The sequence below is a fragment of the Pelobates fuscus genome, chromosome 8 (genome assembly GCF_036172605.1).
Source record: "Pelobates fuscus isolate aPelFus1 chromosome 8, aPelFus1.pri, whole genome shotgun sequence".
Classification (NCBI taxonomy): Eukaryota; Metazoa; Chordata; class Amphibia; order Anura; family Pelobatidae; genus Pelobates; species Pelobates fuscus.
Genome location: NC_086324.1, coordinates 67365344 through 67509522, shown reverse-complemented (window position 1 = coordinate 67509522; position 144179 = coordinate 67365344). Strand labels below are relative to the sequence as shown.

The following is a 144179-nucleotide window of genomic DNA, read 5'->3' as shown; positions in this document are numbered from 1 at the left end:
TCCATTCCAAACAGAGCTACCATGAGAAATAAAGCCAAACCCTTGCTCCCGACACCATTCGCCAAGCCACAAGTTAAAGCCCCTAATACGCATCCACCTGTCATTCTGAGTGTTATGCACAGGCAGAACTTCAGAGAATGACAGTGTGGAAGCAACCTGCCGTATATCATTCTCAAAAACACTAAAAACTTCCTTAACCTCTGAAACCTCATTGCAAGCAAGTCATTTGTCCCTAGATGGACAAGTACATCCAATTCGCCTTCCTGCTTTGCTCGCTTAACAATATTACAGATACGTCTCCTGTCTCTGTGAGCAGTAGCTCCGGGAAGACACCTCACAAGACCACCATTGTTCATCTCCACACCTCTTATGATGGAATCTCCCAACAACAACTGCTTTCTATTAGGCCTCACCATAGTCTCCAAGCCTCTCTCCACAACACCACTAGCCTCAGTGCCTCTGTCCACAACACCACTAGCCTCAGTGCCTCTCTCCACAACACCACTAGCCGCAATGCCTCTCTCCACAACACCACTAGCCTCAATGCCTCTCTCAACAACACCACTAGCCTCAGTGCCTCTCTCCACAATACCACTAGCCTCAGTGCCTCTCTCCACAACACCACTAGCCGCAATGCCTCTCTCCACAACACCACTAGCCTCAATGCCTCTCTCCACAACACCACTAGCCTCAGTGCCTCTGTCCACAACACCACTAGCCTCAGTGCCTCTGTCCACAACACCACTAGCCTCAATGCCTCTCTCCACAACACGACTATCCTCAGTGCCTGTCTCCATAACACCATTACACTCTGAAAGTGCAGAAAATGAATTATGTAGAGCAACAGACATTCCTAGTATGTCTCTGCGGCAGTGGCTTTGCAGCAATTCCAGCCTGAGTTTGTTTACCAGATAATTTACAAATCTCAGACTTCAAAAATACAATCTCCTGCCACAAGATAGAGAACTGTCTACAGATTAGACAACAACCAAACCTCCAAAAGGTGGAACGTGAAACAAATGCATAGCAACTATTACATTGAACTAAGTCTGCCATTGCAATGAGGTGAATATTTTAAATCAACACATTTTAACTTTTTATTTATCCTCCTGAATACCTCAGATTACCTCCAGAATATCTCCAACCACACACTTAGAAGCAACACTTAGATGAAGCAACCAAGCTATAGCCGCCCCCGGGCCCGCCTCCCCCGGGCCCCTGCTCAAACCCATCCACCAGGATCCGCGCCGCAGACCGATTCCTATAAAGGTTGAGCCACAGGCGCATCGCGTTTACGAGGACCGGCGTCATCGCCCCATGTCCCCTTTCTCCCCCGTTTTGCCCCGCTTGAAACAGAGGGAGGCAGGATGGGCCCCACCGCAGCCGGAGCACTTGTGCTTAAACCTGCACGAGGACCCCCACTTACAGAGACTGTCGTTAAATTTCCAACAACAGCCGGACCTCTGACCGGAGGCCGATGAGGAGGAGGACGTGCCCCCACTGCCCCCCCCCCCCTGAAAAAGGACGAAAAGGCGCCCTGTTGAGGGTCTGGACGAGTCATGATGGAAAGCCAGAGGCCGATATCCATCTGAACCCACGACAGCGAGGGACGCACTGCCAGCTGCTGTCGAAACTGCTTGTCGTATCTCCACCAACCCAGCCCCCCATAGGTGCAACAAGCATTCCAGATCGTGTCCTGATAACAGAACAGCAAGGAACACTTCTGGGGAGACTTCTCCCCCACCACGCTGGCCAAAATAGAGAACGCCCGAATCCAGTTCCCAAAGGTCTTGGGAATTTTGCGAAAACTGTACTTCTCCCTATTCTTTTCTGACTCCTTACTGTCCTTGTCCGCCACGGGAGGAGCTTCCTCCAGCGGCAGGAGAGAAAATATCTCCACAAATTCCCCTTTCCAAATCTTCTCCTTAGTGTTCTGCTTCAAGTGCAAGCCCAGAGGGCCAGACCAGCACATGTAAGCAGCACCCCGCGCTACGTCTGAGACCCCCCCTTCGAGACAAGCATCGCCCGAGGTGGAACCAACACTGGCCACCGCGGGCGTCGGGGAATTTAGAGGCACCATACTGCCACCCGTCCCGGGCAGGGGCCCAGGAGGTGGAGAAGACTGAACATGAGGAGGGAGCAGGGCAGGGGACCACGCTGACCGGATTTGACCATCAATAGAATTGACCCCACTAACCGCCATCCCCCTCTCCCACTGATCAAAAAAAACCCGAAGACCTGAGAGGAACCCTCCCAGCCCGGGACCCGCAGCGCCAGAAGTGGATGGAACAAAGTACTCACCGATCGCAGTCTGGCGATCCAAGCCCGGCACTGCACTCCCAGAAGGCTGAGGCAAAGAAACAGCAGTTCCAGCATCCACAGAAGACATCAGCTGTGTTCCAGGCGCCACCTGCTGGCCGGGTCCATGAACTGCAGCAGTGTCCTGAGAAGAGAGCAGCAGAGAAGATGAGAGCCCACGCCCCAGAGGAGATGGCCGAGGTTCGTGACCTGCGGGGGAGGGGGGGATCGAGGCAAGGAGGGAGAACAGAAGGGAGGCAGACAGGGAGGGATGGGGACCAGAAGGGGGGGAAGAAAAAACAGGAGGGTGAAAAAAGGAGGGGAGAGGGGGGCAGGCCCACCAGAGGGGGAAAGCAGAAACCGGGCAGGAGGAGGGGGGACCAGGGGGCCCAGGAAAGGGCAAGCTGGGCCCCCTGGAAGGAGAAAAAGAATGGGCAGGGGAAAGAGGGGAGACCCCCAAGGGGACCCCCAATGGCGGTACCAAGGTACCCCGCGCGGCCCGCCAGGGCCTACTCACCGCCCTACCTCCCCGCCAGCCGCGGGGGGACCTGGATCATTGCTGGGTGGCCACCCGCCGCCCGCCGCCCGCCGCCCGGATAGCTGCATCTGCCGCCCACTGCAATCCAGTGCCGGCACATGGAGGCCGCATGGCGGTAGTAGGCCGCATCCCCGGCCTTGTAGTAATAGGCCGCGCGGCTGAGGAAGCAGCAGGCCACGCGGCGGTAGGAGGCCGCATCCCCGGCCTGGGAGTACCAGGCCGTGCGGCAATGGAGGCAACAGGCCGCGCGGCAGTGGCAGGCCTCATGACAGAAGGCCGTGCCACGTGCGCGGCCGCAAATCACGGTGGTAGGCCGCGTGTCTGAAGCCCGAGACATGCTGTCCCGGCGGTGCCTCGGGCCCGGGCTCCCAGTCCTCAACGGGCCCGAGAAGTGGGATCTTGAGAGAGCCTGGCAGGCGGTCGGGAACGCCTGCCAGTGCTGGTGAGGCCCCCAGGGGCAGGGACCGCATGGGAGGCAGCAGGGGAGACCGCAGGGGGTCCTCCAGGGGGAGGCAGACCGCGGGGGGGGACCACACCGGTAGCCATACCTCCAGTAATGTGCCCAAATTGCTCCCTCAGTCGCCGGCCACCATCCAGCGCTGCATCAGCCCTGAGGGATGCCAGGATCGCCTCAATGTTCATCCCTCAAGCTGTGAAGACTAAAGGCCCAGGCAAACAGGAGCTGGAGGACAGGAAGCTGTTTGCTGGCCCGAATCCCAAGTGGCACTGAGGTAAGACTTCCCCCCTACCAGCTCACATAGCCCTAACCCCACCCACACACATACACACACTTCCAAAGACACTCCCACACATCTATCCCCACACTCCTACATGTGCCCTTGTCCGCTTAGCTGCGCTATCTCCCCAGGGCCTAGACGACTTTTGGCTCAGTGGGTATGTCCTTTTAATGCAAACCACTAGCCGGCTTTCGGCTTAGTGGTCACTTTCAAATCGGTAACTTCACAATTTACCATATATAAAACAGGGGAGGTTGAGAACCGGCCCTTCTCCACGTTATCTCTCTTAATGTAAACTGCCTCCCCACCTGATTGGCAAGGACATGTCCCCGTCAGCCATGACAAAAACTAACCAAGACCATCGAGCAAAGGGAGGGAAACTCTTCCTGGCCATACAACTAAAATGGCTCTGAGGTAAGCTACTCCAGCTACGACCAACTCAACTTACAAACCACTCCCCCACAGATACAAACCAACCAATCAATCACACACATCCATACCCATACATGTACCTTTGTCCGCTAAGCTGCTCTATCTCCCTGGCCTTAACGAAAAAACTATGCACATCTTGTATATGTAATCACCCTCTAGCCCTGAAGTGGTTATACTGTCCAGAGTATCTCGATACAAGGACACAGTGAAAACATCCAACTGGGCATTGGGACTTTGAGATTTAACTCACTAAAGCACAAACCATTGTGAAGAACAAAGTGTTAATAGTGTTGGACTGGAGCATTTTAGAAAGGAGTATTGTTTGATGTGGAAGGACTGAACGAGTTAATTGTGTGCCTGTTTTATAGTTTCAAATACAATTCTCGATCGCATTGTTCTCTGACCTAGAAACCCAGGTCAGTGTGACCGACCATGAGCACACATTTTCTGTAGAGTTTCCTGGCACATAGTATTTAGATATATAATTTTAAGAAAAGCTCAACTGAAAGTGGGTGAGAAGTAATGTGGTATAAAACGTACTGGGTTCTCTTTAAGGAAAGAAAATCCATTCCCACACCGGATATCTATAATCATATATAAGTAATATGCATATGGGGCCCCATATAGAACAAAAATAATTATATATATATATTTGACAAAACAGAAGGGAATGGGTGCTGAAGGGTCTCAGATAAAAACAACTTCTGAGACTCCCAGCATCCCCTGGATATAAATATAGCCTAAATGGACAAATGAAAAATATAAATGCTACTGGCTCAGGTGCCCAAAATAGAGAGGGAAGTATTCCAGCTCCAGTAAATAAAGTATATACACAAAATCTGATCCCTACTAGCAGAGCAAGGCTAAAGTACGGTACAAATGCACTAACAGCAGAGTGCAGGGGTATGAGGAGGATACCAAGCATAGAAAATAATAAAAAATACTTTAATGAGGAAATCTAAATGAAAGTATCCATACCCCAGCCGACCCTAGAGCCCTGCAATCCTCAAATGTCAAAAAATTGTAGCATACAAAAAGCTGGAACTTAAACCTAGACCTCTGTGACAAGGTATAGGTCCCCAGCCCCCCTTCCGGTGTACAGGAGTCTTAAAAATAGAGACTCAATGAAAGTACATGTGCACAGGGGTCCTGCAGGACAAAAGAGGAGATAAAGCAATAAAGGGAGAGAGGAATGTATAGGAGAGTCAGAAATCAGTGACAAATGCACTGATAATAAAGTGTCTAATAGGTGCCCATGTGAAAACAGCAAAGTGATATTAGCAAAATGCCCGACGCGCGTTTCGGTGCTTAGGTACTGCACCTTCGTCAGGGACTAACTGAATGGAGTAACTGACCTCCCTTAAGTATGCTGGAAGCCATGGGTACACAGACTCCTGTGTCCAATCACAGAAGTGCTCGAAAAAATACCTCAGATGCTGCACATTTACCTCAATCGGCTCGGATAAACGAGGGAATCCATGTCAGCTGTGTATGTCACATGACCGCTATTTCGCCCAAGCGGATTGGTGTCCTAATGGGGCTATCGGATTGGGTACTTCCCACGTGGGGTCCGTCCAATAGTCGTATAGTGGATGCAAAGATGACACTCCCCCTGGGTGGATACCCAGTAGTGCCGTTTCTAACTGGTTCATGGCTGTTAGACCGGGTTGGAATAATTCCTAAGTGTCTAGTAGAAGACAATTATAAAACTGTGTACATGCCGAAACCTACATGTCTACAATGTAGATGTATTCCTCCCTAGTGAGTGATATCGTCCAGAGTAATACAGTGTGGTAGATGTAAGGCCTGCCATTTTATACGTCGTCCATCAAAAACATTTACAGGGGGGCGTGGCCAACCACGAGACTGAAAAGACGTGTTTATGCGGTGCTCCGCTTCACCAGAGAATTAAACCCCAAAATAACACCGACAGAATAACCGGAGCGGATCGCCCACAACCTCACCCCAGCAAATATAATATGGGGCGCAAAAACCGCAAACCTCAGGGACCAGGCACCTACAAGGCCAAAGATATACGGCTGGCATTTGGGCGGCCTACACCGCCGGCGCCCCCCAAAATAGCGCCCGCGGAGACTCGCCAAGTCGAGACCTCGGAGGAGTCCCTGGAGGAAGAAGAAAATGAACTTACGTCCTCTAGACAAGGAGATTCAGATGGGGCAGATGACTCGGAGGATGACCAGGCTCCAGCAACCAGAGGAGATATAAAGCAGATGCTTCTGGAGATGCGCAGAACGTGGAAGACGGATCTCCAGGAAATCCGACGAGACATGGGGGACATGCGGTCAAAGCTCCAAGAAGTAGAGAAAAGAGAAGCGGCAAAAGAATCCCGGCTGCAAACCGCCGAAACCAAAGTCAGCACTCTCACGCTGCAGGTCCAGAATCTGTCCCGCACGGTCGCTTCCCTGGAAACCCGACATAGGCGCCGCAACATACGCCTGCGGGGTATACCTGAAGAGGTGAAGGGGGAGCAATTGCTACCATACACCCGCCGGCTACTGACTGCTATAGGCCTCGCTGGGGACGCAGACCCTGGAATGACACTCACTGTTTTCAGAGTGAGGAAGGCAACGACAGCTCCAGAAGAAGCCCCGAGAGACGCTATACTAGTAACCAGGGACACGGCTGTCAAAACGGCCATCATGGCCCGCTCCAGAGAGCTAGGGGGCGCGGAGTTGGACGGAGCCGTCATCTCATTCTTTAACGACATTCCCTTCACTGCACTACTGGAAAGGAGGAAACTGGCTCCAGTGGCAAAACAACTAAGAGACAAATCAATGCGGTACAGATGGGGAGCAGACGGAGCGCTGATTGTGACAACCGGAGGAACGACCACCATAATCACCTCAGCGGATGACCCTGAGACAGTACTCCAGAGCCTAGTCACAGAAGCCACACCGACCGTAGTGAACAAGAGCAGCTGCAAAGTAAAGGAGAAGCGGCGCACTGGAGAAGGCAAACTGCGAACCGAGACCAAGATACATAGACTGGAAACAAACAAAATGTGAACGTTACTAAGCCACACTCTAACATAACTCAGTGGACACCTACAATACATTTAAAAGGTTTCCGCGCTGCAGCAATACCCCAATTAGAAGCACACACACATATACACTCACATACTCACTAGCCAACCACGAGACCACACAGGGAGACATACATGTCCAGGTCAACACCTGAGCAAACATAGGCACACACAGATCTAACACCTTGTTCTAGATGACTTATGAGGCACAGGAACAGAGCCTAGCTACATACCAATTAAGATGTTTTAAAATACTTGAGATGTTTTTACATTATATCGGAACCCATGTTAATTGAAATAAGTCTTACTAAATGTTGGAATAAGTATTATCAATTGTTGGAATATGTTTTATCAAATGCTGTGAATTTGTCAACTTGGAAAACTATACTCTGATGTGAATATCTGCTATATTGCATGAAATTCAATAAAAATCTAAATTTAAAAAAAAAAAAAAAACATTTACAGACTCCTCCTATTCCCAGGAGTTTAAGGTTAAAAACTTTTTTAACTGCCAAACTAAAGGCGTGGTCTATCTACTTACATGCTCATGCAAAAAACTTTATGTTGGCAAAACCTCCCGGATGTTTAAACTGAGAATAAGGGAACACGTGAATTCAGTGAACCCAAGGAGACTGACAGATACACCAGTCTCTAAACATCTCAAATTACACCACAGGGGGTCTCCTGATGGGATCAGGTTCTGTGGTCTGGAAAAGGTTACACTGGGACCAAGGGGTGGAGACCTTGACAAAAAACTCTTACAAAGAGAGAGTTTTTGGATCTATAAACTCAAGACACTCTCACCCCTTGGTCTCAACGAGGGCTTCTCATACACATCCTTTATCTCAGATTGAATCATATAGTCCCTTTTGTATATTTGTAAATTTTTAAATATGTTAAAGATTTCTAAGACGCCTCATTCACTCTTATATGTTTGTATAGCACTTTTGGATTCTTTATTGACCTAACGCTGCTGGCCCTGCCCTCAACTCGTACTGGAGTGCCAGGCTACCCTCCACCATTTACCTCAACTGGCTGCCTATGGGAGTATACCCTCTAATAGGTTACCATATCCTTTATACATCCAAGCCGTTCTAAACATTTACCGTCTACAATGACAATGGACCTTGAATGTGCCTCAGTGCCTTCTAGACAATACATACAATGCCCCATTAGAGGTTTACTTTAGCCCGGGTTCTAGGATTATATAGAGTTATTACTGTTTACCCATTGGACTTTACATCGGGCATTTGCACATCCATAAACATTAGATGTCGTTCCTACAATCTTTTTCTTTTTATTTTGTTTGCACTGGATGGCTGCCTGAGAGCCATAGGGGTTATAATAGACCCTAGATGTATCCATACACTTTTCCCACTCGGGAAAACATACTGGGCGACCTTGCACATTTAGGTGGGCGATCTGATGCCGTCCCTAGTCATCACCAGATGGCTGCCTGAGAGTTATAGGAGCTAATCTGTTTGTACTGGATGGCTGCCTGAGAGCCATAGGAGTTATAAGAGTCCCTAGATGTATCCATATACTATTCCCAATTGGGAAAACAGACTGGGCGACCTTCCACATCTAGGTGGGCGATCTTATGCCGTCCCTAGTCATCACCAGATGGCTGCCTGAGATTTATGGGAGCTAGTATTACTCTGGACGATATCACTCACTAGGGAGGAATACATCTACATTGTAGACATGTAGGTTTCGGCATGTACACAGTTTTATAATTGTCTTCTACTAGACACTTAGGAATTATTCCAACCCGGTCTAACAGCCATGAACCAGTTAGAAACGGCACTACTGGGTATCCACCCAGGGGGAGTGTCATCTTTGCATCCACTATACGACTATTGGATGGACCCCACGTGGGAAGTACCCAATCCGATAGCCCCATTAGGACACCAATCCGCTTGGGCGAAATCGCGGTCATGTGACATACACAGCTGACATGGATTCCCTCGTTTATCCGAGCCGATTGAGGTAAATGTGCAGCATCTGAGGTATTTTTTCGAGCACTTCTGTGATTGGACACAGGAGTCTGTGTACCCATGGCTTCCAGCATACTTAAGGGAGGTCAGTTACTCCATTCAGTTAGTCCCTGACGAAGGTGCAGTACCTAAGCACCGAAACGTGCGTCGGGCATTTTGCTAATATCACTTTGCTGTTTTCACATGGGCACCTATTAGACACTTTGGGTGTGGAGCACCCTGATGATGCTCTGAACCACTTTTTTTGATTTATTCATTTTCCTTCTATTTCCCTACTATGTCTGTCTAGCTAGATTACCAGGGAGAGAGGCTTTATAATAACTTTATTATCAGTGCATTTGTCACTGATTTCTGACTCTCCTATACATTCCTCTCTCCCTTTATTGCTTTATCTCCTCTTTTGTCCTGCAGGACCCCTGTGCACATGTACTTTCGTTGAGTCTCTATTTTTAAGACTCCTGTACACCGGAAGGGGGGCTGGGGACCTATACCTTGTCACAGAGGTCTAGGTTTAAGTTCCAGCTTTTTGTATGCTACAATTTTTTGACATTTGAGGATTGCAGGGCTCTAGGGTCGGCTGGGGTATGGATACTTTCATTTAGATTTCCTCATTAAAGTATTTTTATTATTTTCTATGCTTGGTATCCTCCTCATACCCCTGCACTCTGCTGTTAGTGCATTTGTACCGTACTTTAGCCTTGCTCTGCTAGTAGGGATCAGATTTTGTGTATATACTTTATTTACTGGAGCTGGAATACTTCCCTCTCTATTTTGGGCACCTGAGCCAGTAGCATTTATATTTTTCATTTGTCCATTTAGGCTATATTTATATCCAGGGGATGCTGGGAGTCTCAGAAGTTGTTTTTATCTGAGACCCTTCAGCACCCATTCCCTTCTGTTTTGTCATTAATTTGTTTAGGGGTTAAGCCCCTGGAGACCCCTGGAGTCTCCTTGCGGTACACAGGATAGCGTGGTCAGACTGTGACTGCCCCGTTTGGGACTAGGTTTTCGGTCTGTACCTCGCTACCTGTTCTCTGTTTTTTCTTTATATATATATTTGTGTTAGGGGTACATAGCCGTATAAGGAGTAATGACTAAGTATAAGCGTAGAATAGTATAAAAGAGCAATTCAGTTGTGGTGTGCCGGAACCGACGATGCGGTAGGCCTGTAAATAAAGAGGGCCCACCAAGGAGTAAAAGAAAGGAAAAGGAAAAGTGCAAAAGCACTCAAAATAAAAACAGGACAGCGAGCAACCCATGGGGAGGCACATGTCCACAAAAAACTGGCCCTCAAAGGCACACCCCAAAAGATGATGGCACTCCGCATGCACTGGGAGCAGCCGGAAAGCAGATTCCACATGCGCTTTAGCCAGCAACGCCCCCGGGCCCACCGCCCTCACCATGTGAACCGCCGCATCAAAGATGCGTAGGAAACCCTGCAAAGTTCCGCGGAAATGTCGTCATTCACCGAACCCCCTCGAGGGTACGACAAATGGTGAATCAAACGATACTTCCCGGGATCATTCTTAGGCACCACACCCAAAGTAGAAACCCACAAATTAGCCATCGGTGAGGTGGAGAACGGGCCGGCCATCCGACCCAAGGAGACCTCCTTATCCAATTTTTCCCGTACCACCTGAGGAAAAGCCCGCACAGACTTGAGGTTCGGTACGGAGAGCAGCGGAGGGCGCTCAGAGAAAGGGATCCAAAACCCCTGCTAAAACCCATCCACCAGGATCCGCTCCGCAGCCTGATTCCTATAAGGGTCGAGACACGGGTGCATCGTGTTTACGAGGACCGGCGTCGTCGCCCTTAGCCCCCATGTCCCGTTTCTCCCCCGTTTTGCCCCGCTTGAAACAGAGGGAGGCAGGATGGGCCCCACCGCAGCCGGAGCACTTGTGCTTAAACCGGCACGAGGACCCCCACTTACAGAGACTGTCGTTAAATTTCCAACAACAGCCGGACCTCTGACCGGAGGCCGATGAGGAGGAGGACGTGCCCCCACCGGCCGCCCGAAAAAGGACGAAAAAGGCATCTTGTTGAGGGGCTGGACGAGTCATGATGGAAAGCCAGAGGCCGATATCCATCTGATCCCACAACAGTGAGGGACGCACTGCCAGCCGCTGTCGAAACTGCTCATCGTATCTCCACCAACCCAGCCCCCCATAGGTGCAACAAGCATTCCAGATCGTGTCCTGATAACAGAACAGCGCGGAACACTTCTGGGGAGACTTCTCCCCCACCACGCTGGCCAAAATAGAGAATGCCCGAATCCAGTTCCCAAAGGTCTTGGGAATTTTGCGAAAATGGTACTTCTCCCTATCCTTTTCTGACTCCTTACTGTCCTTGTCCGCCACGGGAGGAGCTTCCTCCAGCGGCAGGAGAGAAAATATCTCCACACATTCCCCTTTCCAAATCTTCTCCTTAGTCTCCTGCTTCAAGTGCAAGCCCACAGGGCCAGATCAACACATGTAAGCAGCACCCCGCGCTACGTCTGAGACCCCCCCTTCGAGACAAGCATCGCCCGAGGTGGAACCAACACTGGCCACCGTGGGCGCCGGGGATTTCAGAGGCACCATACTGCCACCCGTCCCGGGCAGGGGCCCAGGAGGGTGAGAAGACTGAACATGAGGAGCGAGCAGGGCAGGGGACCACGCTGACCGGATTTGACCATCAATAGAATTGACCCCACTAACCGCCATCCCCCTCTCCCACTGATCCAAAAAAACCCGAAGACCTGAGAGGAACCCTCCCAGCCCGGGACCCGCAGCGCTAGAAGTGGAAGGAACAAAGTACTCACCGGTCGCAGTCTGTCGATCCAAGCCCGGCACTGCACTCCCAGAAGGCTGAGGCAAAGAAACAGCAGTTCCAGCATCCACAGAAGACATCAGCTGTGTTCCAGGCGCCACCTGCTGGCCGGGTCCATGAACTGCAGCAGTGTCCTGAGAAGAGAGCAGCAGAGAAGATGAGAGCCCACGCCCCAGAGGAGATGGCCGAGGTAAGTGACCTGCATGGGGGGGGGGGGTCCAGGCAAGGCGGGGGGGGGAGAACAGAGGGGAGGCAGACATGGAGGGATGGGGACCAGAAGGGGGTGAAGAAAAAACAGGAGGGGGAAAAAAATGAGGGGAGAGGGGGGGCAGGCCCACCAGAGGGGGGAGGGGGGAAGCAGAAACCGGGCAGGAGGAGGGGGGACCAGGGGGCCCAGGAAAGGGCAAGCTGGGCCCCCTGGAAGGAGAAAAAGAACGGGCAGGGGAAAGAGGGGAGACAGAGTCCTGGGAGCCTTCCTCACTGGCAGAGGAAGCTCCCAACGGGCAAGGGGACCCCCAACGGTGGTACCAAGGTACCCCACGCGGACCGCGAGCACCTACTCACCGCCCTACCTCCCCGTCGGCCACGCGGGGACCTAGATCATTGCTGGGCGGCCGCTCGCCGCCCGGATAGCTGCATCTGCCGCCCACCGCCCCGGCCCGCAATTCAGCGCCGGCGGCCTGGGCGGGTGGTGTGGAAGGAGGACCGCGCGGCAGCCGCACTAGGAGGCCGCGCAGCGGTAGTAGGCCGCATCCCCGGCCTTGTAGTAATAGGCCACGCGGCTGAGGAAGCAGCAGGTCGAGCGGCCGTAGGAGGCCGCATCCCCGGCCTGGGAGTACCAGGGTGTGCGGCAATGGAGGCAGCAGGCCGCGCGGCAGTGGCAGGCCTCGTGGCAGAAGGCCGTGCCACGTGCGCGGCCGCAGAAGGCAAATCACGGCCCCTGGTGGTAGGCCCCGGGCTCCCAGTCCTCAACGGGCCCGAGAAGTGGGATCTGGAGAGAGCCTGGCAGGCGATCAGAAATGCCTGCCAGTGCTGGTGCGGCCCCCAGGGGCAGGGACCACATGGGAGGCAGCAGGGGAGACCGCAGGGGGTGCTCCAGGGGGAGGCAGGCTGCGGGGGGGGGACCACACCGGTAGCCATACCTCCAGTAATGTGCCCAAATTGCTCCCTCAGTCGCCGGCCACCATCCAGCGCTGCATCAGCCCTGAGGGATGCCAGGATCGCCTCAATGTCCATCCCTCAAGCTGTGAAGACTAAAGGCCCAGGCAAACAGGAGCTGGAGGACAGGAAGCTGTTTGCTGGCCCAAATCCCAAGTGGCACTGAGGTAAGACCTCCCCCCTACCAGCTCACATAGCCCTAACCCCACCCACACATACACAGACTTCTAAAGACACTCCCACACATCTATCCCTACACTCCTACATGTGCCCTTGTCCGCTTAGCTGCGCTATCTCCCCAGGGCCTAGACGACTTTTGGCTCAGTGGGTATGTCCTTTTAATGCAAACCACTAGCTGGCTTTCGGCTTAGTGGTCACGTTCAAATCAGTAACTTCACCATTTACCATATATAAAACAGGGGAAGTTGAGAACCGGCCCTTCTCTACGTTATCTCTCTTACTGTAAACTGCCTCCCCACCTGGTTGGCAAGGACATGTCCCCAGCAGCCATGACAAAAAACTAACCAAGACCAACGAGCAAAGGAAGGGAAAATGTTCCTGGCCATACAACTAAAATGGCTCGGAGGTAAACTACCACCAACTCAACTTACAAACCACTCCCCCACAGATACAAACCAACCAATCAATCACACACATCCATACCCATACATGTACCTTTGTCCGCTAAGCTGCTCTATCTCCCTGGCCTTAACGAAAAAACTATGCACATCTTGTATATGTAATCACCCTCTAGCCCTGAAGTGGTTATACTGTCCAGAGTATCTCGATACAAGGACACAGTGAAAACATCCAACTGGGCATTGGGACTTTGAGATTTAACGCACTAAAGCACAAACCATTGTGAAGAACAAAGTGTTAATAGTGTTGGACTGGAGCATTTTAGAAAGGAGTATTGTTTGATGTGGAAGGACTGAACGAGTTAATTGTGTGCCTGTTTTATAGTTTCAAATACAATTCTCGATCGCATTGTTCTCTGACCTAGAAACCCAGGTCAGTGTGACCGACCATGAGCGCACCTTTTCTGTAGAGTTTCCTGGCACACAGTATTTAGATATATAATTTTAAGAAAAGCTCAACTGAAAGTGGGTGAGAAGTAATGTGGTATAAAAAGAACTGGATTCTCTTTAAAGAAAGAAAATCCATTACCACACCGGATATCTATAATCATATATAAGTAATATGTATATGGGGCCCCATATAGAACAAAAATAATTATATATGTATATTTGTGTTAGGGGCACATAGCCGGATAAGGAGTAAGGACTATAAGTATAAGCGTAGAATAGTATAAAAGAGCAATTCGGTTGTGGTGTGCCGGAACTGACGATGCGGTAGGCCTGTAAATAATGAGGGTCCACCAAGGAGTAAAAGAAAGGAAAAGGAAAAGTGCTAAAGCACTCAAAATAAAAACAGGACAGCGAGCAACAAAACTGGCCCTCAAAGGCACACCCCAAAAGATGATGGCACTCCGGATGCACTGGGAGCAGCCGGAAGGCAGATTCCACATCCGCTTTAGCCAGCAACGCCCCCGGGCCCGCCGCCCTCACCATGCGAACCGCCACATCAAAGGATGCGTTGGAAACCCTGCAAAGTTCCGCGGAAATATCGTCATTCACCGAACCCCCTCGAGGGTACGACTAATGGTGAATCAAACGATACTTCCCGGGATTCTTCTTAGGCACCACACCCAAAGGAGAAACCCGCAAATTAGCCATCGGTGAGGTGGAGAACGGGCCGGCCATCCGACCCCGCAGCCCGATTCCTTTAAAGGTCAAACCACGGGCGCATCGCATTTACGAGGACTGGCGTCGACGCCCTTAGCCCCCATGTCCCCTTTCTCCCCCGTTTTGCCCCGCTTGAAACAGCGGGAGGCAGGATGGGCCCCACCGCAGCCGGAGCACTCGTGCTTAAACCGACACGAGGACCCCCATGTAGCGGAGAGCTGATATTCCACAGCTATTCTCCACTTAAGATCCCAGTGAGGCTCAGGAACAAGTATTATAGATCCATAGAGTAGTAATTCCAGCAGGCAAAATAATCCAACAATATCCCAACAGCACTCCCAATAACTGGACGACACACAGCATCAGGAGCAGAACTGACGTTTATTCCCACAGCTTCATTTTAAGACATTGTCCCATGCAAGGGAGGGATTTGCAATCATTAAGACATTAACCAATACAGTAACAGTTAACTCCCACACATCTCCTCCCCTCAGAGTGACTCATAATCCCCTTAACTATACTGTACATTTACCCCAAACCTGAGTGTACCCCTAAACTAGTACATAGCATAAATCTTAGGGTACCGCCAGGTAGCCCTGATCTGGGTGAAGAATATATCCAAAATTCACCCAGATCGGACCAGGGGTTCGGGAGTTAGATGGAGGGTGAAGTTTGACCGACCGCACACAAAGTAGTATCCGAAAAGGGTTCCATGCGTTTGGGCCCTGCGGTCGGTCTCCGTTCGGCAGTAAAAACATATAGCACTCCTTGCCATCCATACTTAAATTCACATGCATTAGAGTTCCCTTGTTCGGTACTTTGTTTCTACCGAATGGGGGTTCGTTAGGTCTCTCCGCTCGGTAGTTACGGAGCTCTGGAGGTCTCAGCGGTGTTTGGTTGTTTGAGTGTCCGATTTGAGTTCCAGACACTCGACGACCAAACACCGCTGAGATTTTTATGCGTAAGATGGCCGCCGCACGTGGTTCGTATACCGCACAGCGCCCACCCAGGCATTAACAATTACACATTAAGCTGCGGTTTGCGAGAAGTGTGAACGCCTAACGAGGCGCACACTTCTCACTGGGGTGGTCTGATGGTTCAGTAGTTTCATTCCCGTGAAACTACCGAACCCACATACGAAATTATACAGATATACACGAATACACTTAAAACGAATACAGTCACATAGGAATGTTACAGGACAGGCTTAATACATTCCGCTACACTGCTCCCCCTTGCCCACAAGCCGGCATACACAGTCTGATCCCACACGGATCAGCTTGGGGATGTCCGGGGTGCTCACGGATCATTTCTCCAAATCAGTTTGTCTCGACAACCCGTCAGCGTTTCCATTTTGCTTACCCGGGCGGTACTGAATGTTAAAGTCAAAAGGCTGCAGCGCCAAACTCCAGCGCAGCAGCCTGGCATTGTCCCCAGCCACCCAGTTCAGCCAGACTAACGGGTTGTGATCCGTGAGCAGGGAAAAAGCCTGTCCATATAAATACGGCTGCAACTTCTTTAGGGCCCACACCACAGCCAGGCATTCCTTCTCGATGGCGGCGTAGCTTACTTCCTTGGGTAACAGCTTGCGACTGATGTAAGCCACGGGATTGTAACGGAGCTCCGTGTACTCCGACCGAGTACCCTCCGTTGATGGATGCTTCCTAGCTTGCGCCGAGGACCACAAGCACCGCACTGGAGACCACAGCCACCGCAGACTCCACAACCGCCGTAGCTTAACTGGAGCCTCGCCGTCTTCTGTCCACCCTGGATTGGCTTCTGTCCTCACGGACCGTGTGGGGAAGTCCTCTCCTCCAGGAGAGCATATCCGGAACAAGCTCTTAAAGGAGCTAAGTGATTAAAGCTCAGGGGAATATGCAGAGCATAGCAATCCCCAGTGTGATATAGCAGTTCCCTCCAATAACGAGACAAGGCTACATATTGAGGGTCAGAAGAGGTCTGAGGTGCTGGCACACCCAGCCTGGTTTTTATTACGGTTGTGCACATACAGAACACACCCAGGGGGAGGCATAAAATAACCAATCAAATAACAGTACAACCCACACATCCCCTCCCCTCAGATAAGCAGTTAACATAATTATTACAGACAGTAAAAATACAGTTTTTACACATACACTGTAACTTTAAAACCATACATTCAATCAAATTACATATTTCAAACATAAACACTTCCAAAAATCAGCCAAATCCCTCCAGCGGATCAAAAGTTAAGTGGAAGTCCTTTATGACCGACCAATTTCATGCAGAAAAACGAAAAAATCTTCGAACGGGACTGCAAGTTCATTATGGAAGAAGGTAAGGGTCAGCGTTGTTCATGTATTTGCGCATCCGATTTTAGTTCCACAGAATCTTTAGCATACACCGCTGACCGCGTTCGAATGAACAAAGATGACCGCCGCCACGTGTTCGACTGTCGAATGGCGGCCACCCAGAAGTCGGCAATTAACCTGCAGTAACCTCACAGCCTGGGAGGTATATTGCCTGCTAACTTTAACTTTTGGGTGGTCCGCCGGTGTGGTACTTGGTTCAGTAAGCACTATTTACTGAACCAAGTGGGAGAAAGCCAGGAACAAGTTATTTTGCAGGTCTGGGGACATAGTCTTAAAGGGGCATGGTTCACCAAAGTCACAAGATGTCCCCAGACGGTTCTTAAAGGGCCATACACACCCAATAAAAGTTAATAAGTTTTCAAGGACACAATCTTCCAGGGGCCATAGTCATGAGGAAGGAGGCTGACAAACAGGCTTCTCCAATGCCCAGTGATAAATGGCAGTTTATCATTTAAAGGGCTAGTTACAAATAGCAATTTGTAACAGGGATGTTCTCCCCCATCGGCCCCGACTTCGCTCAGTACTGCCCCCAATCCAAACATAGAAGCGTCTGTGTGTACAAGAAAACGTTTAGTTGGATTGGGAGCTGCCAAGACAGGGGCATTAACAAGTGCATTTTTCAGGTGTTGGAATGCCTGCTCACACTCCGGGGTCCAGGTTACTTGGCGGGGAAGGTTTTTACGGGTCAGGTCAGTGAGGGGTTTGGCCAGGGCGCTATAATTGGGGACAAACTTCCTATAGTACCCCGCTGTCCCTAGAAAAGCTAATACCTGAGTTTTAGTTTTAGGGGTAGGCCACTGTGCTACCGCCTCTATTTTGGCTGGTTCTGGCTTCTGCTTGCCACAGCCCACTCGATGACCCAGGTACTGTACCTCGGCTAGGTACTGTACTACATTTAGCCGGCCAGGTACTGTACTACATTTAGCCGGTTTCAATGTCAGACCAGCTTCCCTTATTCTGTCTAGAACCGCTCCTATATGGGTCAAGTGCTCCTGCCAGGTATTGCTGAATATGGCAATATCGTCGAGATATGCACAGGTGTAGTCTTGGAGCCCATCTAGGAGTCGGTCCACCATCCGCTGGAAGGTAGCTGGAGCGTTTTTCATCCCAAACGGCATGACTTTGAAGTGGTACAAGCCGAATGGGGTGACAAAGGCTGACTTGGGAATGGCGTCCGGAGCCAATGGGATCTGCCAATACCCCTTACACAGATCAATATTAGTAAGGTATTGGCCTCTGGCCATCTGGTCTAGCAGTTCATCTATCCTCGGCATAGGGTATGTGTCGGATATAGTTTTTTCGTTCAATCTCCTGTAGTCCACACAAAAGCGGGTCGTACCGTCTCGCTTTGGTACGAGGACTACGGGAGAAGCCCAGGGGCTATCTGAGGATTCAATCAACCCCAGCTGGAGCATCTCCTCGATCTCCTTGCGCATATTTTCACGCACCGCTTCAGGGATGCGGTATGGAGTTTGGCGCATGGGGAGTTGCCCTGGAGTTTCTACTCGGTCGGTAGCCAAAGGAGTGTATCCAGGCACATTAGAGAAGGTCTCCTGCTTCTCTTGCAGTAGTTGTTGTACCTCGATACGTTCCTGTAGACTCAACCGATCCCCTAGTACAACCTCTCCTAAGTCTTCAGACAGCTGTCCGTCTCCCAGCAGATCCGGGAGGGGCAGGCTGTCACACTCGTCAGAGATGGGCACACAAATAGCCGTCACCTCTTCTGAGCATTCCTGGTAGGGCTTCATCATGTTCACATGGATCATGCGTCGCCCTCCAGTCCCTGCGCAGGGGCCAATTATATAAGTGGTGTCACATCTCTGTTCCACCACTCTATAAGGGCCTTGCCAGAGGGCCTGTAGCTTATCATGTCGGACAGGTTTTAAAATTAAAACTTTCTGCCCAACCTGGAAGCTACGGTCCCTGGCGCCCCGATCGTACCATGTGCGCTGGCGCGTCTGAGCCGCCTGCAGGTTCTCCTTTACCGTCTTAGTTAGTGCTTCCAGGCGGTCTCGGAGAGCCAACACATATGGTACAATAGGGGTGCCGTCTGCGCTCCGGTCTCCCTCCCAATGTTCCCTAATTAAGTCTAGGGGTCCCCTTACTCTCCTCCCGAACAACAGTTCAAATGGGGAAAATCCTGTGGATTCCTGCGGCACCTCCCGGTAAGCAAATAGGAGGTGAGGCAGGAATCGCTCCCAGTCTCGGTGGGTCTCAGCAAATGTTCGGAGCATTTGTTTTAAAGTGCCATTGGACCTTTCGCAGAGCCCATTGGTCTGGGGATGGTAGGGGGCACTAATTATGGGCCTGACCTTACAAAACTTCCAGAGATGTTGGGTGACCTCTGCCGTGAACTGAGTACCCTGATCCGAGATGATCTCTCTGGGTAACCCCATCTGGGAGAAAATCTGCATCAGGGCCTCGGCCACGGTTTCTGCATGAATGTTTGTCAAGGCCACCGCCTCTGGGTAGCGGGTGGCATAATCTAATACGGTCAAAATATACTTTTTGCCAGATGGGCTAGGTTTCCGTAGGGGGCCTATGATGTCTACTGCTATTCTATGGAAGGGTTCTTCAATTATGGGTAGCGGGTGTAACTTGGCTTTACGCCGATCCCGCCTCTTCCCTACCCTCTGGCACGTATCGCAGGTGCTACAATATTTGCGCACCTCTTGGCTAATTCCTGGCCAAAATAAACTTTGGGTCAGCCGATACCTGGTACGACTGACCCCCAAATGCCCGGATAGCGCAATATCGTGAGCTATCCAGAGCAGTTCGGTTCGGTACCTCTGTGGTACTACAAGCTGTCTTACAACAATTGGGTCTGACCCAGCTACCTGCTTGTCTGACTCTCTGTACAATAACTGCCTATCCCATACAAATCTTTCCCCCTCCGCCCCAGGTTGGTCAGGGGTGGCTTTGTCTCTATATACCTGTAGGGTAGGGTCAGTGATCACCTCTGCCGCAAATTCGTCAGGAGGGGCCCAAGGGACACAGTCTAGGGAAGGGGAAGGATCTCTTACCTGGACCTCCGGCAGTGTATTGTAGTCCTGGGTGCGGGCCTGTTGCCTGGTGACCACTGGGTGTGCTTCCTCAGTGGTTTGTGGCTCAAATGCAGACGTAAGTTTACCCAGGTCATTTCCCAATATCACCTCAGCGGGCAATTGCGGCATCAGCCCCACTTCCACATTTCCTGACCCCGCACCCCAATGCAAATGAACCCTTGCTGTATTTAGCCGATACACGGCTCCCCCAGCAACCCTGACAGCTACAGTCTTGTTGGTTTGGCCCTGTCAGAGACCAAGTGACTTTGGACCAAGGTGATGGTGGCTCCCGAGTCTCTGAGCCCCTGCATAGGCTTCCCTTCTAAGTAAACGGTTTGCCTATGGTGTTGTCGATTATCCGCCTGTGCCTGCAGTGGGTTGGCTTCGTGCAACACCTCCCACTGTTCCACAGATGTAACTGGAACTGCAGAGCCATATGTGATGGGTGTCTCGTCCTGGTAATGATCTGCTGCGGCTCTCGGTGGTGGTGGTGGCGGCCCTGGTCGGATCCAGGTGGTGCGGTCTCTAGACTGCGGGCATTCTCGCTGGTAGTGTCCCCACTTCTGGCACCGGTGGCATTGCACAGAAGCAGTTGGGCGATATCTCGGTTGCGCTGCTGCAGGTGCTGGTGAAGGAAGTTGTCTCAGTGGGGGATGCGGGTTAGGGGAGAAAGAGTTTCCTCCTAGCGGTCGCATAGCAGGTTTAACACTCACTACTTTGTGCTGTCGGCGGGCATCCATAAAATCATCTGCCTTTTTAGCTGCTTCTGTGAGGGACGTGGGGTTACGGTCTCTCACCCATTCCTGCAGCTCTGCGGGGATCCCCTCATAAAACTGTTCCAATAGTAGCATTTGTAATATGTCCTCTATGGACCGTGCCTGGTTCGCCTGTACTCATCCAAGGGCTGCCCTTTGTAAACGGCAAGCCCATTCGTCATGTGAGTCTTTCTCCGCTTTTTTCAGTTCCCTGAAGTGCCTCTGGTATGCCTCTGGTGTCATAGCATACCGGGCGAGGATAAACTCTTTCACACGGCTGTAATCCCTGATTTCTGTATCTGGTATGGTACGGTAGGCTTCAGCTGCTCTCCCCGTTAACCGTCCTGCTAAGATGGGTACCCAATCCTCCCTATGGATTTTATGTAGCGTACACAGTCTTTCAAAGTCTTGGAGGAAGGCATCTATATCCTCCTCCGCTTCTACATAAATTTTAAATGCCTGGTATGGTATCTTAGGCTTACCCTCTTGCACCATAGCTACTGCTGGACTTCTTTCTGGCGTTTGTGGCCTCCTTTGTCGCATTACAAACTCTTGCTCCTCTGTCATTGTTTTGGAGATGATTTATGTTGGTGGGTTCTCCCCATAAAATGACAGTCTGAATTTGAGTTGTCTTTGGAACTCCTCTTGCTCTGTACTGTCTGTCTCATTCCTTTGTTCAGCAACCGAACCATCCTCTGTTCGGTATTCTGCCATTACTTCAGCGATAAGTGTTGCCTTTGTTTTGTTGCTGGCTGGAATACCTCTTGCTTCCAGAAGATCTTTCAGTGTGGATCGCTTTAATGTAGAGTAATCAAACCCTTATTAATCCTTGTTCCTCTGTGAGTCTGGATCCCAGCGCTGCCAACCAATGTAGCGGAGAGCTGATATTCCACAGCTATTCTCCACTTAAGATCCCAGTGAGGCTCAGGAACAAGTATTATAGATCCATAGAGTAGTAATTCCAGCAGGCAAAATAATCCAACAATATCCCAACAGCACTCCCAATAACTGGACGACACACAGCATCAGGAGCAGAACTGACGTTTATTCCCACAGCTTCATTTTAAGACATTCTCCCATGCAAGGGAGGGATTTGCAATCATTAAGATATTAACCAATACATTAACAGTTAACTCCCACACATCTCCTCCCCTCAGAGTGACTCATAATCCCCTTAACTATACTGTACATTTACCCCAAACCTGGATGTACCCCTAAACTAGTACATAGCATAAATCTTAGGGTACCGCCAGGTAGCCTTGATCTGGGTGAAGAATATATCCAAAATTCACCCAGATCAGACCAGGGGTTCGGGAGTTAGATGGAGGGTGAAGTTGCCCGACCGCAAACAAAGTAGTATCCGAAAAGGGTTCCATGCGTTTGGGCCCTGCGGTCGGTCTCCGTTCGGCAGTAAAATCATATAGCACTCCTTGCCATCCATACTTAAATTCACATGCATTAGAGTTCCCTTGTTCGGTACTTTGTTTCTACCGAATGGGGGTTCGTTAGGTCTCTCCGTTCGGTAGTTACGGAGCTCTGGAGGTCTCAGCGGTGTTCGGTTGTTTGAGTGTCCGATTTGAGTTCCAGACACTCGACAACCAAACACCGCTGAGATTTTTATGCGTAAGATGGCCGCCGCACGTGGTTCGTATACCGAACAGCGGCCACCCAGGCATTAACAATTACACATTAAGCTGCGGTTTTCGAGAAGTGTGAACGCCTAACGAGGCACACACTTCTCACTGGGGTGGTCTGATGGTTCGGTAGTTTCATTCCCGTGAAACTACCAGACCCACATACGAAATTATACAGATATACACGAATAAAATTAAAACGAATACAGTCACATAGGAATGTTACAGGACAGGCTTAATACATTCCGCTACACCCCACTTACAGAGACTGTCGTTAAATTTCCAACAACAGCCGTTCCTCTGACCAGAGGCCGATGAGGAGGAAGACGTGCCCCCACCGCTCTCCCCCGAAAAAGGACGAAAAAGGCGTCTTGTTGAGGGTCTGGACGAGTCATGATGGAAAGCCAGAGGCCGATATCCATCTGATCCCACAGCAGCGAGGGACGCACTGCCAGCCGCTGTCGAAACTGCTCGTTGTATCTCCACCAACCCAGCCCCCCATAGGTGCGACAAGCATTCCAGATCGTGTCCTGATAACAGAACAGCGCGGAACACTTCTGGGGAGACTTCTCCCCCACCACGCTGGCCGAAATAGAGAACGCCCGAATCCAGTTCCCAAAGATCTTGGGAATTTTGCGAAAACGGTACTTCTCCCTATCCTTTTCTGACTCCTTACTGTCCTTGTCCGCCACGGGAGGAGCTTCCTCCAGCGGCAGGAGAGAAAATATCTCCACAAATTCACCTTTCCAAATCTTCTCCTTAGTCCTTCTCCAAGTGCAAGCCCAGAGGGCCAGACCAGCACATGTAAGCAGCACCCCGCGTTACGTCTGAGACCCCCCCTTCGAGACAAGCATCGCCCGAGGTGGAACTGCACTGGCCACCGCGGGCGCCGGGGAATTCAGAGGCACCATACTGCCACCCATCCCAGGCAGGGGCCCAGGACGGGGAGAAGACTGAACATGAGGAGGGCGCAGGGCAGAGGACCACGCTGACCGGATTTGACCATCAATAGAACTGACCCCACTAACCGCCATCCCCCTCTCCCACTGATCCAAAAAAAAACGAAGACCTGAGAGGAACCCTCCCAGCCCGGGACCCGCAGCGCCAGAAGTGGAAGGAACAAAGTACTCACCGGTCGCAGTCTGGCGATCCAAGCCCGGCACTGCACTCCCAGAAGGCTGAGGCAAAGAAACAGCAGTTCCAGCATCCACAGAAGACATCAGCTGTGTTCCAGGCGCCACCTGCTGGCCGGGTCCATGAACTGCAGCAGTGATCTGAGAAGAGAGCAGCAGAGAAGATGAGAGCCCACGCCCCAGAGGAGATGGCCGAGGTAAGTGACCTGCATGGGGGGGAGGGGGTCCAGGCAAGGCGGGGGGGGGAGAACAGAGGGGAGGCAGACATGGAGGGATGGGGGACCAGAAGGGGGGGAAGAAAAAACAGGAGGGTGAAAAAAGGAGGGGAGAGGGGGGGCAGGCCCACCAGAGGGGGGAAGCAGAAACCAGGCAGGAGGAGGGGGGACCAGGGGGCCCAGGAAAGGAGAAAAAGAATGGGCAGGGGAAAGAGAGGAGACAGAGCCCTGGGAGCCTTCCTCACTGGCATAGGAGGCTCCCGACAGGCAAGGGGACCCCCAACAGCGGTACCAAGGTACCCCGTGTGGGCCTACTCACCGCACTACCTCCCCGCCAGCCGTGGGGGGACCTGGATCATTGCCGGGCGGCCACTCGCCGCCCGCCGCCCGGATAGCTGCATCTGCCGCCCACCACCCCCGGCCCGCAATCCAGTGCGGGCGGCCGGGGCGGGTGGTGTGGAAGGAGGACCACGCGTAGGCCGCACGGCAGCCGCACTAGGAGGCCGCGTGGCGGTAGTAGGCCGCATCCCCGGCCTTGTAGTAATAGGCCGCGCGGCTGAGGAAGCAGCACACCGCGCGTCGGTAGGAGGCCGCATCCCTGGCCTGGGAGTACCAGGCCGTGCGGCAATGGAGGCAGCAGGCCGCACGGCAGTGGCAGGCCTCGTGGCAGAAGGCCGTGCCACGCGCGCGGCCACAAATCACGGCCCCTGGTGGTAGGCCGCGTGTCTGGAGCCCCAGATATGCGGTCCCGGCGGTGCCTCGGGCCCGGGCTCCCAGTCCTCAACGGGCCCGAGAAGTGGGATCTGGAGAGAGCCTGGCAGGTGGTCGGGAACGCCTGCCAGTGCTGGTGCGGCCCCCAGGGGCAGGAACCGCATGGGAGGCAGCAGGGGGTGCTCCAGGGGGAGGCAGACCGCGGGGGGGGGACCACACCGGTAGCCATACCTCCAGTAATGTGCCCAAATTGCTCCCTCAATCGCTGGCCACCATCCAGCGCTGCATGAGCCCTGAGGGATGCCAGGATCGCCTCAATGTCCATCCCTCAAGCTGTGAAGACTAAAGGCCCAGGCAAACAGGAGCTGGAGGACAGGAAGCTGTTTGCTGGCCCGAATCCCAAGTGAAGTAAGACCTCCCTCCTACCAGCTCACATAGCCCTAACCCCACCCACACATACACACACTTCTAAAGACACTCCCACTCATCTGTCCCCACACTCCTACATGTGCCCTTGTCCGCTTAGCTGCGCTATCTCCCCAGGGCCTAGACGACTTTTGGCTCAGTGGGTATGTCCTTTTAATGCAAACCACTAGCCGGCTTTCGGCTTAGTGGTCACGTTCAAATCGGTAACTTCACCATTTACCATATATAAAACAGGGGAGGTTGAGAACCGGCCCTTCTCTATGTTATCTCTCTTACTGTAAACTGCCTCCCCACCTGATTGGCAAGGACATGTCCCCGGCAGCCATGACAAAAAACTAACCAAGACCAACGAGCAAAGGGAGGGAAACTGTTCCTGGCCATACAACTAAAATGGCTCTGAGGTAAGCTACCACCAACTCAACTTACAAACCACTCCCCTACAGATACAAACCAACCAATCAATCACACACATCCATACCCATACATGTACCTTTGTCCGCTAAGCTGCTCTATCTCCCTGGCCTTAACGAAAAAACTTTGCACATCTTGAATATGTAATCACCCTCTAGCCCTGAAGTGGTTATATTGTCCAGAGTATCTCGATACAAGGACACAGTGAAAACATCCAACTGGGCATTGGGACTTTGAGATTTAACTCACTAAAGCACAAACCAATGTGAAGAACAAAGTGTTAATAGTGTTGGACTGGAGCATTTTAGAAAGGAGTATTGTTTGATGTGGAAGGACTGAACGAGTTAATTGTGTGCCTGTTTTATAGTTTAAAATACAATTCTCGATCGCATTGTTCTCTGACCTAGAAACCCAGGTCAGTGTGACCGACCATGAGCACACCTTTTCTGTAGAGTTTCCTGGCACATAGTATTTAGATATATAATTTTAAGAAAAGCTCAACTGAAAGTGGGTGAGAAGTAATGTGGTATAAAAAGAACTGGATTCTCTTTAAGGAAAGAAAATCCATTACCACACTGGATATCTATAATCATATATAAGTAATATGTATATGGGCCCCCATATAGAACAAAAAGAATTATATATATATATATTTGTGTTAGGGGCACATAGCCGTATAAGGAGTAAGCAAAGAAAAGTGGGGTAATGAGAATGGGACAGAAAGGTCACATCAAACAGAACCCAGTGGAGCGCTAATTCAATAGTCTAAACTCACCCTTTGAAAAAAGGGGTATGCCAAACGAGAAAATCTAGAGGGAAAAATATAAAATGGGAACAATGGTGCAGTATATCTGGACTGGATGTTCTTTAAACAGAGCTGTATATATGACAAACTCACATGGTTTAGAACCAGGCAAAGATAGGCTCAGGTCATAAACGCAGGGGTATTTTAAAGCAAATACCAAGCTTCTTCAATAGCTTAATGGTAGTCCTCAGAGAAAGGGAGAGAAAAGGGAACAATGGACCAAAGTCCTAGTGTATTATCTTCACCCAATATGTCAGAAAATCAAATACAAGTACTTGCTCACCTTTAAGAGAGCCAATGCAAACTGGGCTCTCAATGTGATGGGTATTGTGCCTTTAAGAGGGCACTGCTCTTCTTTGTAAAGCAGGAAAATAGATGCAGGACGTAGGCTCATATAGACAATATAAAATTTATTGTGGTAAAACACTTACATAAAGTAAAAGATAAAAAGTCCCATAAAATAATGGTGAGTCCTCGTCCGAGACGCGTTTCGCCTTATAGAAAGGCTTTTTCAATCGGTATCCTGCTTGTAAAATCCCGCCGGTTTAAATAGCCCAAAAACCTTTCCCATTGGTGCTTGTCGCCTTCCGAATCAGCCAATGGAGGGAGGGGTGTGTTCATCATCTGTTGTACATGTTCGTAATTGCGGAAGTGACGTATCGTACTTGCCGCAACGTCACTTCCGTTTTTCCCATAGCCGCCATTTTGCTCATTGGCAGTTTGCTTATATCGCATTTGTATGCCCATTGTTCATTATATAATGCGGACATAAAGGCAACAAAAGGAAAAGAAAGGGGGAGTCAGACATAATATGTTAACTTCATGGACATTAAAAATGAATAAAAGGAAAAAGAGGGAAATGGAAATCAGAGAAAAGACAAAAGAGTTCATTTCAAGATATGTCCCAAACAAAGTTGTATATTTGCATACCTTCAAGCTACAGTATTCTCTATATAGGGCATTTTGCCTTGTATACGATACATAAATATATATGGGTATAGTCATTATCGTTTCTTCCCTTAAAGGGATATACATCAAATCTTTGTTTTTACAAAATCTGAAATTAAATTCAAATTCTTGTGGTCCATATGTGGACATTAACCTCATCAGCCCTGTAAACAGGGTACATAAGTATAGGAATTAGTCTTTAATATAATAGTTGTTTTTAAAGGGGTGCATGACCAATTTGTTACACAAATAGATTGAATCACATATATTCTGTTTGTTCACAGTGGGAGACATGCGCAAAGGCTGAGAAGAAAAATAAATAAAATAAAAATGAATATAAAAATAAAATTATAAAAAATGGCAGAGTTCAAAATCATAATTAAGACCTCTAGGATGTAGAGTGTCTAATTGAAAAATCCATTTCATCTCAGCCTTGCCCATTTTTTTCACTAAATCGTCTCCCCTCCAATCTGTAACAACTTTCTGAATGCCCATAAATGACATACCTTTTGGATCGCTATTATGTACGTTTTTGAAATGGAGTGATACATTATGCTTCACAAATCCATTTTTTACATTTCTGACATGCTCCTGTATCCTCACCTGTAGAGGGCGTATGGTCCGCCCGATATACAGGAGGCCACATGGGCATTTCAGCATGTAAATTACCCTTTTAGTGTGACAGGTGATAACGTCCTTTATTTTATAATTCTTATTGGAGATATTGGGATCTGAAAATTCCCTGACTGTTCTCTTATGGTTGTTAGTATTCTTACAAGCCCCACAGACTCCGCATCCATAGAAGCCTTTAGACTCATTAAAGGGATTCGAAACTTTAGTTTTAGTCGAATTATTGTTGGAGAGGCTATTTCTTAGATTGGATACTCCCCTGTAGATGATTTTTGGCCGTTCTGGTAACAGGATGTTTAATGTCTCATCATTTTTGAGAATTGGCCAGTGTTTGTAAATGGCTTTTTTAACTTGCTTACTCTGTACATTAAAGTCGCAAATAAAGGCTAATTCTTTATCTGCAGAGATGGTTGGTTTCGCCTTATATTGCAGAAGGGTTTCTCTCTCTCTAAGGCTTATCTCGTCATGAGCATTGTTTAGTAGTTGGTTATTATAGCCCTTATCTAAGAAATCCGTCTTGATTTTTTGAGCCTGTTTATGAAACATGGCAATATCTGTGCAATTCCGTCTTATTCTAAGCAGTTGCACCTTTGGTGCATTGAGTAACCAGGGTGAGTAGTGGCAACTTGTGCCATCGATGTAACTATTTACATCGACCTTTTTAAAGAAGGTACTAGTCTTGATGCTGTTGTTTTCAATAAAGATGTTAAGGTCAAGGAATTCAACAGAATTTCTACTGCTGTTTCTGGTGAGTTTAATCCCCCAATCGTTATCTTCAATATGTGAAAAAAACATATCTAGGGATTCACTACTGCCCTTCCAAACGAAAAAGATGTCGTCGATATAGCGATGATAGGACACCAGGCCTGCACCCCATCTACTGTCGCCAAAGATGAAAATTTGTTCCCAGTATGACATGAACAAATTGGCGTAGCTGGGTGCAAACCTGGTGCCCATCGCCGTGCCACAGACTTGCAGATAGAATGTATCATTGAACCAAAAATAATTATTGTGGAGGATCCAATTTATTCCCTCCAAAATAAAGTCAATCTGGGACTGTGGAAAAAGTTCAGACTTTTCAAGAAAAAATTTTGTCGCTTCGCATCCCCTGTTGTGTTGTATGATAGTGTATAATGAACTAACGTCGGCTGTTACCAGCCAACATTCATCATCCCATACAATATCTTTAAGTACTTGAAGGACATTGATGGTGTCTTTCAGGTAGCCTGTGCAGTTCTTCACTATGGGCTGTAGGCACTGATCGATATACTGGGAAAGCCTACTGGATATAGATCCAATCCCTGAAATGATTGGGCGCCCTGGGGGCTTGGTAAGATGTTTGTGGATCTTCGGCAAATAATAAAAAACTGGGATCCTAGGATGTTGAATACTTAAAAACTCTGCTTCCTTTTTGTTCAGAATGCCCTCCAGTTTGCCTTTGTCTATCAGTCTGGTGTAGCTGGCCTTAATTTCGCTGGTTGGGTCCTTATTTAAAATGGTATATGTTGTAATGTCTCCCAATAGCCTATTTGATTCTTCGATGTAATCACTCTTCTCAATAAGGACGATACCCCCCCCCCTTTATCAGCTGGTTTGATAACCAGTGTATCATCATTCTTGAATTTCTTTAAACTGTCTCTCTCTTGAAAGGTGAGATTGTATTTGTTTTTACCAATAGGTTTGATACGTTTAATATCTTTCATAACCATTTTTTCGAATGTTGCCATCTCATTAGAGATGCAAAACTTGGGGAAGAAGTGGGATTTATCTTTGAGCTCGGTATGTACGAATTCGTCATTGCCCTCACTTGTCATAGATCTTAGTGATGGCTTCTTATGAAAAAATTTCTACAACAGAGGAAAAAGAGACAAAAAATAGTCAAAAATGGTATCTTTAACCTCACGGATGGAGTACTTTCAAAATCACAGCAGTCACTACTCGAGAAAGGCCTCAAAATCGCCCCGACTAGAACATTAGATAAATTTAGTACCTATCTGGACCTTAATAGGTTCAAAAGGAAAATGTGTTTGAAGAAATTTTTTCATAAGAAGCCATCACTAAGATCTATGACAAGTGAGGGCAATGACGAATTCGTACATACCGAGCTCAAAGATAAATCCCACTTCTTCCCCAAGTTTTGCATCTCTAATGAGATGGCAACATTCGAAAAAATGGTTATGAAAGATATTAAACGTATCAAACCTATTGGTAAAAACAAATACAATCTCACCTTTCAAGAGAGAGACAGTTTAAAGAAATTCAAGAATGATGATACACTGGTTATCAAACCAGCTGATAAAGGGGGGGGTATCGTCCTTATTGAGAAGAGTGATTACATCGAAGAATCAAATAGGCTATTGGGAGACATTACAACATATACCATTTTAAATAAGGACCCAACCAGCGAAATTAAGGCCAGCTACACCAGACTGATAGACAAAGGCAAACTGGAGGGCATTCTGAACAAAAAGGAAGCAGAGTTTTTAAGTATTCAACATCCTAGGATCCCAGTTTTTTATTATTTGCCGAAGATCCACAAACATCTTACCAAGCCCCCAGGGCGCCCAATCATTTCAGGGATTGGATCTATATCCAGTAGGCTTTCCCAGTATATCGATCAGTGCCTACAGCCCATAGTGAAGAACTGCACAGGCTACCTGAAAGACACCATCAATGTCCTTCAAGTACTTAAAGATATTGTATGGGATGATGAATGTTGGCTGGTAACAGCCGACGTTAGTTCATTATACACTATCATACAACACAACAGGGGATGCGAAGCGACAAAATTTTTTCTTGAAAAGTCTGAACTTTTTCCACAGTCCCAGATTGACTTTATTTTGGAGGGAATAAATTGGATCCTCCACAATAATTATTTTTGGTTCAATGAGACATTCTATCTGCAAGTCTGTGGCACGGCGATGGGCACCAGGTTTGCACCCAGCTACGCCAATTTGTTCATGTCATACTGGGAACAAATTTTCATCTTTGGCGACAGTAGATGGGGTGCAGGCCTGGTGTCCTATCATCGCTATATCGACGACATCTTTTTCGTTTGGAAGGGCAGTAGTGAATCCCTAGATATGTTTTTTTCACATATTGAAGATAACGATTGGGGGATTAAACTCACCAGAAACAGCAGTAGAAATTCTGTTGAATTCCTTGACCTTAACATCTTTATTGAAAACAACAGCATCAAGACTAGTACCTTCTTTAAAAAGGTCGATGTAAATAGTTACATCGATGGCACAAGTTGCCACTACTCACCCTGGTTACTCAATGCACCAAAGGCGCAACTGCTTAGAATAAGACGGAATTGCACAGATATTGCCATGTTTCATAAACAGGCTCAAAAAATCAAGACGGATTTCTTAGATAAGGGCTATAATAACCAACTACTAAACAATGCTCATGACGAGATAAGCCTTAGAGAGAGAGAAACCCTTCTGCAATATAAGGCGAAACCAACCATCTCTGCAGATAAAGAATTAGCCTTTATTTGCGACTTTAATGTACAGAGTAAGCAAGTTAAAAAAGCCATTTACAAACACTGGCCAATTCTCAAAAATGATGAGACATTAAACATCCTGTTACCAGAACGGCCAAAAATCATCTACAGGGGAGTATCCAATCTAAGAAATAGCCTCTCCAACAATAATTCGACTAAAACTAAAGTTTCGAATCCCTTTAATGAGTCTAAAGGCTTCTATGGATGCGGAGTCTGTGGGGCTTGTAAGAATACTAACAACCATAAGAGAACAGTCAGGGAATTTTCAGATCCCAATATCTCCAATAAGAATTATAAAATAAAGGACGTTATCACCTGTCACACTAAAAGGGTAATTTACATGCTGAAATGCCCATGTGGCCTCCTGTATATCGGGCGGACCATACGCCCTCTACAGGTGAGGATACAGGAGCATGTCAGAAATGTAAAAAATGGATTTGTGAAGCATAATGTATCACTCCATTTCAAAAACGTACATAATAGCGATCCAAAAGGTATGTCATTTATGGGCATTCAGAAAGTTGTTACAGATTGGAGGGGAGACGATTTAGTGAAAAAAATGGGCAAGGCTGAGATGAAATGGATTTTTCAATTAGACACTCTACATCCTAGAGGTCTTAATTATGATTTTGAACTCTGCCATTTTTTATAATTTTATTTTTATATTCATTTTTATTTTATTTATTTTTCTTCTCAGCCTTTGCGCATGTCTCCCACTGTGAACAAACAGAATATATGTGATTCAATCTATTTGTGTAACAAATTGGTCATGCACCCCTTTAAAAACAACTATTATATTAAAGACTAATTCCTATACTTATGTACCCTGTTTACAGGGCTGATGAGGTTAATGTCCACATATGGACCACAAGAATTTGAATTTAATTTCAGATTTTGTAAAAACAAAGATTTGATGTATATCCCTTTAAGGGAAGAAACGATAATGACTATACCCATATATATTTATGTATCGTATACAAGGCAAAATGCCCTATATAGAGAATACTGTAGCTTGAAGGTATGCAAATATACAACTTTGTTTGGGACATATCTTGAAATGAACTCTTTTGTCTTTTCTCTGATTTCCATTTCCCTCTTTTTCCTTTTATTCATTTTTAATGTCCATGAAGTTAACATATTATGTCTGACTCCCCCTTTCTTTTCCTTTTGTTGCCTTTATGTCCGCATTATATAATGAACAATGGGCATACAAATGCGATATAAGCAAACTGCCAATGAGCAAAATGGCGGCTATGGGAAAAACGGAAGTGACGTTGCGGCAAGTACGATACGTCACTTCCGCAATTACGAACATGTACAACAGATGATGAACACACCCCTCCCTCCATTGGCTGATTCGGAAGGCGACAAGCACCAATGGGAAAGGTTTTTGGGCTATTTAACTGGCCCTCAAAGGCACACCCCAAAAGATGATGGCACTCCGGATGCACCGGGAGCAGCCGGAAGGCAGATTCCACATCCGCTTTAGCCAGCAACGCCCCCGGGCCCGCCGCCCTCACCATGCGAACCTCCACATCAAAGGATGTGTTGGAAACCCTGCAAAGTTCCGCGGAAATGTCGTCGTTCACCGAACCCCCTCGAGGGTACGACAAATGGTGAATCAAACGATACTTCCCGGGATCCTTCTTAGGCACCACACCCAAAGGAGAAACCCGCAAATTAGCCATCGGTGAGGTGGAGAACGGGCCGGCCATCCGACCCAAGGAGACCTCCTTATCCAATTTTTCCCGTACCACCTGAAGAAAAGCTACTCCAGCTACCACCAACTCAACTTACAAACCACTCCCCCACAGATACAAACCAACCAATCAATCACACACATCCATACCCATACATGTACCATGTCCGCTAAGCTGCTCTATCTCCCTGGCCTTAACGAAAAACTATGCACATCTTGTATATGTAATCACCCTCTAGCCCTGAAGTGGTTATACTGTCCAGAGTATCTCGATACAAGGACACAGTGAAAACATCCAACTGGGCATTGGGACTTTAAGATTTAACTCACTAAAGCACAAACCAATGTGAAGAACAAAGTGTTAATAGTGTTGGACTGGAGCATTTTAGAAAGGAGTATTGTTTGATGTGGAAGGACTGAACGAGTTAATTGTGTGCCTGTTTTATAGTTTAAAATACAATTCTCGATCGCATTGTTCTCTGACCTAGAAACCCAGGTCAGTGTGACCGACCATGAGCACACCTTTTCTGTAGAGTTTCCTGGCACATAGTATTTAGATATATAATTTTAAGAAAAGCTCAACTGAAAGTGGGTGAGAAGTAATGTGGTATAAAAAGAACTGGATTCTCTTTAAGGAAAGAAAATCCATTACCACACTGGATATCTATAATCATATATAAGTAATATGTATATGGGGCCCCATATAGAACAAAAAGAATTATATATATATATATTTGTGTTAGGGGCACATAGCCGTATAAGGAGTAAGGACTAAGTATAAGCGTAGAATAGTATAAAAGAGCAATTCGGTTGTGGTGTGCCGGAACTGACGATGCGGTAGGCCTGTAAATAATGAGGGTCCACCAAGGAGTAAAAGAAAGGAAAAGGAAAAGTGCTAAAGCACTCAAAATAAAAACAGGACAGCGAGCAACAAAACTGGCCCTCAAAGGCACACCCCAAAAGATGATGGCACTCCGGATGCACCGGGAGCAGCCGGAAGGCAGATTCCACATCCGCTTTAGCCAGCAACGCCCCCGGGCCCGCCGCCCTCACCATGCAAACCTCCACATCAAAGGATGTGTTGGAAACCCTGCAAAGTTCCGCGGAAATGTTGTCGTTCACCGAACCCCCTCGAGGGTACGACAAATGGTGAATCAAACGATACTTCCCGGGATCCTTCTTAGGCACCACACCCAAAGGAGAAACCCGCAAATTAGCCATTGGTGAGGTGGAGAACGGGCCGGCCATCCGACCCAAGGAGACCTCCTTATCCAATTTTTCCCGTACTACCTGAAGAAAAGCTACTCCAGCTACCACCAACTCAACTTACAAACCACTCCCCCACAGATACAAACCAACCAATCAATCACACACATCCATACCCATACATGTACCATGTCCGCTAAGCTGCTCTATCTCCCTGGCCTTAACGAAAAACTATGCACATCTTGTATATGTAATCACCCTCTAGCCCTGAAGTGGTTATACTGTCCAGAGTATCTCGATGCAAGGACACAGTGAAAACATCCAACTGGGCATTGGGACTTTAAGATTTAACTCACTAAAGCACAAACCAATGTGAAGAACAAAGTGTTAATAGTGTTGGACTGGAGCATTTTAGAAAGGAGTATTGTTTGATGTGGAAGGACTGAACGAGTTAATTGTGTGCCTGTTTTATAGTTTAAAATACAATTCTCGATCGCATTGTTCTCTGACCTAGAAACCCAGGTCAGTGTGACCGACCATGAGCGCACCTTTTCTGTAGAGTTTCCTGGCACATAGTATTTAGATATATAATTTTAAGAAAAGCTCAACTGAAAGTGGGTGAGAAGTAATGTGGTATAAAAAGAACTGGATTCTCTTTAAGGAAAGAAAATCCATTACCACACTGGATATCTATAATCATATATAAGTAATATGCATATGGGGCCCCATATAGAACAAAAATAATTATATATATATATATTTGTGTTAGGGGCACATAGCCGTTTAAGGAGTAAGGACTAAGTATAAGTGTAGAATAGTATAAAAGAGCAAGTCGGTTGTGGTGTGCCGGAACCGACGATGCGGTAGACCTGTAAATAAAGAGGGCCCACCAAGGAGTAAAAGAAAGGAAAAGGAAAAGAAATAGAGGAAAAGGAAGATGAAAAATGTTAAGTATTGGGAGTGGAGGGAGGGTCATGCAAATCGTTTAGACCTCGGACGGTATGGAGTAAGGTAAGGGGTCTCCCTTAAGTAGGTAAGTAAAATAATAATCCCCTCCCATAATTACAAATGGCCTTAATACTTGTGTTAGGGGCACATAGCTGAATAAGGAGTAAGGACTAAGTATAAGCATAGAATAGTATAAAAGAGCAAGTTGGTTGTGGTGTGCTGGAACTGATGGTGTGGTAGGCCTGTAAATAAAGAGGTCAAAAATGTGACCAATCAAAGATTTAATACATTCAACAAAACATACAAATTATCCAGACATTCCTTTAAAGGCATTGCGTATCTCTTGAACTGGTTTGGGTATGTAATGTGTATAGGCAGAAGATTTCCACCGCCCCAGTGTTTTGATAATGTGTACTGGTATGTTGGCACTGGAGGCTGTGGAGGCCGCCCCTATCCGGAAGGAGTGACCAGAATAGTAGGGTTAAGGCCTAGCTGGATTATCAAAGACCTAACATATTGCATGAATTTAGAGGTAGTAATTTTTGAGCCGTGTTGGGAGAATAATGTCTGTGAAGGTTGTAAGTTGGGGTTCTGAAGCTAGGAGTCTAGAACCGCTACCGGGCACCATTTATTGTGGGTAGGATAGTATGCTATTTCCACAGGTAAGGCATGTTGACTTGTTTTAAATTGTGGTAGAGCCAGTAGGTAATGGTCCATATGTTTTTGTATGTGAGATTGTCTTAGGCAATGATTTGTCTGTGTTGTGGTGATAGTGGTAAATTCCCGTGACCTGAGAAAGCTGTAGAAAACTACGTACATGGCTGTTTTGATTACATCGTTTGTACTGGGATTAAACGGTCTTAAATCTAAAAGGTCGGATAAGGATTGAAAAAAGGTGATTGTAAATTGGTAATCTTTGTGAAGAATGTGGGGGAACAGATTTCTGAATACCTCTGAGTATGTTTTTGATCTGGTAGGATGACATGAAGCTATGGTTATTAGGCCATTGGGTTCGCATATGATGTTGAATGCCTGTCAGATATAATTTGATGGTGTTGTGGGACAGTTTAAGTTTAAGATGGCAGAAAGAAGCAAAACCTAGGCCAGCTACCCCAGAGCCATTTGTTCCCATAGATTGCTGCAAAACCTGTGGTAGACGCCGCATCTGACCATATGGTTGGTGAAGTCTCAGACAACCCTGGGAGGAACATGCTTCTTCCATTTCAAGTGGTTAAGAAATTCCGCCACAAAAGTAGGTCTGCTGCGGCTTTGGTATCTAGGGTCAACCGATTATCGTCATTAATAAAGTGTGGAAAAAGGCAAAGCAATCTGGAGATAAAAGCGCAGCCTTGTGGTATAATGTGCATGGCAAAATTTAAGGAACCTAATAGGGATTGTAACTCCTTACAATTGCATGAACCTAGAAGAAGATAGTGATTGATGCAAGTGAGTATGTTCCCTATTTTGTCCTGTGGTAAGCTTGCTTGCATGGAAACAGAATCTAGCTGGATGCCCAGGAAGGTAATGATAGTGTCCAGGCCTTCTGTTCCTTTTAGGGGATACTGGGATTCCCAAGTGGTCAAAAAGACTAATGGCTTCCCTGAGGCTTCTTGGGGGAAAGATGTTTTCTTCAACCATCAAAAAGTCATCTAGATAATGGATGACTGTGGGACATCTGGATATGTTTAGTAAAAACCAGCATTAAATAGAGTCCTAAGCATACCCATAGGAAAAGACTTATAGGTGACAAACAAAATGTATAAGCAGGAGTCAAACAAGATTGTATGAGTAATTTAACACAAAGCCATTGTAATAGTAGCACCCATGTGTAATTTTCTATGCATGCTGTATGATCAGAGACCGGTAGGGGTCAGTATATTAGCTTAATTTAAACAGAAATGCTGTATTTCGTGTGCTCTTGTGCACTAAATATTTAGCCGTATGAGTTTTGTGCTGTCAGTAGCTTAGTAAATGTGCCAAACGTATGAAACAGGCTGGCCCCCGTTCGGGAGTGTGTAACTGAAATCAATGAGTGCAACCCATGATAGTTGTTCGGCAAAAAGTATAACGAACCCTTATAGCTGCAACCATGTGAACTGGGGAGCGACCGGTAGGGGTCAATATGTGAGTATTTCCGAAACAGCTGTTCGTGTGAACTATTTGCACGAAAGCTTTAGCCGGGTTTTGAAAGGAAAAATGTATGAACAGAGTGTCTCCCATTCAGGAGTTTAATATAAAATGAAAGCATGTAATGGAACAAGTGGAATATGTTCAACAACCAGCAGTGAAACTAATGGATTGTACAAAGCAATCAAGGAAAGTAACAGAAACATATGAAACCATGTGAAAGAAAAACATAAAGTAAGACCCGTGATGATGCCGTGGGACTGCGTCTGGCGCAATGGATAGGTCATGCTTACGGTTTCGTGAGTATCTGGACTCTATCCTAGGTTGCAAGGAAGAAGCTGTTTGACCGGTAAACCCCGCAGCTCGTTCCTGGAACAGCTAGAGTAGGAGACCTCATGGAGCACAGGCACTTTTCCAAAATGGCGATCTGTATGAACCCGGAAGTAGATCTCATGCAAATCATTTAGACCTCGGACGGTATGGCGTAAGGTAAGGGGTCTCCCCTAAGTAGGTAAGTAAAAAATTAAGCCCCTCCCACAATTACAGGACAATCAGCCTTTTTTTTTTTGTAATTTTGTTATGTATGGGGCCCCATATGCATATTACTTATATATGGTTATACGTATTCACTGTTTTACTCTACTGTTTTGTTTACCTTAATTGGTGAACTATGGAATAGTATATTTACAGTTTGCAGTCTGTTGAAATCCATGCCATAAATTATATTGTTTAGTAATATACACTGTGTATTATGGATCCAATGAGGACAGATGTGTGGTATTATGTGCGCTTTTGATTGTTTTCAATTTTGGGTAATTTGAGGTTATTACTTCTTGATTCATGTAAGAATATATCCCATATATTTGCATGCACATAATATTCTTGTGATGTACTACAGGAGATTTAGGATATACTGGCCAATAAATAGTATATACAATTAGCCGTTATGCATTAGAACCAATTTCCTTTGACTCATATCAAGTTTGGCCACTACGTTTTCCTGTAGTTGCTCTGTGATGCCGGAACACATGATCACGTCTGCACATAATAACGTAATTTGACGCATGTGTGCCGTGATGTCACTGACACCCGGAGGTATCCCCCGGCATTATACAGAAGCTCCTATACATCACTACATTAATGGGAAGTACCAACACTTTGTTTTATTTGTTTGAGCTAACAGGGTATATAAGTGGGATCATATATCAGTCAGTGAGAGGTCCCCCAGAGGAAGGCTTAAGAGCCGAAACGTTGTTTTTTTCATTTCTCCAGCTCTTGGTCAGTATACCTTTTTTATGGGTATATGTAATTAGCACTTTATTACTATTGTGCTATCGGTACTATTGATTTGGTATGCACTATTCTATGCACTTTTTTTCTGTCAAAGTTACTTGATGTATTTCTTCAATGCATGAAAACATTTTTTGCAATCCTTGGTGTGCCTTGGGTTCATTACTATATCTACATAGTATTAAGAGACAGAGAAGTTGAGCTAATCCAACAATCACTAAGAAACACAAATAAGGGTGGTAACCCCACTGTTACAAATAAGCCTGGGCGTCTGCAGGGGTTGGCAAGGGGGAGCTCTTGTCCCCCCTGAATTTTTGTACTTGCCGTTTAATAAGGGCAGACTAAGCGCTTGTGCATGGGGCCTGGCCCACTGGGATACCAGGAAATTTCCCGATATGCCTGCATATCTTTAGGGCTGGTGCACAGGTGCAACTGTTCGAAGGGCGCAATATATGTGCTGTCTATAACAAACCAAATAACTAAAATATATATTTTACAAATTATTGTAAAAATAAATAAATAAAAGTACTCCCAATCACAGTGCTCTCCAGGATTGCAAAGCTTTTAAATGTACTCACGATGTCCAGATGAAGATATCTTGCAGACAACTTCCAGCAACCTTTCTGTGAGAGATTATTTCACAGTGAAGTTTTCTCCATGATTGGATGAATACCAGTTATGCAACAGAGCTGTGGAAAAACCTAAATATGCCGCTCTGATGAAGGGTTATTGTAGTTTCTTAAATGACAACTGTCACCTCAAACCCAGAGGCTGCTCACTGTCTAGTAGATATTCCTGAACCCACAGTATATAGAGTATAGGAATAAGGAAGGTTTAAAACTTCTCTTATACTAATAGAGGGTCATCCTAATCCCTATAGGATTTTTTTTTTTCATTTCACGTTTTAATGTGGCAGACGGCTAGTAAACACGGACTAGCCACAACATGGTTAACCATCGTACTGTGAAGGTTTTTTTTTTTTTAACTATTTGACTGCTGGCGCCACAAATAGTACTTCAAGTCATATTTTTACCACATGACAGGAGGCTTCATATTTCGCATTGACTTTCTTTACTTTAAAACTCCAGCAGCAAAACAGGTCAATCAAAAAATGTTAACCAATCAAGAACAACCAGTCATCAGATATATAAGTAAGGACAGCCCCCAACTCTTCCTCTTTCTTTGCTGCTCCTGCAGAGTCACAGGTCAGAGTATTTGCTTCCTACATAATTATTTACATTGTATAGGCTTTTTATACTATACTCCTTAGGATATTTCCTTTTATCACACTTACTATACTTTTCCCTAGCAGGCACACATACACACAGACAAGCTCACTCCCTAGCAGACACACACACACACACACACAAGCTCACTTACTAGCAGGCACACACATACAAAAGCTCACTCACTAGCAGGCACACATGCACACACACACAATCTCACTCACTAGCAGGCGCACACACACGCAAGCTCACTCACTAGCAGGCACACATGCACAAGCTCACTTACTAGCAGGCACACACACATACAAAAGCTCACTCACTAGCAGGCACACATACACACACACAAGCTCACTCACTAGCAGGCACACACACACGCTCACTCACTCACTAGCAGGTGCACACACACACACTCACTCACTCACTAGCAGGTGCACACACACACACACACAAGCTAACTCACTAGCAGGCACACACACACACATACACAAGTTCACTCACTTGATAGTAAGCACACAAACACAAGCTCACTCACTAGCAGGCACACATACACACAGACAAGCTCACTCCCTAGCAGACACACACACACACACGCACACACACACACACACACACACACACACAAGCTCACTTACTAGCAGGCACACACACATACAAAAGCTCACTCACTAGCAGGCACACATGCACACACACACACACAAGCTCACTCACTAACAGGCGCACACACACGTAAGATCACTCACTAGCAGGCACACACACACATACAAAAGCTCACTCACTAGCAGGCACACATACACACACACACAAGCTCACTCACTAGCAGGCACACACACACATGCTCACTCACTAGCAGGTGCACACACACACACACACACAAGCTCACTCACTAGCAGGCACACACACACACACACACACACACACAGACAAGCTCACTCCCTAGCAGGCACACACACACACATGCACACACACACAAGCTCACTTACTAGCAGGCACACACACATACACAAGCTCACTCACTAGCAGGCACACATGCTCACACTCACACACACACACACAAGCTCACTCACTAGCAGGTGCACACACAAGCTCACTCACTAGCAGACACACACACACACGCTCACTTACTAGCAGGCACATACACATACAAAAGCTCACTTACTAGCAGGCACACACACATACAAAAGCTCACTCACTAGCAGGCACACACACAAGCTCACTCACTAGCAGACACACATAAACACACACATACACACACAACCTCACTCACTAGCAGGCATATACACATAAACAAGTTCACTCACTCACTAGCAAGCACATACACACAAGCTCACTCACTAGCAGGCACACACACACACACACAAGCTCACTCACTAGCAGGCGCACACACACACACAAGCTCACTCACTAGCAGACACACACACACAAGCTCACTTACTAGCAGACACACACATACAAAAGCTCACTCACTAGCAGGCACACACACAAGCTCACTCACTAGCAGACACACAACAACACACACACACACACAAAACCTCACTCACTAGCAGGCATACACACATACACAAGTTCACACACACACACACACACACACACAAGCTCACTCACTAGCAGGCACACACACACACACACACACACACATAAGCTGACTCACTAGCAGGCTAGTACACACAAACACACACACTAACACACACTAACACACACACGCTCACTCACTAGCAGACACACACAAGTTCACTCACTAGCAGACACACAAGCTCACTCACTAGCAGACACACACACACAAGCGCACTCACTAGCAGGCAGACACACATACATACATATAAGCCATTCACGCTGAAAGAAAAAGAAAAAAGTGAAAGGTCTCTGAAGTGGATAGTTGCCCGCATATAATGATCATTATGATCATGAAATAACACCGCATGCATATGCTGCTAAGTAACCAATAGATACCAATTCTTAGAATATGTGCTGAACTATACAACAATATACAGATATAGTCTTCCTGAACACAAAGGATGTCATCTATTCTAACTTAATCCACAACATGGGAGGGCCCAGTAGGGTGGGAAATATTCGCCTCCTGTCATTATTAAAATTAAGATTATTAGTACACTAAAGCTAATATAATCTTCAATTTTACAACATGACAGGAGGCTTCATATTTGCATTTGTATAGCTTAGAATTAATCAATGTGAAGGAAGCATGAGACGTCTGACGATAATAAAACGTCCTGAACGTCCAATCCGCATGACGCATAATATCGGCCAGAGAGGCTCCTGAAGAGGGGTGTCTCGGATGGGGTTTCTGATTGGTGCATGGAGTATAGGAAGGACACTCCGTGAGGGAGCGGGTCTGGGTGTGAGCTGACCACTTCCATTGTGGTCCGGTCTCTGGTGAGTGCCGGTCCCTGTGGCAGGGAGTGGACAAAGTTGGTCAGTTGGGCATATCGAAAGTGGTGCATAAAGGTCGGGGGCGTCTCACCCATCATGTCTGTTAGTGTTTTACATTTCCCTCCGTGGGGAAGGTGGTGTAGGCGTGGGGATTTGTCTGGGAGGATGTGTTTGAGGGCTCTTGGGTCTAGTCCCGGGGGAAAGTCCTCGTTGTGCATCAGTGGTAGGAGGGGGGAGGGGTACGGTGCCATGTTCCCCCTCTTCGCGACCCTCCTCCACACTCCCAGGGTGTGTCTCGTGTATACGGACATTTCTCCCTTTTCAGCTACATCTCGGCCCCAGGGAAGGCCTGAGATCGGTCTGCCTGCCTCTGCCTCTTCCACCGTCTTCCATAGTTTGTGTACTCCATCCTTAGACCATTCCATGATTCTCTGTAGGTGTGTGGCCACATAGTACTGGTGAAAGTCTGGGAGGGCTAATCCCCCTTTGTCTTTAGGTCGTGTCAGTGTGGAGAATTTCACTCTAGGCCTCCCCCCGTTCCATACGTATTTTATCATTTCTTTTCTGAGCGTGTTGAAGAAGGGGCCTGGTATTACGATGGGAATGGCATGGAGAAGGTATAATAGGCGTGGAAGAAAGTTCATTTTTACGACCTGTACTCTCCCGAGCCACGATATGTGCGGGAAGGACCATTCCCTCAAATCTCTCTGGAACGTGTGCAGTACATCGGCGAAGTTGTCCCTATACAGGTCTCTACTCTGCCTGGTCAGCCATATTCCTAAGTACCTAATTTTATGTTCAGCCCATTGGAAGGGGAAACTACGTCGTAGGGGGTCCGCGCGTGTGGCGGGGACGCTAACATTAAGGATGTAAGATTTACCGTAGTTAATTTTTAGGTTAGATATGTCGCCAAATATCCGAAGGTCTTTCTGGATGTTTGGAAGGGTGATTTCGGGGTTGGTCACCACGAAAAGAAGGTCGTCCGCGTACGCTGCTACTTTGTGGTGTACTTGGCCTGTCGTCAGGCCCGTTATGTCTAGGTTGTGTCGAATGTGTGTGAGGAATGGTTCCAGGGCGAGAGCAAACAGAAGCGGGGATAGGGGGCACCCCTGTCGTGTGCCATTATGTATGGTAAATGCTTCAGTCAGCGCCCCATAAACTAGCACCTGGGCCGTCGGTTCTCGGTATAGCGCCTCTATCCAGCGTCATGTGTGTGGTCCCAGCCCCATGTGGGCTAGCGTTTCGAAGAGGTAGTCCCAGCTCACTCTATCGAAGGCCTTCTCTGCATCCGTGGACAGCAAGAGGAGGCCCCCGTCTGTGCTCCTACCTCCGTGCATGAGGGTAAGCGCCCTGATGGTGTTGTCACGTGCCTCGCGGCCCGTCACAAATCCCACCTGGTCAGGGTGGACCAGAGATGGGATATGTTTGGTAAGACGCATCACCAGGATCTTGGCCAGTAGCTTAATGTCGCAATTGATAATCGATATTGGCCTGTAGTTCCCGCAATGCTCCCTGTCTTTGCCGTCCTTGGGTATGATGGTGATGTGGGCTGTTAGGGCCTGTGTGGGGATGTGGTTCCCGTCTCGTATCGCGTTGAATGCTTCCACCATGGGTGGGTATAGGTCCTCGGCGTATGTCTTATAGTATTTTGCTGGTAAGCCGTCCGGCCCCGGACTTTTGCCCGGTTTAGTGAGTTTGACCGCCAGCGCTAGTTCCTCAATTGTGATGGGTTCATCAATTAGGTCAGCGGCTTCTGCGTCCAGGGTCGGTATCGGGTGTTTAGTCAGGTAGTCATGAATCGAACGACGAAGGCGTGCCCTTGCCTGTTCGGTTGTTGGTTGTGGGAGCGTGTATAGCTCAGTGTAGTATGCGCGGATCGTACTCATGATATCAGTCGGGAGACGGTGTAGGGTCCCCTGCTTGTCTCTAATCTTGTCGATGTATGTGTGTTGTCTCTGTTTCCTCAGCATCGTAGCGAGGAGCTTGCCACTCTTGTTCCCATGTAGGGTAAAGAAGGCCTTATTTCTAAGTGCCTCCCTGTGGTGTTTGGAATGTAGTAGGGCCGCTAGGTCCCTCCTCAGTTGTAAGAGTCGGGTTTGGTGTGTGTGATCTGGGTCACGCTTGTTTTGTTCGTCCGTTTTGTGTATGTCGTCTAGTAGGTCTGCTAGTCAGGCTTCGGTTTGTTTTTTTAGTATCGCCCCCTGCTGGATATAGTGACCCCTTATCACGCTTTTGTGCGCTTCCCAGCATATCGTCGGTGATGTCTGCTCCGTCGTATTGATGGCCAGGTATTCCCTAATTTTGTCACCTATGAGGGTCGCGACTCCCAGGTGGGAGAGCAAGTATTCGTTGAGTCTCCATTTCGGGGATGTGGGGCGGAATAGCAGTGATTTTAGTTTAAGAGAGACAGGGGCGTGATCCGACCATGTGGCTGTTCCGATCGTGACGTCGGTTACCAATGAGAGGTCGTAGTGTGAGGTGTATATGTGGTCAATTCGGGAGTACGAGTTGTGCGGGTGAGAGAAGAAGGTGAAGTCTCGTATGTCTGGGTGATGGGCCCTCCAGCAGTCGACCAGCCGGTGGTCACGGAGTAGGGATTTGATGCCCCTGAGTTGTTGGTTCGGGATATGGGAGGCGCCCGTTGAAGTGTCCCATGATGGTTCTAATGCGGCATTAAAGTCCCCCCCCAATATGAGAGTCCCTTCTTTGAACTTCTGGAGCTTGTGAAGTGTTTGTTTGAGGAAGCGATAGTGTCGTGTGTTGGGGGCGCATATGGTTGCGAACGTGTACTGACGGTCCGCTATTTTCCCTTTGAGGAATAGGTACCTGCCCTCATCGTCTGATAAGCAGCCCCCCTCCTGGAACGGCACCCTCTTATGGAAAAGTATTGCTGTCCCCCTAGCCTTTCCCCCATGGTAGTCACTGTAGTATCCTTGCGTGTAGTGTTGGTTAGTTAATTTGGGTCTGGCTCCCTTCTTAAAGTGCGTTTCCTGCAACATGACTATTGAGGCCTTTTGTTTATGGAAGTCTCTTAGTGCTCCTGATCTCTTCTCTGGTTTGTTTAGACCTTTGGCGTTGACCGCGATAATATGCAGAGGGGCGGGAGTCAGTGTCATGTCGTCTGGTCAGTTAGTTATTGGTAGGTACTATATGGGTGTCGTTGTCCAATGTCTCTGCGGTATGCGTGTACTCGGTATGTCCCGGTCGTCGCGGTCAATGTGAGGTCGGGGTGTCAGAGGTTAAGGTGGGATAGGGGAAGGGGTAAGGTAACTCGGTAGTTGTGGAGGTTCCCTGTGACCTCCAGTGGTCGTGTTCCGGTCACGTGACCGCTAGGTGTAGACGTTGGGGAGCCTCAATCCACGGCGCCACCAGTGGCACACGTGGGCAACTCACCGTCTGGATGACGTCTCTCCTACTGGGCAGTGGTTGGGTGTCTCGGTGCCCCCCCCCCCGCTGGTTCGCTTATCTAGCGTGTGTAAACCTCATCCCTTCGAGTTACCTGTCCTATCACTCTCTAGGTTTGGGGGTACCCTTATCCGGGGTCAAGATGAAGGCATTCGTGTCCCATGGTCGCCGGATTCGTTTTAGTCAATCTGGGTGTGCCCTCACGGGTGGTCTCTTACTTGTCTGTGCCCCCCTGTCCCGTACCTATAGTGTGTAAGTGCTCTACGGGTGGTTCTGGGCTGTGTGACCCGGTTGCAACTATCCCCCCCCCCTCTTTTTCCTTTACCGATGCCCCCACCCCGGGTGTGCCCCACCGGCGCCACCCCCCGCCTGCTCCCCAAAGTTCGTCACAGGGCAGGCGGGCGGCGGCGGCTGGGCCCAGTCGGGGGGGTGGGCACCCCCCTGTTCCCCTAGACATAAATATGTGGACCAGATTTTGCTCGACTCTCATTCATCCCTTGCGTTATCATAAGAAGTTCATAATCAGTCCAGTAGGCTACAGGGCTCCGCAGGGCCGGGCTCCTGTGCCTTTGGTGCTCCCCCCGGTGCTTCTCTGCTATTGTGACTGGGTGTGTCTCCCGTGGGAGGTATACTTGCGGTTCAGAGGGGTCAGCGCGGTGTGTCCATTGTCTCTAGGCCCGATAGTCGGAGAGGGTAGTATGTATCTAGTTCATGGGTGGTTTGAGGCGGGACCCCGGGATGGTAGGTAGGCGGTGCACGGTCCTTTACATGTTGGCGCCCGTAGGGCACGTGGTCTGTTGTCTTGTTCTTCTTGGTCTGGTGGGCTGCTGCGTCTGGCGGTGTGCTTTGGGTGAAACCTCGTAGAAGTCCAACGGGTCCGGCCATGTCAGCTGTATGTGCGGTAGTTGTAGTTCCTGTACAATGTCTCTCACATCGCCGTCGTTCTTCACTGTGAAGGAGCCAGTGCTTGTGGTAATTTGTATACCAGTGGGGAAGCTCCATTGATATCTGATCTTGTTGGTTTGTAGTATGCGTGTGAGCGGGCGCATGGCCCGGCGATACGCCAGTGTCGCTGGAGATAAGTCTGGATTGAGTTGTATTTCTGCGCCGTTGTGGAGGATTTGTTTTTTATCCCTAGCGCTTTTCAGGATGTCTTCCTTCACTTGAAAGTTCAGTAGTTCACGTCCCTTGGGGGGGACTCCGGCGGGCCTTTGGTCTGAGGGCCCTGTGTGCCCTAACAAAGTCAAAAGGGATCGTGTTCGGCTGCTGTAGGAAGGAATTGAAGATTTCTGTGAGGGAATCTCGTATTGGGGTGGTCTGGTCGAATTCCTCCGGCAGGCCCCGAATTCTGATATTCTGCCGCCTCCCCCATTGTCTAGGTCTTCCATATGGAGGGCCATTTGGCGCAATTGCACTTCTTGCCGCTGTATTACGTTTGCATTGGCGTTTTGTGCCGATGTCACATGGTCACAGTCTGCCTCCAACTGCGCTAGCTTGTGTTGGATCCCCTGCATGTCCTCCCTTAAGGCATGGAGTTCCCCCGCTATGAACTTGTGGAGGGCGGCATTTGCCTCTTTAAGGTCTGCTTTCGTGGGTAGGTTGCTGAGTAGGGATGCCCAGTCTAGCTGGGATGGGGGTAGGTCAGGTGTGGATTGTACCTGCTCGTGGTGCCTGCCGCGTGGTGAGGCCGGGCGGATCAGGCCCGAGGCCTCAGAGTCACTGGACGCCTGGGAAGCGTGTGTCAGGAGGAATTGTCGCATGCCCGATGCTTGAGACCCCCTCGGGGTGTTGGCGGTCGCTGCTGCCTGCTGTGGCTTGTTGTTTTTGCCCATGTTGTGCTGTAGAGGGCTGGTGAGGCGGGTAATGGTGCAGAGCCTGCAGGGAGCTCCTGTTTCACGCTGCCATTCCGTCCGGCGTCCAAGCCACGCCCTGCGGTGGCCATTTTAATTCAATCGAACGCTGAAACTTACCTTCGTTTCCACTTCGACAGAAGTCGAAGTGCGTTTAACTATTCGAACGGCGCATTCGAATGGGACTTAGTTATTTTTCCGTGCAGAAATAGACCAGTTGCACAGCCTGAATCTCTGGAACTTTTTGGGCATGAAAATTTGCATGCAGTCAATCAAAAAGGGACTCCCATCTAACTTTTTAACCACTGAACCGATTGTTTGTGACTTTTGCCCTCTCTCAATATGGAGATTTATGGTCTATAGTGTGGGCGAGGACAGTTGAGTAAGAACACTTGGACATTTCCTCCTCCTTATGTATTCAAACTTTCACGTCACGTGGCGAGATGGGAGGAGCCCCTACCACCCAATAGTGGATGCGGCCATATAAGCAGAGATACGTGATCAGGAGGTGACGTGTCATTCCGAAAATCGGAAGCGGACGTCACCGGAAAGGGACGTGCCGCCATCTTGCCGCACCTGGAAGTGACCATATCGCAAGGACCTTGTCACCATCTTATTATACCCGGAAAACACCAAAAAATGTTTGAATGTAATGTGCCGAAAACCGGAAGCACCACCATCTTAGTGTGGCAGGTTGCTTCCTGTTATGGACATATTTGGAAGTGTAATTACCCCAGTTAAACCTCTGCACCTGTAACCCTATATTAGTGAGGGGGTATATATAGGTGAGCAGGCTATGGGGAAAGATATACTGCACCTGAAGAAGACCCTACGAGGTCGAAACGTGTTGTGCTTCTTAACTATATTTATTTGTTATTTTTAATACTTGTGTAATAAAAATCTTCCACTTCAAAATATTTCTTTTGATTCCTTAGCTCCTGCAATCAGAGTATTAGAGGACCTCCAAGGAGAAAGATCCAACGTATCCCACTCTGCTGGATGAAATGCTTCTATAGTCCAGAGCCTAACTTATTTGGCTCTGGAAATTGTGAGTGTACCCTTTTTACTTCTTTTAACATATCTTTGGTTTACAGTGTACACTATGCTATGTCTTTTTATATTATTATATATAGGGTCCACAGTTAAAGGAGTGTAACTGCTAATAGGACCTATACAGAGAATTTTTGTTAAAGGTAAAAAATACCTCTGTGTTTATGCGCTATCCCCTTTCTTGTTTGTTGGTGGTCTGTATATGAAGTGTATTTGTGTGACTATACACTGAGGTGATATAAGCTGCACCAGTGTGTATTTTTAAGTTTAGAGCCCATCTCACCTTCTATTGTCTGTGTATCCTGCCAATCACACCGTACTTTCACAAGTTTTTTCTTTTTTTCTAGTGTGAAATGACCTCCACTTCTCTGCATGACAACATCATTGAGGATCTGTTGTCCCACCTTCCAGTTCATTTACATGGTTGATCTCACTTGTTTGAAGATTATTCGTTCCAGTTTACATGGTTGACATTACTCCGGCAGCATCAAGAAAGAGGAATTGGGAGGAGTTTCACAGCCACTTATTACTGACTAGATGTGTTCTGATTGGTTGTTTCTTTTTTTTTTCAATCTGTTAACTGTTTTTTTGCTGCTGGGAGGAACAGTAAAGGAAGTAAAGCAAATATTCGCCTCCTGCCTTTAATAAAATTTAGATTATTAGGTCACTGACGCTAGAATAATCTTTAACTTGACACCATTGCAGGGTTGTATTTGTGCGCAGTGTTTGAGCGTTTAAATGTAAGCATGTTTTTATATGAAGTATATGTGTGCATGTATGGGTGTATTTGTATGTACTGTTGCAATTGGAATGTAGTGGTGTACTTGTGTGTAGTGTTTGCGTCTGAATGCAAGGGTATGTTTGTATGTAGTGTTGGACTTTAAGTGCAGATCTGCTGTTGTGTGTAGTGTTGGTGTTTGAATGAAGGGGTGTTTGTATATAATTTTAATGTTTTAATACAGGGGTGTGTTTGTATGTAATGTCTGTGTTTGATTGCAGTGCATGTGTAGTGGATGCAGTCATGAGCGTCCGCAGGAATTTTTCCAGTGGGGGGCATAATTGTAATGACATTCATGCTTTGTCCCTTTCTGACAGTGTCATGAAGGGGTGGAGCATGGTCATTATCACATAAAGCCAGGGTGAATAGCATTTTCTCTATGCAATGTTCTCTATTACCAATATAACCTGTTTTACGCTAATCCAGTTTCCTATTTTTATTAATAATCAGTCTAGATATACCTCGATGTTAAGCGTTAATAATTTAAAAACGTGCAAAGTTTTTTCCACTGCCTAACTAATGTTAACCTTTGTTCGACTCTGCATACTCTGGCTATTGTGGCAAGGTGTGCTATATGTGAATTTCCATGCACAAATAAAATAAAGAATAAAAAAAAAAAAAAAGAAAAGTGTTGAATTATAAATCAACATACAAAAATCCACAATTCTATCTAAAAATAAAGAACCAGATATAAAACATCGAATAAGAAATCAATATAATTGTACATGGATAAAACATAGTTTTGAATATCTGGGTATCAAAATTACAAAAAAATCTAAACAATCTGATGGGATTAAACTTTATAGAACTGTTAAAATTTACAAACCACTTACTAAAATAATGGAGGAAAGTAGAGCTCTCCTGGTGGGGTCAAATAAATGTAATTAATTCATACATCCTCCTGAGATGGTCCTGTTTATTCCAAATGACCCCCTGTCAATTCCTAAAATATGATTATCAATGGTACAATCAAGTTTTATAAACTTTGTGTGGAAAGCTAAGACCCCAAGAATAAGTCAGAAAGTATCATCTTTGAAAAAGAATAAAGGAGTTCTTAGATTCCCAGATATAAGAAAATAATATCAAGCCAGTATGTTAACACATATTTACAGAATGCAAATTTGTTCCCCAGAGTTAGAAGGATGGCAGGAGTTAGAGAAAAATGCTATAGGAAGTACAGATTTATCTTTAATTATATGGAATATAAAAAAAAAAACAGTTGATACTAGATTTAAGCAATACGAGTATAATTCTAGGTCAAATAATAGAAACATGGATTAATATAAAAATAAAAAAAATACCTCAACGTTAATTATAACATTACAAATTGACATTCTACAACTAACAACACAAGATTTAGATTTAGAACTATGGAAACAAAAATGAGTTGTGTTCATATTTAATCTTGTTGAACGAGGTCAAGTTATACCTTTTGTAAAACTTGGGGAAGAATACGATCTCCCCAGTTCCCAGATCTTTCACTATTTTAAGAGTGAAAAACATTTTAAATAAATACCCAGTTCAAGAATATACAACTCCAATTTTTAAATTGGAAAAAATATTTAATTATACAAAAATTGAAAAAATATTGTCAAAATCATCAGAGCTGATAGCAAATATAGATATTCCAAAAACAATTCCAATTATAACTAAGTAGGAAAAGGATCTGGGAATAAGGATAGAGAGATAGAAGAATAGATATTATTATCAAATTCATCTTCAATAATTCATTGCTTAAATTTAATTGAAATGCAATAAAAAATAGCCAATAGCCAATAGATCCCAATTAGATCTTTAAAAAATCTCCCCCAATCAATCAAATCTATGTTGGAAATGTAATAAAAAAGAAGGATCTTATGTACATATATGGTGGGATTGTGCACTGGTCAAAGAAATATGGTTAAAAGCTTATGAATGATTTTGTAATATATCTGAAACAGAATTAAATTGGACACCAAAATAGATCTTGTTACATATGAACTGGCTTAATATGTCCAAATCAGCAAAAATGCTACTCATCCATTTGTTAATAGCTGTAAAACTAATTATAGCTCAACATTCGAAATCTAATAATAAACCCATAAAGTAAATACTCAATTAAGATCCCAAATCCAAATGGAAAGAGAGATTAGTATAACTATATTAAGTTCTCCAAAACGACAATATATATGGGACAAATGGCTATCAAAAGTTAAATAAAATATTACGGTCAATCAAATAGAAACTATACCAACCTAAATTAAAGCAATAAATAGACCCTAAAGGCAAATTAAGCAAATTATTTACGTTCACATCGGGTCTCTCCTCTCAACATTACCAAATTCAATTTACAATAAAAATGTATGTAAATATTAAGAAAACGAAAAAGAAAAATAGAAAGAAAAAAATATATGTTTATGCATGTTTATAAATGTTGACTATACGTATGTGTATTTAATGTTGAAAAACTGAAAAAATACTTTAATAAAGATTATTATAAAAAACACAAAAAAACCCTCTCTCTACCTCACTACTCCATAGACTTCATCGTTTGTGGGACACAGACTCAATATGGCCCACAGATACAGTTCCTCTGTGCAGATGACATTCTGCTCGCATTGGCCAAACCTGAAATATGTATTTCATTCTTGACAGAAATGTTGAAAGATTACAGCCACAATACTTCCTAAAGTTTAAGTATCTCACAAACAAGTCAAGTAAGAACATACTCTCAGAAAGGTTCATGAGAAGTATAGTAATCAAGACTGCAGTCCCAAACAAACTGCAAAAAAGAAAGTTACCTTAACAGTTGCAAACTACGTATCACCCCCACTTACCTGCTGTATACTTTTTTGCTAATCTGTTATTTTGTTTTATATTTTTTAACAATATTGTTCTGTTGTATGCTGTCACCTACTCATACCTACTCCCTTTGGCCTTACTCAATGGACAAAATCCCCTACACACATAGCTGGCAATGCCATTGACCTTGACATTTCCAAATTTTTCATTGTTTCTAAAATATTTTTCTTCTAACCTGTATTGTAAACATGCATTAACATACTAAATCTAGATATTCTATCATAAACCTAAGCTCTCTCTCTTCTTTTCTCTTGTCTCAACTTTCTCCTGTCCTTCTCATGCTACATCATAATTCAATTCTGTCTTGTCTACCACTGTAAATGTGGTTGCACCAATGTTCACTCTAAACGTTAGCCATGCCTTCAACACTGGCACAACAAGCTCACCCACTATCTCCAAAGATGTTCCTGTATGGCAGAACATTGTTAAAGAAAGTCTTGCACAACACCTGAATTTCTACATTACAAATTCATGCTATGTTCCTATTGTTCCACCCTCTCCCTTGTAGTCTGCGTAAACAATAGGACTAACGTTATAACAGTCCGGTGTAAGCAGGAGCCTGTGATACAAGTCGGTCAATGGAACATCAGTATACGGTGGGTGGGTTAGTACCCAATCTAAGTTTACTCATCTCTTTTCTACACTCAACCAGTGGAGATGCACGATATGTTGCTACGACCGACTATCTATTTGCCCTTCCGTCATCGTGCCTCCGATCATTTTCTACGTCTACAGAGCTTTTGCCACCCTGTCTCTTATCGTGTTGTGTTCTACACACGCTCGCTCCCATGTAAAGCATGGGGAGAGAAAAAGAAGAGAAAGAAAGGAAATTATAGACACACAAAAGGAAAAAAGGGGCCCCTGCGGCGCGCGGCGGGAGATATGGGCGACCCAGATCCTATCGTTAGTAGCCATGTTGCCTTCCCACAGGCACTTTCTATAGCGACTGCCTCTCCTGCCATCTAGCTTCCCATAGGGCTCCTCTCAATCACCTCCCTGTCCCATTGGGCTGTTATCCCAGGGTTCCCAAATCTTTTGGAACGCTGCTGTTGTGCCTTTCACCCTGGCTGTGAGATCATCCATTAATCTACTATCTCTGACCTTAGAACATACTTCTGTAAATCTTGGTCCCTCAGGTGCCAACCACGCTGTCGCTATCGTTCTATGTGCACTTAGAGTGATTTTGTGCAGTAATTTTTGCTCCCTCCTAGTCCACCCCTCCACTGATCTATTCAAGAGGTATACCCACGGGTCCAGAGCCGGTGATCTAGAAAAGATCTCTCGCACTAAGTTCTCTACCGATTTCCAAAATCTATGCACGGTCGGGCATTCCCACCACATGTGAATGTACGTTCCTCTATTACCGCACCCCCTCCAGCAGTCATCAGTGGTTATTTTTTGCATCCTTAATAACTTCACTGGGGTGGTATACCACCGGAACATGGTTTTCCACGCCTGTTCCTGAAGCGTCACGCATATTGATGTATTTTTGGTGGCTTCCCAGATCTCCTGCCATTCCACCCCCTCAAGGGTCTCGCCCAGGTCCCTCTCCCATTGGTCCGTGTAAGTCAGCCTGCCCCACTCCGTGTTTTCGGAGCTAAGGTGGGCATACAGCAGCGTTATTAAACCCTTCGGTGCTCTCTCTGCCTCACACAGCCTCTCAAAGAAGGTCAGTCGTCTACAGGCTGCCGTTTTTATGTGGGGGCGGATAGCAAAATCTCTAAGTTGAACGTATCTGAAAAAGTCGGACGGTGTTAAGTGATGATGTTGCTGAAGGTCTGTGAACTGCACTATTTCTCCTCCCTGGAACATGTTGCCAAGTCTCTGTAGGCCAACCCTTTCTATGTTCTGAAAGTCCCTCGCTGCCATACCCGGGGGGAAGGCTCTGTTTCGGAGCAACGGCGTGAGTGGGGACGGGAATGATGCCAGACCGTATTTGACGCTAGTCGCATCCCAGATACATATTGCGTTCAGGATTGCTTGGCACGTCGCCCTTATTATAGGTCTGTGTTCCTTCGGAACCCACATCGTAAACTGCGGGAGGTCCAATCCTGCCATGAGAGCCTCTATGTCTACCCATTTCCGTTCGTCCGGCGGGGAATGCCACATCATCACCTGTGCCAATTGGGCGGCCAGGTAAGAAAAATAAAGGTTTGGCAAACCCAGTCCCCCTCTATCCTTTCTCCTGTATAAGACCTGCCTGGCGATCCTTTGTCTCCTGTTCTGCCATATGAAATTTCCAATTGCGCGTTGCAGGGGAACAAGTTGTGTTTTTGTAATGCGTATGGGCAGCGTCTGAAACAAGAAGAGGATTCGTGGGATAATATTCATCTTGACGGAATGAATTCTTCCAATCCACGAGATTGGTTTGTCCACCCACTTTTCCAGGTCCCCTATCAGAGTTCTGAACATCGGCGTATAGTTTGCAGCATATAGCGTGCTAGAGTCCGCAGTCAAGTTTATTCCTAGATATTTTAGGGAATCAGATTCCATTCGCACCTGATGTGTGTCCCGCAGCCCGGCCACCGCGTCCGGACACATCCCTACTGGTAGGGCACTTGACTTAGTGATGTTAGCTTTGTACCCTGAAATCGCCCCATATTCCTTTATCACTTCCCGTAGACCCCCCCATCGAGTCCAACGAGTCCGTTAGGGTCCAGAGAACATCATCCGGGTAGGCGGAGACCTTAAACTCGCTACCGCCCAGCATCACACCCCGAATATTCGGGTGTCTACGTATCGCTTGTAAAAAGGGCTCCAAGGCCAGGACGAATAATAGGGGTGAGAGTGGGCACCCCTGTCTGGTGCCATTGTGCAATTGAAAAGGGCGTAACCAAGCCCCCGTGACCCGTACCTGAGCCCTCATGTTGCTGTACATCGCCTTGGTAAGCGCAATATATTCTGCCGGGAATCCCAGGTGTGTGAGCAGGGTAAACAGGTATGGCCACCTGACCCGATCAAAAGCCTTCTCGGCATCTATGGAAAAGACCAGTGTGGGTGTCATCGTGACCGTTTGTTTCCAGATAAGATCTATATTCCTCCTGGTGTTTTCAAAAAGTTGTCTACCAGGTATGAATCCAACTTGATCTGCGTTGATGATTGAGTCCAGAAGCGGGTTCAACCTGTCTGCTTGTATTTTGGCTAGTATTTTCATGTCATGGTTGATGAGGGAAATCAGTCTGTAATTTTCCGGCTGAAGCGGGTCCTTGCCGGGTTTCGGTAGCAGTACTATAGTGGCCAGTGACATTTCCCGTTCGGGGGCGGACGCCCTTCTCCACTCCGTGAACAGCTTCACCAATCTCGGTGTGAGTTCTTCCCGAAAAGCCTTTTAATAAGCTCCGTCGAAGCCATCAGGCCCAGGCGCCTTATTCCCACTCAAACCCGAGATGGCTCTATCCACATCTTCCTCTGTTATGTCTGCAGCGAGACTGTGCATAGCTTCCCTCGACAGTTTAGTCAACTCCAGTCCTTCCAGGAATCTTAATATGTGTTCTTCTTCACGTCCGTCCTGTTGAACATCTCCCGGGGTATGGTTATACAATCGTTTGTAAAAGTCTTCAAATACAGCTGCGATATCCTGTGGGTTTGTTTTTATAGAGCCGTCTGGATGCTTTATGGCCGTCACATGGGATCTGTCCTGTCTAGGCCTGAGCGTTCTGGCCAGGAGTGTGTCCATTTTGTTGGCCTTCTCGTAATATGTCCTCCTGCCCCACAGCATTGATTTTGCCGTGTCATCCAGCAGTGTCGTGCGGATGGACCGCCGTACAGATTCTAATTGACGGTATGTTCCGTCTTCCGGAGTCATTTGGTGCCGCTGTTCAAGATTTCTGAGTCGGGTCATGAGAGCTTCCAGCTGTTGGAATTTCAATTTCTTTTTCCAGGTTGCAATTTTGATAAGGGCCCCCTAATCACTGATTTATGGGATGCCTATACCGTGCTCATCTGCATGTCAGGGGTATCATGTCAGGGGTATTAACTTAAAATATTCTCGTATCTCGGTCTTTATTTGTTCTGCTATCCGTTCATCTCTAAGTAGGGAGTTGTTAAGTCTCCACGTCCAAGGGGTCGCCGCGCACAAGTTACCCAGAGTGATGTACACCTCAGCGTGGTCAGACCAGGAGATATTCCCCACTGCCGTCCCCGTTATCCGAGCCACGCTGATTGTATTTACAAGGAACAGATCTATCCTAGAATACGTCCCATTGGGCGCGGAATAGTAGGAATAGTCCCTTTCCCCTGGGTGTTGAGCACGCCACACGTCTATTAGGCCTGTTGCTGCTATAAAGTCCCGAAGCAGCTTATCCTGCCCTCCCCTTCCCTGAGATCTAGGGCCTCCTCCCCTCCTGGTCCTGTCGACCGCCGGGCATGGCACCGCGTTGAAATCCCCACCCGTTATCATCATTCCGTGTGGCAAAACCGCTAGTTTGTCCTTCAGCCTGGTCCAGAACTCCGGGTCCGGCTGATTCGGTGCATAGACATTTACGAGATGAATGGTATGTGAGAAGAGAGTGCCTGTCACTATAACGAACCGTGCATCTGGGTCGGCCTCCCAGGAGACCACACCAAATGGGCAGCTGTGACGTATTAAAATGGCAGTTCCGTTCCTTTTGCAGTGTGACCGAGCCTCAAAAGAATCTTTGTACGTGCGATCCCTCAAGCTAAACTTTGCTTGCTTTGGTAGATGAGTCTCCTGCACATGTCTGAATTCAACCGTTTCAATTCTCTAAACATCGTTCTACGTTTCCTAGGTGCGTTTAGGCCTTTAACGTTTAATGAGATTATTTTTACTGCCATGAACTTTCACTAAGAACTACGCTTAAAGCCACAGCCGTCCCCGCTCCTGCAGTTCCTCTCTGGAGTCTCTAGCCGCCGGCCCGTCCACTATATCTCCTGGACCACCCGCTCCCCCGCACGCCCCCCACGCCCCCCACGCCCCTCGAAAATACAGACATAGAAAAAAGAGGAAGAAGAAAGAAGGAAAAGCAAAAGGACGAATTAAGTAAGCCTGTGTACACCCTTATGGGTGTAAATAGTCTGGTCTTATCTGTAGCCAGACTCTGTTGGGGTACATGATCCAGCCCCTCCCCTGCGGTCAACGCCATGAGGAGTAGCGGGAGCATGATGCCTGACTCGCTTGCGCCGTTTTGCATCACTGTGACCTGTTACAAAATGTGTGCAAACCTGGGGATAACAGGGATCCAGGCAACAGCCCGGTAACGAACTATAAATTGGGGCGTGTGAGAAGTGCATGATTGCGGTCATGCACCCTGTGCTACCCCAGGGGCGGGAGTAATAGAAGTATAATTTGTTGATTTTAATTGTTTTGGAATTCTTATACATTTTTAGTTTTTTTTTTCCTTTTTTTTTTTTTAAAGTAATTTTTTTTTTTTTTTTAAATATTAATTGTCTTAGGGGGGGGGGGGCTCTCGTGAGTACAGGAGTGCTGATAGGGGCTCCCCCGCCAACTTGGATGTGACTAACAGTCCTATACCCCACACTAGTCCCTCCGCTGTCTAAAATCGTGTGTAAACTGTAGTATGGGGTCCGCAGCAAACCCCCATCGGCAGAACTTGAGGTCCAAAGTCACCCCTGCAGAAGGCCTCTCTGTGATACCCCCCCAGACTTCATCTGGAGCGATATCCGGGCCTCGGCTGCCTGTCTCCCCGGAACCCGGTCCTGCCTCCCCATCCCTTACCTAAGGCTCCCATTTTACTGGACCTGTGACCGCGGGACCATCCGCTCTTTGTCACGATCTTCCCTGCAAGGCAAATGCAAGTTTAAGCTCGTTAATTCTCTGTTGTAGCAATGTTGCATTTATTTTCACCCTGTCCAGGGTTTCAAAAGGTTACTGGGAAGTAATGATTCAGACCACCTATGTCACACCTTCACCCCCCATATCCCCATTCGGCCCTCCCCCTTCGGACCATATCTCATAGCCTCCTTCACACCTAGAGCTGCACCCATATAGGGTATGGGACCCCCCGGAGTGAACAGTCTCCCAAGTGCGCCCTTGACCCTTAATTTGACCGTCAAATTCCGTCAGGGGGTAACCCTCCTTCCTCCTCCCCTCTGTGCACAAAATCAACAACTCACATAAGAACTGAGAAACATTTGCGCCAGTGACTTATGCATTTTCAACGAATATACATAGACATAAGTATTTCTGTCCCCGAGGTACCAGTGCAGTGTACAATTCCCTTCCCCTCCCCAGGTGCTCGGAAAATACATGGAACAGCACATGCCTGTAGAGACCTCTGTAATTTTCGATTTCCAAACGTAAATTGTCATATGCAATTTTTTAAATTTTTATACAAACCATCTCTTAAACATTACGTGACCTTTACTCCTAAGCTTTTCACCACCCACCCCCCTAACGGCCACCAAACCTGGGACATCCATTATGGCCATAAGCCTATCCCCAAAAGATGGGGCAGCGCCCTGCCCTCCCCTCTATCCTCGCCCCCCATAATCCGATCGGAGGTTAGCCCCCCCTCCCCCTGCCCAAGCCATGAAACATGTAGCCTACGTGGTAACTTCTAAACACAAAACATCAGTATAGCATGCAGATTTGCACGTACATGCCTGTTGGTACGTTACCATGTCCCCACGGCATGTGAACGATGTGCCGAATGGTAGCCACCCCCGGAAGTCCAGCAAATTATACAACCTTACGCACTTCAGGGCTAGTTAACCCTTATTTTGTCTTTTTTTTTGTGGGATCTCAACTACTTTCAAATTTTGAGTATTATTGTCGTAAATTTGTACATTTTATATTATTAGTTTTTATATATTTTTGTATACATTTATTTATTTATAAATTAATTTTTTTTCCCCTTTCTGATATATATATATTTTTTTTCATTTTTTCATATTTATAAGTAACTAATTCTTTTTTTTTTGGTTTGTGTGTATAATCCCACTTCTTGTAAACGATTCAATAAAACATGAAAAACAAAATTTAACATACGGTGCAACCTTCCGCCGGGGAAATTGGGGACATAGTAACTCTGACAATAAGTGCATCACTTGACCCACTTGCCGATGAAGTCCAAAACATGTGAGTCCGTCGTCCCCCATTGCTAGGGAATGCTCCACTTCACCGCGTGCTAGGAACAATGTCCTCTGGAGGAAATTATACTACAATGGGAATGGGCCACCTGCCACCCTCTCCCCCCCAAACCCTCATTCCCCCCCTCCGTAGTAGCTTTAAGGAGGACCCGTTCGGCAAGCCCCCCGAATTTTCGGCCTGCTTCTAAGCCTCAAAGGCCCAAGAAACGCTCCGTCAACAGGAGCTCGCTCCCCTGCAAGGGTCGGACCATACCCTTGACCCTTGTCCCATGGCCCCGGAAGGTCATTCCCCCCACGACCCAAAGCCCTCCCAAGGAAGGAAAAAAAAAAGACCCCTCAGTCCCTGCCAAGTAGGCTTCCCTTACCCCACCCGCATCCATACATGGGGAACCCCACACCATGGTAGGCCCCCGCACCCTCAGCTGGGTACTGTACCGTGCTCCGTCAGCGCTGGCCTCTCGCTCCTACCTCCTGCCAATCCGTCTGCAGCCGAGGCAATTCAGGTGGGCGCATCTCCACATTAGGAAGGTCGGAAGGGGGTTGAATCCCAAGGTCCCGGAGCAGCCGCCGTGGGTCACCACCCGGTGTCAGGACGCGTGTCCGGTCCCCCTTGAACGCCAGGAGCCTAAAGGGGAAACCCCACGCATACCGGACACCGGCGTTTCTCATAGCCGCTTTAATCGGCCTCCACTCCCTTCTCCTTTGCAGGGTGGAGGGGGCCAAATCTTGATAGAGCGATATCAGCGCTCCCTCGAACCGGATGGGCCCTTCTCTGCCTCTCCTCATGAGGGCTTCTTTAGTGCCGAAATGCAGGAATCTGATGACAACATCCCTAGGGGCATTTGCCTCTGTCCTCCGAGTTCGCAGGGCCCTATGGACCCTTTCAATGTGCCACTGGTCGTTGGGGAGATCCGGCAGGAGAGGCTGCAGTATCCTGAGCACCAGCTCCTGCAGATCTCTTTCATCCCCTTCGGGCAGGCCCCGCAGCCGCATGTTGTTACGCCTCGACCTGTTTGCCATGTCCTCCAGGGCGAGCTCGGTTTCAGCCATGTGAGCGGCCATCGAATTAACTTGATCCACCAGGCCATTATGAGACTGGGCGTAGGTCTCCACGCGCTCTTCCAGCCGCGCGGTCCCAAACGACTGAATTTCTGCCCGGAGCACCGCGGTAGACCTTGCAATTTCGCCTGCCAGGTAGGACCGAACCTCGGTCAACCTAGCTAGGACCTGATCCTGGTCCTTTAGTGGGGCTTCCTTGGTAGGTGAGGCTCGTGGCGTCTCTGCGCCGCCATCTTGACCCTCGGGCTGTCCGTGCTTCTGGGCTGACATGAGGTCCAGCACCGTGTTCCCGACTTCGGAACCCTTCTTGGGCAGCTTTTTGGAGGTCCTTTTTTCCATTTTGGAAGAAATTAGACAATTAGGTCGCTTTTGTAAGCTGTTTGAAGGAGCTTGGAGAGCGGAGCTCTAGCAAGATGCGTCCAGCTCGTCCAGCGTTCAGGCCACACCCCCCAGGTATTATGTTCTAATTCCATATTGAGAAAGTCTTCAAGGCAAAACACGTTTGTGGATTTTAAATTGTGTATTTTATTCATTAAAAGCTCTGTTGGTTACTTTTATTTGTGCCAATCATCTTTCATACACTCTACTTTTATTCTTTTGATTTTTACCTGGCATTTTTATCGTTGAGAACTTCTAGAAATCCTAGGTGGGGATCAAACCACCGATGTTGATACCAGTGGGCACTTTGTCTGCCCCATCATTGTGAGTACCATTTTATATATATTTTAACACCATTGTTTTATCCAGAGAGCACTATCGGTTGTCTCTATTTTATTCTCTTTGAGTGTTGAATATACCTTTTGAAGCAAGACACGTGCACCATATCCCATAAGCGGGGATTGTACCGCTGTACGCTGTCCATACTAGAGCTGGTTATAGCTCTTCTACATGTGAGTGCATTACCGTCTTCTTTTTATCTTCTACTTTGTTTTATTGGATATATTGCACTATTTTGTTCTATCTCTTATCTTTTTATATTATTGGACCATTTCGGGGAAGATCCACGTGAATACTATCCCTGACCAAGCGCGCTACAGACCATTTGATCTAAAGAAAGAACTGTCAAGTTAAGACTTTTGTGGGATACAATATTTTTATCAAATTATATTTATTTTGTGTGGCGCAGCCTCTTTTCTGTATTTTCTCTTCTGTAGTTTTTAAGGGGACTTTGAGGGATTCCCTTTGTGGTTGCTGCCTTACCCATTACTTAGCGCTGACTCTCTATTTTTCATTTTACCTCTATCATACTCTACACCTATAATGAATGAAGGGGAAGGAACGAGCCACTTGCAACGTGCTTGATCAATGCTAAATTAGCATTTTCCCCAGACTAGGCATGGGATGATTGGTTAATTCTACCAAGAAGTCATACCCTCATGGGGCATTAATGCGGCTCAGTCCTGCCTAGGGATCTTAACGTATTCTCACATCTTCCTTAGACTTTGTAACCAGCATATAGGTTCTTGTGCCTATGTTCTTAATTATAATATGTAGGCACAGAGTTCTCTCTCTATTTTGTTATGTCCAATTGCCTTATGCAACTCATGTAAACAATATAATGTCATAACCCAGTAACTTATCAGCTAGCTTAGCCCTACTTCTGAAGACGGACTCAAACGCAAGCTCTGTCCTGAATAATATAGCCCTAGTACTACTTTAGATACTTTGGATGCTAGCTAGGTCTGTTTTCGTGCTAATGTTTAGCCACGGGAATACCTGTATTCATGTAATCTCTATCACATACTACCTACATTTAAAATTGTGCTGCACAACACTCTTGTGCTTGCATTCGCTGTTGGGGCATAGCAAGCTTTTCTGTAATCACATGCACTGTAAAAATAAAGAAGAAAAAAAGAAAAAAAAAGAAAGAAAGGTGTGGATGTGAGGGGAAAGGAGACCAGGAAATCATGACAAGTGTTAGACATGGGCTTAGGAAGGAATTTCATCGACAGGAATAATGGAATAAACAGGAACCAAGGGAACCAAGTGGCCACATATCTGTCAGATATCAAGTTAAGGGAACCACTCATAGATTCAATAGTATGGATCTCCTCAACCCTCTTCATCCATTGTTGAGTGCTAGGGGTGAACTTTTGTCCCCAAAATGGTGGGATCAGTCCTCTCTCTGCTGTTAGGAGGTGTTTCATAAGACCTGTTGTACTGGTTAGGGACAAATAGCCAATTTTAAAAGTTCCAATTCATGTGCAATAATATCTCTTACATCTAAGTGGTCCATGGATAATGTGATATTGAATGAGTAAAGATCAAGGCTGAATTTCCCATTAGGCAGAGTATGTACCTATCCTGTAGGTGTAGGAGGCACCTGCTTGACATGTTATAAAACTCTTCCCTGCTACAGTAAAATTGTTGTGGGGCACTTCAGTCAATCAGCAACATGAATGCTCAACTGGGAGAACCAGTCGGCAGAGAGACTTATAAGCATTGGTAAGCCTGGCAACTGCTAATTAATTTTGTTGGGGTTCTAGAGGGCATTCAAATAAAAAAAAGTAAAGAAGTTACTACCTTAATGTAAATCTTTTGCTGGTTAGCAGTTCACAAAAATGTTCCTATAATTGATTACCGCTCCTATCATGCTTATCCAGTTTCTGGTTTAGTTCCGTGCTTCTGACATGTTTAACAGAGGCAGTTTGGTGTACTACAATTCTCATTTTGCTCAGTTAGTGTCAAGTTGAAAATTGTGGAGTACTAATCCACAGAAAATGTATTATAACGGAAAAGCTAGCTCTTGCTTCCTAGTTCTAGTTTGTTTGGAAGGGGGTGTAACGGATCGCCTGGCACCCCGACTGGGTACCTCCGTTAAAGGATGCTCCTAGCGTTTCCTGAGGACTCCAAGCACTGCAGAAGACACCACAACCACCGAATCAGAGAAGCATATGAGTACTCTCAAGCATATATATGCTGTAGACAGTTGAATAGGAAAAACCATACGAATAGGTTTACACTCCTAGCAGTCAAACTGGAACAGCATACAATAAATCCTCCCCCAATAATGAGACAACACTTCACTTTGAGGGTTAAGCAGGAACTCTGGACTGGCACATCCAGCCTGGCTTTTATTACAACTGTACACATACAGGCCACGCCCAGGGGGAGGCCTAAAATAACCAATAGCATCACGGGTGCAACCCACACATCCCCTCCCCTTAGTGTGACACATAATTCCATTATTCATACAGTTTAAAATATACTTTTTACCCAATATTTATAACTTCAAAACCATACATCACATTCACATAAAAATGCATATCCACAATCAATCCATTCAGGGGAACAACATATTAAAAAATGGCATGAATCAGACCAGGGGTTCAAAAGTTAGTAATAGTATCTTTTAAAACCCCTGTCAGCATGACTTTCCAGCTCAGACCGGTTACCTCCCACAATGCCTCACAATCCCTCCCCTCTGGCCTGGAGATAATTGGGGAAGGAATCTAATTATCTCCAAGGACTGAGGCAAAACTCCATTACCCACATGGCAGAGAAAAAGACAGTAAAAGACATAAAATTACATACTGATACATTTAACACATAAAACACACATTTCTACATATCCCCAGTTTAACCAAACACATAAATACCTACATAATATTTAAGACAGTATTACTGTGATATGTTACAAAGTCTTAAAGGGACATTATTCCCAAACGTCCCAATATGTCCACGGATGATTCTAAAAGGGCCAGCAGCAGCAATATAAATTAAAACATGCCCAAATATAGTTCAAACGTACCAATTTTCCAGGGGCCATAGTCAGCAGGTAGGAGGCAGGCAGCCAGGCCCCTCCAATGTCCCGTGGCGAGGCGGTTTCCGCCACAGGGGGAGATTGGGGGAGCAAGAGAATTCTGTACATACATGCGCTTGTGATGTAAATCCGGCTCTCGTTAAGATGACTGCGGCACATCTAATAAGCCATGTGGCTTTGAAAGGAAGCTACTTCATGTAGTCATTTCCTGCCAAAGTGTGGCAGAATCTTGGATCCACCATTACTCAGGACACTAGTCACCTCATACAAGTGGCTTTATCTGTGGCTATTGGTCAAGTGATTGAGCAGTCACTTATTCAGAGTGTTATAAAACTAGCAATCACAGGACTGGGGCCTGACTGCCATGCCGAGTGGATGCATTGTGTACAAGCTCTGCAATTGAATCATAATTCTTATTACCGGCATAGGCTAACTCTCTCATACACACTGACACAGCCGACAAGGTTAGTTTGTTTTTGACTGGCCTACATAACTACTAATTTTCTCCATTACTTTCTTATGCCTTATTATGCTATAATATCTTTAATAGTTATCGGAGGTCCTATCCTTGTCTTGGTTATGCCTGCTGTTGTGGTGGCCAAATCATCCAATGACCCGTTTGGAATATAGCTGCCCATTTCTCATTTTTGAATACTAGCCTTTTTCATAGTAACTATATGTCTCACTCATGGTTGTTTAGTATTTTTAATTTCAAAATGAGGCCTAGGATCTCAAGATGTGACACGTTAAATCCCTCATCGAACTCTATAGCTATTGAGTGATGCAGACTGCACCTGAGGAAGACGTATTGTGATGTTGAAACGCGTTGTGCTTGATGCTGACATTACCCAATTTGTAATGTAAGATTTTAAATGCTTTTTAATAAATAATTCATTTGATATATTTCTAAAAATTGGTGTTTTGCCTGCTCTATTTCCCTTGTATTCAGAGGTTCAAGCTCCAGCCTTGTGGACTTCAGTGGAAATTCTTCCCTAAAGCGCTTTTACCTGAGCCAGTTTATTCACTAACAGGCTCCAACCCATGTGAGTGGGACCATTAAGACTGCTATTTTTGATCCATTTTGCATTGCAGTATTATACTATGCTCTTTTTTGTTTATTATGTATAGGAGCTTAATTGACACAGACCTATTATAATAAGGTATTTACCCTTATTTTACACATATAACTTTGGGATACACCACCAATATATTATTGCGTGTATCTATCACGAGTGCTGCACACTTCTTTGTATTCTCATTTATCAGTAGCTGCGGTCATTAATAGTGAAAGCTTACAAGCAGCTATTTACAGACTAGGGTGTAAAAAAAAAAAGTCATATACGGATGTGGCAACAGGAGTTATAGCTCAAAGCATATAATCTTCCTCAGTACAAATTGTGAGTTTTAGCAATATTGATGTATACGATGGAGAGAATCTGCCCTCTAGTGGGTAAATTTTACATTACAAGGATTTTTCAACTGGGAACAAGACCAAAAAAACAAACAAACAAACAAAAACAAAAATGCAATTTAATTTGCAATTATTTCAAACAAAATTACTAATTGAGATAATTTAGAAGAAAAATAGAGAGATGAAAAAAAAACATCATAAGGAATCGTTATTCTGAAAAGTACACAAACCTCTAGTGTGATAAATCTTTCCTCAAATATTTATTTAGTAAAAGTGTAAATTCCAGAGATGTGATTGTTCCTGTTAATTCAGCTCTGCCCAATTATATTTACCCATTTTAGAAAAGTTAGATTTACCCAGTTATACTTTAATAATTACATTTATTCATGGTCCACATTTTTCCAATAAAAAGTTACATTATATATTAAAGGATCATCATTAACATGTCTGACTTCTTATGCATGGAGTTTTGGTTTGCATGCTAGAACACACACATGCCTAACGTGCAGCTCCAGAGTGGCATGAAAATCGGATTCTCCCAAAGCATCTAAGAACCTAGGGAAATGGGAGAGAAGAGCAAGCTCATTAGAATAGGTGATTTGACCTCAGATCAGCACATAAGTGTAAGTAGTTCAGCACATAAGTTTTCAGTAGTTCAATTGGGCATTTGCTCATTAAACTCTGTTTGATGATTGTATTGTTTACTAGATAAATATTTATCATAGAAATTAAAAATTTGATTTTTAATAAATAGACAGCTTACTATGCATATAATTGTGAACAATTCATTTTAATAAACTTAATATTTTGCTGTACTACTCCCCTTAGAGGTGCTACTGTTCTAGAAGTAGATCTGGTAGTCATTTGAGCCTGGCCTGCTGCCAAGTGACTTGGTCGTCCCCCTTATACTTGGTAATGGAAATGTAACATGAACAAGTGAACATTCATTGGACAAAATTCTGTGAAGATTACCAAATTCTAATGGAATGGCAATTTTAACATTTTCTTGAGCCAAATCCAATCCAACCTGCCCCATTATGCTGGAAGCATTCAATGTCTGGTTTAAAACCAGTGCATTTTGTATCCAAATCCTATAGAAAGGGTAAAAATTGCAAAATCAGGACCAAAACGCATCTGATAGGATGTACATGCGCAAATAATCATTTACTTGGTTTTTGCCAGTGAACAATAATTATCTGGACTATTTGGCAGCACTAGAAGATAGTTAAGAAATCCTTGGCAGAGGGGCGTGGTTTGGACACGGAGCGAGCTGGACGTGTTTGCCTAGAGCTCCGCTCCGCCGCACCGCTAACCAGCAAACATTAGCTCTTAAACTCACCTAAAAGAAACTCAATCTGCTCCCAGGGATGGACAGGAGGCAACAACAGAAGAAGAACCCAAAAAAGGGCCAGGAATCCGGTGCCTCCGTGGCAGAATTCTTCACCACGCGAGCTGCGACCCCAGATCGCCAAGATGGCGGCGGCGGCGGGAAGGAGGGAGGTGAGGAGCCGGCGCTCGGGACCAATGCTGCGGGTCCCCAGAGCACTCCGGATACAGCCCAAATACTCACCTTACTTGCCGAAGTGAAATCGTTCTTGGCCGGTGAGATAGACCGAGCCGTCAAGCTGCTCCGGGATGAAATCCAGACCCTGGGAGACCGCACCACGAGGCTGGAAACGAGGCTTGAAACTACAACGAAGGCCCATAATACGGCCATCACGCAGATTAATCAATTGACAGCCAGAATGGAGGCAGCTGAATTGATCATCGAGGACATGGCAAATAGATCACGCCGCAATAATATACGTCTGAGGGGCCTCCCAGAAAACGCGGGAGAGGGCCCTGTGGCGGCCATAGTTTCTACAATTCTGAAACCGCTACTGCCTGATATCCCTGAACACCAATGGCACATTGAAAGAGCCCACAGAGCTCTGCGAGCTAGGAGGCCGGACGCCGACTACCCCAGGGACATTATTATAAGGTTCCTGCATTACCAAACAAAAGAAGCCATCCTTAAGAAGAGCAGGGAGGCCCGAATCACCTTCCAGGGTGCTGACCTGTCTGTATTCCAGGACTTAGCTCCCACTACCCTACAGAGGAGAAGAGACTGGAGGCCCATTACGGAGGCACTACGGGATGCGGGTATCCGATACGCCTGGGGATACCCCTTCAAGCTTCTGGCATTCAAGGAGGGGAGAACACATGTCCTTCACCCAGGAACGGATGCACGGTCCTTCTTCCAAGCCATGGAATTGCCAGCCCCTGAGGGAATCCCCAAGATGGTAACGGAGTCTGGAGCCCTACAGCCCCTACTGAGAGAATGGTATACCGTCGGAGAGTGAGGTACAGGGGCACAATACATGTCAAGGGACAGTGACTGTCCATGAACAGTTCAACGGGGGTTGGGAAGGGGACCGAGCCGGCTGACTTGGGGGGGGTACTGGGAGAGGGACAATACATTTCAGCAAGGGATGTGGGAGACCACTTCCAGACAACCGGGGTTTGACACTGAGCACTGGACATCCCGTATAATAATATTTGGGTGGGGGATGGGGAAAGGGGGGTCTGAGTTTTGCCGAGATTGGGTGTTGGGGTACTGGTCTTTGATTATGAAACCCAGAATTCTGTATGGTATTATATCCCGTATACTTTGTGTTTATCTGTAGATCCAGACCATAGCCATGCTGCCAGACCCCAGGTTCAGTCTCTTTCTTAAACTATGCGATCACACAACAAAAAATAGAAAAAAAAAAAAAAAAAAGGGGGAAAAATACGTGGTAGATTTAAGTGCCATCGACCCGGTTGACCACGGAGCCCCCATTATTGCATATTGCATGTGAGAGGTCGCGACCTGCGATTACCTTCCTAGGAGGACCAGACGAGACCCGGCCCGGGTGTATGGGAGGGGGTGGCCGGGGAGAACGGGCTTTGGGGTGACATTGTATGCAGGGCCGGCCTTAGGGGTGTGCGAGCTGTGCGGCCGCACAGGGCGCCATGGAGCAGGGGGCGCCGTGCGGCCGCACAGCCGGCCGGGATTTTAAAAAAACAGTCACCAGGAGCTGCACTGCCTCCACAATGAACTCCACAGGTAACTGTGATTGTCAGGTGAGTGTGACTCTCTGCCTGTGTGTATTACTGTCTGTGTGTGTGTGTATGACTGTCTGCCTCTGTGTGTGTATTACTGTCTGTGTGTGTGTGTATGACTGTCTGCCTCTGTGTGTGTATTACTGTCTGTGTGTGTATGACTGTCTGCCTCTGTGTGTGTATTACTGTCTGTGTGTGTGTGTATGACTGTCTGCCTCTGTGTGTCTGTGTGTATGACTGTCTGCCTGTGTGTGACTGTGTGTATGAATGTCTGCGTGTGTGTGTGTGTATGACTGTCTGCCTCTGTGTGTGTCTGTGTGTATGACTGTGTGTGTGTCTGTGTGTATTACTGTCTGCCTCTGTGTGTGTCTGTGTGTATTACTGTCTGTATGACTGACTGCCTCTGTGTGTGTCTGTGTGTATTACTGTCTGTGTCTGTGTGTATGACTGACTGTCTGCCTGTGTGTGTCTGTGTGTGTGTGTGTGACTGTCTGCCTGTGTGTGTGTGTATATGTCTCCCTGTGTGTGTGTATGGCCGTCTGACTCTGTGTGTGTGTGTGTGTGTCACATACAACCAATACACGCATATCACACACTGTTAATACACCGATTACAAATATCACACATAGCATACATATCACACACAGTCATCACACCTACTATCACATACACAGACAACACAAACATTACAGCATACATGGATGACGGGGGGGGGGCGCTGTGAAGATTTTTCGCACAGGGCGTCTAAATGCCTAAGGCCGGCCCTGATTGTATGCACCGTATTTTTAATATGTGTATGTATTCGCTAGTTATGATCTGCATGCATGGGAGCCGCATAGCCTACGGACCTACGCTAGGTGCCCCAGTAGTGGCCAAACGCCCCACCCAAGCGTATAAGGAGGGTTGGCCCAATGGCCAGCGTAGACGACCCTGGGGGAAGGTTATGGGTATCTCCCATCTCTTATAGCCTAAATGGTTTATCAATGTTCAAACGATTATGCTGCTTGTACAGCGCTTATCAACTGGGTGACCGCAAATGCTTCTGGGTCAGCGCTCCGCTTCGCGCGACAGCGTCCCCTTCCCCTGAGACTTTGATCACGTGCTCCTTATAGTGCCCTTGCGCCCCACGAAAAGGGCATCCCCCAGCTGAGCTTGGAACAACTATAGGGGTACGGAGGTGATCAGGCCTAGGGGTTAGCCCCGTGGCCCGGAGGAGAGGGAGGGGGTGCCCGGATGATATGGGGATGGGGGTAGTAATGTATGTATCATACCTATGTTGAGTGCATGTACTCGCTATTTCTGACCCACCTGCATGAGAACCAAAATGTATTGCCTACTTATACACGCGGCATAGCCCCGCAGCAGACAACTACCCCACCCGGAGGTGTTAGCAGGGATGACCCAATACGCTCCTTGACTAAATAGCTAGTTAAGATACAAGTGCATACACTGATAGTACGGCACTCCCCCACTGGATAAATGTAATTGTTACCACTAGATCACTGTTCCGCTCCCCACGCATGCGGATTCCCCCCCCCCCCCCCCGTAGCCCGGTTTATGGCTAGGAGGACGACACCCCACATAGAACTGGCGACTAGTGAGTCCAGTCTTTTTTATTTTTCTTCCTTTTTTCTTCTCTTTTCTCTTTACCTTTGTCTCTCTTTCCCCCCTCTACATACCCTCATTCCTGCCCCCCCCTCTGGTATGCGATAGTCTCAGAGGCGGAGGCTCTCCTTATAACACTTATGATCGATATCTCTTATAGCGCTAGGGACGATCGGATAGGGAGCCCACTAACGGGTGACGAGCGGCAAACACCGCAACAGATATGGCTCTAAAACTACTTTCCATAAATGTTAAAGGCTTGAACGCCCCTAGAAAGAGACGCCTCATGCTTAGAGAGATCAAACGGCACAATCCTGACGTAGCTCTCATTCAAGAGACACACATTTCTCAAAACACGACGCTTCGCATTAGAGACAGTACTTACCCTATTTCCTATGAGGCTAGATCTCATCGCAAACACAATGGGGTGGCTATCTTAATACACAACAGGTGCCCGATCCAAATACGTTCCACAGACATAGACACGGACGGCAGGTACATCATACTGTCAGGGACACTGTACTCCCATTCAGTACACATAATCAATGTGTATGCCCCTAACTTACCAGACGCAACATTCTGGGAGACAATGACAGATAAAATTAAGGCCCTACCGTACGGTATGTTAATCATGGGGGGTGACTTCAATGCCGCACCGTGTCCAGCAATAGACAGAAGCACCAAGACGGGCATCCAGAGGTCACAGGGCAGGGGGGGTCAGGACAGAATGCTACATGGTTTTCTCCAAAACACCAACCTGATTGACATGTGGCGGGCCCAGCACCCCGGAGAACTCGATTACACCTTTTATTCCGCACCACACGGTACCTACTCGAGGATTGACTATTTCCTCGTTAACGATACAAGCATGGCAAAGGTAAAAGAGACCACAATCGGTTCTATTACATGGTCAGACCATGCCGAAGTCACCCTGGACCACCTGTGCGCAGCAGCGCCTTGGAACTGGAGGATGAGCCCACATCTGTTACGCGACGAGGACTCCAAAGCTGAAATACGCGCCGACATACAAAACTACTTTAACGAAAACGAAACGGATGATGTTGCCTCCAACACGGTGTGGGCGGCCCATAAAGCTGTGATCAGGGGCACATGCATTAAACTTGCAACGAGAAAGAAAGCTCACAAGGCCAAAGAGGTGCACAGACTACTGGGAGAACTGAGGAAAGCAGAGCAGAGACATAAAACCGCTCCAACCCCCCAACTCACAGAGCAAGTGCAAAAGATCAGGCGATCCTTAACCGCTGTACTGATGGATGACACCATAAGGGCCCTTAATTGGACCAAGAGAACGTATTATGAACACTCGAACAAAATGGACACCTTATTGGCCAGGACCCTGAGACCAAGGCAAAACCGGGCCCCAATCACTGCGATTAAACACAGAGACGGAACGATAAAAAACACCCCAGCAGAGGTGGCACAGGTATTCACCGACTATTATAAAAAACTGTACAACCACACGCCCCGGTCTCAAACGTCTCAGGAAGAAGCTGACATGCAAATGCACAACTTTGTGCAGGACCTCGACCTACCAAAACTCTTGACGGCATCAGCACAGCTCCTCGAAGAAGCTATAACAAGGGAGGAAGTGGATAGGGCTATAGCAGGCCTGAAAGGTAACAAGGCACCGGGACCAGATGGCTTCGATGGGACGTACTACAAGTCCTTTAAAGAGGAACTATCCCCACACCTAGCGCGAGTGTTCAACGACCTCATGGAGGGCGGCAACACGGAAAGCAGTATGTCACTTGCTAACATAATTCTCCTCCAGAAACCTGGCAAGGATCCACTACTCCCTGACAACTATAGACCCATTTAGCTGATTAATCAAGATATTAAGATACTGGCGAAGATACTGGTAGACCGATTAAACCCAGTGTTAAAAACTCTGATCCACCCTGACCAAGTGGGGTTCGTACCAGATAGACAGCTATTTGAAAACACCCGGAGAAATATAAATCTAATATGGCGACAGAGGGCCTCTACCACTCCCACACTACTGGTCTCGCTAGACGCGGAGAAGGCCTTTGACAGGGTCGAGTGGCCATACCTCTTCGACCTACTGAAACACCTGAACTTCCCCGAACGTTACGTGACCTCAATCAGGGCCATGTACAATCATGCTTCAGCGCAAATTAGGATGACGGGAGCTGGACCCCAACCCTTTTTTCTGAAGAACGGAACCAGACAAGGCTGTCCCCTCTCCCCCCTCCTGTTTGTGCTGTCGCTTGAGCCACTCATGCAAGCCCTGCGACGACACCCCCTGATTACAGGGATCAACGTAGCGGGCCAAGAGTTTCTCGCCTCCGCTTACGCGGATGATGTTCTGCTGACCCTCACGAACCCCATAGCATCCATGGCGGCACTCAGAGGCCTACTGACACAGTTCGGGGCCTTCTCCGGCTACAAGGCGAACCTGGATAAATCAAGTGCCCTCCCGCTCGGTATGACACCAGAGGACATAACGACCATACAGGAAACTCACAACATTCTGATAGTACGTGACCATCTTAAGTACCTAGGAGTACGCCTACCTGCAGACCCAAAAAATCTACACCATCTGAACTATACCCCTTTGATCAAGACGCTCATACATGACATGGACAATTGGCAAGACAAACCCATTTCCTGGATAGGGCGCATCCACACAGTAAAAATGAACATCCTACCGAGAATACTGTTTCTCTTTCAGGCGTTACCTGTCAGACTACTCAAATCAGATCTGGCACACCTCCAGAAAGCAATAGGCGATTTCATTTGGCACAACCGCAGGCACAGGATATCCAGAAATGTACTATATAGACAGAAACAAAGAGGAGGGCTGGGCCTGCCACACCTTTACTCCTACTACCTGGCGGCGCAATTGGCACAGATCGCTATGTGGCATTCTCCCCTAGAGGTCAGAAGGTGGGTAGACCTGGAGTCACTTATGACAGGGGCCGACCTCCCGCAGTATCACATGTGGGTGCGCAAAGAAGACAGGCCTATCCTGAGGACGACTTGCCCAGCAATACTGAACTCCCTAACCATATGGGACACGTATGCCCACAAATATAACTTGACATCTAGGCACTCACCCATGACCCCTATACTGAGGAACAGGGAATTCCCCCCAGGCATAGCAGCCAGGGACTTCGCTAACATAGAGACGGCAGGTATACAGAGAATCTGCCATATGTATGAACATAAGAAACTAGTCCCCTTTGACACACTCCGACAGCGAACACACCTCACCCCAGCAGACTTCTTCCGTTATTTACAGATAAGAGACTACGTTCAACAGACAGACGTTCGACAGGCGGCAACCGCCCCTCTAACATTCTATGAAAGAATGTGTCTGAATGAGTATACACGAAAAGGCTTAATTACCACCATGTATGCACACATATGCTCGGAATCAAAAGAGTGGGGACCACTGACATATACGGAGGCGTGGGAAAGAGACCTGGGAGAGGTACTAGAGGGTGAGGAATGGAGGGACATATGGGAAGCCAACCATAAGGTATCTATAAGTGTCACACTGCAGGAGCAATCCTACAAAACAATGTTCAGGTGGTACACCACCCCAGTCACACTACACCGCATGGGCCAGACACCCACTGACGACTGTTGGAGGGATTGCGGACACAAGGGTACATACCTTCACATGTGGTGGGACTGCCCCAAAGCTCAGGCATTCTGGGCTAAGATCCATCACTTAGTCAATGGAATATTCCATAAGGCACCTGACCTCAACCCTTGGACATACCTCCTGAACAGACCAGTAGATAATTGGACAAGAGTTGAACAAACATTACTCCATAAAATTACACTGGCAGCCAGGAGATCGATGGCACAAACGTGGCTCCAAACAGACTTACCCACCACCCAGAGAGTAATAGGCAACATAAAAGAGGTACACCTAATGGATAGTCTGACGGCCAGATTGAAAGGCACCACACCGAAATTTGACAAAGTATGGGAACCATGGCATGGCTATGTACTCCCGGTCACCGCCTAAAACAACACATAACGATAAAAAATACGATCATTGCCAAGCTGCTCTGAGACGTTGCATACGACTCTCCCCATCTACCCTGTGCCCCCCCCTCCCTCCCCTTCCTTCTTGCCCCCCCTTTTCTTCTCTTTCCTTTTTTCTTCTCTCTTCTCTTTTAATCTCCTTCAGTTTTTATACATACGATACACAACAACGATGTATTACCACGCAACATGACCCTAATCGCACTTTACACTTAAATTGCTCTACAAGATAGGCACAAGGCAAGGTGCGCTAGGGTAAACCCCTTCTACTACGGGATGAGGCAACCCTATCAGGTTACAATGCATGAAGTTATATATAATATTTTATGTTCCACGGTTGTTTCTTTCTTCAAATGGTATCATCACCACGATATGATGCGGATCTATAAAAAGAAAAAATCCCCTGGTGGACAGAGACAGTGAAGACATCAAGCCGCATGTGACATTTTCTTTTTTGAAGTTTATGTACAGTTTTCATGGATGTTATTCCTAAACGTTTATATATATTTTATGGCTTCTGCGTAAGCCTGTGCAATGTTTTCATTCCTCTTTGTCCGACAGGATGCAAAAATAAAGTATTAAAAAAAAAAAAGAAATCCTTGGCGGTGTAAGCCATCCACCACATTGAAAAGCTAAAAAAAAAAAAAAGTTTCTAAAAGCCTACAGGGTTCAATATGACCCCCATCTAACTGTAAGAATGTAAAGAAAGGGTCATATACATATTACCTATCTATCTAAAGACAACTTATTTATAGCTCTTTAGTGGAAATTCCTCAACCCCATGGACATGTTGCACGATTACGTAATAGGAACTATAGCCTCCAGCATGGCAAGAGGAACACGTTTGTGACGAAGTGCCCTTCACCACTTGGTCCTGAAGAGGCCTGCTTGCCAGCCTCCTGCCCTGTGACTATGGCCCCTGGGAGATTTTACCCTTTAAAACCAGCATTTGGGCTTATGAGGCTTTTATTGGACTGTGTATGGCCCTTTAAGAACCGTATTGGGCTTATGAGACTTATTGGAACAATACCCCTTTAAGACGGTGTCCCCAGAGTCCCCAGACCTTCAAACTAACTTGTACATGGCTTTTTCCCCTATGGTTCGGTAATTCGGGCTTACCGAACCATTTATTACACAGGCGGACCACACAGAAGTGGAAGCGTGTGGCTAATTTACCTCCCAGGCGGTGAGGTTGCTTTGGGAAAATTGCTGTAGGTAAATTGCTGACCGCTGGGTGGCCGCCGTTCGTACAAATGAACACGTGGCGGCGGCCATCTTTGTTAGTCGAACGTGGTCAGCGGTTTGTGCAGCCAAATCCATGGAACTGAAATCGGCTACACATTTGCACGAACACCGCTGACCCTTACCTTCTCCTCCACTCAGTTTTCAGCCACAGTTTCTAAGTCTCGTTCGGCGATTTGAATACATAGTGAGACTAAGCTATTTGCACGAATGTGCAATGCGAATAGTCATTTTTCTGAGTGAAATTGACAGACAGCACAGCCCAAAGGACTTCCGACTAACTTTTTAACCCCTGGAGGGAATTGCCTGAATTGGATATGTTTATATTTGAAGTATACGGAGTAAGAATATGTAAATTTTTATGGAGATTGGATGTATAGTTTTAAAGTTATAGTAAATGTGTTAAAGTATATTTTCCTACCTGTGATAATTGCATTAACCCATTGTGTACAGTAATTATATCACAGGCAGAGGGGAGGATTTTGTAGGAATGAATGGGAGTGTTTTACTGTATATTACGTGTTTTATTGCTTGTTTTACAAAACCCTGTGGGTGGAACTGTGTGTGTAAAACCTGCATTAAAGAAAGCCCTTTGGTGCTGATTAAAATAGATCTTCTTGACCCTCAACACGTAGTCTTGTCTCGTGATTGGAGGGGATAACTATACTCACATTGGGGATTGCTATGCTCTGCATACTCCCTTGAGCTTTAATCACTTAGCTCTTTTAAGAGCTGTTCCTGATACGCTCTCCTGGAGGAGAGGTCATTCCCCACACGGTCCTGGAGGTCAGAAGCTGATCCAGGGTGGAAGGAAGACGGCGAGACTCCAGTTAAGCTACGGCGGTTGTGGAGTCTGCGTTCTGCGGTGGTTGTGGTGTCCAGTGCGGTGCTTGTGGTCCTCGGTGCAAGCTAGGAAGCGTCCATCAACGGAAGGTACTTGGTCGGAGCAGGGATGTTTTAGCCGCGAGGAAAACAAGGCATTTGCCTTGGGCGGCATTTTCCAGGCTGTGGCAAAAAAAGCCGCCCCCAAATGCCCAAGGCAAATGTCTTATTAGCCTTGAGGCTAACAGACATGCCGGCGGGCTGCTGGGCGGTCGGGCAGCGCTGGCGGGCAGCTGGCGGGCAGCTGGCGGGCAGCTGGCGAGGGAGCACTTCCTCTGAGCTGTCTGCTCAGCTCCCTCGCGCACCGCAGAGTGAGGCTGGGAGCCGGAATATGACGTCATATTCCGGCTCCGCCTCCCAGCCTCACTCTGCGGCGCGCGAGGGAGCTGAGCAGACAGCTCAGAGGACCAGGGAGAAAGATGACCCCCCCCCAGCATTCCCAAAGGTAAGGAGGCTGGGGGGGTTAAAGTAAAAAAAAGTGTTAATGTGAGTGAGTGTGAGTGTGTGTCTGTTAGTGAGTGTGTGTGTGTGTGTCTGTTAGTGAGTGTGAGTGTGTGTCTGTTAGTGAGTGTGAGTGTGTGTGTGTGTGTGTCTGTTAAAGTGTGTGTGTGTGTGTGTGTGTGTGTGTGTGTTAGTGTGTGTGTGTGTTAGTGTGTGTGTGTGTCTGTTAGTGTGTGTCTGTTAGTGTGTATGTGTGTCTGTTAGTGTGTGTGTGTCTGTTAGTGTGTGTGTGTCTGTTAGTGTGTGTGTGTCTGTTAGTGTGTGTGTCTGTTAGTGTGTGTGTGTTAGTGTGTGTTTGTTAGTGTGTGTGTGTTAGTGTGTGTGTCTGTTAGTGTGTGTGTTTGTTTGTTAGTGTGTATGTGTCTGTTAGTATGTGTGTGTTTCTGTTAGTGTATGCGTATCTGTCAGTGAATGTGTGTGTGTGTATTTAGAAGGCGGGGCGGGGGGAAGGGGTGGCGTGGGGGGGGGGAGGAGGGCGTCTGAGTTTTGTCCTGCCTAGGGCAGCACAAAACCAGGATACACCACTGGGTCGGAGTACAGGGTGATCCGTTACAACGTTCATAAGAAGATTGAAGGACACAGTGACTGTAATAACCAAGTACCTGAGCTAGGAACAGAGTCCATAGAAGGAAGATAGTCTGTAGTTCTTAGGTTGTATGTTCAATAGGTGCAATAGCCAGATGGGTTGAGATAGCCACAAGGATATACAAGTTATGAGAATGGACAGTACGAGTATTGACAAGCCAATGATTACTAGAATATTGTCATGATACATTCAATTCTCTAAAATTCGGTGTGGAGTGAAGTGCATAGCTCAACTTTCTTTGGAAAGATATTTTTAACCCCTTAAGGACACATGACGTGTGTGACACGTCATTATTCCATTTTATTCCAGAAGTTTGGTCCTTAAGGGGTTAAATACAACATTGGTTTTCTCATCTATTGGTTTATGTATAAGCTTATACTTTTGGAACTTAATTTTCTACAGATATCTTACTGCTATGATATTTTCTTACCTTTTTTCTACATTTTGCAAAAACATCAGGGCTTCTTTTCTGTCTTCTTTCAGAAATTTTTGGTACATATATATTGCCTGAATCAGACCCAACAGATATGTTACAGTTACCGGATATATTTCAAGTATGTCACTGATCCTGAAAAATAGCAAAATGCTAAAGTTAAACTGTGATCAAATACATTAATTTAGTGATTTTGCTGTAGAATATGATGTTTATAGCATGTATCAGAGACAGGCAGTTAAATAGCAGATGTTATTTACACTTAAAATAGGGATGAAAAAAAATACACTGAAAGTTCTTTTTCAGTCTTATCCATTTAAATGTTGAATAACTGCAATGAAAATTGATGATTAAAGTGGATTTACCAGGTTTTTGTTTTTAGCGTAATAGCATAATACAATTCGCTCTACAAATGTGGTTATCGGTTACTTTTTCATCCCATTAAAAACCAACAAAGAGATTGCTGTGTAAATGTAGCTTGTATTTTACCTTTAATTTTCTAGAGGGTATATTTTCCCAGTTCCTTTGATTTTTAACAATGGTTAGCCAACAGTGAAGTTACATGGTGAGTACTGATACGAAGAAGTAGGGTTTAATATTTTGGAACCTACCACATTTTTAAAAGTTCTTTATTTTTATTGTGCAAGTGTTAACATACATGCTTGGTACGCCACGACAGCTTTAACAAGCAGAGGATAAACAGGCAACATAGATCAGGATCAGCGCTGGAGCGTGGAGACCACGCGGTGTCTGCCATGTTAGGTAAGGCGCCGCTTTCTCCTGTCGCACTTTGCGTTTCTGCTTGAGCTGGGCAGTCCCCCTCGGGTGGAGGGGGTGTAGTAACGGGGCACTGGCACATGACTGACAGCCTTCGGGCTTCGGCTGCCACTCCTACTTGGCGCACACTAAGCCGCATCCGCCATGGTGGAGCCATGAGTCCAAGGGGTCGTTGATCGCTTTTAAATGTAGTTTGTGTGTTGGAGGTAATGGGCTTTGCTTGGTGTGCCCCGGCTTTAGCAATATCAGACTTATTCATGCCTTTAGTAGCAAGGCCATGGAGGAGCTCAGCAAAGGCATGTCTGTTCTCCATGGCGGTCAAGCCCGCCCCCCTCTTCCCCCAGGACCTACCATATTTTTAAGATTATAGGACACTTTTTTACCCCAATATTTGGGGTAAAAGAAAAACTGCCTGTGTCTTATATCAAACATATATTGATTAACTCTGTTCATTAAGAGTAATTTGCCATGTGGCGGTTTATACTTAATTGAATAAAGCCCAAGAAAGTCTATCGCACCTCCAATTTTCCCTGCAGGGCTGGTCAACAGAGAGGCCTACTCTTCAGTTGAACATTTTTCTGATATACAATGTGGACAATAACCCAAAATTTTAGCTTAGACAATTCTTTCCTGAAGTGTAGCCGTAAGAAACCCCATTTCAAAGGGAGAAAGCTAGTCTGTTGCGACTTCCAGTGTGGTCCAACACGCAAAACTATGCAACATCTATATAGACTATAGAAGCTGGACAGAACATAAATCGGTCCTTAGAATGGCCGGGTTAATACGTTGAAAGACAGGCAATGGTGAAGGGAAAGCCGAGGTCAAGGAAGCCAGAAATACACAAGATCGATAAGGAAAGCCAAGTCAGGGAAACCAGAGATAAGAGTAGTCAGGAATAGCCAAAGTAAAAATACCGGGAAGATCAAATAACAAGAACAAGAAAAACGCACACTCTCAGAACCAGGAACTGAAACCACGACAGGGCAATGGGCTAGGGAACTTCAGTGGTTTAAATACCCCTCCTTGTGCTGTGATTGGTCAGAGCTTGGCCTCTGACCCCAAAACGTGCATGTGCGTCGACGTTCGCGTGACCCTTGGAGGCGGAGCTACAAATGGCCGCGACCTTGTGGTCGGCGCCATTTTGTTTGCCACTTGTGGAGGGGACGGACGTCCCAGCGGGACGGCTCGCTGCTGATCAGGTAGTGTGACATAGTCGTGGTGATGTCAGAATCTGGCAGCCCAAGTTGTAAAGTCCATTATTGGAGGTCTGCACTTTATGCTTTGCAGTGATTTCGTCTAGTGATCAACTTGTGAGCCTTGTTACGTATCACTTCAAAAAAGACTGAGACTTACTAAATGCGGCACATTGGTTTCTACCAGCTCTACCTTGAAGATGCAGAACTCAAATTTCTATCCATTCGGACTACAGGAAATGTAACCAATTCCTTTGGAGAGACCACCCCTAGCTATTTACTCGCCTACCGTTTGGCCTCAGCTCAGCATCCTTGTGTTTCAGCAAAACGAATGAAACTGGGATTAGCTCTATCAAATCTGGACAATATCTTTCTCATGGCCCAGGGTCAACCTCCCCAAGTCCAGACCAGTTTTGTTGTCCACTTTCTTCAGGAACTAGGTTTCATAGTCAACACAGAGAAATAGTGCAACTCATAGGTTGTTCAAAAGCCCTTCTTTTCAAATTTGCTGACATCCAGAAAGAAGAGCAGTAAGCTTCTCTGTTAAGAGTCATTGACTCTGGGATTTGGCCAAAATCATCGGTCTGCTCTCGCCCCAGACAGGCTATTTTTCCAGATCCATTGCATTACAGGGCCATGCAGAGACTGAAGGGAGTTCACCTCCACCATTCCTTCTCTGAAAAGCAACTGATCTTCATGATGGAGCAAGTCTGTGCAGAACTTTGTTGGCTGAACAATATGGGGGCTTGGAACAGCCGAGCAATTTTGGATTCTTAACCAGATTTTATTTTAGAATCTAATGCTATTTCTATGGGCTTGGACGTATCAGAGGAGTGCTCTTATATCAACTCCGAGAACTCCTTGCGGGTTCCTTCACAATCCAGAGTTTTACCAAAGATGTTTCCAACTGTTCACTCATTCTTTGGATGGACAGCATTTGACTACATCAACTACCTGGACAGCTCTTGCTCCGCACTACTGTAGGAAATTGCCAAGGAGTTTTATAAGGTTTGTCTTCAGAGTAATATTTCCGACTCTGCAGATGGTTGTCTCCCAAGCTCTGACAATCTGGTGGCAGATTGTTTATCTTGTCATTGGAGAAATCCCAGTGCTTGAATGTTAGATCTAGACATGTGCAATTCGTTTCGGTCAGAATATGTATTCGGACGAATTTCGGACAATTCGGACATTCAGGTACTTCCGAATGTCCGAATTGCCGAAGTGCCGAGGTCCCGAAGTTCCGAAATTACCGAATTTCCGAAGTGTCGCAGTGCCGAAGTTCCGAAGTTGCCGAAGTGTCAAAGTGCCGAAGTTCCGAAGCACAGTATTGCCTAAGTACTAATATACTTACCCAGTGAAAGAAGAAGAATGTTACATTGTAAATAATTTTAAATAAAAAGTATACAAACATAGACAGGATTCAGCTGTAAGCATTTGCAACACTTACAACAATCAAGTAACATACATTCATATAAAATGTAAGTTACTTAGCCTGTCAATGTAATGACAGGAATGAATAAGTAGATAACTCCGTAATTCCCACGGTATTAGGTAGCTATCTACTAAAAGGCCGACAGACCTAAATTGATCTTTCAGACAAATTTACTAATACTAAGTAAAGATTACTTAGTATTAGTAAATGATGCCCCTACTCGCTATACCGCGAGTAGGGGCATGTCTATTTTTTCTATTGTAAAAGAAAAAAAAAGTTCCCCCCTGCCGAGCCCCTGGCCCCCACCCCTGAGCGGTGGGTGGGGGCCCTCATGTAAAATAATGGGGGGACCTATTGTCATCCCCCCGGCCTCCACCCCTGAGTGGTGGGTGGGGGCCCTAAATCAGAATAAGGGGGGGACCTAATGTCCTCCCCCCTGGCCCCCACCCCTGAGCGGTGGGTGGGGGCCCTAAATTATAATAAGGGGGGACCTAATGTCCTCCCCCCTGGCCCCCACCCCTGAGCAGTGGGTGGGGGCCCGACAGTAAAATAAGGGGGGGACCTAATGTCCTCCCCCCTGGCCCCCACCCCTGAGCGGTGGGTGGCGGCCCTACAATAAAATAAGGGGGGGACCCAAGGTCCTCCCCCCTGGCCCCCACCCCTGAGCGGTGGGTGGGGGCCCTAAATACTAATAAGGGGGAGCCTAATGTCCTCCCCCCAGTCCCCACCCTTGAGCGGTGGGTGGGGGCGCTACAGTAAAAAAGGGGGGACCTAAGGTCCTCCCCCCTTGCCCCCACCCCTGAGCGGCAGATGGGGGTCCTAAATACTAATAAGTGGGGGGACCTAAAATCCTCCCCGCTGGCCCCAACCCAGGGGCGTTTTATCCGCAAGGCAAACAAGGCATTTGCCTTGGGCGGCAAAAAACGCCGCCCCCAAATGCCCAGGGCAAATGCCTTGTTAGCCTTGCGGCTAACTGGGCTGCCGGTCGGGCTGCTGGGCTGGTTGCTGGGCGGGCGGCTGGCGAGGGAGCTCTTCCTCTGAGCTGTCTGCTCAGCTCCCTCGCGCGCCGCAGATTGAGGCTGGGAGCCGGAATATGACGTCATCTTCCGGCTCCCAGCCTCACTCTGCGGCGCGCGAGGGAGCTGAGCAGACAGCTCAGAGGAAGAGCTCCGTCGCCAGCCGCCCGCCCAGCAACCAGCCCAGCAGCCCGACCGGCAGCCCCACTAGACCCCAGGGAAGTAAAGAAACCCCCCCCAGCATTCCCAAAGGTAAGGAGGCTGGGGGGTAGGTTAAATTAATTATATATTATATTATATATATATATATATTATTATATTTATATATTATTATTATATATATATATTATTATATATATTATTATATATTATTATATATATATTATTATATATTATTATATATATATATATATTATTATATATTATTATTATATATTATTATATTATATTTACCTCCCTGGAAGTTTGGCACCCGGCAGGCCTTTTAAGGCATATCTTTATACATTGAGCGTGAGTGCAAAGAACTTTTGTATTTTTATGTTCATTATTTGGAGTCAGAGGGATAACTCCTCTTATACACCAGCATTTATATATTGCTTAAAGCTAATTATTCAAGAAATTTAGCTACTTTGCATTGTATTGGATTTTACCAGGATTGAGAAATGGATTATGATTTTTTATTGCAAGCAGGGGCTTTTGCAGAGAATGCGGATACTCTGCAATTTACCCCAGAAGAAACCAAAGCGATACTTTGGGATAAGTCCAGTCTGGATTTGATCACTACTTATACGAATAAGGATATTTATTTTCAATTGTTGAAATTACATAAAAAAGCAGTGGACTTAGACCTTCATGGAGTGTTCCTCTCTGATTATTTCAAGTCTAAACAAATACCTAGAGGCTTTAGAATAATGAATGTTCCAACAATAGGCAGACAAAAATCACAAGTCTGCAGAGAATGGACACAAGTGTTAAACAGAGCATCCCTTGATTTGATGTTGATTATAATTAAAGACGTCAGGTCTGACTTAACAGAAGTACGTCAAAAGATTTTGGACATAGAAACACAACATGCACTTTTATTGAATACTACTGAAGGACTAAAATTACAACAAAACTTAAAGGAAGAGGTTGCTAAATACCAGAATGAATTAATAAAATTTAAGAAGCAGAAATTGGAACGGGTTCAACAGGATTATCGAGATCACACTGTATATAAGTGGCTATCAGGAGGACAATACAGACAAAAACGTCCAAAGAAACGCATTCTAAAACCGAGGATCCCTACAATAGACATCACTTCAGGGGAGTCAGCTTCAGACAATGAAGCCTCTAGACAACCACAAAAAGTTTTTTTAGAAACAACAGGGGGAGCTACTACAACACGCAGTCGATCAAAAAGCCAAGACGAGGCAACATCAGGAGAGGACAAGGAGGTAAGACGTTTGGGCAATCGCTCAAAACCTCCAAGGAAGTGATTCCTATCTTTAATCTTTCAGAAAGAATGCACACTCCAGAAGAAGAAAAAATTCTAAGTATGGGTCTCTCTTTTGTTCCAACCACCAAACCACATTTGTTTCAATGGAACACAGAGATGTTCCGTTTTGGAAGGAACCTGCGTTTAAAAGAATATTATGAGAAAAAAAACACTACCCAACCCAATTCTATTTCTAATTTTAAACAGGACCAACAACAAGGACTGTTAAGACCTAAATCAACGTTTGATCCAGTCACCAACAATTCATCTCTTAAAACATATATGTCCACGGTGTTGAATGAAACAAAGACACACATATTGAAACGTCGGAAATATCCTCAAAATTTGTCCAATATCCAGAAAAAACTCGTACAGAACTTGGCAGAAGATCGGAACATTATAATACGTCCAGCGGATAAGGGGGGAGGTATCGTGGTCATGCAGTACACAGATTATGCTAAAGAACTAAGGTCACAGTTACAATGTCCATTGACATATAAACAATTGAAACATGATCCAACAAAAGAGATACAGAGAAGGATTGAAGAGGCACTGAATATGGGAGTGATGGCGGGGCATATTGAACCGAGGACAGCAGAATGTCTATATAAGAAACACCCCAAAATACCAGTCATCTATACAATTCCCAAACTACATAAGGATCCAACACCCCCCCCGGAAGACCGATTGTTTCAGCGGTGGGGGGTGTCTTGGAACCTATAGCAAAGTGGTTGGACAACTTATTCAAAAAACCAGTTGCCGATTTGGAAACATGTATTAAGGACACTCCTACATTGATCAAGACATTAACAACAGTTCAGCTGCAAGGCAAAAAGGTGATACTAATGACCATGGATGTCAGAAGCCTCTACACAGTAATCCCCCATACACAGGGGATAGAAGCAATGCGCCAAGTTCTGACACATTCCAAATCCTATAAGGGGCCGAGTATAGAATATATTCTCCACATGTTGGAACTGGCACTATCCAATAATTATTTTAGATTCGAAGAAGAGTGGTTTATGCAGATCGCCGGCACGTCCATGGGGGCGGCAATGGCCCCCATGTACGCAAATGTGTACATGTATGTTTTTGAGACGACATACATACTTCCAGTCTACGGTGACAAAATCATGAATTTCTTCAGATTTATTGACGACCTGTTAATAATTTGGACAGGTACAGCACAGGAAGCGCAACAGATGGTGGATAACTTAAATAAATTGGATACTCCTATTCGATTTACATCAGAAATTAGCACTGAGAGGGTACATTTTCTTGATCTACAAATATGGCCAGATGGAAATGAACTTCAATTCTCATTATACACCAAGCTAACGGATCGCAACACACTCCTCCATGCACGGAGTGCTCATCCGGAACATTTAAAGGCATCATTGCCTAAAGCACAATTTCTAAGAACAATACGCAACAACTCTACCTATGCAAAAAGGGAAGAACAATTAGCGGAAATGAAAAACAAATTTCTATCTAAGGGATACAAAAAAATGGACTTAGAAATAGCGTTGCAACAAGCTAGAGAACATACTCCAAGAAATGGGGTCATATCTCAAAGTCGAATATTATGTCCAATGACATACAATAACAAGGCACCGAGCTTATCGAACATCATTAAAAGGAACTGGAATATGCTGGCACAAGATAACACACTTCCTGGAATCTTTAAACAACAACCATTAATATGTTACAAACGAAATAGAAATTTGCGTGATATGTTGGTAAAATCGGACCCCACACAAAGTTACATGAAAATGGAAAAGGTTCAGAAACGGGGTAGCGTAAGATGCCTGGGCTGCGTTACTTGCAGCCATATGGTTCCCACACGCTCGTTTCACCATCCACATACCAACGAAGAATTTCTTATTAAGTTTACAATTACATGTAAAACGATGTTTGTGATCTATAAAATTTCATGTCCGTGTGGCCTATCTTATATAGGCAAAACGGAAACACAGTTGTGTGACCGCATACGGGGACACCGTTCAAATATTCGGACAGCTTACAGGGATGGAAAAAGCGATAAACCAGTCGCAAGACATTTTTTGGAGTTTCAGCACCCTCTCACTTCATTAAAGTTCACGGCCATTGACCACATCCCTGAACCCCGGAGAGGTGGCGATAGAGGGATGTTACTTCTTAACAAAGAAACTTTCTGGATCTTCAGACTGGACACTGTCTCACCAAGAGGCCTTAATGAAATGATATCGTATCATTCATTTATTTGATTTAATGCTTGCAATAGAAATTTAAATTATGTAAATAAGTTTTTTTGTAATAATGCTTGAAAATGTTGATTGGGTTTAGATACAATGGATACTCTAACAATATGGGAACTGTAGAAGCACAGGCTGACCATAACAGTAATTTATAATTTAAAGATAACTATGGGGGCTAATATGTACACTAATCCAGTACCATACAATGAGTTACCCTATGTACAGGAGGGAATCTGGGTACTATTGTAGCCTAATTAGGCGTCTTAGGACCATAGAATAGCGAAATATAATTGATCTGGGAGACTCTAGATAAATTTATTCAGGAGTAATGGAAGCTTTTTAAATAGGGCAGAACTTGAAGCTAAAGGAGTAAATCTCCAAGCTGAAGTGTGACAGGATTATAAAAGTCCTACACTTTATATGTTGAATTAGAGTTAAGAGATACATTTCCCTAAACTCATAAATTAAAAAGTTATAGTATGTTATTTCCCGATCCTAACAGTACCTAGGACCTAAGACCCTCTTCTAATCAATTGACGGCATCATTTTCACTATTTATTATTTAATTTAATGTAGTTTAGTTAATTTCTCTGTTCACTTATAGTTTTTGCACGATCGGGTACTGTTACTGTTGATCTTTGCTTTCACAGCGGTTCCATGGCAATGGCTACAAACGTTGCTATGGCAGCGACTTAGTCGTTGCGTCACTACGCATGGACCGAGGGTTAACGTGGGGTCACAAGGCAGTGCGCGCATGCGCGGTGTTCAGCGGTGAACGCCGGCGAGTAAGCACATCACCTGGGGTAAGTCATTCTAATTAATGCAATGTCCTATATATTTGAGATGTTTTCATGTAATGTTTGTATCACTTGATCCTGAGGAAGGTCCCTGTGTGGACCGAAACGTCGATCTTCTTTTTTTCTACCTTCGATGGAATAAACACCATTTGAATTCATAAGTCCGTGAGTGCAGCTTGCTTTACTTCATCTAACTATATATTATTATAGATATATATATATTATTATAGATTATTATTATATATTATTATATATATATTATTATATATTATTATATATATATTATTATATACCGTATATACTCGAGTATAAGCCGACCCGAATATAAGCCGAGGCCCCTATAATAATATAATATAATATATATAATATAATATATATATAATAATAAATACCGTATATACCCGAGTATAAGCCGAGTTTTTTAGCACATTTTTTGTGCTAAAAAAACCCAACTCTGCTTATACTCGAGTCAATAGTCTGTATTATGGCAATTTGCATTGCCATAATACAGACTGGGGGCTGTGAGGGCTGCAGAGAGTGTTACTTACCTGTCCTGCAGCTCCTGTCAGCTCTCTCCTCCTCCGCGCCGTCCGTTCAGCACCTCGGTCAGCTCCCAGTGTAAGTCTCGCGAGAGCCGCGGCTCTCGCGAGACTTACACTGTGAGCTGACAGAGGGAGCTGCACGGACGGCGCGGAGGAGGAGAGAGCTGACAGGAGCTGCAGGACAGGTAAGTAACACTCTCTGCAGCCCTCACAGCCCCCAGTCTGTATTATGGCAATGCAAATTGCCATAATACAGACTATTGACTCGAGTATAAGCAGAGTTGGGTTTTTTTTAGCACAAAAAATGTGCTAAAAAACTCGGCTTATACTCGGGTATATACGGCATTTATTATTATATATATATTATATTATATATATTATATTATATTATTATAGATATATTATATTATTATAGATATATTATATTATATTATATATATTATATTATACTATATATATATTATTATATATATATATTATTATATATTTATTATTATATATATATTATATTATATATATTATATAAGCGGCGGGTGGGGGCCCTAAAAAAAATCCCCCCCAGGTGACTAGGGGTCCCCAAACCCCTAGTCACCCCCTCCCCCCCAATAAAAATTATCCCCCTACCTACCCCCCTCACGCTAAAAACTAATGAGGGGGGGACCTTTAACTAAGTACCTTTAAAAAAACAAAAAACTTACCATTCGATGTTTTCTTTCTTGTAAAATCTTCTTTTTTCAGCCCCCAAAAAGGCCAAATAAAAAAACATAATAACCGACGCAATTCTAAAAAAAAAAAAAAAACGAGCGCAAGAAAAAATAATCCTTCTTCACCCGGCGAGGGCTCCGCGCAGACTGAGCTCTGCAGGGCGGGGGAAGGCTTATAAAGCCTTGCCCCGCCCTGCAATTAGGCTCAGAGCACTCTGATTGGTGGGTTTAAGCCATCCAATCAAAGTGCTCTGACAGGTAAATGAAGAGACTGACAGGTAAGTCTCTACATTTACCTGTCACAGCACTCTGATTGGTTGGTTTGAAATCCAAATCTTTGGAATTTTCCCACGCTGTGTAAAATGACACAGAGCACTCTGATTGGTGGATTTAAAACCAACCAACCAGAGTGCTGTGACAGGTAAATGTAGAGACTTACCTGTAAGTCTCTTTATTTACCTGTCGGAGCACTCTGATTGGATGGCTTAAACTCACCAATCAGAGTGCTCTAAGCCTAATTGCAGGGCGGGGCAAGGCTTTATAAGCCTTCCCCCGCTCTGCAGAGCTCAGTCTGCATGGAGCCCTCCATGGGTGAAGATGGATTATTTTTTTTGCGCTCGTTTTTTTTTATATATATAATTGCGTTGGTTATTATGGTTTTTTATTTGGCCTTTTTGGGGGCTGAAAAAATAATATTTTAGAAGAAAGAAAACATCAAATGGTAAGTTTTATTTTCATTTTTTACAGGTACTTAGTTAAAGGTCCCCCCCCTCATTAATTTTTAAGGTGAGGTGGGTAGGTAGGGGGATCATTTTTAATGGGGGGAGGGCGTGACTAGGGGTTTGGGGACCCCTAGTCACCTGGGGGGAACATTTTTTTTAGGGCCCCCAACCGCCGCTCAGGGGTGGGGGGCAGGGGGGTGGACCTTAGGACCCCCCTTATTAGTATTTAGGGCCCCCACCCACCGCTGAGGGGTGGGGGCCAGGGGGAGGACACTAGGTACCCCCTTATTACAATTTAGGGCCCCCACCTGCCGCTCAGGGGTGGGGGCCAGGGGGGAGGACATTAGGTCCCCCCCTTATTTTACTGTAGGGCCCCCTCCCACCGCTCAGGGGTGGGGGCCAGGGGGGAGGACATTAGGTCCCCCCTTATTAGTATTTAGGGCCCCCACCCACAGCTCAGGGGTGGGGGCCAGGGGGAGGACATTAGGTTCCCCCCCTTATTTTACTGTAGGGCCCCCACCCACCGCTCAGGCGTGGGGGCCAGGGGGGAGGACATTAGGTCCCCCCCTATTATAATTTAGGGCCCCCACCCACTGCTCAGGGGTGGGGGCCAGGGGGGAGGACGTTAGGTCCCCCCCTTATTCTCATTTAGGGCCCCCACCCGCCGCTCAGGGGTGGGGCCAGGGGGGAGGACAAAAGGGACTTTTATTTTTTAAACAGTGAGCAGTCACAGGCTGCTCACTGTTTAATAGACATGCCCCTAGTCGCGGTATAGCGAGTAGGGGCAAAATTTACTAATACTAAGTAATTTTTACTTAGTATTAGTAAATTTGGCTGAAAGACCAATTTAGGTATTTCAGCCTTTTGGTGGATAACTAATACCGTGGGAATTAGGGAGTTATCTACCAAGCGGCTGCAAGAGAAGTCCCGAGGTGCCGAAGTCCCGAAATTCCGAAATGCCGAAGTTCCGAAGTGTCGACGTGCCGAAGTGCCGAAGTTGCCAAATTTCCAAAGTGTCGAAGTGCCGAAGTTCCGAAATGCTGAAGTGCCAAATTTCCGAAGTTCTGAAGTGTTGAAGTGCCGAAGTGCCGAAGTTCCGAAGTCTTGAAGCCCTGAATTGCGAAAATCCCGAATTTTGGAATGTCGAACCGAACCTAAATTTTTTCCCATGCACATGCCTAGTTAGATCCCAGTATTTTTATCGGCTCTTCGAATTCAGGGTTCCTCTGTCGCAACTCTGTTTAAAATTATTTGTATCCTAACTAAATCCCACAAACCAATACTTTAGCTGGCAGATTCGCTAAGAGTAGACACCTTTCTTAAAGAATGACCAAAAACATGTGCTTGTGTGTTTCCTCCATTCTCAAAAATATTTACAAAGAAAAAAGGTGATTGTATTGTAAAGATATTTCCCCTCCCTTCATCAGATTTCCTTCTTTTCTGATATTCTCTTTATCATAAAAATATTTATGTTTTCTATTGTCTCTAGGATTTCCACCTTTTTTAAAAAAAAATACCGGCCTTACTAAATTTGCAAAATTAATTATGCATGCATTAAATCACAATATTTAAATTAAGAGAAGTGACATAACAGAAAATTCTTTAAAATCACCCAAAAACTACTTAGTTTGATTCTGCGTTAAGAGTGATTGCTCACAGCGCAGTGGCTTTAGGTTTCCCAGTGTCCTTATGTCTCCCAGTGTCTTAGTGTCCCTATGTATCCCAGTGTTCTCTAGTGTCCCCATGTCTCCCAGTGTCTCAGGGACACAGACACTGGAAGACATGGGGACACAGACACTAGGAGACATGGGAACACTAAGACACTAGGGAACACTGGGATACATAGACACTGCAACACTGGGAAACATGGATAAACTATATATTCCAGTGTTCCCTCATGTCTCGGTGTCCCCATGTCTCCCCTAGTGTCTCAGTGTACCATAGTGTCTCAGGGACACAGACACTGGGAGACATGTGGATACAGACACAAGGGGATACTGGGATACATAGGGACACTGGGATACATAGGGACACTATGTATCCCAGTGTTCCATAGTGTCTCAGTATCCTCATGTCTCTGTCAGGATCGGGACAGGGATCCAACACGCAAAGTACAAACAGGAGGTAGGTACGTATACCGGACCTTAGAATGGCCGGACTAACGTAAGGAGTAAGCAAAGAATGGTCTAGAGACAAGCCGAGGTCGAGGGAACGAGAGAGCAGATAAGCGAGAGACAAGCCGAGTCAAAGGGTAATAGAGGTAAGCAGGATAGAACAAACAAGCCGGGTCAAAACCAAAGAGACAAATAGATAACAAGAGCACTGAGTGACTAGACAAGCTAGAACCACGACAGGGCAATGAACAAATGCATAAAGCCCTACTTTATACCCTGGTTCTAGATAGGTAATCACGCCCCGACGAGTCCTGATTCATGGTCGGGACTTGATTGACAGGTCGGAACGGATTGTCGTCATGACGTCGGCTACTGAGCGCCGCGTCATAAAAGGAAGCGGGTCCCTCGCGGCCGGCGTGTAAACGGCCGAGTGAACTGCGAGGAACGAGTGAGTCAACCCCTCTGAGAGGATGAACGTCTAAGTATCTCACCTGGTCTGAGGTAGAGACAACAGGTACCCTGACAGTACCCCCCCTCTCAGAAACGCCCACCGGGCGGAAGGAACCGGGGCGAGATGGAAAACGAGAGTGAAAAGCCCTGCGGAGGCGAGGAGCATGCACATCCTCCTGAGGTACCCAAGTCCTCTCCTCAGGACCATATCCCTTCCAGTCAACAAGATATTGTAACCTCCCCCGAGAGATTCGAGAATCGAGGATGGAGTTGATCTCATACTCCTCCTGACCCTCAACCTGAACAGCGCGAGGAGAGGATACAGTGGAGGAAAACTTGTTACATACTAGAGGCTTCAACAAGGAAACATGAAAGGAGTTAGGAATGCGTAAGGCAGATGGAAGGGCCAGACGATACGCAACTGGGTTAATTCGAGTCAGAACCCTGTAAGGACCAATGTAACGAGGGGCGAATTTCATAGAAGGGACCTTCAAGCGAATGTTTCTGGTACTCAGCCATACCCTATCACCTGGAACAAAAACCGGAGCCGCCCTTCTCAGCGTGTTTCTTGAACAACGCGGAATTATGCAGGAGAATTTGTCGAGTTTGATCCCACAACTTCCTCAAATTGGCAACATGAACATCAACCGACGGTACCCCTTGGGAAGGAGAAACCGAGGGAAGAATGGAAGGGTGAAAGCCATAATTCATGAAAAAGGGGCTAGAACGAGTAGAATCACAAACGAGATTGTTGTGTGCAAACTCCGCCCAAGGAATCAGACCGACCCAATCGTCCTGGTGTTCGGAAACAAAACAACGCAAATATTGTTCAATCTTTTGGTTGGTGCGTTCAGCAGCTCCGTTAGACTGGGGATGATAGGCAGAAGAGAAATTCAATTTGATGCCCAGTTGAGAACAGAAGGATTTCCAAAAATGGGAAACAAATTGGGAACCTCTATCAGAAACAATTTCGGAGGGTATCCCATGCAAACGAAAAATCTCTCTCGCGAATATCTCAGCCAATTCGGGAGAAGATGGAAGTTTCGGTAAGGGCACGAAATGAGCCATCTTAGTAAACCTGTCAACCACCGTGAGGATAACAGTCTGTTTTTTAGAAACAGGCAAATCGACAATGAAGTCCATAGCCAGACAGGACCACGGTCTCTCGGGAATTTCCAAGGGATGCAAAAACCCACATGGAAGCGTATGAGGTTGTTTAGTCTTCATACAGACCTCACATGCTCCGACGAAATCCCTAATATCCTTATGTAGTGAAGGCCACCAGAAATCTTTGGAAATCAAGGCACACGTCTTGCGAATGCCAGGATGCCCGGCCACCTTACTGTTGTGAAAGCACTGTAACAGTTCCAGTTGGAGTTCAGGAGGAACGAAATACCTTGCCCCAGGACCCTGTCTAGGAGCCAGATGCTGTAACTTCATGATCTCGGCAAGCAACGGAGAATGAATCCTGAGAGTCGTGTTGGCGATAATATTGCACTTGGGAACTATAGAAGACAAAACCGCCTCAGATATAGTAGAAGGTTCATGTTGGCGAGACAAAGCATCGGCTTTAGAGTTCTTAGAACCAGGTCTATAAGTGAGCACGTAATTGAAATGAGTGAGGAACAAGGACCAACGAGCTTGCCTGGCAGACAAGCGCTTGGCCTCCCCAATATAGGACAAGTTCTTGTGATCCGTCAAAATAGTAACAGGATGCAAGGTCCCTTCCAATAAATGTCTCCACTCCTTTAAAGCCATGATGACCGCTAGTAGTTCCCTGTCACCAATGTCATATCTGCTTTCAGGCCCAGATAATTTCTTGGAAAAAAAACCACATGGATGTAACGGTTTATCCACACCTAACCTTTGAGACAAGATAGCGCCTAAACCTGTCTCTGAGGCGTCTACCTCGAGTAGAAAAGGCAAAGTCGTATCAGGGTGAACTAGAATTGGTGCAGAAGCAAAAAGTTCCTTGAGTGTCTTGAAAGCAACGAGAGCTTCAGTAGACCAAGTCTTAGTGTCAGCCCCCTGTCTGGTCATATTGGTAATAGGAGCAATAATAGAAGAGTATCCTTTAATGAAACGCCTATAATAATTGGAGAATCCAATAAACCTCTGAATGGCTTTGAGACCCCTGGGTAATGGCCAATCTAAAATAGACTGGAGTTTATCCGGATCCATTTTAAACCCGTCCCCAGAAATCACGTAACCAAGAAAGTTTATCTGAGATTGGTCAAAACTACATTTCTCCAATTTGCAGTACAACCCATGTTGTAGAAGTTTGCGCAATACCCTTCTGACTTGTCTGTGGTGGGTCTCAATTTCTCTAGAGTGTATTAGTATATCATCCAAATATACAATAACGCAATCCTGTTGAAATTCCCTAAGAACTGAATTGATCGGGTCCTGAAATACTGCCGGTGCATTACAGAGCCCAAAAGGCATTACCGTGTACTCATAGTGCCCATATCGGGTATTGAACGCTGTTTTCCACTCGTCTCCCTGCTGAATTCTCACCAAGTTATACGCCCCTCTGAGATCTAACTTGGTGAAAATCTTGGAGCCTTTTAGACGATCAAAGAGCTCAGTAATCAAAGGAATCGGGTAGGCATTTCTAATCGTTATTTTATTCAAGCCTCGATAATCAATGCAAGGCCTTAACGTACCATCCTTCTTATTCACAAAAAAAAACCCGGCCCCGGCAGGAGAGGAGGATCTCCTAATGAATCCTTTGTCTAGGTTCTCACGAATATACTCCTCTAAGACTAAGTTCTCCTTAGTGGATAAAGGGTATACCGTACCCCTCGGAGGCATGGTCCCAGGCAGGAGTCTGATCTTGCAGTCAAAGGACCTGTGTGGAGGTAAAGTGTCAGCATTCTTTTTGTCAAAGACTGCCTTTAAATCCAGGTACAGATGCGGTATTTGTACGTCTGTAGACTGGGTAGAATTAGCCGGTGCGTTAACTACGCAAACCGGTGAGACTTTCTGTAAGCACCTGCTCTGGCAACCCTGGCCCCATGAGACTATCTCCCCTAGTTCCCAATCAATAATAGGGTTATGTTTCTTTAACCACGGATACCCCAGGACTATAGGAACAGAAGGAGACGAAATAAGCATAAGAGATATACCTTCCTCGTGTAGGATACCAACAGTTAAGTTAACAGGTATGGTCTCACGAAAAATAACAGGTTCAGATAATGGTCTACCATCTATGGCCTCAACGGCCAAGGGTGTATCCCTTAGCTGGGATGGAATAGAGTGTTTAGTAACAAAAACTTGGTCAATAAAGCTCTCAGCAGCTCCGGAATCTACCAACGCCATAGTTTTTAGTACTCCCTTCTCCCAAGCTAAAGAAACAGGTAGCAGAAGCCTGTGATCTTTATAATTATGTATAGAGGACAAAATAGAAACACCCAAGGCCTGTCCTCTAGAGAAACTTAGGTGCGAGCGTTTCCCGGGCGATTAGGACAATTTAGGCGTAGGTGACCTCTTACTCCACAATACATACACAACCCCTCCCTTCTCCTGTACTGTCTCTCTTCTTCTGAGAGGCGAGTATTGCCTATCTGCATAGGTTCTGGAAAAGCTGAGGTTGTGGATTCAGGACTTTGAAATGAGGGAGCTAGTTTAAAGGAAGGTCTACGGGTTCTATCTCGAGTGTTCTGCCTCTCTCTTAAACGTTCATCAATACGAGAAATAAAAGAAATTAAATCCATCAAATTTTCAGGAAGCTCTCTTGTAGCAACCTCGTCTAGAATTTCATCTGATAATCCGTTTAAAAATACGTCTATATAAGCCTGTTCATTCCACTTAACTTCTGCCGCCAAGGACCTGAACTCTAGTGCATAATCCACAAGGGTTCGGTTATCTTGTCTAAGGCGCAACAATAATCTAGCTGCATTGACCTTTCTTCCTGGAGGGTCAAAAGTTCTTCTAAAAGCAGCGACAAAGGCATTATAATTATAGACTAACGGGTTATCATTCTCCCACAATGGATTGGCCCATCTCAGAGCCTTATCAATGAGTAGTGTGATAATGAATCCAACCTTCGCCCTATCTGTAGGGTAGGAGCAGGGTTGTAATTCGAAATGAATACTTATCTGGTTTAAAAAACCACGACACTTATCCGGAGAGCCACCATAACGTACAGGAGGAGTAATACGGGAAGAAGCACCTACTGTGGCTACCTCTAGACCTGAACTTACAGGGGAGATGGATGTAGTACGCATCTCTTCTGGTTGATTATTAGAACGAGATAATAAAGCCTGCAGCGCTAGAGCCATCTGATCCATTCTATGATCCATGGCCTCAAATCTAGAGTCGGAAGAACCAACCTGAGTGTTTGTACCTGCAGGATCCATTGGCCCTGTCGTAATGTCAGGATCGGGACAGGGATCCAACACGCAAAGTACAAACAGGAGGTAGGTACGTATACCGGACCTTAGAATGGCCGGACTAACGTAAGGAGTAAGCAAAGAATGGTCTAGAGACAAGCCGAGGTCGAGGGAACGAGAGAGCAGATAAGCGAGAGACAAGCCGAGTCAAAGGGTAATAGAGGTAAGCAGGATAGATCAAACAAGCCGGGTCAAAACCAAAGAGACAAATAGATAACAAGAGCACTGAGTGACTAGACAAGCTAGAACCACGACAGGGCAATGAACAAATGCATAAAGCCCTACTTTATACCCTGGTTCTAGATAGGTAATCACGCCCCCGACGAGTCCTGATTCGTGGTCGGGACTTGATTGACAGGTCGGAACGGATTGTCGTCATGACGTCGGCTACTGAGCGCCGCGTCATAAAAGGAAGCGGGTCCCTCGCGGCCGGCGTGTAAATGGCCGAGTGAACTGCGAGGAACGAGTTAGTCAACCCCTCTGAGAGGATGAACGTCTAAGTATCTCACCTCCTCTGAGGTAGAGACAACAGGTACCCTGACAGTCTCCCAGTGTCCTCATATATCTCAGTAACCCCTAGTGTCTCAGTGTCCCCATGTCTCCCAGTTTCCACGTCTCACACTGTCCCCATGTCTCCCAGTTTCCATATGTCTCACACTGTTCCCATGTCTCCAAGTGTCCCATAGTGTCTCAGTGTATATATAGGTCTGTGTGCCCCAGTGTCCCCATGTCTCCCGTAGTCTCTGTGTCTCCCAGGATCCCCTTGTCTCTGTGTTCCCTAGTGTCCCCATGTCTATGTGTCTCTGATCATAGACTGCCCTTCCAGTTGTCTCCCCCATCCTTCACTTACCTGAGCTGCTGGCTGGACTCTCTGGGCAGAGCTGATCCTCTGCGGATCAATGAGTAGAGAGAAACAGGGAGGGAGATGCTGTAACTTCCTATCCGTCTCTCTCCACACACAGCGCCACCTACTGTCCGTACTGCATCTAATTGCAGTTTATACTGAGAAAAATACCGGCATTAGTATTACTGCAATACCGGCACCGGCCAGGTGGCCTTAAATACCGGCCGGGTGGCAACCCCAAGATTCGTCTGATTGTTCATGTATATTGGCATACATTGTTCATGACATTATGATGTGATGTTGCTTGTGATACTATTCCCAATAACTTTCACAGATTCTCTTCCTAGTGTGAAGACTTCCCACACTGCTATTTCCTACTGAATTAATGCAAAAGATTTTTATCCAGTTGCTGAGAAAGATTACAGGAGGAGTGAGGGGTTATGCCTCTATTGTGGGAAGAAAGGGCATCTCAGGAAGTCGTGCCCTAGTCTTCAGGGAAACTCCAGCACTTAAGACCTTATTAGGGGTCGGCCTTGGGTGTTATGATGCTATCCCCTCTTGCTAAAATCACCAGACTGCTTATTACGGTCCTACTCCTAGTCAATGGTAAAACCATCACCAAAAAAAATAAATTTGCTAAATCTGCTGCCCTGCCTCGGTCCGAAAGGCTACACCCTTGGCCGTTGAGGCCATAGATGATAGACCATTAGATAAGCCTCTGGTGACACAAGAAACCCAGGAAATACACATGTCGGTAGGAGCATTACACAAGGAAAGGGTAATCTCTCAGATCTTAAATTCTCCTTCAGCACTTGTTGTTTTGGGTTTCCCATGGCTAGTGAAACACAACCCTGTGATGGACTGGGTCATCTAAATATTATATCCTGAGGAAAGAACTGTCAGCAAACCTGTCTTGATCAGGTTCATCCTGTATGTTTACTAAATGTACATACAGACTCTCCTTTATCCACCTCTGTTCCACCCTAGTATGCTGACCTAGCACAAGTTTTCGAAAAGAGGGAGGCAGACAAGCTACCTCCGCATCGTCCATATGACTGTGCCATTAATCTTTTACTCTGCACTATGCCACCCAAGGGTAGAGTCTACCCACTCTCTGAAAAAGAGAACAGGATTATGGAGGAATACATACAAGAATCCCTAAGAAAGGGCTTCATTAGAAGATCCTCCTCTCCTGCAGGGGCAGGCTTTTCTTTTGTTTCTAAAAAAGAAGGGGAGCGGAGACCCCAAATCAACTATAGGAGTCTCAACAGAATCACTAGAAGTGTAAGAAATTGATATGCCAAACTGCAATATTGTATATAACTTTCTGTGTATGTGACTGGTTTCACAAGTTGGGGTTTATCCTTGATAACAGTGTGATAAGGATCAAAGCTTTCAATTGCATTGTACAACATCCCCCCCCCAGTATTCCATGTATGTTATCAGGAGATCAGAGAATTAACATCTAGGTGTAACCATGGAATTGTGTGTGTTTTCCCAAGCTGTCTAACCTACCCAGGAACCAACCCTAACTGGTGACTTCTTTCAGAACATTACAGTATAGCTGGAGGGAAAAGATCAAAGGGAAAGACTTGTATAAAGAAGGAACTCTCTGGAGAAAGAGGGTGGGATAAACCACTTTTGGGAGGGAAAAGGAATTCTGGGACTTGTAGTTTATTACTCCAAGAATCAGGCTTTAAAAGGACAACATCCAAGGAAGGCTCGCTCTCTCTCTTTGTCTCTTTGGAGAGGACAGCACAGCAAGCAGGGCCATGGTGAACTGATATTCTGTCCCAGATTACCCAAGAGGAAGGCGCAAGGGGAAGACCTCCATTGAAATGTTTAAGTATTGCCCTTTTATTATGTATCTTTTGGTTTTGGACTGACTATGGTTATAATGTATAATGTGTATATCCTTTTTAAAATCTAACAGTATCCTTAAATTAATATTAACAATACATTTTATTATACACTTGTGTTTGTGTCTTATTTGTCACACATTCCCTAAAAGAATATCCTTGTAAGAGGGTCATAATTTCTTACAGAAGGAATGCCTACCCCATCCTTCTTAGTACTGTGCTGTTTGATCGCATTAAAGGATCACATTTTTTCACCAAATTCTCAAGGGTGCTTATAATTTACTGAGAATAAAGGAGCACGATAAGTGGAAAACTGCCATCAATACTCACAGTGGGCATTACGAGTATCTTGTATTCACTCTGGTGAAGTCTTCTCTTTATTGTTAACTTTGACACACATACACCTACCTCCTGGAGAGTGTTCTTGATCTGGCCAACTGTTGTGAAGGGTGTTTTCTTCACCAGGGAAAGAATTCTTCGGTCATCCACCACAGTTGTTTTCCGTGGTCTTCCGGGACTTTTGGTGTTGCTGAGCTCACCGGTGCGTTCTTTCTTTTTAAGGATGTTCCAAACAGTTGATTTGGCCACACCTAATGTTTTTGCTATTTCTCTGATGGGTTTGTTTTGTTTTTTCAGCCTAATGATGGCTTGCTTCACTGATAGTGACAGCTCTTTGGATCTCATATTGAGAGTTGACAGCAACAGATTCCAAATGCAAATAGCACACTTGAAATTAACTCTGGACCTCTTATCTGCTCCTTGTAAATGGGATAATGAGGGAATAACACACACCTTGCCATGGAACAGCTGAGCAGCCAATTGCCCCATTACTTTTGGTCCCTTGAAAAGTGGGAGGCACATTTACAAACTGTTGTAATTCCTACACCGTTCACCTGATTTGGATGTAAATACCCTCAAATTAAAGCTGAAAGTCTGCAGTTAAAGCACATCTTGTTCATTTCATTTCAAATCCATTGTGGTGGTGTATAGAGCCAAAAAGATTAGAATTGTGTCGATGTCCCAATATTTATGGACCTGACTGTATATGTGCAGTGGTATACTTGGAGGACATCCTCATTTTCTCCCCAGATCTCAAAACTCATCATCAACATGTTAGGATGGTGTTAGAAAAATTATTACAGAATGGACTATACTGTAATTTAGCGAATTGTCTCTTTTCGACCAAACCACAATACAGTTACTTGGTTAGGTCATTTCAGAGAAAGGTTTCAGTATGGATCCATCTAAGTTGGAGTCTATTACTTCCTGGCCACTACCTCAAGGTCTTAAGGCTATTCAAAGATTCGTAGGCTTTTCTAATTATTATCAAAAATTTATCAATAACTTCTCTACTATAATTAGTCCTATAACTAAAAAAGGGGTCAACCCACATGCTTGGACTCCTGAAGCTATTGCAGCTTTTAACACTTTAGTGTATTAGCATGTTATATATTCACAAAATGGCTTTCAGACATTGTAGGAAAATAGAACTTCTCTTTACTTCAGTACACACACATAATGACATAACACAAGAGAGACTAACACAACAGAACAAGTGCATAACTTCACTATGCTGCCCTCTACTGGAAGGTGGACTGCATAAACCTCAATACATAACACTCCTCCCCCTAGACCTCAAAGTCTTTGAGATAACTGGGAGGATTAATACTTCGTCTTGGGCGCCCCAAAACCATGTTTGGAACTGCTTCACCTGGACCTTCAGTTGTGCCCATCCTTTCTTCCTGTGCTCTGTCAGATGGACCACACAGAACTGGCTCTTCAACAACAACTCCTGGAGAACTGAGACCTGTATCATCCAGTGGTTCCACATCATCTGGTATCACAGAAAACCCGACTGGGACCGACAGCAGGCACAATCTCATCACTCCGTTCCCGAATCTGATCGACATGCCTTCGTAATATTCTACCATCAGGAATTTGTACTTTGTATGACAAAGGTCCTGTGGCCATAAGTACTTTTGCAGGTATCCATTTAGGCCCAGAAACATAGTTCCTGACATAGACAGCACTGTCAGGTGCAAATACTCTGACAGTAGAAGCATTATAGTTCTTATTGAATTGCAATTCTTGCTTCTCTTGTAACTCAGTTGTCAAATCAGGATGTAAACGATCCAAATAAGTTTTAAGACGTCGGTTCATAAGGAGCTCTGCTGGACTACTACCGGTGCTTGAGCAAGGTGTCACATGTTGTTGCAGAAGGAAATTTGCAAGTCTACAATTCCAATCTCCTTCAATAATTCTCTTTAATGAGTCTTTGGTAGTCTGAACCATACGCTCAGCTTGCCATTTGATGATGGGTGAAATGGTGCAATAGTAACATGTCGAATAAGATTACTTGCCATGAACATTTTGAATTCTGATGAGGTAAATTGCGTTCCATTATCAGACACAATTGTATCTGGCAACCCATGTGTAGCAAACAGCCTCCTTAGAATCTTTATGACTGTGACTGAGGTAGCAGATGTAACTGGAACAACTTCTAACCATTTTGAAAAGGAGTCAACAACTAAAAAAAACATCTGTCCGTGAAAAGGGCCAGCAAAATCTATATGTAAACAAGACCAAGGTGACCTAGTCACTTCCCAAGGATGTACTGAGGCTTTAGGTGGAGCATGACGAGTAGATTGGCATGGTACACAGTTCTTCACCCACTTTTCAATAACTTCATCCATTTTAGGCCACCAAACATAACTTCTGGCTAAAGCTTTCATGCAAACTATTCCAGGATGTCCTTCATGAAGAGCATGCAATACTCGAGCTTGTCCTGCATTTGGAATTACCACTCTGTTTCCCCATAATAGGCACCCTTTATAGGCAGATAGTTCATGTTGGCGCACTACAAATGGTTTGAACTTGTCTTCCACTTTTGATTTTGGCCACCCCCTCCAAACCCAGTTGAGAACACGGGACAGCAAAGGATCCTTGGCAGACATACAAGCAATGTCACTTGCATGTAACGGAGGGTTTGGAATGGATTCCAACATGAGGACCTCAGACATAGGAGGAACAAGGAAGTCAGGAGAAGGCAAAGGTAATCGGCTTAATCCATCAGCACGTGTGATATCCTTGCCAGGACGATACTTGAACTCACAATCATAGGCATTCAGCATAAGGGACCACCTGAGCATGCGTGGTGAAATTATTTGAGGAGTGGGAGTATTGCTGGTGAACAGACCCAGTAAAGGTCTGTTATAATAGTAAACGTCCGCCCATACAAATAGTCATGAAACTTTTTTACACCGGACACAATAGCTAAAGCCTCCTTGTCAATTTGGGCGTAATTCCTCTGTGTAGTAGATAAAGTCCTTGAATAAAATGCAATAGGAGCCTCAACCCCATTTCTCAAAGTGTGGCTCAATACAGCCCCTATGCCATATGGAGAAGCATCGCAGGTGAGGTTGAGCGGTTTCTCCAAATCATAGTGTACAAGCAAACTGTCAGAAGAAAACAGTTTTTTAGCAGCGCTGAAAGCGGTGGTATGAACGTCAGTCCACTTCCCTGGAGCATCTTTATCTAGTAGACGATGCAGAGGTTCAGCAACAGTGGCTTTATCAGGCAGAAAAGAATGGTAAAAATTAAGCAACCCAAGGAAAGCTTGCAGTTCTTGTTTGTTTGTTGGAACCGGAGCTCTATGGATAGCTTCAACCTTAGAATCAGTTGGATGAATGCCCTGTGCGTCAACTCGGTAACTAAGGAAATCCACGCTGCTTACACCAAAAACACACTTTTCTTTTTTAAGTTTTAGACCAGCATCAAGAAAACGTTGTAAAACAAGTTGTAGCTGTGCAGCTAATGACTGTATAGAATCTGCTCCAATAAGAACGTCATCAAAATAAGGCACAACAACTGGAAGTCCAGATAAGAGGTCCTCCATTAAATTCTGGAATATGCCAGGAGCAATGGAAACTCCAAACTGCAAACGTCTTGCTCGGAAAGCTCCTTTGTGTGTTATTATCGTTTGTGCATCAGCAGCCTCATCATCCACAGGTAACTGCTGGTAGGCTTGAGCCATATCCAACTTGGCAAATACTTTTCCTTTTGCCAAAGTAGTAAGAATTTGATTAACAGCTGGAATTTGATAGGGATGCTCTTGCAACGCTTTATTGATTGTACATTTGTAGTCAGCACAGATTCTGACATCTCCATTTGGTTTCATGACCGGAACTATGGGTGTACACCACTTTGGGTGTGTTACGGGTTCAAGTATGCTTTGTTCCACAAGACGTGTAATCTCAGCATCTATTTTTGGTCTGAGAGCTAATGCAATTTTGCGAGGCTTCATACGAATTGGGGGTACTTTTGAATCTAATACAAAATAAACGGGAGGGCCTTTAAACATGCCAAGACCTTCTTCAAAAACTGCACTAAATTTATCAATCACATTCTGTAGAATATCTGTGGATACATTATTAACTTCAGTTAATGAAATTCCTAAGGGTTCAAACCACTCTCTACCTAGCAAACTTGCTCTTTGTCCCTTAGTAATTATTAAACGTAAATGTCCTCTGAATTTACCATATTTTACTGGTATAAAACAAGCCCCTTTAACATCCACAGCCTGTTTTTTGTAGTCCACGAGATGAATATCACAAGGTACTATTGAAGGATAATTATGAGGCCATAACAATGTAAATGTCTCTTCTGAAATCAAAGAATATGTGCACCCAGAATCTACTTCCATTTTGCACGGAACATCTTGCAGCACAATTTCAGTGTAAATCTTCAGTCCTGATGGTGAATTTTCCACTTTATTCACATAGTCATTTGAGTAAACACCTGCAGTCATTTCACTATCTGAAACAGTATGTGGAGTATTAAAAGAGTGCGCTGTGGTTTGTATTTTATTCACATTCTTATATTTGGTCTGAATTCCACTGGCTTGACTTTGGCAAACTGTCTGTATGTGACCTGTACGTTTACATGTGTGGCAAACTGCATTTCGAAAACGACATGTATTACGCCTGTGTTTTCCACCGCAACTATAACAAAGTTCCTTTAAATAGAGCTGTGACATCAGTGCATGGTGAAAAGGCCTTTGATTTAACATCAGTCTTCTTCACTAGATTTATTTCTGGTGAGTTATCTTTGCTAGAGGAGGATTGTATCTCTTTTGAATGGACATATGCAGCCTCATTTGCGAGCACTTCCTCTTGTGCAATAATAAAAGTTAAATTCTGTCTTGCAAGCAGTCTCCTCTGCAGTGCTTCATCTTGCACCCCACACACAAGCCTGTCCCTTAACAAGGATTCTAAGCTGGTACCAAAATTGCAATTTTCAGAGAGCCTGCACAGTTCTGAAATGTTTGCTGCAATGCTTTCACCTGGTTTCTGATTTCTTCTATTGAAATGGAAACGCCTCACTGTTTCAGATGGAGTGGGTGCTAAATGATTTTTTAACAGTGCCAGTATTTCTTCAAATGAGTAGTCTTGTGGTTTAGCAGGAGATATCAGTGAGCGGACAATATCAAAAGGCTTAGATCCAATAACAGTAAGTAACACAGCTCTCTTCTGAATAGCATCCACCACCTTATTAGCTTCCAGGAAAAACACTAACCTGTCAGCATATGAGTCCCATGAGGCTGGATTAGCCAGATCAAATTCCTCCATGTGTCCCAGAGAAGCCATGCTGGAAATATTTGTAGATAATAGAATTCGAAAAGAAAAGTGTTACTTCCTCACTCAGGCTGATTTCATTTCCTTTATATATATTGTGTCCATTTACTGACATCCCATCCTTGTCACCAGTTTAGTGTATTAGCATGTTATAAATTCACAAAATGGCTCTCAGACATTGTAGAAAAATAGAACTTCTCTTTACTTCAGTACACACACATAATGACATAACACAAGAGAGACTAACACAACAGAACAAGTGCATAACTTCACTATGCTGCCATCTGCTGGAAGGTGGACTGCATAAACCTCAATACATAACAAAATCTCTGAAGACAGAGTTTTCCAGAGTCCCTGTCCTGGTTCACTTCGATCCCTCACTACCCTTTATTGTTGAAGTCGATGCCTCTGAATCAGGAGTGGGAGCTGTTCTCTCTCAGAGAAAAACCCTTCACCTGTGCGGTATCTTTTCCAGAAAGCTATCTGACGCCGAAAAGAAGTAAGACATAGAGAACAGGGAACGCTTAGCTAATGTACTGGCTTTCAAAGAAAGGCGATATCTATTATTGGGTGCTAAGTATCCCATCTGAGTAATCACTGATCATAAAAATCTTTCAGACATTGTTGATGCCAAGTGTTTATCCTCAAGACAGGCGAGGTGGTCCTTATTTTTATCACGTTTTTAATATACTATCACTTATAGACCCGGGTACCGTAACGTCAAAGCTGATGCCATATCTAAACAACATGAACCATTAGAAACCTGCTATTCCTGAAACCATTGTTCCTCCAGCTAATATTATAGCTGCCACTCGCCTGGTGGTTTCCTTCTTGCTACTCGTTTAGATCAATATTAGACTCAAGCACCTCCTGAAAAACCAAATGGTTTATTATACGTTAAATAGAAAGACAGGAAAAAGATTATGTCTTTATTTCACAATTTTAAAACGGCAGGTCATCCTGTTCGTACTACCTCCAGTGATGAATATGAGCTACGGTCTCTTGTCGGCTCACGCTTTTATCGTGGTACCTTGCAATACCTGGTTCAGTGGAAGGGTTACAGCCCGTTCCTGGGTATCTGCCTGTGATTTGAATGCTCTTGGTCCGGGCCTTTCATGCTCATTTTCGTTTGAAGCCTTTGGCTCCCCGCCATCCTGGTGGTCGTCTGGGGAGGTGACTTCAATTGTGCCCTCGCAGCAAGTGGCGGCTTCCAATGCCTGTGCGCCGCTCACGGCACCTCCACACTTCCGCTTACCATGAACAGCGGCTTACGGTGCCCTTGCACCGCTCGCAGATGTGTCAGTTCCCCTCAGTAGCCTTCTGGACGCTGCACGCTCACGTGCAGCATGTTTAAATAGACGCCCAAGTCAGTCACCTGACTCAGTGCGCAATAGTGACATCACAGGTCAAAGTGGGAGGTACAAGTACCTTCCACGTGTGATAATTAACTCTGATTGGAAGTTAGTCAATCAGAGTAGCCCTAACCATATATAAACCTGCCTTTCCCATGTCTCACTGCCCTGTTGTGGTCTTTTGATAGCTCAATAGCACGTATACTCTGTCCGTTTGTCTGATTGCAGAATTTTTGGCTTGTCTCACCGTTTATCGTGCTTTCTCTGACCCTTGACCTCTGCTTGTCTTATCAATTATTCTGTCTCTCTGGTTCCCTCTGACTTTGACTTGTATTCTGACTTCTCTCTGTGTGCACTGCCCAGCTACTCTAAGGATCGGTACTTCACTTCCTGTGTCTGTTCTGTCAGCGTGTCTGGTTCCGGAGTTCGTGACATATAGACACTTGAGGAGCTGTGACAGGACTGAGTTTTACACCCTATATAACTGTTCCCGCAGCTCTACTACAAAGGACAGGATACAGACTGGATTAAGGAGGAAACTGACCCCACCTAAGCTCTAATAATGGGGATGGGGTGGTCAGATTATGTGTGTCTGCTCCAGGCACAAATATCCGAGGGAGGGGGCACATATTCCCTCAGGCAGAGTAGACACCTGCTTACCTGATTGGCAGGTGCCCAATATGACGAAATACATAGAAGGGAGGTAGGATGCGGTGGCAGCCTCGAGGAAGTGCTCTTCACTGCCTCCTAGAGTCCACACACCTGTAGAAAGGTGTCTTCTCTGCCTAGTGGCAAATCCAGCCCCTTGAATAGTGCTGTATTGATACCGGAGAAACTGACGGAAGCCAAGCACAGAGAGATGGACACAGGTTTCTTCAGGAAGGAAGAGATTCTTTATTGGATCACCGATCGGGACTCAGAGGGACTAGTGTCACCAAAATACAGCAAGTTCTGAGCCCCGGACAATAGTGCAGGCTCCTTATATAGGCACATAACTCCTCCCATATTAAGCTCCACCCGCACATTCTCTTGACCAATCAATACAAATAAGAATTAACTTACTGCTTGACCGCATGGCCTGTCCAGCACAATGGAGGAGGGGAATACTACATCCTGTATTCTTGCACATGCTCCGTACACTACTGATCATATCTTGCCTCGTGCAACCAACTGATCGATACGTCAGCATATGCACGTACACATGCCACGTGGTAATCTCGGCCTACTAAATTTATTTTTACCGAGATTCCACCACAGTATGTCATCGAACCTTGCTGCACACGTTTTTCCTCTGAGGAAGAGATACTGCTAAGGGGCAACAGGTATGCTACATCAAATCTCTTAGCCTGCTTTTACATGCCGTTCTAACTCTGAGAATATCATAAGAAGGAAGGAGCAGTAAAAGCCTGATTCCATTTCTGGTATTGCACTAACAAATTACATAACATAAGTAATATTCTGACAGAATATTCAAGATATACCCATGACAACGTGAAAATGCTGGTAAGTTGTGTGAATACCTGGATGCCATGTGTGCAGCTAAAAACTCACGTGGATATTTCTTCTGTGGAATTGTCTTACCTGTCTTTATCAGAGAATGGCACGGCTTCAAATATAGTTTGGTATTCAGACCACAGGTGGTCCATTATCGGTGTTGAATACTTAGAAAGATATCTGACAGCCTGAAAGTAAATATTGTTGTTGTTTTTTTTAGAAGAGAGAATACTTTATTTTTAATTTCTCTGAAAATGTATTTTCTTGAACAAAAATATGACTATCAAGAATATATGTAAATGGCAAGATTTGTGCAAAATTGCACTATAATTACATCTATATGGATAGGAGTAAACACTTAAATAGGGACATAAGGTCTAGGACAAATAAGCAGTTTAGTGATTTGGTGGGATGATGCATTTTGTCATCATGGACATGCCTGAACTGCAACTTAAGATGCTGTCTGCAAGCTGAGCAGTGTAAACAATGACTTTTCTAAGAAAAGGCAGCATTTATATTACTGCCTGTGGCCACCTCTTGTAGCTGTTACTCTGGTAGCAGCCACTAGAGGGACTTACCGTTTTTATTTTTCTACACAAAACGCTCCCCATAGATATGCATTGAATTAATTGTGGCCCACTAAGGTGATTGTAGCACCACCACTTTCTTTTAGGAATTCTTCACTTGTATATTGTACTTTATCTATTGAATTAAAGGGACTCTATAGTCAACATATAAAAGCAAGAAAGACAGGTCCCCCAGCCTTCCTTCTTGCTTTTATATGATCTTACATTTAATAAAAAAAAATTTCGAGGCGTTTTTATATTAAAAACTTACCTCCGTTCCAGCGCCGAGCTCCCAGCCATGCCGCGCCCCCTTTTTCGTCAAAATGACGAAATCGCGGGGCCCAATAGGACGCTTCTCTGAGAGAAGCGTCATCGCGATGTGGTGCGCATGTGCGGCTTCGCGCTGCACCAATCGCGTTCTTCATAAAAAGCCATTGAAAGCCGCCCTATGAAGAACCTGAGCGCTTTACCGCGCATGTGCGTGGAATGCGCGTTCGCGAGCTGAGCTGTCTGACTGACAGCTCAGCTCGCTTTCTAAAACAATCAATAAGGGGGGGGACCTACTGTCCCCCCCCCCGGCCCCCACCCCTGAGCGGTGGGTGGGGGCCCTAAAATTCACAATAGGGGGGGGACCTAATGACCCCCCGGCCCCCACCCCTGTGCGGCGGGTGGGGGCCCTAAAATTCACAATAGGGGGGGACCTACTGTCCCCCCCCGGCCCCCACCCCTGAGCGGCAGGTGGGGGCCCTAAAATTATCAATAAAGGGGGACCTATTGTCCCCCCCAGCCCCCACCCCTGAGCGGTGGGTGGGGGCCCTAAATACAAAGGGGGGGACCCTAGTTAACCCTCCCCCCCAAAAAAAATTATCTCCCTACCTACCCCCCTCACCCTAAAAATAATGAGGAGGGACCCTTTAACTAAAAACCTGTAAAGAAAAAAAAATAAGATAAAAACAACTTACCATTCAATGTTTTCTTTCTTCTAAAATCTTCTTTCTTCAGCCCCAAAAAAGGGCAAATAAAAAGCCATAATAACCGACGCAATAAAAAAAAAAAAAAAACCCTGAGCGCAAAAAAAAGAATCCATCTTCACCCATGGAGGGCTCCGCGCAGACTGAGCTCCGCAGGGCGGGGGAAGGCTTATAAAGCCTTGCCCCGCCCTGCAATTAGGCTAAGAACACTCTGATTGGTGGGTTTAAGCTTGAAATCCATCCAATCACAGTGCTCTGTGTCATTTTACAAGCGTGGGAAAATTCCAAAGAACTTTCCCACGCTTGTAAAATGACACAGAGCACTGTGATTGGATGGCTTGAAATCCATTCATTCACAGTGCTCTGTGTCATTTTACAAGCGTGGGAAAATTCCAAAGAACTTTCCCACGCTTGTAAAATGACAAAGAGCACTCTGATTGGCTTAAACCCACCAATCAGAGTGTTCTTAGCCTAATTGCAGGGCGGGGCAAGGCACTATAGCAATAAATTGCAAGGAAAATTCAACTGACAAATCACTGGTACCAGCAGGTGCACTTGATGGAAACCTTTTTTTTTTTATGTTAACATTTTTGTGAAAGAGGTAAGAATCTGGTGACCTTTAAGCTGTGTATTGAAGAACTAAAAGACACTCACCAACTTCTTCAGCACCCATTAGTCCAAATTAATCTCAAAGTCTGAGAAACATTATTGATCTTTATGGGAAATCTATTTGCAGTATACAGTATATTATGTCAGGTTGTGTTATGGCATGAAATCACACCCGATAATTGGATGTAAACTAATCAGTAGACTTGGGCACTGCTGACATTTTAATTTTGCCCAAATAAATTTGGATGAGAAAATAAAATAAAAAAGAGTTTGTTTAATCCAAGCCTAATTTCATCTGTGTCTTGATTTGTTTTTGGAAGAAATTCAGATATTTTGTTTTGGAATTTCATTTAGACAAATGAAATTCCGATTCGTTTCGTGGGTCGCATCTTGCAGCCGTTAAGCAGATCACTCCCTAAATTGGTAACTTTGTGGATTGCTATATTTACGGTTCCCAAATTAGGGCGCTGTTTAGTAGATACAAAACAGAACAAAAAAAGGTTGCGCCTAAAATATCCAATAAAACATGTAAAAATGTATATAATAAGTTATATAAAATAGTACAATTTAATATAAAATATAGAATGAAATATAAAATAAATAGTTAGCAATAGTCCAAAACACTTATCATAAGTCATAAATGGTAGATGCCATGTATAAGAACAGGGATCCTGAGACGTAAACTGGAGTGTGTCTTCACAATAGTGTACTTGAAATCCAGTGGAGTAATATGTGGAGAAAAGACAAGAGGAACTCCAATGGCACAGTATATAGATGAATAAAATAGTATGTAAAATAAAAATAGTCTTACTCACACTTTTCGGAGCTAAAACCTAGCTCTGATATAGCGCACGTGAAGTGGAATAATCCCCACTCAAGGATATGCGGAGTAAAATTTGATTGGCGAGTATCTGGCTCAGATTCGACGTCCAAGTTGGTATTATTCGACCCAGGGAAGAGAAATAAAATATATAGTGCTCTCTGTATAGTAGTTAAAAGGTGTAAAAAAAGAATAAATATACTACTCACAGTATATAGAGCAGACTTGTACTGCTCAATATAAGCGCTTGGGTGGTATTATCCCCACCTAAGGATTCTTTAGGCTTCTCGTCAGGTAGACAATATATGTATAGTCAGGTGAAAAAAGAAAGAAAGAAAATGGCTATAAAGTATTTTATGCCAAAATAATTTCTTTATTATAAGGTAATAAAATTAATATCTAAACGCGTTTCGCCGCAAGGGCTTCTTAAAGTAGATAATAGTAAAAAGGGGGACACACCTGACATACAATGGTTTATATAAGGGATGGCTTAGGTGACATGCTGTCTGCCTGCAAAGCAAACAGACAGCCATTCTAGCCATATGCAAGTTCAAACCCCAATATGGGCACCTATAAAAAACTCAATATTTTTAATTAGAATGTTTACATGGGATTAAGTGAAATAATTTTTTACATAAAAAGATATATAATAAAAACAAAGTTATTCGCAAAAAAAAGATACTATATATAAAGTAGAAATATTTAATATAATCTATTATTATGATAAGAGGATAATAATCAGGATGCACATAGGAAATATATAAGTATAATGGGTGTATATAAGCAAAGGATACATAATAAGAATTTGTTTAAGGATAAATAAGGATGGAAGAATGCAATGTGAAAAAAACATGTAAAAATATATGTATGGAAAAAAAAAATAATATATATAATTATCTGTTATAAAAAGTTCAAGAGATCAAAGTCAATGTTTAACCCTGTGGGAGCAAGGGTTTTTAAGTTGTATGCCCATTCCATTTCTTTTTTACCAAAAACTTTTTTAATATCTCCTCTCTCCATGGGATATTGCAAGTGTCTATACCAATACATTTAAGATATTTTGGATTCTTTCCATGTTGTAGAAAGTGTTTTGAGACTGAATGATTCTCGTAACCTTTGAGAATATTTCTACAATGTTCAGCTAGTCTCGTTTTTAAATCCCTCGTGGTCATACCCACATATTGGAGCCCACAGGGACACTCCAGAAGATAAATTAAGTTTTTCGTATTACAATGAATAAAATGTTTTATTTGGTATGTTTTCTGTGTGATTGCTGATGTAAATGATGTAGTTTTAGTGTAATGGTATCACTAGTACGTTTGCATACAATGCATCTGTTACATTTAAAAAAACCACTGGGTTTATTTAAAAAAGTAGAAGACTAGGGGATAAAGTGCTTTGCTTATATTTAGTGTAATTACTTGTAAGAATAGACTTAAAGCTGGGTGCTCCTCTGAATATCACATGTGGATTATCGGGAATAATTCCAGCCAAAGTGTCATCTTGTTTTAGTATATGCCAATGTTTTTTTTATAATCTTCTTCATAACATTGCTTTTGTTATTGAAGTTAAAAATAATTGGCAATATTGGAGCGGTTTTTGTGTCTTTTGCAGTCTTATACTCTAATAGATCAGATCTGTTTACTGTGTTAATATCTTTTAATGTTTTGTCTAGATTATTTCTGGGGTAGTTCTTTTGAGAAAATTAATTAGACAGTAATTGGGACTGTTCTTCAAAGGTGCCCATATTGGGGTTTGAACTTGCATATGGCTAGAATGGCTGTCTGTTTGCTTTGCAGGCAGACAGCATGTCACCTAAGCCATCCCTCCAGCTGTCTGCTTGCTCGTGCAGACAGCTAATCTGATCCTCTACCGATCAGACCAAATAGCCCTCCCACCCCCATGTGACGCATGCGTTCCACTCAGACGGAACGCATGCGTTCCACGGTGCGATCACATGATGCGGAAGTGCTTTTTAGCCACGCGTCACGTGATCATTTTAAAAGATGTATTTTAAGCTTTTTAAACCCTCGTTTTATTATCTAAATGAGTGTACTTACCTCATATGTTTCATATGCACAATAATTTAAGTTTTATTCAGTATTTTGATCTGTATCTCTATATTTGTCAGGATCGGGACAGGGATCCAACACGCAAAGTACAAACAGGAGGTAGGTACGTATACCGGACCTTAGAATGGCCGGACTAACGTAAGGAGTAAGCAAAGAATGGTCTAGAGACAAGCTGAGGTCGAGGGAACGAGAGAGCAGATAAGCGAGAGACAAGCCGAGTCAAAGGGTAATAGAAGTAAGCAGGGTAGAACAAACAAGCCGGGTCAAAACCAAAGAGACAAATAGATAACAAGAGCACTGAGTGACTAGACAAGCTAGAACCACGACAGGGCAATGAACAAATGCATAAAGCCCTACTTTATACCCTGGTTCTAGATAGGTAATCACGCTGCCGACGAGTCCTGATTCGTGGTCGGGACTTGATTGACAGGTCGGAACGGATTGTCGTCATGACTTCGGCTACTGAGCGCCGCGTCATAAAAGGAAGCGGGTCCCTCGCGGTCAACCCCTCTGAGAGGATGAACGTCTAAGTGTCTCACCTCCTCTGAGGTAGAGACAACAGGTACCCTGACAGTACCCCCCCTCTCAGAAACGCCCACTTGGCGGAAGGAACTGGTGGCGAGATGGAAAACGAGAGTGAAAAGCCCTGCGGAGGCGAGGAGCATGCACATCCTCCTGAGGTACCCAAGTCCTCTCCTCAGGACCATATCCCTTCCAGTCAACAAGATATTGTAACCTCCCCCGAGAGATTCGAGAATCGAGGATGGAGTTGATCTCATACTCCTCCTGACCCTCAACCTGAACAGCGCGAGGAGAGGATACAGTGGAGGAAAACTTGTTACATACTAGAGGCTTCAACAAGGAAACATGAAAGGAGTTAGGAATGCGTAAGGCAGATGGAAGGGCCAGACGATACGCAACTGGGTTAATTCGAGTCAGAACCCTGTAAGGACCAATGTAACGAGGGGCGAATTTCATAGAAGGGACCTTCAAGCAAATGTTTCTGGTACTCAGCCATACCCTATCACCTGGAACAAAATCCGGAGCCGCCCTTCTACGCTTATCAGCGTGTTTCTTGAACAACGCGGAATTATGCAGGAGAATTTGTCGAGTTTGATCCCACAACTTCCTCAAATTGGCAACATGAACATCAACCGACGGTACCCCTTGGGAAGGAGAAACCGAGGGAAGAATGGAAGGATGAAAGCCATAATTCATGAAAAAGGGGCTAGAACGAGTAGAATCACAAACGAGATTGTTGTGTGCAAACTCTGCCCAAGGAATCAGACCGACCCAATCGTCCTGGTGTTCGGAAACAAAACAACGCAAATATTGTTCAATCTTTTGGTTGGTGCGTTCAGCAGCTCCGTTAGACTGTGGATGATAGGCAGAAGAGAAATTCAATTTGATGCCCAGTTGAGAACAGAAGGATTTCCAAAAACGGGAAACAAATTGGGAACCTCTATCAGAAACAATTTCGGAGGGTATCCCATGTAAACGAAAAATCTCTCTCGCGAATATCTCAGCCAATTCGGGAGAAGATGGAAGTTTAGGTAAGGGCACGAAATGAGCCATCTTAGTAAACCTGTCAACCACCGTGAGAATAACAGTCTGTTTTTTAGAAACAGGCAAATCGACAATGAAGTCCATAGCCAGACAGGACCACGGTCTCTCGGGAATTTCCAAGGGATGCAAAAACCCACATGGAAGCGTATGAGGTTGTTTAGTCTTCATACAGACCTCACATGCTCCGACGAAATCCCTAATATCCTTACGTAGTGAAGGCCACCAGAACTCTTTAGAAATCAAGGCACACGTCTTGCGGATACCAGGATGCCCAGCCACCTTACTGTTGTGAAAGCACTGTAACAGTTCCAGTTGGAGTTCAGGAGGAACAAAATACCGTGCCCCAGGGCCCTGTCTAGGAGCCAGATGCTGTAATTTCATGATCTCGGCAAGCAACGGAGAATGAATCCTGAGACTCGTGTTGGCGATAATATTGCACTTGGGAACTATAGAAGACAAAACCGCCTCAGATATAGTAGAAGGTTCATGTTGGCGAGACAAAGCATCGGCTTTAGAGTTCTTAGAACCAGGTCTATAAGTGAGCACGTAATTGAAATGAGTGAGGAACAAGGACCAACGAGCTTGCCTGGCGGACAAGCGCTTGGCCTCCCCAATATAGGACAAGTTCTTGTGATCCGTCAAAATAGTAACAGGATGCAAGGTCCCTTCCAATAAATGTCTCCACTCCTTTAAAGCCATGATGACCGCTAGTAGTTCCCTGTCACCAATGTCATATCTGCTCTCAGGCCCAGATAATTTCTTGGAAAAAAAACCACATGGATGTAACGGTTTATCCACACCTAACCTTTGAGACAAGATAGCGCCTAAACCTGTCTCTGAGGCGTCTACCTCGAGTAGAAAAGGCAAAGTTGTATCAGGGTGAACTAAAATTGGTGCAGAAGCAAAAAGTTCCTTGAGTGTCTTGAAAGCAACGAGAGCTTCAGTAGACCAAGTTTTAGTGTCAGCCCCCTGTCTGGTCATATTGGTAATAGGAGCAATAATAGAAGAGTATCCTTTAATGAAACGCCTATAATAATTGGAGAATCCAATAAACCTCTGAATGGCCTTGAGACCCCTGGGTAATGGCCAATCTAAAATAGACTGGAGTTTATCCGGATCCATTTTAAACCCGTCCCCAGAAATCACGTAACCAAGAAAGTTTATCTGAGATTGGTCAAAACTACATTTCTCCAATTTGCAGTACAACCCATGTTGTAGAAGTTTGCGCAATACCCTTCTGACTTGTCTGTGGTGGGTCTCAATTTCTCTAGAGTGTATTAGTATATCATCCAAATATACAATAACGCAATCCTGTTGAAATTCCCTAAGAACTTCATTGATCAGGTCCTGAAATACTGCCGGTGCATTACAGAGCCCAAAAGGCATTACCGTGTACTCATAGTGCCCATAACGGGTATTGAACGCTGTTTTCCACCCGTCTCCCTGCTGAATTCTCACCAAGTTATACGCCCCTCTGAGATCTAACTTGGTGAAAATCTTGGAGCCTTTTAGACGATCAAAGAGCTCAGTAATCAAAGGAATCGGGTAGGCATTTCTAATAGTTATTTTATTCAAGCCTTGATAATCAATGCAAGGCCTTAACGTACCATCCTTCTTATTCACAAAAAAAAAAACGGCCCCGGCAGGAGAGGAGGATCTCCTAATGAATCCTTTGTCTAGGTTCTCACGAATATACTCCTCTAAGACTAAGTTCTCCTTAGTGGATAAAGGGTATACCGTACCCCTCGGAGGCATGGTCCCAGGCAGGAGTCTGATCTTGCAGTCAAAGGGCCTGTGTGGAGGTAAAGTGTCAGCATTCTTTTTGTCAAAGACTGCCTTTAAATCCAGGTACAGATGCGGTATTTGTACATCTGTAGACTGGGTAGAATTAGCCGGTGCGTTAACTACGCAAACCGGTGAGACTTTCTGTAAGCACCTGCTCTGGCAACCCTGGCCCCATGAGACTATCTCCCCTAGTTCCCAATCAATAATAGGGTTATGTTTCTTTAACCACGGATACCCCAGGACTATAGGAACAGAAGGAGACGAAATAAGCATAAGAGATATACCTTCCTCGTGTAGGATACCAACAGTTAAGTTAACAGGTATGGTCTCACGAAAAATAACAGGTTCAGATAATGGTCTACCATCTATGGCCTCAACGGCCAAGGGTGTATCCCTTAGCTGGGATGGAATAGAGTGTTTAGTAACAAAAACTTGGTCAATAAAGCTCTCAGCAGCTCCAGAATCTACCAACGCCATAGTTTTTAGTACTCCCTTCTCCCAAGCTAAAGAAACAGGTAGCAGAAGCCTGTGATCTTTATAATTATGTATAGAGGACAAAATAGAAACACCCAAGGCCTGTCCTCTAGAGAAACTTAGGTGCGAGCGTTTCCCGGGCGATTAGGACAATTTAGGCGTAGGTGCCCTCTTACTCCACAATACATACACAACCCCTCCCTTCTCCTGTACTGTCTCTCTTCTTCTGAGAGGAGAGTATTGCCTATCTGCATAGGTTCTGGAAAAGCTGAGGTTGTGGATTCAGGACTTTGAAATGAGGGAGCTAGTTTAAAGGAAGGTCTACGGGTTCTATCTCGAGTGTTCAGCCTCTCTCTTAAACGTTCATCAATACGAGAAATAAAAGAAATTAAATCCTCCAAATTTTCAGGAAGCTCTCTTGTAGCAACCTCGTCTAGAATTTCATCTGATAATCCATTTAAAAATACGTCTATATAAGCCTGTTCATTCCACTTAACTTCTGCCGCCAAGGACCTGAACTCTAGTGCATAATCCACAAGGGTTCGGTTATCTTGTCTAAGGCGCAACAAAAATCTAGCTGCATTGACCTTTCTACCTGGAGGGTCAAAAGTTCTTCTAAAAGCAGCGACAAAGGCAATATAATTATAGACTAACGGGTTATCATTCTCCCACAATGGATTGGCCCATCTCAGAGCCTTATCAATGAGTAGTGTGATAATGAATCCAACCTTCGCCCTATCTGTAGGGTAGGAGCGGGGTTGTAATTCAAAATGAATACCTATCTGGTTTAAAAAACCACGACACTTATCCGGAGAACCACCATAACGTACAGGAGGAGTAATACGGGAAGAAGCACCTACTGTGGCTACCTCTAGACCTGAACTTACAGGGGAGATGGATGTAGTACGCATCTCTTCTGGTTGATTACTAGAACAAGATAATAAAGCCTGCAGCGCTAGAGCCATCTGATCCATTCTATGATCCATGGCCTCAAATCTAGAGTCGGAAGAACCAACCTGAGTGTTTGTACCTGCAGGATCCATTGGCCCTGTCGTAATGTCAGGATCGGGACAGGGATCCAACACGCAAAGTACAAACAGGAGGTAGGTACGTATACCGGACCTTAGAATGGCCGGACTAACGTAAGGAGTAAGCAAAGAATGGTCTAGAGACAAGCCGAGGTCGAGGGAACGAGAGAGCAGATAAGCGAGAGACAAGCCGAGTCAAAGGGTAATAGAAGTAAGCAGGGTAGAACAAACAAGCCGGGTCAAAACCAAAGAGACAAATAGATAACAAGAGCACTGAGTGACTAGACAAGCTAGAACCACGACAGGGCAATGAACAAATGCATAAAGCCCTACTTTATACCCTGGTTCTAGATAGGTAATCACGCCCCCGACGAGTCCTGATTCGTGGTCGGGACTTGATTGACAGGTCGGAACGGATTGTCGTCATGACGTCGGCTACTGAGCGCCGCGTCATAAAAGGAAGCGGGTCCCTCGCGGTCAACCCCTCTGAGAGGATGAACGTCTAAGTGTCTCACCTCCTCTGAGGTAGAGACAACAGGTACCCTGACAATATTATGTTACTGATGACGTCATTTTGGCGTGATTTTCAAAATTCCAAACATTACTGTATTTTATATAAACCATTGTATGTCAGGTGTGTCCCCCTTTTTACTATTATCTACTTTAAGAAGCCCTTGCGGCGAAACGCGTTTAGATATTAATTTTATTACCTTATAATAAACAAATTATTTTGGCATTAAATACTTTATAGCCATTTTCTTTCTTTTTTCACCTGACTATACATATATTGTCTACCTGACGAGAAGCCTAAAGAATCCTTAGGTGGGGATTATACCACCCAAGCGCTTATATTGAGCAGTACAAGTCTGCTCTATATACTGTGAGTAGTATATTTATTATTTTTTTACACCTTTTAACTACTATACAGAGAGCACTATATATTTTATTTCTCTTCCCTGGGTCGAATAATACCAACTTGGACGTCGAATCTGAGCCAGATACTCGCCAATCAAATTTTACTCCGCATATCCTTGAGTGGGGATTATTCCACTTCACGTGCGCTATATCAGAGCTAGGTTTTAGCTCTGAAAAGTGTGAGTAAGACTATTTTTATTTTACATACTATTTTATTCATCTATATACTGTGCCATTGGAGTTCCTCTTGTCTTTTCTCCACATATTACTCCACTGGATTTCAAGTACACTATTGTGAAGACACACTCCAGTTTACGTCTCAGGATCCCTGTTCTTATACATGGCATCTACCATTACGGACTTATGATAAGTGTTTTGGACTATTGCTAACTATTTATTTTATAGTTTATTCTATATTTTATATTAAATTGTACTATTTTATATCACTTATTATATACATTTTTATATGTTTTATTGGATATTTTAGGCGCAACCTTTTTTTGTTCTGTTTTGTATCTTTTCTTACCATTAGGGAATTATAGGGGACTCCCCTTTAAGGATTGCAGCCTTACTATTATTATTTTCTTGTGTGGCAACCTAGCGCTGATTTTTCTCTTTCCATTTTCGCTGTTTAGTAGATGGCTCCTTTTTGGAATCCTTATGGCAATCCCACAAGTATTAGAGAGCTAACCACTAAGAAGCTGAAAGACAAAGTTTGTGAAAGGCCCTTCCTTTCTGTAATTTTGGTCTTTTACACAATGTTACTAATACTATGGGGGCATTATTGCTTCCCAGTCACTTTTTTTGTTTGCTTTTTAACAACCACTGGCTGCTTGCTGTTGTAATAGTTGTCTATGAGGCCCCCAATTCTTGCAGGTGGTATAGCTGCCCATTTGTATAGCTGCAAAGTTTGGTTGTCTTGCATGAACCGCATGTTTGAGATCTCTCCAGAGTGGCTTGATGATATTAAGGTCAGGAGATTAATTGATGGCTACTCCAAAAGCTGTAAACACTGTAGGGCCAACTTGGCCTTGGGGTCATTGTCATGCTGGAAAGTCCAAGAGCATCCCAGGCTTTGTGTAGAAAAATGCAAATTGTTTGCCAGTATTTTCTGATAACATGCTGCATTCATCTTGCCATCAATTTTCACAAGATTTTCCGTGCCTTTAGAGCTCAAGCACCCCAAAACATCAGTGAGCCACCACCATGCTTCACAGTTGGGATGGTATTCTTTTCCCTCTAGGCCTTGTTAAACCCTCTACAAGCATGGTTGTGACAATAAAGCTCTATTTTGGTCTCATCACTCCAAATTACAGAGTGCCAGAAACTGTGAGGGGTGTCAAGGTGTTTTTGGGCATATTCTAACTGGGCTTTTTTGTGGCATTGGCACAGTAAAGGCTTCTTTCTGGCAACTCAACCACGAAGCTCATTTTTGTTCAAGTATCATCGTATTGTGCTCTTTGAAACAACCACACTGTCTTTTTCCAAAGCAGCCTGTATTTATTTCTCCTGAGGTTACCTGTGGGTTTTTCTTTGTATCCCAAACAATTCTTCTGCCAGTTGTGGCTGAAATCTTGCTTGGTCTACCTGAACTTGGCTTGGCATCAAGAGATTCCCTGAATTTTCCACTTCTTAATAAGTAATTGATCAGTACTGATTGGCATTTTCAAGCCCTTGGATATCTTTTTAAAACCTTTTCCCATCTGTATAAAGTTCCATTGCCTTGTTATGCAAGTCTTTTGACAGTTCTTTTCTGCTCCCCGTGATTCAGTATCTAGCCTGCTCAGTGCATCCACACGAGAGCTAACAAATTCATTGACTATTTATACACAGACACTAATTGCAATTTAAAAAGCCACAGATGTGGGAAATTAACCTTTAATTGCCATTTTAATGTGTGTGTCTATAAAAAGCCAAAAAACTATGTGATAATAAATGGCTTCATTTGATCACTATCCATCAATAAAATACATTTTTGCATAATTAGTCATATTTTAAAAAATCAATGCCAAAATTTCTGCCAGGGTATGCAAACTTTTGAGCACAACTGTATGTGCATAAAAAGGGGTATTTAACAGAGGGGAGAAAAAAAATAGATGGACTTCGAACAGAAGACCAAATGATGGAACAAATGGAAGGGAGCACAGAAAAAGGCTAGGAAACTATGTGAGACATTTGACAGAAATGTGAAAAAAGAAAGCACTGGGAGTCTTATCTTACCTCATTAAATATGTTTGTAAGGGTCTCTGAGATGTCTTTATAATGAACCTCATTTTTTAACAAACAGGAGCTTAAGGCCAGACAGCCACCAGGTTTGAGGACTCGAGCGGCTTCTTGCATGAACTTCTCCACATCAAACCAATGAACTGCAAAACTTGCATTTATTACATCTACCGAGTGGTCTTCTAGAGGCAAATTCTCAGATAGAGATAACCTATAAAAGACAAAGGGCTGGCTAGCAAATGCAAACTATGGAATGCATGATTTTAGAGAGTAAGGCACTTTTAGATGTGGATTTACAATAAATGTACAGTAGATGGAGTCTCAATCTAATTTAGTAAAAACCTCTACTTTATTAATTATGCTATTTTAAATTGGTTTAAGGTGCAAGGAGCATCCATATTACTGGGTCTCTATAAAGCTGCTTACCTTTATATTTTCTTTTGCAAAATATGCTATAGCTATAAGGTGGGCTACCGGTTTATAGGTGGTCTATATATTCATTACTAGTTTAGGCAGCAGTTTTATTTACATTTTCTGGTCAATTTGTCTGTGGAACAAAACATTCGATAAGCCTTTGCTGAGCTGCTGTTGTATATATATATAAAAAAAAATAAAAAAAAGTAAAGTATTAATAACATAAGTAGTCTAAAATTGACTAATGTTGGATGTCCTAAGAGTTTATACACAAACTAAATATACTATATATGGCTATTTCATATGAAATGGTGCAAAGAGTTCCTTAATCCCAGTGTATCAGAAGATTGTGGCTCCTTACTACAGCCATTTGTACAAACATGGCAGCTATAAGGCTGCCCTTGGATCAGTAATGGAAATGGGCAATTTAAAATTTCCTTTGCCATCTAAGCTCTGTTTAAAAAAATATGTGTACAGTACGTGCGACTTAAGGGACACTATAAGCACCCAGACAACTTCATCTCAATGAAGTGGTCTAGCTGCATTGTCCCGGTCTCCTTAACCCCTTAACCCTGCAAACTTAAACAACTGCAGTTTTAGAGAAAGCCCAATGTTTATATTGCACGATTAAGACAGCATGTTTAGAGTATGAAAGTAAAAAAAAGGGAGGTGGGATTGGTGGGGAGGGGGGTGGGGGACGAGTGAAAGCTCTATACCCTGTTCCAAATTATTATGCAAATTATATTTTTCTCATTGACCTAAATGATTGATGTAAATAACAGTCAGCATTATTCTCATGTTATCAACTATGTGCTAAGAGTACAATTCAAATTTTATTGAACAAACCTCCTAATGATAACAGTTTTTTTTTGCATAAAAAACTTACAATGCACTGTTCCAAATTATTACGCACAGTAAGTTTCAAAACACTTTATAGGTTGTAAAGAACTGAAAATTGTCATTTGTTGTGTTTGCAGCATATTTACTGAAATCAAAAGCTATTTAAATCAAACTTATAACAACATTTTAACTTTTTAAACATTTTAACAGGTCACGTTACATTTTAACATAGGACCCCTTATTTGATAGCAGCTTCACAAGTCTTGCATCCATTGAACTTGTGAGTTTTTGGACAGTTTCTGCTTCAATTTGTTTGCAAGATGTCAGAATAGCCTCCCAGAGCTGCTGTTTGGATGTAAACTGCCTCCCACTCTCATAGATATTTTGCTTGAGGATGCTCCAAATGTTCTCAATAGGATTGAGGTCAAGGGAGGATGGAGGCCACACTGTAGGGAGGATGGAGGCCACACTGTGTACTTACCTTATCCGGGGGCCGGCCGCGGTCCTCTCTTCAAGCCGCGCGCGGTCCTGCGGCTGCACGAGCCGCGCGTGGCTCATCCGACTCTCTCAACAGGAAGACGGGCAGTGACCGCGAGTTGCGGTCACATGTCCCGCCTGCAGCTAAGAGCGCGCCGCGAGTCTCGGGCACGCTCTTAAAGAGACAGTGGGAGCCTAAATTGCAAAAAGGTTCCCATTGGCTCCTGTCATGCCAATCAACCCATACACTTACCTTTTGGGGGTGTGGAAGTGACAGGAGCCAATCACATTAGTTTTAAGGCTACTTATACTTACCCTTTTCCCTTAGTTCCTTGCCCTATCGTGGTTTCTGCTACAGTTCCCTTTAGTGCTTGTTGTGTTCAGTTGTGTTTCTCCGTATTTGACCTTGGCTTTGTATTCTGACTTCGTTTTCGCTTTATCCTTGTCTGTACTGTTTGCCGGCTTGCTGATTCCTGTGTACCAGACCCCGGCTAGTTTTCGTTTACGCTGTCTCTTTGTGCCCTTGACCTCGGATCGTTCCTGACTCTGTCTTCTCCTATTACGTCGAGTCCGGCCACTCTAAGGTCCGGTAGACGTATCTCTCCTCTGTGCTGTCTTCTGTTTGGCTGGATCCTGCGTGTAGGGGTATATACTCATTACATTACGATAGGGCCATGGACCCCGCAGATTTAGCTCAACAGATGGCGTCCCATGAGGCTAGATTTGTAGAGCAGGATCATCGTATGGATCAGATAGCTCAGGCTCTCCAGACGCTCTTAGCTAGATCCATTCCAGCAACCGCACCTAACCCTCCTACACCCCTGCTTCCTGAAGTATCGACTGTGCCTAATGCTATGGCCCATTTAACGCCTCCTCCTAGGTATGGAGGGGATTCTAAGACATGCAGAGGGTTCATTAACCAAATAGAGTTTCATTTTGAGATGTATCCACGTTCATTTCCCACAGAGAGGTCTAAAGTTGGGTTCTTTATGCACCAACTTACCGACAAAGCACTTGAATGGGCAAACCCTATTTGGGAGGCTAATGGACCTATGGTGCATGACTTTCACAGTTTCCTTACAGCTTTTCGCAGAACTTTTGATACTATGAAAAGGTCTAAAAATGCCGCGAGAGCATTAATGAGGGTTAAACAGGGTTCCAGGCCTGTGGCTGATTACGCTATACAGTTTCGTACCCTTGCCTCACAGGTCGATTGGACCAACAATGGGTTAACTACTGCCTTCATGGAAGGCTTATCAGACTCTATATTGGATGAGGTAGCAGCTAAGGAGCTTCCTGTTGCCTTAGAGGACCTTATTGACTACCTCATCGATATAGATAATAGGATTCGTGACAGGCTCTATACCAAGAACAGGAATAGACGTTTTTTTACACCTATTCACCACAGAGTTAATACACCGGAGAGTGTAAAAGTATCTGAAGAGGAACCCATGCAATTAGGGGTTGTCAAACTCTCTGATAATGAAAAATTACATAGGAGAAGGGAGGGACTCTGCCTATATTGTGGTAGGAGAAACCATATGGTAAAGGAGTGTCCTTTGCTCCCGGAAAACTCTCGCACCTAAGACCTTATAGGGGACTGGCCTTGGGTGTGATTTCTAAGTCTCCTACATTGCCTCCTAACCGACTGCTTCTCCCTGTTTCTTTACATATGGGAGAGAGTTGTATAGTTGAAAATATATACGCCCTGGTTGACTCTGGGGCAGCTGAGAATTTTATAGACTCTGGTCTTGTAAAGAAAAACAATATTCCCATCAGGGAGAAGGAGATACCCTTGGCCGTTGAGGCCATAGATGGTAGACCATTGATATCTCCAGTTGTTACTCACGAGACTGCGCCGCTACATATGTACACAGGGGTTCTACACTATGAAACCATTCGGTTCCAGGTCATCACCTCTCCCTCTTCACAGTTGGTGTTAGGGTATCCATGGTTACGTGCCCACAATCCCATTTTTGACTGGGAGACAGGGCAGATAAAATCATGGAGTGAAGCCTGCCATGAGTCATGTACTATTGAAGTCACGCCTGTGAATTCTATTAATGTTCCTACCATTCCTCCTTTGTCTACGGCTATACCCTCTCAGTATTTATCTTTAAAGACTGGCTTTGATAAAAGAGAGGCTGACAAATTACCGCCTCACAGACCCTACGATTGTGCTATTGACTTGTTGCCTGGCACTATACCTCCCAAGGGCAGGGTGTACCCTCTATCGGTTCAAGAAAACCGTGTCATGGAGGAGTACATTAAAGAATCATTAGACAAGGGATTTATTAGGAGATCCTCTTCTCCGGCTGGAGCGGGGTTCTTCTTTGTATCAAAGAAAGAAGGTGATTTAAGACCTTGCATTGATTATAGAGGTCTTAATAAAATCACCATCAAAAATGCTTACCCTATACCATTAATAACAAAATTGTTTGACAGGCTCAAACATGCTATGGTATTCACCAAATTAGATCTTAGAGGAGCATACAATTTGATACGTATAAAAAAGGACCACGAATGGAAGACAGCCTTTAACACTAGGTCAGGTCATTATGAGTATACCATCATGCCATTTGGGCTTTGCAATGCCCCAGCAGTATTCCAAGAATTTATTAATGATGTCTTAAGGGACTTTATTCACTCATTTGTTATTGTGTACTTGGATGACATTTTAATATATTCTACAGACTTACACACTCATCACAGACATGTTACGACAGTTCTGAAGACCCTTCTTGCTAATGGTCTTTATTGCAAACTAGAAAAATGTCTATTCGACCAATCCGAGGTCCAGTTTTTAGGGTATTTGATTTCCGCTAAGGGTTTTCGGATGGATCCCCAGAAGCTCGCTGCGGTCATAGAATGGCCTCTGCCGCAAGGTCTGAAAGCCATCCAGCGTTTTCTGGGTTTCTCTAATTATTATAGAAGGTTTTTCGTCTATCGTAGCACCTATTACTCGTATGACTAAAAAGAAAGGCAATACACGTGCCTGGTCTACCGAGGCACTTCAGGCTTTTGACTTTCTTAAGACTACGTTCGCCTCTGCACCTATTCTACAGCATCCTGTCCCCTCATTGCCATATATACTTGAGGTTGATGCTTCAGATATAGGGGTAGGTGCTGTCTTATCCCAAAGAGAGTCTCCTGACAAGCCATTGCATCCTTGTGGCTTCTTTTCTAAAAAAATGTCCAAAGCAGATAGGAATTATGATGTGGATAATCGTGAACTCCTTGCTATCATTTTAGCACTCAAAGAATGGAGACATTTGTTAGAGGGCACTAAGGATCCTATCCTCATATTTACGGATCATAAGAACCTATCCTACCTTAGCGAAGCTAAAAGATTGTCTTCAAGGCAGGCTAGGTGGTCTCATTTTAATTATATAATCACCTATAGGCCAGGTGATCGGAACACTAAAGCGGACGCTCTGTCCAGACAGTTCGAGACTATTGACAAACAGGAGATTGATGTCACTCCTGTCATTCCCCCAGACAGGATAATAGCAACTACTATATTGTCTATTTCCTCGTCCCTCTTGCAGGCCATACAAGCGAAACAAAGCATGGCACCTAGCGAGAGGCCTAATGATAAATTGTTCGTTGACGTTCCCGAGAGACGGGATATTCTGTCACTGTATCACGATACTAAGACTGCTGGACATCCTGGTATATCCAAAACGGTGTCAGCTGTTTCTCGGTATTTTTGGTGGGATGTCACTGATTATATAAGTGCTTGTTCTACTTGTGCATGTATGAAATCCTCTCGTAGAGTTCCTTGTGGGCTGTTGCATCCGTCGGCTTCAGTACTTGATACATTGGAAGGGTTATGGGCCTGAGGAGCGCAGTTGGATTTCTGCGGATGCTGTTCATGCTCCCCGCCTTGTGCGCTCTTTCCATTCGCGTTTTCCTGCCCGCCCGGAGGGCGTGTCCTCGGGGGGGGGGGGGGGGGTACTGTAGCGTTACTTACCTTATCCGGGGGCCGGTCGCGGTCCTCTCTTCAAGCCGCGCGCGGTCCTGCGGCTCATCCGACTCTCTCAACAGGAAGACGGGCAGTGACCGCGAGTTGCGGTCACATGTCCCACCTGCAGCTAAGAGCGTGCCGCGAGTCTCGGGCACGCTCTTAAAGAGACAGTGGGAGCCTAAATTGCAAAAAGGTTCCCATTGGCTCCTGTCATGCCAATCAACCCATACACTTACCTTTTGGGGGTGTGGAAGCGACAGGAGCCAATCACATTAGTTTTAAGGCTACTTATACTTACCCTTTTCCCTTAGTTCCTTGCCCTATCGTGGTTTCTGCTACAGTTCCCTTTAGTGCTTGTTGTGTTTCTCCGTATTTGACCTTGGCTTTGTATTCTGACTTCGTTTTCGCTTTATCCTTGTCTGTACTGTTTGCCGGCTTGCTGATTCCTGTGTACCAGACCCCGGCTAGTTTTCGTTTACGCTGTCTCTTTGTGCCCTTGACCTCGGATCGTTCCTGACTCTGTCTTCTCCTATTACATCGAGTCCGGCCACTCTAAGATCCGGTAGACGTATCTCTCCTCTGTGCTGTCTTCTGTTTGGCTGGATCCTGCGTGTAGGGGTATATACTCGTTACACACACCATGACTTTCTCTCCTTTTATCCCCATAGCAGCCATTGATGCAGAGGTATTCTTTGCAGAAAGAGATGGTGCATTGTCATGCATGAAGATGATTTTATTACAGATAGCATAGTTCTTCCTTCTGTACCAGGGAAGAAAGTGGTCAGTCAGAAACTCCACATACTTTGCAGAGGTCATCTTTACACCTTCGGGGACCCTAAAGGGGCCGACCAGCTCTCTTCCCATGATTCTGGCCCAAAACATGTTTCCACCACCGCCTTGCTGACGTCGCAGCCTTGTTGGAACAGGGTGGCCATCCACCAACCATCCACTACTTCATCCATCTGGACCATCCAGGGTTGCACAGCACTCATCAGTGAACAGGACTGTTTGAAAATTAGTCTTCATGTATTTTTTTGCCCAATGCAGCCGTTTCTGCTTGTGAGCATTGGTTAGTGGTGGCCGAATAGAAGGTTTATGCACAGTTGCAAGACTCTGGAGCACTCTACACCTTGATGTCTGTGGGACTCCAGAGGCAGCTTAAAATATTTGTTTGCTGCTATGTAATGGTATTTTAGCAGCTGCTCTCTTGATCCGATGCATGGATCTGGCAGAAATCTTCCTCAATGTGCCTTTATCTACACAAACCTATCTGTGCTCTGAATCAGCCACAAATCTCTTAATAGTGTGATGATCACGCTTCCGTTTTTGTGAAATATCTAATGTTTTCATACCTCGTCCAATGCATTGAACTATTTTCCAGCCATTTCGCCATGTCACTTATTAAAGTGCGAATCAATGGGGTATAGTTGAGTGGGATCTGCCGTTAGCCTAATACCTAAATATTTAGTGTAGTCCTTCGCTATTTGTATATAGTAAGTCGCCCCTATATATGCTGCGTCCGCATCGGTCATGCCTATGGGGAATGCGCTAGATTTATTCAAATTTACCTTATATCCGGCTATATCGCTGTAATTCTTCAAGACGTTTGTTAACACTGCCATAGAATCTTTTGAGTCCGTAAGTGTTAAAAGAACATGATCGACAAATCCCAAAACTACATACCGCTTTCCTCCCACCATAATTCCTTTAGATCTGGGTCGGCCCGTATTTTCTGCAGCAGAGGTTCCAGAGAGAGGGCAAACAATAACGGTGAAAGAGGGCAACCCTGCCTGGTGCCGTTGCTCAGTTGAAACGGGATGACCTTCGCTCCTGAGATCCGTATACGCGCTAACTAATGCAGTATAGGATCACTCATGGAACACAAAGAGAGGTAACAAACAAAATGCGATATTACACTGCCCCCTGACATTCCTAAAGGGGAAGAGACCATTGAGTGAAAAATGTCCTATTTCTCAAACCTAATATTTGTATGGTTGTACACGATTTCATTTTATTTACAATAAAAACCAGGACAAGATGCTCGACGTTTCCGAGATTAGCTTAAAGACATATTGTATTACCTGAACTCATAGGCTATCTATATTGCACTATTCACAGCTATGTTTTATCTGTCCATATGTATATGAATATTGGCCCTGTGCATATGTTCTTATATGTCTATGTACAGTTTACAAATGTTATGGAAATGTTGTATTGTTTCATACTGTCTTGAAATAAATAAAGAATTTAAAAAAAAAAGTGACACTATAGTCACCAAAACGACTTTAGCTTAATAAAACTGTTTTGGTGTATAGATCATGCCCCTGCAGTCTTACTGCTCCTACTGCTCAATTCTCTGCCATCTAGGAGTTAAAAAACTCTTGGTTTATGCAACCCTGTGCATATTTCCCTACACAGCATTCCTAAACACTTCCTGTAAAGAATCTATTGTTTACACTTCCTTTATTGCAAATTCTGTTTAATTTAACCACCTAACACAGGGGTTCTCAACCCAGTTCTCAAGGACCCCCTAGCAGTCCAGGATTTAGGGATTACCTGGGTGTGTCTAAGGTGTTTAGAAAAACAAAACAAAAAAAAAACCTTAGAGTCTAAGGTGGTTTTTTTTTATTTTTCTAAACTCCTTAGACACACCCAGGTAATCCCTAAATCCTGGACTGCTAGGGGATCCTTGAGGACTGGGTTGAGAACCCCTGTTCTAGATCATGCAGGAACCCCCTTGTGACAAACACCGCTTTTCACGGAATCCTGGAGGAGTGTGGAAGCTGGCCCCCTGCCCACCGACTATGGGCCAGGTCAGCGACTGTAAAGACCCATATTTTACTCCCCCTGGTTCGGCACTTTCCATTCATGTGCATAGAACCAAACGCTAGCTCCCAGGCGGCCATTCGAAAGGACCAAAACCGTGAATAGACTGCAGGGGGACTTAGCCGCGAATGCGCTGAAACTATTAAGACTTTGCGGTTCCCGGTCGGTCCCCAGCAGTGACTTCAGGGGCACTTAACTGCGATTCTATAAAACTATTTTCGGCTAGGGGACCGTGCAGTTACCTGTCAACTTGGTCCTGTGTTTTGGACCACTTTGAAAACACCCAGGAGAGCACTTTTTGGAGGGAAGGTGCATGAGACTATGGTGAACAAACGCTGCTTGCGATCCACGTGGAACACCCTGTAGTTTGTCCGCTGGAGCCCCGCACCAAATGCTCTGGAACTGTTTTGGGCATAGGACCATGTGTGGGGCCGGTAAGAACTTTTACACGGTGGTGATTCCCCTGTTCTGCATGGACCTGAGTACAATTTGCACAATTGGGATCAGGGGTGTTTGAGGATGTATAATTTGTGCGGTTATGTATTTTTGTTATGTTTTTGGGTGTTTATGATTTTGTGTATATTTTCCTGTAACTGAGAGATAATCGAATTAAGGTCATTTAGACTCAATTAGTTCTCAGCTACAGTAATTAAGGGGAGGAGTTTACATAAGAACCTGAAGGGAGACTGTGTCTTGTGGGTGTGTTCTACATAATGTAATTATTGTTGTGCATTGTGTATAAAAGCAGGCCATCTGGCCAGATTAAACGTATTCCAGCTTGTACTCCCGGAACTATGTGTCGTCTGGTTAGTGGGAGGGGAAAAGGCTAATCAATCACTAATCACTGTTCCAGTGTGGAGGATTCAACAGGGAAAGTCCTTGTAAGGACTAGAGCTCCCAGTACTGAGTGTTGTCCAGTACCTGGGGGTTGCTAGAGCGAGTTCCCCATTCGGCTCCAGGAGGGAGCGGTTCCAGGACCCCAGTCAAGTCACGGCGACTGAAGGCAGGAGTGCTGAGGTGTGTCCCTTGTTCCAGCTAGGAAGTGGTCCTTGGCGGGGGTACAGGGAGCTCCGTTACACCCCTGTATGTAATTAAAGTTCAATTTACAGAGCAGGAGATAAAAACTTTTAAAGTAAGTTACATCTAAATGAAAATGAAGCCATTTTGGTTTTATGCTGGCTTTGTCATTCACAGCCGGGAAAGGTGTAGCTAGGGTTGAATAGAAAGAAACAAACGTGATTTAACTCATAAATAGCAGAAAATTGAGCAGTGAAACTTCAGAGGCATGGTCTATACACAAAGACTGCTTCATTAAACCAATGTTGTTTTGGTGACTATAGTGTCCTTTTAAAGGACACTATAGATGTCCAAACCACTTCAGCTCATTGAAGTGGTCTGGGTGCATAGTCTTAGGTCCCTTAACCCTGCAAAGGTAATTATTGCACGTTTTAAGAAACTGTATACTTACCTTTGTGGGTTAACTCAACCTCTTGTGGACGTCTACCAGACAGCCACTAGATGGACTTCCGGGTAATAAGGGGACTTTTGGCGCTGGACGCTGAATGTCCTCACACTATGTATGAGGACATTCAGTGTCACCCGAATCCCATGGGAATGCATTGTATAATGCTTTACTATGGGGGAAAAAGTACTAATGCTAGTGCGGAGGTGGAGCCTGAGCCAGTGCTGAGGGACATCAGACAGAATGGGTTTTTAAACCCTTCTGCACCATGGGGGGTGGGAGGGAGGATTGAGATAAGGGGCACTATATGAAGCTATAGCGCCAGGAAAACAGCTTTGTAGTTCATAGTTTCCCTTTGCGGTTATCTTAAATTAGATACCAATACCTCTCTCAATATGATTTTAGAAATCTATTATTCCCAGACAACCACATATAATGGACTAATCTTCATATTTAGGACAGGCATCTAGTAAAAGCCTGCGGCACTTTTACATGTAGATGAAATATAAACCTGATGTATAATCTTGAGCTGCATCTCAGGAAAACTACTTACTGACAGTAATTTGTTAGCGTGAGAGAAGCTCTGCACCACTCTCCCTTTATTACTATTATAATTATTTTATATTTGTTTTTTTATAATTTCCTTTAATTCTCTATCATAATACATTAAAAGAGGAGGATAAATTATGTACTGAAGTATCCCTTTAAATATGCATGCATTTAAGACATTATCTGTACGCTATATATGATGAGAAACACCTAAACCATTTGTTACTTTGCAAGGCAGATTAAAAATGTATTTGAATTAAAAGGGACCCTATGGTCACCAAAACAATTTTAGTTTAATAAAGCAGTTTTTGTGTTTAGATCATGCCCCTGCAGTCCCACTGCTCAATACTCTGCCATTTAGGAGTTGAATAACTTGGTTTCTGTTGATGAAGCCAGAGTTACACCTCCCCTGACCAGGGCTGAATTAGGAGCCCATTGGGCCTGATGCTGACAATTATGATTGGCCTAATTACAGAATCTTATTGACAGTAAACACTAAACCAGAATCTGTGTTCTGTATCTGGTGGAGGTGGTGCTGGAGGGAAACTCACAGAATATAGCCATCAGAAAACACATACCCTATGCTAATCTCTTGCTTTCATCTTTCAAGCAAATCCATACCCCCTAACAGCAGTGTCCAGTGAAGCAGGATTTCGGTGGGCGGGGGTAAAACGGTGGGACACTGACAGGAATCACATAATCAAAACTGCCCAATGGGACAAACATGCCCAAAAAGGGGTCGTATCTGCACAAAGAATTCGATGGTCATCCTGGCATGAATGCACGTCAGGCAGCCTGTCAATCATGCAGGATGACCAACCAATAGCATACTGTGAAGACAGCACCCTGAGCTTGGCATAAATACGTCTAATTATGCACTAGCTCTACGCATTCTAAAGACTGTCCCATAGCACTTGCTGGTCCACTCCTCTCCTATCCTTCTTTCTAGCAGGCAGAAGCTCATGTTATACAGTCTGGGACAGAGACAAAAAGTGTATGTAGTGAGTGTAGAAGAAAGGGAACATGCCACAGTGTTAGTGAGACCATAGCAGCAACCGCATTGGCATAGTGTCCAAAGTCAGCTTTACCTTAACTAATTTAATTGTCAGCCAGTTCACACCAGTTTTGTTCTCCTACATCGCTCTTAATTTTCCTTTTTTTTTTTTAAATCAATGAGAGCTGGAGACAAAGCCTGCAGGAAAACAAAATCCGATGTAACTTACTTTAAAAGTTTGTTTCTTCAGCTCTATAAATTGAAGTGTAATCACATATAGGAGGCTCATGCAGAATCTAGCCAGAGCAAGAAAAACAAATTCTAAATTAAACGATTTTCAATAAAGGAAATATAAACATTAGATTACTCTTTACAGGGAGTGTTTATGAAGGCTGTGCAAGTCACATGTAGGGAGGTGTGATTAGCTCTGTATAAAAAATAACAGAGAATTGAGCAATGGCACTGCAGGGGCATAATCTATATACCAGAACGGTTTAATGAAACTAAAATGGATTTGGTGACTATAGTATCACTTTAAATATAGTGTTTCCTGGTGGCCATCTACTTACAGAAAGTTAGATGTTGTATGTAAATAAAACACACACAAAGCCTATTATAACTAAATCAAAAGCATACCTACATATAAGTAATATTCTTCTCAGAAGTGCATGATCGGGCTACATTTAACTGACTCTCACTAGTGTCTGCTCCAATCACTTCCTGGAAATGAGCAGCAAGTTTCCGAGTAGAATTTCCTGTCCCGCAGCCAACGTCCACTGCTAATTTAAATGGCTTTCCCATCTACAAAGAAAAAAATCATCATCATCATCATCATCATCATCATCATGTGGGTGATGACAGCTAACAAGAAGATTTTTAAAAAAATTTAAGGTAGTAAGGAGGTAATAAACTAGAGGCAAGTATTTCCATTTTATTAGAAATGACAATGTTTCATATTGGGTCTGTGATAAGGTGAATGGGGTGGTCTGTGAGGGAGTCTATATTTCGACAGAATTGTTCAGAAAGGCATATGATTTTTAACCCCAGGGGGAGTGTATGTTTCTATGTATATAACCAGAATGAATATTTAGTTATGGGCCCCTGGGGTGGAGCATTTGGAGAGCAGGGTGGGCCAGTGCTCCACTACGCAGTTTAGCAGTTTTCTTGGAAGACATAGATCCAGGCCAGGGTTTTTGGACTGTCTCCAACCTACTGCTCAGTTGCAGCAGTGGGAATAAACCCCTCCCTGCTAGGCAGGTAAGGGGAGAATTTTTGTTTCTCTCTGGAAGCAGCAGGCTGACTAAATACTGGAGTGCTGAGAGCGGACAAAGACTCTAGGTTGGTGAAACCAATAATTTTTGTTCTAGTTTAACCCCTGAGAGATAGGGAACCTAATGTTAGTTAGTGCTCAGACGAGCTAGGTTTTTGTTTATAGGGATCTGTGTTATATGTATGTTTTCATTTGCTGCTGCCTCATGTGTAAACTTGCAAATAAAGTGCCTGGAATGAAATTGCATTAAAAGACTGTGCATGTGTTGCCCTAGAGGACCGTGCTACCTGCAGACAAGGATCACCGGTCATACATTGGATTACAGTATAACATTTCCATGGGAGTTAGTTGGTCTGTATGGGAATCTGTGTTTGCTTGAGGCTCCGGTCCCCCAGATGAAGTAGTGGGAGCTATAGTGTGAGCACTCTGCGGGCACCATCTTGGGCGGCAAGCAGGGTCCTAAAGTACCTCTGTTTGGCTGGGCTTTGGCCAGTGGCGCCCCATCGCCAGTGTGTGGTTAGTCGGGAAAGTGTCAGGCCCTCCGTACTCTCCAGTATCATCAAGGAGTGACTCCAGGCTGGCTCAGGCAAACGCAAGATAAGTCCAGGATCTGCCCCTCTTTGTGGGCATGAAAAAAATGTCATCAACTGATTCAGCGAGCCCCCCCCCTCAATGCAGTGTGGTTATGAGTGGAGGTGGACGAATCGAGTGATTGGCGATATTACCGCAGCCTGCATGGAGCTGCCAGTAATGGCGTTGAGTTGGCTTGCTGGTAAGCTCCGCTCCCCCCATAGTACAACATTTCAATACATATTGTAAAAGATCATTTAATGCAGCTCTGTCACTTTCAGTATTTTATAAAGATATACTGCATTGAAATTCCAAAGTTATCCAAAGTTACCATAAGGCAAAGTAGGGTCTACATTTTTCTTATGGTAAAGCCATAGATTAACAAATATTGACCCCGCTGTCAACTTTTGTCCAATCCCTTCCGGCATCACAAATAATGCCCGTAGGATTCGGACATGGTCACACTCATTGTGAGATGTGATCTACAAAGGTTCTTGCGGGATCATCCATAGTTTTGTACTCATGCATACCACTGACACAGCTCCTGCCAAATGAAGTGGATACATATTGCACATTTGTGTAATGGATGTAGTGTTTGTGTGTTTTAGATACAGTGTGTGTTTGTGTAGTGTATAGTGGATGTATAGTTAATGCAGAGTGTGTTTGTGTATAGGATGTAGTGTGTGTTTGTGTAATGGATGTAGTGTATGTATGGTGAATGCAGACTGTGTGTTTGTATTGTGGTTTTCACAATTGATTTAGTCAGAACCAAATTTCTTCTAGTGACTAATTAGTTTTCAAAAGTTCAGACATTTTCATTTCGGAGAACACATTTGGTCATTATTTTGGTTCGAAATAGATATCCTCCTAAATCCTACAAGTATTAGGAAGCCATCTACTAAAAAAAAAAATCTGAAATACCAAAATTGATCTGTCAGCTAACTTTACTAATACTAATTTAAAAATAATTAGTATTAGTAAATAAGGGAGGTTATAATCTCCCTTCTGCCCCTATTCACTATGCCGCAAGAAGGGGCATGAAAAGAACAAACAAACCCCCCAAATTCAATAAAGGGGTACCTGACACAGGTGCCTAATGGTGTGGCATTAACTCGAATAATTACTAAGGGTGGAACATAAGGGTCCCTCTCCAGCCCACACAATGGAGGACCTACTGTCCCCAACCAGCCTCCACCCATTGTCTGCGTGTGGTGGCCCCAAGTAATAATTGGAGGGAACCTTTTGTTTTCCCACCATCCCCCACACATTGTCACAAGTGGGGTCCCCAAGTAATAAAGTGGGGGGGACCTATTATATCTATTATATCCCCCCCCAACCACCACCCATTGGCATTTGCTAACAAACTTCTCACCCAATGACAAGGGGTCCCCAAGCCCAACGTCACACCCACAATAAATAAATGTCCTACCTACCCCCACTTACCTGAATAATAATAATAATAATAATAATAATAATAATAATTAATGAGGGAGGGCAATAAACAAAACTTTTTTTTTTCGTCAAATTTCTTTTTTCAGCTCCAAAAAAGGCAAACTAATAAAATAAAAAATAAATAAAGACCTGAATGCAAAAAAAAAAAAAAATCCCATGCCTAGACAATAAAAAAAATGAATCCATCTTCAACCAATGAGGGCTATGAGCAAACTGACCTGCAGGGCGGGGAAAGGCTAATAAATCCTTCCTAGGCAATTTGACTCAGATCAATCTGATTGGTGGGTTTAAGTTATCCAGAGTGCTCTGACAGGGAAGTCTTGAGCCTTGCAGGTAACCAAGATTTACCTGTCAGAGCACTCTGATTGATTTGACTTATAAGGCTTCCCACACCCTGCAGAGCTCAGTCTGCTCAGAGCCCTCGCTGGGTGAAGATGGATGAATTATTGTCTGTATTTTATTTTATTTTTTTATTTCCAGCATTTTTTTTTTTTTTTTTTTTACGTTCGGGTCTTTTTGAAAAATTTTATTAGTTTGACAGAGTTTCTGGATTTTTTTCTTTGACCTTTTTGGGGGCTGAAAAAAGATTGAAGAAAAAACAATAACAATGGAAAGTATTAATGTTTTATTTTACATGTATTTAATGTACTGACACACAGCAGCCGATCTATCTTCTGTGAGTTACTGAACTCGGCTCAATCTGCAAAATCTACCAAAGATATAACTCATTTAAGACCTATATACTAAGTGTATGTTTACATTCACTTACCTTATGTTCCACATAGGTTAAGATCAGATCTACCACCTTTGAGGACACGGGGATCATATATTTGTGATATACTTCTGAAACGTCCTGGTTTTTGAACAATTCAGCAGCCATCTAAAAAAGTTAGACACATTTTTTTTTGTTATTCTCTCTCTCTCTCAATAAATCCTGAAGAAAGTCCCAGATGAGGACTGACTGAAATGTCAATTTCTTTTTACTTATGCTGAAATAAAAATTGAAATTTTTTACTGCAAGACCGTGAGTGCAGCCATTTATGTATATTGTTGGATATATATCCAGTTTGCCTGAGAGTGAACACAGCAGACTCTGGCCTGCAGATCCTCCAGGTGCAGAGCTGCAGACAGTGAAGTTTCTTGGGATCTTTGAACAGCGTTGCCGCTCTGACACTTGTGGAGATCATGAGACTCCTATCACGTGGTCAGCAGCTCTGCATCTGGTGAAGCTGCAGACCAGGCATCAAGGCCACCAAACCACCAGGGAGAAAAACCATAGAAACATAAAATATGATGGCAGAAAATAACCATTCGGCCCTTGTCTGCTCTATTTTCTAAATACTCTTATTAGTCCCTGGCCTTATCTTATTTCTAGGATAGCCTTATGCCTATCCCATAATGCTTAAATTCCTTCACTATACCACTTCAACTGGAAGGCTATTCCATGCATCTAATACCATCTCAGTAAAGTAATACTTCCTGATATTTTTAAACCTTCACCGCTCTAATTTAAGACTATGTCCTCTTGTTGTGGTAGTTTTTCTTCTTTTAAATATAATCTCCTCCTTTACTGTGTTGGTTCCGTTTATGTATTTAAATGTTTTTAGCAAATCGTCCCTGTCTCGTCTTTCCTCCAAGCTATACATGTTAAGTTCCTTTAAAGGATCACTATAGTGTCAGGAAAACTAACCGGTGGTTAAAACCCCTTCAGCAGCTTACCTTATTCCAGCGCCGGGCTCCCTCGGCGCTGGTGACCTCTCCTCCCCCGCCGACGTCAGCTCCCTCTGCCGACGTCAGCTAAGCTGAATGCGCATGCGCGGCAAGTGCCGTGCGCGTATTCACAGTGTCCATAGGAAAGCATTTTTCAATGCTTTCCTATGGACGCTCTGCGTAATGGAGGCATTAAATGCCTCCAGCGTTACAGATGCGCCTCTAGTGGCTGTCCGGAAGACAGCCACTAGAGGCTGGCTTAACCCTGCAATGTAAACATAGCAGTTTCTCTGAAACTATGTTTGCATCTGCAGGGTTAAAACCTGAGGCACCTGGCACCCAGACCACTTAATTGAGCTGAAGTGGTCTGGGTGACTATAGTGTCCCTTTAACATTTCCTTGTAAGTTTTATCCTGCAATCCATGAACCAGTTTAGTAGCCCTTCTCTGACCTTTCTCCAAAAGTATCAATATCCTTCTGGAGATACAGTCTCCAGTAGTGTGTTTTATTATAGATAATAAAACACTATATGTAATGCATGAGAGTATTTGCAGCATATTGAATAATAAAAACACAGTGGCAAACCATAGGGTATGAAAACAAAGATTTCTGTATCAAATATTCTATACTCTGCCCTTGGGTTTTTATGCCCAAGATGCATTTTATTGCACTTATCCACATTAAATGTCAGTTGCCACAGCTCTGACCATGTTTCTAGTTTACCTAAATCATTTGCCATTTGGCTTATTAAATAGAATGGGTCCAAGTATAGATCCCTGATATACTCCACTGGTAAGAAGACCTTGCTTCGAATATACTCCATTGACTACAACCCTCTGTTGCCTGTCATTCAGCCACTGCCGAACGCATTTAACAATATTGGAATCCAAACCTAAAGATTGCAGTTTATTTAGAAGCCTTATATGTGCAAGAGTGTCAAAAGCCTTACTGAAATCTAGGTAAGCAATGTCTACTGTGCCACCCTGATCTATTATTTTAGTTACCCAATATTAACAATAATAATACATAAAAAAATCAATAAGATTAGTTTGGAATGGTCACTCTGAAGTAAACCCATGTTGTCTCTGATCTTGAAATCCATATGATATTTAAATGTTCAAAAATCCTATCCTTTAACATAGTTTCCATCACCTCCCCCATTATTAAAGTAAGGCTTACTGCCCTATAGTTACCCGACTCCTTCCAACTACCTCTCTTGTGAATGAGCATATCATTAGCTAATTTCCAATCTCCTGGAAATACTAGCATTAACAATGATTGTTTACGTAAATCCGTTAATGGTTTTGCTATACCTTTTAATAACTCTGGGTGCATTCTATCAGGCCCCATTAACTTATTTGTCTTTACTTTTGACAGTTGAAATAGAACCTCTTCCTCTAAACGCACATGTAACAAAAGTGTCCTTTTTCCTAACTGAGGTCCCTTTCCTTCATTTTCATCTGTAAATACTGAACAAAAATATTCATTGAGGTAGTCAGTTAGACCTTTATCCTCTTCTACATACCTTCCTTTTTTGTTTTTAATACGAATAATCCTTGTTTTACTTTCCTTTTCTCATTTATGTACCTAAAAATGTTTTGTCGCCCCTTTTTACTGACTGGGCTATTTTCTCTTCTTTGTGTGATTTGGAAGCTCTTATAACTTGTTTAGCCTCTGTCTAATCTTATAGATCTGTCCATCTTCCTCACTCTGGGTTTTTTATAATTACTATATGCAAACCTTTTATTTTTTACTATTTTGGCCACTTCTTACTGACAAGTCTAATGTAGTTTTCTGTTTGTCACGGTTCTCACCGTGCCCTCCAGACGGCCGGGCGTGGTCGCTCCACAGGTACCAGACAAGGGATTTGAACCTGGGTCCTTCTGCATCCTAAGCCTGCGTTCCTTCCGATCTGGGTGACCAGCATGTCCAAAAATCACTCAGATCGGTGCAGGGATGTCTATGGAAATCTTTTTTCTGACTGACCGCACACAAGGCTCCTGCCCAAAATAGTTCCATAGAGTCAGGCTGTGTGGTCGGTCTCTTTCAGGAACTCCAAACACAATGAAATACTGAAAGTAGCAGTTCGTGGGTAGGTTCAGTCTATATCCCTCGTTCAGGAGTTTGCTCCCACCGAACGCTGTTCATTCTAATCCATTTTCCAGAACCTAAATGGAGTTGGAAGTCCCAGCGGTGTTTGCGCCGTCGAGTGCCAGATTATAGTTCCATGCACTCGACGACCAAACACCACTAAAGATGGCCGTGGCCATGTGTTTGCACATACGAATGACGGCCACCCAGCTAACCACTTAGAACGTTACGATTAGCGTGTTCAATGGGCTTAAGAAGCAGCACACGACTGTTCTGGGTGGTTGGCCTGTTTGGCAGTTCGTTCGGTATATGAACAGCATTAGTCTGATCCATTCATCAAGCCCCAAATACCAAACCATACAGTACAAAAGGCACGAACAAAGCCTTTTCATAGTCCTGAACCAAAGTCTAACGCATGGGCCATAGTCCTGAGGCAAGAGGCTGGCAAGCAGGCCCCTGCAATAACCAGTGGCAAGGTTACTTTTGCGACACCCCTGTGCACAGATTCACAGCCCAGGTAGCTTTTCGGACTCCAACCAAGGTAAGCCATGACACGGTTGCCTTCAGTAGTGCAACTTTTAAATAATCCCATTTCTCTTGGACACAATTTAAACTGTTCTAGTCTGATAAGGACTCCTTTACACAGAAAGGTCTGTTTTTTTTAAAGCCTAAAACTTTTGTTTTTGTGGGGTGTGGCTCAGTCTTATATTAAACCACACTGACTGATGATCGCTGGATCCTAAACTTTCACCTACAGTAATATCTAATACCAAATCTCCATTTGTTAACACTAAATCTAGTATGGCCTCTTTACAAGTTGGCTCCTCAACGACTTGTTTTAGAGATAATCCCAAAAGGGAGTTTAGAATATATGTGATCCTAGCACATGTAGCTATTTTGGTTTTCCAGTTCACATTAGGAAGATTAGGCACCCATGTTTGTTAAGGGCAGGGGCGTACCTGGAGCATTTGGCACCCGGGGCGGATCTGATATTAGGCACCCCACCCATTCCCTCCAATTTTAAAATGTAAAAAACACCCACACATTTATTTTTATTAAATGTATTTAGCATTGAGCAGTGTTTGAAAGTAAGCATGTTTTTGTAGGATGTATATGTGATTAAATGTAAGGGTGTGTTTGCATGTAGTGTTGGCATTTGAAAGCAGGAGTGCATTTTTGTGTAGTATGTTTTTAAAATATGTAGTGTTTTTATGTAGTGTTGATATTTGGATGCAGGGGTGAATTTGTGTGTAGTGTTCGCAAAATGATGAGATGTATGCACATATAATCAAATATACATACACTGGCACACATGCAGATACATAGACACACAGTCATGCACAGATACAGACAAACACTGGCACACACGTACAGAGACACACAGATACAGACACACACGTACAGAGACACATAGGCACAGACACATGTATAAGTGTGTGTGTGTATAATGAGCGTATAGTGAGCAGTGTGTATTGTTTGTGTGTCCCCCCCATCCTGACTCTTACCTGCCATAGCAACGCGCGACAACGCTCTTGCGACTCGCGATAACAGAGGACATGCTGCTGCAGGATGTGGAGACTCCTGCAAGCAACATCAAAATGCACCCCGGGCACCTCCCTAGTGAGTGGCAGCCAGGGCAGACCGCCCCCTCCTTAGTACGTCACTGGTTAATGGATTAAAGAATATGTGGGAAAATGCCTATGACACTTTCCTTATCTGTAACTTTATTATTTGGTAAAACATTTTTTATATATGCTTTGATGAACCAAAATATTATTTTATGCTTCCAATAACCCTTTTACACTAGGACTTATGTATACATGACAGTCAGACTATGCAACTATGCATTGCACTTGTCTATAAAAAATGGCATAATTGCAATTTTAATTTATGTATTGTAAATTAGTTTGCAAATTATGCCATAAGTCAGAAAGCTCACATACAGCAGCACAGGGAACTGAGACTGCAAGCTTCTGAATAACAAATACAGAGACTGGCTCTCTGTATCCAGCACTACAAGAACGCCCTTCAATATAACTACAGCTTCTTATACACAATGCAAAAATAAATAAATTAATAAATAACTGTCCAGTCAAACCAAGTTGCAAATAATGCTCAGAACGCGTAGCCATCATAGTGCCCCAGAAAAAGTCAGAGAACATCCTAGTTGGTATTGTAAAAGAGTTAAATCCCATCAAAATTATTTAAATGGAGAGTAGGGCGCTTAAGTTGTTATATCGTTTCTATGAATGCCCTTCACAGAGTATGTGGGGAACGAGTATATGTTTCTTGCAGGTTAAACATTGGGGATGAAGATATTTGAGTTGCAGGCAGTGTCATCGTCTACAATTTAAGGCTGCTGTGCAATGCGACAATATACCTAACCCCCCTCAACTCAGGAGGGACCTTAATTCTCTTGATCTCCAACAGTTGTCAGCTGACATTGATTCACAACTGCTGTCCATCCCTTCCCTCTCCTGTCCTTCACTGGCCGTTTCCATATATAACTCTACTCTTACATCTGCCTTGAACACTGCAGCGCCACTCCAAACAAGCACTTCAAGGAGGACCCGCCCCCAACCATGGCATACTAAATCAACGCGCTACCTGCAAAGATGCTCCCGTTGTGCTGAACGCTCCTGGAGGAAGTCCCGTACCCAATCAGACTTTCTCCATTATAGATTCATATTGTGTTCATACAGTGCAGCCCTTGCCCTTGCCAAACAGTCCTATTTTTCCTCTCTCAGTAGTTCATTTTCCCGCAACCCCAGGCGTCTCTTTGACACCTTTAATTCTCTTCTTCGTCCTGCTGTGGCCACCCCCAAAACTAACCTTACTGCTGATAACTTTGCATGTTACTTCACTGACAAGATTGAACAGCTAAGGAAAGAATTCTCCCCTCCTTGCCTTTCTGTTTCTCAATCACATATAGATCATGCCTTTCCTACCCTTCAGACATTCTCCCCAGTTACTGACCAAGAGGTGGCTGCTCTTCTTTGCTCCTCTCGCCCCACCACTTGCCCGCTCGATCCTGTCCCATCTCACCTTATCAGATCTCTCTCCACTTGTCTCGTGCCTTCTCTAACACACATCTTCAACTGCTCGCTCTCTTCTGGCATCGTCCCTGCTGACCTTAAACATGCCACTGTAGTACCTATAGTAAAAAAACCATCCCTCGACCCATCCACCCTCTCTAACTACCGTCCCATATCCCTGCTCCCTTTTTCCTCAAAGCTTCTGGAAAGACTTGTCTTTACCCGTGTGTCTCATTTCCTCAATTCCAACTCTCTCCTTGACCCCCTTCAATCTGGCTTCCGCCCTCTCCACTCTACAGAGACTGCCCTTATCAAAGTTACTAACAACCTAATCGCAGCTAAATCCAAAGGCCACTACTCCATACTAATTCTTCTTGACCTCTCAGCGGCCTTTGACACCGTTGAATGTACAAAAAGATGGATGAATTAGGCGCTCGCTATATAAAATAATAGGCTGCAGTACCCAATACAAGGAACCCCAACCTTGTAGAATAGTGACGTGAAAAAGAACCGCACATGTCCATGCCACGTCACTTCCGGTGTGACGTGTGCGGTTCACCGGACACAGGAAACAGGAAACTCCAATCAAGACTCACCAGGACGGAATTTATATCAAGGAATCCCATATATAAACTGACTTTTTCAGGACATATCCACACTTCTGAAGAAGCCTTTGTGATAGGCGAAACGCGTTAAGTGGACTTTGAAAGACTTTCTATATAGTACTTTTATCTATTTTATTCAATTATTGTTAAATCAATTTTTTTATTTATATATTTTAGAATTTTATTTTTTTCTATCCTGGTTATCATCCTGCTCCTTGGTGGGGACTATACCACCTACGCTATAGAAACTAGAGAAAGTTCTGCTCTAGTAAATGTGAGTACTGATTTTATATCATTTTACTTATTCATTATTTTATCAATATATATTGCACTATCTGGATTCTCCTGTCTCTCCACATACTACTCCATCCGAGACGACTGGGACCACTACTACCCCATATATATCCTTAGACAGGGATTGTTCCGTCCAGGCGTACTAACGGCAGAGCTCTAGGTTAGCTCTGGGATATGTGAGTGGAATACTATTAGCTTTATTCAATCACATATTTATTTGACATACTGCACTATTTATTTGACATACTGCACTATTATTTTCTGTATGCTCTTTTTATTTTTGAGGTCATACTGTACAAGAGAACTATTACTTCAATTGTTGTGTACGTATACTTTATTGTATATTTATTTAGTTCTTTATACTTAAGGCGCGGTTTCCTCCCTTTCTTTTGACACCGTTGATCATGCTCTCCTTCTTCAAACTCTTCAATCGCTTGGTCTCTGTGACTCTGTCCTCTCGTGGTTTTCCTCTTATCTCTCCCAACGCTCATTCAGTGTCTCCTTTTCTAATGATACCTCCTCCCCTCGCCCTGCCTCGGTTGGAGTCCCCCAAGGCTCCGTCCTTGGTCCCCTTCTATTTTCTCTTTATACTGCCTCTCTGTCAGGGTACCTGCCGTCTCTACCTCTGTGGAGGTGAGACACTTGGACGTTCTTCCTCGCAAAAGGGTTGAATCACTCGTTCCTTGCGGTTTCCTCGGTCGTTTACACGCCGGCCGCGAGGGATCCACTTCCTTTTATGACGCGGCGTTCAGTAGCCGACGTCATGACGACAACCCAACCCGATCTGTCAATCAAGCCCCAAGCACGAATGAGGATTCGTCGGGGGCGTGATTACCTGTTTAGAATCAGGGTATAAAAGAGGGCTTTCTACGTTTGTTCATTGCCCTGTCGTGGTTCTAGCTTGTCTAGTCACTCAGTGCTCTTGTATTCTGTTAGTTTCTTTGGTTTTGACCCGGCTTGTCTGTTCTACCTCGTTTACGTCCATTACCCTTTGACTCGGCTTGTCTCTCGTTTACCTGCTCTCTCGTTCCCTCGACCTCGGCTTGTCTCTAGACCATTCTTTACTACTCTTACGTTAGTCCGGCCATTCTAAGGTCCGGTATACGTACCCTGTACCTGTTTGTACTCTGCGTGTTGGATCCCTGTCCCGATCCTGACATTACGACAGGGCCATGGATCCTGCAGGTACAAACACTCAGGTTGGTCCTTCCGATTCTAGATTTGATGCCATGGATCACAGAATGGACCAGATGGCTCTAGCGCTGCAAGCTTTATTATCTCGATCTAGTAATCCACCGGAGGAGATGCGAGCTACGTCCATCTCTCCTGTAAGTTCAGGTCTAGAAGTAGCCACTGTAGGTGCTTCTTCCCGTATTACACCTCCTGTACGTTATGGTGGTTCTCCGGAGAAGTGCCGTGGTTTCTTAAACCAAATTGGTATTCATTTTGAATTACAACCTCGCTCTTACCCTACAGATAGGGCAAAGGTTGGATTCATTATCACACTCCTCATTGATAAAGCTCTGAGATGGGCCAATCCTCTGTGGGAGAATTAGAATCCGTTAGTCTATAATTATAATGCCTTTGTCGCTGCTTTTAGAAGAACTTTTGACCCTTCAGGTAGAAAGGTCAATGCAGCTAGATTACTATTGCACCTTAGACAAGATAACCAAACCCTTGTGGATTATGCACTAGAGTTCAGGTCTTTGGCGGCAGAAGTTAAGTGGAATGAACAGGCCTATATAGA

At 44.8% G+C, this 144179-nt stretch overlaps 1 protein-coding gene across 1 annotated transcript; it reads right to left on the bottom strand.

The window, feature by feature from the left end:
• Nucleotides 1–65500: 65500 nt before the first annotated feature.
• LOC134571248 (putative methyltransferase DDB_G0268948) lies at nt 65501–135577 on the bottom strand. Its single transcript, XM_063429421.1, has 7 exons — nt 135467–135577; nt 132046–132206; nt 119874–120087; nt 106935–107035; nt 77808–77945; nt 65935–65991; nt 65501–65504 (listed from the first exon to the last, which is right to left on the bottom strand). The coding sequence occupies exons 1-7, from the start codon at nt 135575–135577 to the stop codon at nt 65501–65503; spliced, it is 786 nt and encodes a 261-aa protein (XP_063285491.1).
• Nucleotides 135578–144179: the final 8602 nt, after the last annotated feature.

Bases quoted from the DNA above. Each gene is read 5' to 3' on its own strand.
- LOC134571248 (XM_063429421.1), bottom strand. From the start codon at position 135,577: ATGGCTGCTGAATTGTTCAAAAACCAGGACGTTTCAGAAGTATATCAC. The intron at 77,946-106,934 runs GTAAGACAATTC...GCTATTTTTCAG, and splicing joins CCATTCTCTGATAAAGACAG to GATCAGTGACATACTTGAAA. The intron at 65,992-77,807 runs GTAAGAAAATAT...CCATTTCCCTAG, and splicing joins TTGCAAAATGTAGAAAAAAG to GTTCTTAGATGCTTTGGGAG.